The sequence below is a fragment of the Oryzias latipes genome, chromosome 22, assembly GCF_053564925.1.
Source record: "Oryzias latipes strain Hd-rR chromosome 22, Olatipes_Hd-rR_3.1".
Taxonomy (NCBI): domain Eukaryota; kingdom Metazoa; phylum Chordata; class Actinopteri; order Beloniformes; family Adrianichthyidae; genus Oryzias; species Oryzias latipes.
In genome coordinates this window covers 484798-608679 of record NC_136258.1, presented here as the reverse complement: position 1 = coordinate 608679, position 123882 = coordinate 484798, and the positions used below count along the sequence as shown (strand labels likewise).

At 41.8% G+C, this 123882-nt stretch overlaps 1 protein-coding gene and 1 long non-coding RNA gene across 3 annotated transcripts; both read left to right on the top strand.

Annotated features, from left to right (window-relative positions):
• The first annotated feature begins 15285 nt into the window (after positions 1–15285).
• Positions 15286–108415, top strand: pdss2 (prenyl (decaprenyl) diphosphate synthase, subunit 2). Of its 2 annotated transcripts, XM_023951525.2 has the most exons (9): positions 15301–15747; positions 63020–63154; positions 64450–64575; positions 71252–71450; positions 97666–97740; positions 98299–98469; positions 99665–99796; positions 102048–102083; positions 106932–108415. In XM_023951525.2, the coding sequence occupies exons 1-9, from the start codon at positions 15497–15499 to the stop codon at positions 107085–107087; spliced, it is 1281 nt and encodes a 426-aa protein (XP_023807293.1). In that variant the 5' UTR covers positions 15301–15496; the 3' UTR covers positions 107088–108415. The 2 variants fall into 2 exon arrangements, with proteins under 2 accessions (XP_023807294.1, XP_023807293.1); XM_023951526.2 differs by lacking the exon at positions 64450–64575 and having other exon boundaries at positions 15286–15747.
• LOC144988981 (uncharacterized) lies at positions 51955–53724 on the top strand. The gene is made up of 4 exons (XR_013653098.1): positions 51955–52088; positions 52460–52649; positions 52729–52858; positions 53034–53724. It is a non-coding gene; the product is annotated as an uncharacterized LOC144988981 (long non-coding RNA).
• Positions 108416–123882: the final 15467 nt, after the last annotated feature.

Sequence of the window (123882 nt, the reverse complement as noted above, 5' to 3'; positions counted from 1 at the left end):
ATTTCCTAGAATTTCTTTATTCATATTGTTGTGAATCGGGAGCAGACAAAAAATTTTTAAAAAGGTTGTAGGTTTGACATGGACATACAATGGTGAGCCACAAGCTCTCTGCTCAACTCCATCTCCATTCTGATGCATCCACTTGCAGACAAGTAGATCTACGTCTTTGTTTTCCTCATCTGGATAGCGGCTGAACAGCTCCAATATTGCTTGCCATTTTTTCTTACACCAGCAATGTTAAGGTGGGGGTGGGGTGGGGGTTGTAAACTAGCATGAGAACGTGTAAAGAGAGGGATTAGGGGAAATGGGGGAAGACTTAAGGGCCGTACACACCAGGACGAAAATCGGCGCACGTTATTCGCCAGCGTTTTTCAACACGTTTTTTGTGTTCACACCCAGACGATGAGTCGAGCGAACATGCAATTTCATTCCCTGACATTAGATGGCGCTAAATGTAAAACAGAAATACTCCTGTACATAAGGTGGCGCTGCGCAACTTTACGCTTCTTAAACTCGCTTTTCACTCAGAAGAAGAGAGCAAGTATTTACGCGCTTGTCAGAATCATACAAAGAAAACATGAATACTTCCAGCACCAGTAGCTCTAGCTCCAGTTCCAGAGATGAAGAAATTATTGTTCTGTTGAATGATGAAAGACGCCGGAAAAGACGCAGATTTTGGGTACATCCCATAGTTACAAGAAGAGAAGAACATGGGGAGTTTTATTGACTGGCACAAGAGCTGAAAATGTATCATGAGCGTTTTCGGGGATATTTTAGAATGTCCGTCATTATTTCTTCGTGGCAGTGTAAAATGCTACTCGGCGTCTATCTTCTTCGCTGGTATGTGTGCTCAGCAAGGCAGTTTTGTGTTTGAGCACCCCCAAGTTGTGTTTTACTTTAATTTCAGAAGCTCCAGACACATGTGCAAAAGCGCCAATCTCATTGGTCGTATAGTTTTTGACGCGGCGCGTCAAACCAAAAAAACGAACCCGAGGCTTTTTTTTAAAAATGACGCTTTTACGCGTGACGCTTTTACGCGTGGCGTTTTTTGCGTCGGTGTGCACACTCACATTGGTGCCCTTTGTTTAGTCACGAGGCGTTAAACGTCGGCGAATATAACGCGCGAAATTCGTCCCGGTGTGTATGGGCCTTTACTCCACACCAACAGACCCGACCACAACTCAGAGGTGAATTTCTAATCAACTTCAGCCGCTCTGCAGAAACTATGTCCTACAAAATGACAGATTTTTTTGATTTTGGCTAAACAGAATATAGTATTCCACTTCTATTCATGGGGTTAGGGACTAGAGACACCCACAAATACGTAGAATCCGCGAAAATGGAGAACCACCCCCCACCCCACCCATCCCTGTGGCCAAAGAATGTCCGTCACTGATCCTTACTAATCAAAACACATCTGAAACATTACTGATGCTTTCTGAAACATTTATAAAAGAATATTAGAATATTGCTCAACATCAAGAGTTTTTTTTTTTTTATTAAGAGCAACAGTCTGTATTGTAGTGTACTTGACAATGCACATTAGAAGTGTCACTCTGCCTCTCTGTGCCTTAAAGCCAGGAGCCACTGCTTCCTCCTTTTGCGAGAGGACCTCCAGTGCGATTTAGGCAAGGCGTGCATCACTGCTGCACCTTAGTCAACTTGAACTGTATGTGTGTACTGTATTTTTGTTGTATGTCTGATCTTGTTCGGGTTGGACTGGACTGTAATTTCGTACGTCAGTGTAAAAGCTGTACCTATGGCAATTAAAGATTCTGATTCAGATTTTAGCATAAGGTGCGTCAGTCCGGCAGCAGCTTGTTTAAAGCGTCATTTCTTCCAGAAGAGGCCAGTTTCTATGGAAGTGATTCTGTAGCATAATTAAAAATAAGAGTCAAACCAGAAATGCTTTTTCTTTTTCAAAATGAAGCTGCATTTTTTGACTCAAAATTAAAATGAAAAAGCAATCCACCAAAATGCTTTTTCCTTTTCTTCTTCAACAGCGCTTATACTGTCACTTAATTAAAATTATAAAGAAAATGGTATTTGACATTTCATTTTCAAAAAGTTCCCTGGTAAATGTGTAGCAAAATTCATTTAGAAATGTCTAATTTGACAATTAAAATGGATTAACAGCAATGCTTTTTCATTTTCACTTAGCAGCACGGAGATATCACTGGCGTCATCGCCCCGCTTCCCCGCTACAAATGCTTATTCGAATTGAATAATGCGACAATGTTCGCAGGGTGGATGTTAAAATGAAAATGCACATTCGTTTTAATTATGACGCAGAATAAGCGGTTTTTAAGTAGAAATGAAAAAGCATTTTGAAGGATTGATTTTTCATTTTAATTTTGAGTCATTTGATGCAGTTACATTTAGAAAATGAAAAAGCATTTCTGTTAATCCATTTTAATTGTCAAATTAGACATCTGTGTGTGTTGGAACCTCCTACGTCCTGAGTTTGTGTCTGCACCGGGATCCTGACATTATCATACTGTACCAAACAGAAGTAGAAGAGAATAAAGGACAGAACTTTGGTGAACCATACTTTCCCCAGCTTCTAACTTCTAGCAGCCAACTAGCAACTAATTGTTGTTTTTATTGAATTTAATTCAAACATGTAAATAGTAAGTTGCTTGCACCATGGTACTTATGGTCATAATAATGGTAATAATAATAGCAATAATAGAAAATCTACATTTTTAGGATAACATGCAGAGCTTTTTATTTTTTTATTTTTAGCATTTAAGAGGTTATATTTCCAGGTATTTAGAGACTTCTCTGAGCCAGAGTGGCACCATTCTCTTTTTTAACTTATGGGTTACTTGTTCAAGAGAATGTGTTTCAGCATTAAACATGGTTACATGGTTTTGTCTAACAAGCTTAGGTTTTAAAGGAACAACAATGAATGTTCTGCTGAGGGCTTGTAAGGCTTTAGGCATGAACTGTGAGTTTAAACTCAGAAACAGAATGGTTAGATAATGTTATTCTGAGCTGCTTTATTAACTGGGGCTATAGAATGCAATCCATCCATCCATCTTTCTCCGCTTATCCGGGCCCGGGTCGCGGGGGCAACAGTCTAAGCAGCACAGATGCCCAGACTTCCCTCACCCCAGCCACTTCCTCCAGCTCCTCTGGGGGGACCCCGAGGTGTTCCCAGGCACAGCCGAGAGACATAGTCTCTCCAGCGTGTCCTGGGTCTTCCCCGGGGCCTCCGCCCAGTGGGACATGCCCAGAACACCTCTGCAGGGAGGTGTCCAGGAGACATCCGGACTAGATGCCCGAGCCACCTCAACTGGCTCCTTTCGATGTGGAGGAGAACCGTTTCTACTCCGAGCTCTCCATGGGTGACAGAGATAGGGTGAGAAGCTCGAAGGGAGCGCCCAGCCACCCTCCGGTGGAAGGTCATTTCAGCCGCTTGTATTCGGGACCTCGTTCTTTCAGTCATGACCCATAGCTTGTGACCATAGGTGAGTATTGGAATGAAGATCGACTGGTTAATTGAGAGCTTTGCTTTTTGGCTCAGCTCTCTCTTCACTACAACGGACCGATACAGCGACCGCATGACTACAGACGCTGCTCAGATCCGCCTGTCAATCTCACGCTCCGGTCTTCCCTCGTTCGTGAACAAGACCCCCAGATATTTAAACTCCTCCACCTGGGGCAGAGACACTCCACCCACCGAGAGATGGCAAACTACCTTTCTCCGGTCGAGAACCATGGCCTCAGATTTAGCGGTGCTGATCCACATCCCAGCCGCTTCACACCTCCCACGCAAACCGCCCCAATGCACGCTGGAGGTCCTGGCTCGATGAAGCCAACAGGACAACATCATCTGCAACAAGCAGAGAGGAAATCCTGTGGTCCCCAAACCAGATCAAGGGGGCATCTGGACTAGATAGACTAGATATAGTGGCTCCTCTGGATGCAAAGGGGCAGTGGCTCTACTCCGAGCTCTCACTGGACGACAGGGCTTCTCACCCTATTGCTAAGGCAGTGCTCAGCTATCCTACAGAGGAAGTACATTTTGGCAGCTTGTATTCAGGACCGCGCTGTTTATTTCATGACCCAAAGATCACGATCATTTTCTATCCATCATGATTTAAATTCTCCTTTTCTACTAAGAGTCTGTATTCATAAGGTCAAGTTTATCCATAAAATATCACTGTATGAGGAACAGGTGTATCAGGTTGCTCTTGCACAGATCATAATTTTTTGTGTGTTGATTTGACTTTATGCTGTTTGTAAAGCACTTTGTGACTCGCTCTGGGAAAAGTGCTATAGAAATAAAGATATTCTGTATTCACTCATAAAGAATTTTCTGTCAAAATAATGGTTTTAATGTCAATGCAGTGTACATTAGTTTGTCTGAATTTGAATGAGGAAGTTGTCTGAGAGACTCATTACATATAAATGATACCCCCATGAGCTGAAAAGTCAACAACATGTCAAGAACCTGCTGTGTATGGAAGCGATTCTGTAGCACAATTAAAAATAAAAGTCAATACCAGAAATGCTTTTTCCTTTTCAAAATGAAGCTGCATTTCTTGACTAAACATTAAATAGAAAAAGCAATCCGCGAAACCGCTTTTTCTTTTTCTTCTTCTTCTTCAACACTGCTCATTTTGTCACTCAACCCTTGTGCTATCTTAGGTGACCCCCCTTACATTGATGTGTTCTCCCTACCATGACAAAGGTGGATAAAGGTGGAAAGATTTCATGTAATCTTGGATGTAAACATGTGGGAATTACATCAGCCTTTATTTTGTCTGGACACCACTGGAAACAAATATTCATTTGATGATTTAGAGTTTCTCAGGTTTGCGCAGCAGCACTTCCGCCTTCGGCGATCCGGCTGCCAGTCTGAAGACAAAGTTAGTCCCGGGGGAAATTTCGAACAAACCGCAGTGTGTTCGAAGGAAGACGGCGGAAGGCGGAAATGCTGCTACGTAGTCCTAAGAAGCTGTGTACAATCATCAGGAATACACAACCGTCAGAAAGCCCTCTCCTCTGCCGCTAACACAGAGCTACAAACCTGGCCGCACTGGTCCCAGTGTCTGTGTCTCTTAGCAAGTGGGGCTACCGTAGTGTGACGTTATCCTCAGTCGAAAGGACCCCGAACGGTTATTGCAGGCCAAATAGTATGGTATCTACACTGGCTCACCAAAGCTTCAATGCAATTCCATGCCATAAATTGAGCTTCGGAGCGCCTTTTGACATTGTGAATACATTTTGTCCCATAATATTATCCCGTAGCTCTCAGTGGTGTGAGTTTTGTTGATAAAATGACCAGATATGTGGCAGGAGGGTCTCTGACTTCTGCCACATAACTGCTGAGTTTGGGTCGCAACTAACGGGCTGTCACTCTGCGGGTGTTCCTTGATGTGCATGTGGATGTGCATGATCCACAAGCAAGGCAAACCCGGAAAGTGTAAACTCAGTCATAAGATTTTATTCAGGCAAACGATTAAAATAAAAGTTTAATTAAAGAAACAATACAAAATTTAGATTCCTCACTTGGTAAATTTTTTGTCACAGATGTTATTTATGCTTCAGGTCTAATTACCTGATTTTATGTTAGAGTAAAAACAGCCCAATTTCCTCCGTTTTTGTTTAAGCTTTAATGAGTTGCATCAGTCACAACAAAGAAACAAAGTCCTTCCTCCCTCTCTGCTCTCTGTCTTTTTTTTTCTGTTTGATAACGCTACAATGGTTGCTTTACAATTGTCCGTGGCTCATCTGTTGCTCCATTCCTGCTTTGTTTACATCACGTGACCACCAGCGACGGTGCCCGTTTTAGATCAGTTGTTCCACTCTGGGCACGGATTGTATTGAATATCAGAGCGAATCAAAGCTCAGTCCAATTGGAAACAAACCAAGACCACCTGGGGGGTATTCCCGAAAGCACGCTTAAACTACCCTGACTTTAACCCTGAACTCTGGCTAAAATCCGCCTGAAGTTGCTTATTCTGGGTATGTCGGTTCCAAAAGACCGGATATGAGTTAGCGTAATTACGCTCGACTTTGGTAACCCTGGGTTAATGCGCCTGCAAGTACATAAAGACATTCTCAATGGATCGCCGATGTCCCGAGTCACCATGGAAACGTGTGAAGAAAAAAAAGAGAGCGCTATACTTCAGTGAGACGGAGTCTGAGATTTTAATGACGGCGTATGAAGATTATGTGTCTATCAAAAAAGTAATACGGCTGCAGCAGCAAAAGAAAGAGAAAAAAGATGCTTGGAGAAAAATAATGGACAGAGTAAACGCAATAGTTTCTGATCTCATTTTCAATTACATTGTGATGTATAGTTCCGTGGTCTGTATCATGGCATGGCAATGGCAACCTGGAGCAGGCAACAAGGAAAGCTGCAACAGCTAAATACCTCCAACGAGTAAGGCAAGTCCTGAGAAGCCAGCTCAATGCCAAAATAAGACCCGGGCAATAAACAGCTACGCACTGCCAGTTATCAGATACCCTGCAGGAATAATAAGATGGCCAAAGGAAGAGATACAGACCACAGATGTTAAATCAGTGAATGTCTCAGGCAATGGAGAGCAGAGGACACAGTGCTGGAGGACAGATCCTCATGGGAGGACAAACCCCTGCATGGGATGTACCACCGGACCATAACTGAAGTGGCTGATATCAAGAAGTCCTACCAATGGCTAGAAAGGGCTGGCCTACAGGACAGCACTGAAGCACTCATCTTGGCAGCTCAGGAACAAGCCCTGAGCACCAGAGCGATAGAGGCTCAGATCTACCACACCAGACAAGACCCAAGGTGTAGGCTGTGCAAAGAGGCGCCTGAAACAATCCAGCACATAACTGCAGGATGTAAGATGCTGGCAGGGAAAGCATACATGGAGCGCCACAATCAAGTGGCTGGAATAATATACAGGAACATGTGTGCAGAATATGAACTGAAAACCCCAAGGTCGAAATGGGAAACACCTCTGAAGGTGGTAGAGAATGAGAGGGCAAAGATCCTGTGGGACTTCCAGATCCAGACTGATAAGATGGTAATGGCGAACCAACCAGACATTGTAGTGGTGGATAAAGTACAGAGGAAAGCCGTTGTGGTGGATGTGGCAGTACCAAGCGATGGGAACATCAGGAAGAAGGAACATGAGAAACTGGAGAAATACCAGGGACTCAGAGAATAACTGGAGAAAGCATGGAAAGTGAAGGTGACAGTGGTGCCTGTGGTAATTGGAGCACTCGGGGCAGTAACCCCCAAACTGGAGGAGTGGCTACAACAGATCCCTAGAAAGACCTCAGACCTCTCAGTCCAGAAAAGCGCAGTGCTAGGAACAGCTAAGATACTGTGCAGGACCCTCAAGCTCCCAGGCCTCTGGTAGAAGACCCGAGCTTGGAGGAGAAACCACCCGCGGAGGGTGAGTGGTTTTTATATATATATATATATATATATATATATATATATATATATATATATATATATATATATATATATATATATATATATATATATATATATATATATATATATATATATACAACTTATAAAACTTAAATGAATTGTTTCAATTGGTAACAAGTAATTGAGTTAAATTTATTCAACCTAATTTCTTATGTCTATCCAACTCTATTGTTTATACAACTCAAATTTACATATTTATATGTCATACTACTCCAATTCAATTAAATGTTTTATCATCTTAATTTATTGTACTTCTGGAACTGTCATGTCTCGTCAAGCGTCCTGTTGTCTCGTGTGGGGTTTCCTGTTTTGTTTTGAAATTCTAACCTACCTCTCGTTCCAGACCTTCCCCTTCCTGCTGTGTCTGCTCCCCACACCTGAGTCTGCCTCATCATCCCTGATCATTCCCACCTGTGCTTCCCCTCCTCATGTATTTATAGCCTGTGTTTCCCTTTGTCCTGTGCCTGTTTGTCATGTGCTTTCACCTGCCAAAGCAAGCTCATCTCTTGAATCAAGCAATTAAATCCTTAAGCTCTGCATCTGAGTCCAGTCCTGTGTTCTGCCTTGTCAGGAACTTTCATATGTCTAAGTTAGAGGCTGCAGATTTTCTCATTTTTATAAAATTTAAATAAATCATACAGGGGGATGGGACCCCTGGGCTTAGGGGACCTGGGCCCTATGCTGGGGGGGGGGGGGGGGCTGTTTGACCACCAAGGGGACAGTCTACCAGCATGAAATCTCTTACTAGGGTGATGAAGGGGGGGGGGGGGGGTCAGCCTGCGATGCACCTTTGGGGGAGGAGTTACTTGGCAGTGCTCCCCCTCCCATGGTTGCCATATGGAATAGCCCCCCCCCCCCTCTCTCTCGGTTTTATTTGCACCATAAACATGTAGGGCCTTGGTAGGGGGGATGTTCTGACATCACTGCCAGCAAGCAGCAGATGTCCTTTTAGCCCCCTACCCTCCATTTTTAACTGCACCATAGACAATTAGGGCCCCTTGGTGGGGAGGGTGATGGGACATCACTGTGAGTAATCAGGAGATGTCCTCTCAGTGCCCTACCCGCCAATTTTAACTGCACCTCCTTAGTACACACACCTTCACTCCTCAAAATATACATTCCAACATAAACACACACACACATGCACACCCTCACACACATGCATTTTGCAAGGAAGGTGGGACCTCTGACCATCTGTCCCCTACCCCATCCCTGGTAGGGGGTACTGGGCCCTTGGCAACGGCGGCCGTGTTTCCTGGATGCTGGCTTCATGGGCCCGGCAACCCTCTCTCCACGCAGGGAGAGGGATTCTTGAGCTTCCTGGCAAGGCCAAGAGCCGGGGATCACATCACATCTGAGCCGGGGGTTGTCCGAGTCCCTTTGGTGTGGGTTCTGGTCCTTGGCCTGGAGAACTGGGCCTCGCCAAATTTCCAACTGTGGGCAAGCCTGGTTGGGCCATGTTTATAACACTTCTTATGCACCCCCTCTTCCTCTGGGTGTCCTCCTCCTGGGCGGGGGTGGCCGGCCCCTGCTTTGCTCTCTCCTGGACCAACCGTGGGCCGGATGGGTGGCTGCCTGGAGCGCGGGGCGGGTCTCCCTTGGGAGGGTCCTGGCTCGTACCAGGGGTTGGGGTGGGGGGATGCCCAGAACTCCTGGGTGGTGATGAGGTGCTCGTCTGGGGCTGTGGGCGCGCTTCTGGGGCGAGGCCCCGTGTTGGACCCTCCCGGCGCGGTGGGGGGGCTGCACTCTCCCTCCTTCTTTTTACATTTCATCATCCATTTTAGAAGAACATAAATACTCACTTGAGCACAGGTGTTAGCTCACCTTTGCACTAATATTTTGCGTGATTGAATGAAATATTTCACACTTGTTGGCTTGAAGGCATAAGTATGCGTGTGGGAACAGTATCTGTATTGTGTACATGTTGACATTTCAACATTTTTAGAGCCAACAGGTATGTTAATAACATTTGAGTGTGTGTGTGGACAGGCCCCGCCCTTATAGACCTGTATTACATCTGAACCTGACCGTAATGATAGTAACTATCCAGAAACTGGTTGCTTTGTGCTGCTTGATGGTTTTACCCCCCCCCCCCCCCCTTTTCATAATCACCCTTCTATCCCCCCCTCTCTAACATCCCTCTCTCTTCTTCCGTCCTTTCCTTTTCCGTCCGGTCCAACACAAATGATTTTCAAATATGACTAAAATGAATAAAGTTTGGCCTCGATTACAAAAGGGGTTTATTCAGACATACCTTTGGTTTGTCTGAAGATTAATAACCCCTGTTGTTAAAGTAAAATATGTCCAACACAAGAGGCCTTCAGCTCTCATCTGTTTGTCCAGCTGTTGGACAGGACAAGTTAAAATAAATAAATGCTATACAATATATTGCATTCATATATTTATCATGACTCTGACTGTAACTTCAGTTCTTATACTACATTGTTGCACTACTGATGCTAAATAAGCCCATTATCCCCCTTCTCCCTCTCACTAGCCGCGTTTACTTGGGCAAAAGTAATCGGAAAGAACGCCTGATCGGAAAAAAAATGCATCATGTAAACGCGCCATTCGGAATACTCTGCCCCGGTCAGACTCGTTCAGATCAAAATTTCTTTCCGATCGAGATAGGTGGGTTATACCGATCGTTTATCCGATCGTGGAGCATGTAAACGGTCATTCCGATCGTGTGTCACTACTGCTCTGGTTTATGTCACGCATAGATGGTGTTTCGCTGAGAGAAAGCTTTGGAGCGCATACGGGATCGACCAGCTGCTCTGCGGACGCCCCGTGAAAAGCGCCGCTCCGCTCTCGCCCCGCTGGCTCTCCCCTTTCTTTCACCCCTCATGAGGGAGATTCGGGGAAGGGGCGCTTTGTGCCCCCCGACGCTCACTCGCTCCACTGGCACCCGAGTGAGCAGAACAGCCGGATTAATAACTGTGTCTGAGCGGAGGGAGGATGCTGTTTTACATGTGCGTTTCGTTGTTTTGTTATGTGTGGAAGAATTCAGACTGGGAGCCGTCCCCCCGCTCTGGGTTAGCGGCTGCAGGACTCAGGAGAGCCGCCAGCTCACGCAGCGAGTTTGGGGAAGCAGAAATAAATGTCGCTCAGTCCTTTTCAACACTACTGCGCATGCCCAAATGATTCATTCCGACCGAAAGTGTGAGCCATGGAAGCCGTTTGTTCTAATCTGAAAAAGGTTTTCTGATCCCACGTGCACGGGTGAATTTTAACCCGACCATTGATCCGATCAAGATATTCTGCCCATGTAACCACGGCTACTCATGGTGCAGAAAGAATTAAACAGAACTGGATCAAATAACTCGGCAAAACACAGTAAAACAGCTACAACTAAATACATTTGGTCAAAAAGCCACACTTAAACCCAAATCCGCCCAGACAGGCAAAGAGAATGGTATCCCACAATCCCTTGCGGTGCCGATCTAACAGCAGCACCAAAGTTACACCTACTTAATTGAATTAATTTGAATGAAAGTAAAATAAATGTCTGATGACTATGTGTTATTTTTAAGTTGACTGAAAAAAATTATTTATCTTAACTAAAGCAAATAATTAAGTTAGATTAATGTAAAAAGTTTTGTCATTCCTTTTTTTTTTTTTTTTCTTTTTTTTTTCCTTCTAACTTGTCCTGTCCAACAGCTGGGCAGACAGATGAGAGCTGAGGGCCTCTTGTGTTGGACATATTTTACTTTAACAAGAGGGGTTATTAATCTTCAGACAAACCAAAGGTGTGTCTGAATAAACCCCTTTTGTAATTGAGGCCAAACTTTATTAATTTCAATCATGTCTGAAAATCTTTGGTGTTGGACCGGACGGAAAAGGAAAAAGGGGAAGAAGAGAGAGGGACGTTAGAGAGAGGGGGGGTAGGGGGTGATAATAGGAGGGGAAGGGGAATAAGACCATGAAGCAGCATAAAGCAACAAGTTTACTGGTTGTTAATCATTATGGTAAGGTTCAAATGTAGAAAAAAACAAACAAACAAAAAAAAAAAAGGGGGCGGAGCCTGTCCACACACACACTCAAATGTTATAAACACACCTGCTAGCTGCAAAAATGTCCACCTGTCGACATGTACACAAAACAGATAGAGTTCACACGCCTACTTATGCCTTAAAACCAACTAGTGTGAAATATTTCAGTCATTCAGTCATGCAAACTGTTAGTGCAAAGGTGAGCTAGCACCAGTGCTCAGGTGAGTGTTTATGTTCTTCTAAAATGGATGGTGGAACGTAAAAAGAAGGAGGGAGAGTGCCCAGCCATCCCCACCCCAAGACCCCCACCGCAGCAGCAGCGGCAGCCGGAATCCCCCCAACGCCACACGGGAACCGGCAGGGAACAACCGCCGCCCGGGCGACCAAGCCCGCCACCCAGGCCAGGGCCAGCAGGGCCGCCGCAAGGCCCCCAGAGCCAGAGGCCAGGGACGCACGGAGGGAAAGAGAGCGCCGCCCCAGCCCAACCAGGAGAGCAGCCCCCCCGCCGCGCCGGGAGAACCCAACGCAGGGCCCCACCGGAGAAGGACGCCCACAGCCCCAAACGAGCACCCCACCACCACCCAGGAGTTCCGGGCATCCCCCCGCCCCAACCCCAGGTACGAGCCAGGACCCCCCAAGGGAGACCCGCTCCGCACTCCAGGCAGCCACCCGCCCGGCCCACGGTTGGTCCAGGGAGGAGCGAGGCAGGGGCCCGCCGCCCCCGCCCAGGAGGGGGGAACCCCGTGGAAAAAGAGGGCCCACAAGGGGTGTTGTAAATATGGCCCGACCAGGCTCGGCCACAGTTGGAAATTTGGCGGGGCCCAGCACCCAGGAGCAAGGACCAGAACCCACCCCCCAGGGACCAGACACCCCCGACTCAGATGTAATGTGAACCCCCCCACCGCGCGGAGAGAGCACCGCCGGGCCCAGGAAGCCAGCACCCCGGGGACACGGCCGCCGCCGCAAAGGGGCCCGTACCCCCCACCAGGGAAGAGGCAGGGGACAGACGGACCCAGGTCCCACCTTCCTTGCAAAATGTGTGTGCGTGTATGTGTGTTTGAAAGGGTGTGTGTGTGCATGTGTGTGTGTTTATGTTGGGATGTATATATTGAGGGGGGAGGGGTGTGTGTACTAAGGGGGGTGCGGTTAAAATTGGCGGGTAGGGCACTAAGGGGACATCTCCTGATTACTCACAGTGACGTCCCCTCACCCTCCCCACCAAGGGGCCCTAAATGTCTAAGGTGCGGTTAAAATTGGCGGGTAGGGTGCTAGGAGGACATCCGCTGCTTGCTGGCAGTGATGTCCAAGCACCCCCCCTACCAAGGGCCCTACATGTCTAAGGTGCAAATAAAACCGAAAGAGGGGGGGCCCACTCCATACGGCAACCACAGGAGGTGGTTTTGTCTTTCCAACAACCATACGTGGTCTTATCACCCTCTCTCGGTGGAACATTGCAGATTTAAATACCGCCTTGTCCGCCCATGTGTCAAAGTGTCCTTGGGTACTTAGGCAAGACACTGAACCCCACCTTGACTCTGCTGAAGGTTGGTGCCAGTGTTTGGCAGCAGAGACACTATCAGTGTGTGAATGGGTGAATGGGACCAATGAGTTATATCACTAGAGGAGACATCACATGGTTCCGCATGGGAGGAGAGAACCGCTATCTTGGTGAGGTCAAGTTACTACTGCAGTGCATGCATGTGAACACATTTCTTGCGTAATACCTGTTCATTGTGCGGGTTTGAACTGCCAAAATCAGAGAAATGAGTCCATGAAGGAGAAAGGCATATCATTTCACAGGTAAGTACTGTCATTTTTTTCTTTTAATGCTGCAGGGGCTTCATTAATCATACACATGTTGACATGCATGATGCTGCAGGGCTATTATCAACATGCTGCATGATGTACGGATAAATTGCTGTCGACATAAATGTACATTTTATTTTGCTAAACCTGTATACAGCATACTAGGCTGTCATAGTAATATAGATTTATACATTTCTGACTCAGTGACTGAACTTTTATTGCAGGTTTCCAATGGATTAAGACTTAAGGAAAAAGTGGGCCTTAGCAATAAAAAGAGATAACCCAGATGGATCACTGTGGTACCAACTAGTAATATAGTCTGGCTATGTTCAAAACATTTTGTGGAAACACATTTTGATGAGAGGCCAGACTGTTTGCTTGAAACCCGACACCATAATATCTGTGTTACACAAATTGATCACTCACATGAATCAGTATAAATCTATTGTTTTTCTTTGTTGTTTTTTTAGGGTAAATCTACTGTTCACTTTTGGACTTCTTTTGAATATTTTATTTTTTTAGTATTATTATTATTAATAGACTTATTTTTTTATTATTTATTGACTTATTATTTATTTATTGTTATTATTTATTGTATGTATTGACTTACTATTGATTTATTATTATTATTATCATTATTTGCTTTATTGACTTATTGTTGGGTTTTTCTAAATAATTTAAATTACATGTCAAAGAGGTCTAAAACTTCTAAATGTTTAGAAATTATTTTTAAAAATTCTTTGTAATAATTTTTTTATTTTTAAGAAGTCCTGCAACAATGCATTTTCATTAAAGTTTTAGCTTTTAAGGCTGACTGTTTCTCTTCTTTAACAACAATAAATGATGTATCTATATATATATATATTATATATATAAATATATTTACATATATGTATAAATATATATAAATTTAAAAATATATATGGTATATAAAAGCTACTTAGACACCACTAAAAGCAATACAAATCATTGTCATGTGGGCGTCATCGACCTCAAAAAGATGGCGTCGCGCTCCGCCACCGTCGGCCAGGCTTCTAAAGCGGACGTGTCTCCTCTAGTGATAGAACTCATTGAATGGGACTGTGACTGTAAAGAGCTTTGGGCCTTTGAAGAAGAAAAGCGCTTTACAATCATATGTCATGTAAGGAAAGTATTAAGTTAAACTTTTTTTATCGACGAAATACTTATTTTCCACCATAATTTACAATAAAATTCTTTAAAAATAGGACAATGTGATTTGGGGGATTTTTTTATTGTGTCTCTCATAGTTGAGGTATACCTACAATGAAAATTATAGACCACTCCTATCTTTTTATGTGGGAGAACATGCACAATTTATGGCTGACTAAGTACTTTTTGTCCCACATAAATTAAAATCTATTTTTTCAATAAAAGGACTTAGTTGACAAAAAAATTAGTTAAGTAAACTATAATTTAAAAAAGCACATTATTTTACTCAGAGTAAAATAATGTGACAGACAGACAGATAGATTACTTTAATTGATCCCACAAAAGGGAAATTGAATTGTAACCATGGCTCAGAAAACAAGATAATAATGAAAAACAACAGGTACAATAGATAAAACACAAAATAAATAAATAAATATAATTTTTAGAATGATCTACCGGAAGGAATGTCGGTCCATTTTGTTCCCAGCTTTATTGAACATAACATTAAAGTACAAAACGCAACATCAAGGACTCAAATAGATCATCAGCCGCAACAACCAATGCCATCATTCCAAACTTATTCAACAACATAAGCTAGTAATAAACTTAGCAGAAACAGATCAAAAATAGAATTTGCTGATAAGAAAATAGAGTATCTTAAAAGATATAAAAAGAGTACAAAATAATAATAATAATGTTTAGAATACAAAGTTTTTTTAGAAGAGGGGATTAAATATCAAACAAAAAAGCACGAATTGTTCCACTGTTACTTGCTTTGGGTGTATTCATTTTTTTAAATGTAGTCTTAAAAATTGAAACATCTCTGTCTGGAATGTCGGTCCATCGACAGTTGTCAGCGCGACTCACATCGTCACATGTTACGTATTCAAAGATGGCGGCGCCCTGTGTAGGGTAGTGTGGTGTTTCTCTGGTGTGTTTTTCCCTTGTTAGGTTAGCTGTCTCCATGTCAGTCTCGGTGGATCTGCGTTAGTTCTTCCTCCCGCCATTATGTCTCTGCAGTAGCGTCTTCAGTGAACCTGGAGGTTTGATAACAGGAAGCTGCAGGACACAGACAGAGTAAAGAATGTTCGCGTCCGCTTGCTCGAAGCTTCTCCGCCGGCTCACTTTCCCCATCCGGGGACAGAGGACGCTCAGTCTGTTCTCCAGCACTGGATCGTCTAGCTGGAGTAAAGTTGTCTCTGATGCGGAGAAGATCGTGGGGTACCCCACCTCCTTCATGAGTCTGCGCTGTCTTCTCAGCGACGAGCTCAGCAATGTGGCCATGCACATCCGGAAGCTGGTCGGGACTCAGCATCCCCTGCTCAACACTGCAAGGTACCGTTGCACAGCTTTCCTCCGATATGTCACAGATTCGGTGACATTGTCAAACATGTGTTAAAACACACGTGGTGATTGCAACACACTGATCTTCGCGATCCATGTTGTCTATGCAACAGGTCAGTGCTTAAAACATAATAAAGCTGGCTGTGACGACATTAAAGTAATGGTTGTGTGGGGAAGAACCTGCAGGTCAGGTGGATAACATAACTCCGTTTGAAGAGGTTTTACTTGTTGCAATTTTAAACAGTCAAGTTTTACTCTGAGATGTACCAAATCTATTCAGAACACTGACATTTTCATTTGTAAAACAGAGGTATTTTCCCCATAATCCATTTATTGCATGTTAACCCCTACATATTTACTTTTTGCTTTCAAGTAGATGGTAGTTGAAGGTAATTTTGAAGCTATAGTGGTTTGATGCATATTTGCATTTATAAGTGTCAGGGGGTTTTAACTAGCAGAGCAAGCTGTTCACTTTAAAACCCAAATTACTACTGAATCGGAGATTTTTGTGTTATTAAAGTAAATAAAAGTTTTCCGTCAGATTGCCAAATCTGTCATACTTCAATATATAATTCCAATATATCTTTGTCACCAAAAAGGAGATTTTGAAAGCACAGATGGGATCTTTCAAGCAAACGTTACATGTTTTATATGCATCTTAAAAAAGTTATATTTTTTTGATCGTAACTGCTTTTTAATCATTTTTTTTTTGTTAGTTTTGTATTCTCAAAACAGTACAACAAGCTGCAAGTTTGAGACCACTGTCCTTATCACTTGGCCTTGCCACAGGTGCATAAAATCCAGCGCTTAGGCATGCAGACTGTTTTAAAAACATTTGTGAAAGAATGGGCCGCTCAGTGAATTCCAGCATGGATTGCACCTGTGCAACAAATCCAATTGGAAAATTTGCTCCCTCCTAAATATTCAACAGTGAACTGTCAGCCCTATCATAACAAAATGAAAAAGTGTGGGAACAACAGCAACTCAGCCACAAAGTGGTAAGACACATCAACTGACAGTCAGTGGGTTGCTGAAGTGCATAGTGCAAAGAGGTTGCCGGCTTTCTGCACAGTCAGGTGCTGCAGAGTTCAAAACTTCACGTAACCTTCAGATTAGCCCAAGTCCAGCACGCACAGAGCCTTATGGAATGGGTCTCCATGGCCGAGTAGCTGTTTCCAATCCACACATCACCAGGTGCAATGCAAAGCATTGGATGCAGTGGTGTAAAGCACAGCGCCACTGGACTCTAGAGCAGTGGAGACGCCTTCTCATAACTCTTTTCCATCTGGCTGGGTCTGGGTGTGGAGGTTTCCAGGAGAACAGTATTTTTTCTGTCTGCACTGTTCCAAGTGTGACATTTGGTGGAGGAGGAAATACGGGGTGGGCTTGTTTTTCAGGACTTGGGCTTGTCTTCTGACTTCCAGTAAAATGAACTCTGAATGCTTCAGGATACCAAAACAATTTGGACAATTCCATGCCACCAACCTTGTGGGAACAGTTTGGAGCAGCTCCTTCCTCTTCCAACATGACTGTGCACCAGTGCACAAGGAGAGGTCCATGAAGATATGGATGACAGTGTCTGGTGTGGATGAACTTGACTGGCCTGCACATGTCCTGAACCCAATAGAACACCTTTAGGATGAATTAGAGTGGAGAATGAGAGCCAGGCCTTCCTAACCAACATCAGTTTTTGACCAATTTTTAACCTTGTAAACAGCCTTCCCGGAGAAGTTAAAGCGTTAACCCTTGTGCTATCTTAGATGACCCCCCCCTTCCATTGACGTGTTCACCCTACCATGACAAAGGTGGATAAAGGTGGAAAGATTTCATGTAATCCATGGACACCAGTGAAGATAACAAATCATTGAAGAAAAAAGGTTCAGAGCACTGTCTAGTGGGTCTAAATGACCCAACTCCCAATGTTAAAGTGCCGAGGATAGCACAAGGGTTACTAGCTGCAAAAGTGGACTGACATCATACTGAACGTTTTGGGGTAGAAATGGGATGGCACTTCAGTTTACATATGAATCAAGGCAGGTGAGCAAATATTTTTGATAATATAGTGTACAAATACATTTTAGACAAGCGTCGAGCAGGGAATTCCCAGTGCGTCCAAATACAGACAGTCAACATGAATTTGTCGCACAAATCACAATCTGTGTGAACACAGCATTAGAGTCAAATGGGACTTACATTATTCTGTAAAATTCCTCCCAGTGGGAGTTTGGGGAACTAACTTGGCCACAGTCACTTTTGTTTTTTCAAACCAATCTCAAGACAGGAAGAGTTGGCCCTTAGTTTTGTCCTAAAATCACACCCTAACAATAATTCCAGGATTGGGGAACTTTGAACTGCAACTACAACTAGGAACCATTTTTCAATTTAGGACACTTGTATATGTTTTAAAGCTTAAAGTGCATAGAGTAAAATTCGAATACAATATTAGCAGTGATGAAAGTCTTCCGGGAATTCCCGGAAATCCGGGTTTTTGAGCAAACCGAACGTACTTTCCGGGAAATAAAGACCTGATCTCTACGGACAAATCGCTTTCCGGATTAAAAAATGGTCTGAAATCAGCTAATTTTAGCTTTATTTTCTATATTTCTCCGCAGATCGCTTCCTCTATGGTCGTGGCCATCTCTCGTCTTCCCGGCCTAATTGACCAATGACGGGACGTTTTAGTTGCTTTCGGATGCGTCGATGGGTCTGATTGGCTCTGTCTGCACCACGTGGTCAGCGTGACTTGCTTCCCTAGAGACCAAAACTGGCGGACCCACGCTAAACTTTCACAAACACATCTGAAGAGTTTGCGATCAAATTTGTGTTAAAATAATGGCAGGCATCGTCATTATTGAGCGTGGTCACGACCTCAGTTGTGAGAAGACGATAAAAAACAAATTGAAGTGGTCTTGGCTGGAAAAAAAAGATTTTTAAGGTAGTGTAGGTCAAATACTTTTTTGTGTAAAATAATCTCAAAACCACATTTTGAAATAATTTCAATTTTAGTTTTGAGTTTCAGTTTTTATTTTGAATACATTTCTTTATCTAATTTATTTGTATTTCCTAATTACCATGATTTAGTTCAGTATAGTTGACATTAATTATAAGTATTTGATGGTTTGGACCCGCACTCCCTTAAAAAATAATGTTTACAATGTTTAGCTTAGTTTGTATGTTTGTTTTGATATTTCCCAGATTACTTAGTATTGGTGTTAAAGAATTGATGTATTATGTTATAGAATTAAAGTTTAAAGCAGATCCCATATTTTGATGTAATTATAGTTTGAGAAAACAGTGCAAGTGGATGTTGTACATCAGTCATTTCTAAAGCAGAAATAATGTATAAATAACTGAGGTATTTTCATAGAATATCATAGTTACTGGTGTTCTTTTTGCCATTTGGGGCTTTGATGTTACTATATTTTAGCAATTGTATGTTTTGCAGCTTTAAGGAAAAGCATAGATTGTAGGATTGTGTTACTTTGAGCAATTTTCCAAATTCTTTTTTAGGACCAGCAAGTCCTTAATGGAGAGTCAAACTAGGGGTTTGAATGACAAATAATGATGCTCCAATTAGTCTTAGTTTCTTGATAAAGAAGTGAATAACTAGCTGCCAGAATGCACCAGAATGCATCTAAGACCACGTATTTTTCCAAAATTTCGCTCTGTGCCCGCCATATCGCTCAAAGAAAAGTTCAGGGATTTTTTCCTTACCTGACTTTCATCACTGTATTAGGCTGTATTCAGACTGGACACATTTGGTCCCCTTAAAGCAGTGCTTCTCAAATAGTGGGGCGCGCGCCCAGCGATGCCATGGCAGTAGTAGCGGTTTTAGGCACAAATAATATGAGCAACTGCCCGGGGCATAAAAGGGGGGCAGCGGTGACAGTGGTTCAGTTGTTGTTTCTCTTTCGGCTTTTTCCATCAGGGGTCGCCACAGCTAGGCAATGTTTTACGCCGGATGCCCTTCCTTCAGTGCTTGGAAAAAAATCTGCGCCACTATTTATGGTGTCAATTCAGCGGCTAAAGTATTGTGCATCAAAACCATAAAACCGCGAATCAAAACCCCAAATCTGTGAATCAAAATGCATAAATTGAGAACCAAAACCCACAATTTGCAACCAAAAGATATAACCGCAAGCACAATCCTATTTCTCAGCTGCCAATTTGTTTTCTCACCATTCTTGAAGTTTTAATTTGTAAAAGTCATGAAATGAGCCGGAAGCCCCTCTAGCATTGAGCTAGCTAGCATGGCCAACACAGGAAAACATTGTTTACAATGACTGGAGATAGTTTTTCATGCAACAACCTACTTTCTAACATCTTTTTTACTAGCAGCTACTGGTGGAGCTTCTCACCTGACTGTGCTGGCGTCCTCCAACATAAAGTACATGTTTGATCGTTTAATGAAGTAAAAGATTTGAAAAATATGAAAAACTCACCTTCTAAACTGGTCTGTTGACGTAAGACTGTGTTATTCGGTAGCCAAAGAGATTCTGGATGTCGGAGATGTCCCACTTCCCCTCCCCTTGACTGACGTGACACTGTTTTTTCGTGTCGACAGGTTTTAGAATCAAAACCACAAGGAAATAAAAGTGCACCTCAAAACGACCATTTCAGAATGGCAGCTGAGAAATAGGATTGTGCTTTAAGCTTCTTTTCTGTTTTAGACTAGAACAGGGTTGGTGAGCTGGTTTAGCTCGTGCTGGTTTGCGACACCTTCCATCTGTGAAACCAGGGTTCGAAACCGCGCTGCTCCCTGTTCCCTTCTCTACTTCTGTGGCGGTCCCAAGCCCTGTTAATTTGAGAGGGTTGCGTCAGGAAGGGCATCCGGCGTAAAACATTGCCACGATTACCATGTGAATCTTCCACAGTGAAGTGGCTGATTCGCTGTGGCAACCCCTGATGGGACAAGCTGAAAGTGGAAGAAAAAGACTAGAACAGGGTTTCTGTGGCTAAATAAAGTAAATATTTGTTGAAAGTGGATTTATGTTGTTTTTTTCTTTTGTTAATGTTTAAAGATACAATGTTAGGTATACTTTCACAACTTTTATAGATACTATAATGGGGGGGCGCAAAACATTTTCTTTTACCTAGGGGGGGGCCTTACAAAAAATAATTGAGAAGCACTGGCTTAAGGTGAACCAGAGTTTGTTTCCCCTGACTGACCGAAACAAGTTTTCAGTCTGAATACACTCTAGAGTAGGGGTCACCAACCTTTTTGAGACTGAGGGCTATTTCATGGGCACTAAGTGGTATGAAGGGGCGCCACAGGACCTGTTTGCTAAAAACTTCCTAGCCCCCCCCCCCACACACACAAACAGAATTTGAGGACATCCTTTTGTGTGCCCTATTTTTATTTGCCCATTTTACACAAAAACGCTAGACTTGTATTACAGAGGGGAGGGGGGGAGGGGGGGGGGTCAAACCCTGTTGCAGAGGGGGCCTAAATCCAAAACACACTTTAGGTTGTGGGCCGAACAAGATAAACATTTATTGAACACACTAAAGCTAAACTTTTAAACTTTTAAAAGTTTAACTTAAATTTTTAATCAGAAATGTGAATAAAAACAGACAGGAATGTTAATCCATAATAATAAATATATTCTGTCAAAATTATGCAAATATGAACAAACAAAGCCAGGAAATATTAATAATTAGAAATAATAAATCAAATTATTGTGTTTTCTTTGCTCTTTTGTCATTTTCTTAGAGCTGAACTCCTGAAATCATTTTTAGCAATAAGTTCATTTCTGCTCAGTGTCTTTAGTCCTGTGTGTGTCTCTGGTCCTGTGTGAGTCTCTGGTCCTGTGTGTGTCTCTGGTCCTGTGTGAATCTCTGGTCCTGTGTGAATCTCTGGTCCTGTGTGAGTCTCTGGTCCTGTGTGAGTCTCTGGTCCTGTGTGAGTCTCTGGTCCTGTGTGAGTCTCTGGTCCTGTGTGAGTCTCTGGTCCTGTGTGCGTCTCTGGTCCTGTGTGTGTCTCTGGTCCTGTGTGAGTCTCTGGTCCTGTGTGAGTCTCTGGTCCTGTGTGAGTCTCTGGTCCTGTGTGAGTCTCTGGTCCTGTGTGAGTCTCTGGTCCTGTGTGAGTCTCTGGTCCTGTGTGCGTCTCTGTTCCTGTGTGCGTCTCTGGTCCTGTGAGTGTCTCTGGTCCTGTGTGCATCTCTGGTCCTGTGTGCGTCTCTGGTCCTGTGTGCGTCTCTGGTCCTTTGTGTGTCCGTGGTCCTGTGTGTGTCTTTGGTCCTGTGTGTGTCTCTGGTCCTGTGTGTGTCTCTGGTCCTGTGTGCGTCTCTGGTCCTGGTCCTGTGTGTCTCTGTGGTCCTGTGTGTGTCATTGGTCCTGTGTGAGTCTTTGGTCCTGTGTGCGTCATTGGTCCTGTGTGAGTCTTTGGTCCTGTGTGCGTCTCTGTTCCTGTGTGTGTCTTTAGTCCTATGTGTGTCTGTGGTCCTGTGTGTGTCTGTGGTCCTGTGTGAGTCTCTGGTCCTGTGTGAGTCTCTGGTCCTGTGTGTGTCTTTAGTCCTGTGTGCGTCTCTGGTCGTGTGTGCGTCTCTGGTCCTGTGTGCGTCTCTGGTCCTGTGTGTGTCTTTAGTCCTGTTTGTGTCTTTGGTCCTGTGTGTGTGTGTGTCTCTGTTCCTGTGTGTGTCTTGGGTCCTGTGTGTGGTTCTCTGGTCCTGTGGGTTTTTTTAGTCCTGTGTGTGTCTTTGGTCCTGTGTGTGTCTGTGGTCCTGTGTGTGTCTTTGTTCCTGTGTGCGTCTCTGTTCCTGTGTGTGTCTTTGGTCCTGTGTGTGTTTCTTTGTTAAACGTATCAGAGGGATTTGATTATTTAAAAACCTGTCATTGTGAAAATCATGTTTAGGTCTCATAAAACATTAAAAACTAAATTACAGAACTCATCACTGGGATTACTCCAAAAATATTTGGCATTTTTCTAATTTTGTGCAACACCAACAGTAAAAATCCTCCAAAAACCTCAATACTTTAATAAACAACTGATCCATCCATCCATCCATCTTCCTCCGCTTATCCGGGACCGGGTCGCGGGGGCAGCAGACTGAGCAGAGATGCCCAGACTTCCCTCACCCCAGCCACTTCCTCCAGCTCCTCTGGGGGGACCCCGAGGCGTTCCCAGGCCAGCCGAGAGACGTAGTCTCTCCAGCCTGTCCTGGGTCTTCCCCGGGGCCTCCGCCCAGTGGGACATGCCCGGAACACCTCTCCAGGGAGGCGTCCAGGGGGCATCCGGACTAGATCCCCGAGCCACCTCAGCTGGCTCCTTTCGATGTGGAGGAGAAGCGGTTCTACTCCGAGCTCCCCGCGGGTGACCGAGCTTCTCACCCTATCTTTAAGGGAGCGCCCAGCCACCCTACGGAGGAAGCTCATTTCAGCCGCTTGTATTCGGGACCTCGTTCTTTCGGTCATGACCCATAGCTCATGACCATAGGTGAGTACTGGAACGTAGATCGACCGGTAAATTGAGAGCTTTGCTTTTCGGCTCAGCTCTCTCTTCACCACAACGGACCGATAGAGCGACCGCATAACTACGGACGCCGCTCCGATCCGCCTGTCAATCTCACGCTCCGATCTTCCCTCACTCGTGAACAAGACCCCAAGGTATTTAAACTCCTCCACCTGGGGCAAGGACACTCCACCAACCGAGAGATGGCAAACTACCTTTCTCCGGTCAACAACTGATCTATTGTTTATTTATGGTCTGAAAAAGTGCAGCTGGTTTCCAGCCTGCATTACCTGCTGTCTTTATTTATACGTTACTATCACCAACTAAACAACCGTAAAAATAAATGTATATGGAAAAATACAGACAAGTATAAAAAATGTCTGCAATAGTTAGTGAGGAATGACATTACTCTGATGACACAGCTGTAGTCGGGTGTGTGAAAGATGGACGGGAAGAGGAGTACATAAGCCTCGTGGAGCGTTTCGTCAGGTGGTCTGGGGAAAATTACCTGCAGCTAAACGTGGCCAAGACAAAAGAGTTAGTGATTGACTTTAGCAGGAGAAAGTCTCCGCCCTCCCCAGTCTGTATCGGTGGGATGGATGTGGAAATTGTCTCGTCCTACAAGTTCCTGGGTGTACATCTAGAAGATAAACTGGACTGGTCCACAAACACTGAGGTGGTTTACAAGAAGGGCACGCACAGACTTTACTTCCTGAGAAGACTCAGGTCCTTCAATGTTTGCAGTAGGATGCTCCACATGTTCTACCAGTCTGTCATGGCGAGCACCGTCTTCTTTGCTGCAGTGTGCTGGGGTGCTGGCATCAAAGCAAAGGATGCCAACAGACTGAACAAACTCATTAGAAAAGCAGGGTCTGTTATTGGCTTCAAGCCTGCCAATCTGGAAGAGGTAGTGGGGGACAGAATACTGGGTAAACTGGGGACCATCATGGACAATCCCTCCCACCCCCTCTTCAGGGAGGTGGACAACCTGAGAAGCAGTTTCAGCGGCAGACTTCTACACCCCCGCTGTGCCAGAGAACGATACAGGAAGTCATTCCTGCCATCAGCCATTAGACTTTGCAATTCATTTGGCAGACTTGAATGTACATGAGAATTCTAGAGTTACCGACTGTATAGTTATTTTATTATTTTATTCAAAATTTTCGTCTTTTCTTCCCTGTATTTTTTGGGTCTGTGTTTGTCTTTATCCCCCTATTTCCTTAGTGCTGCTACTGCAACTAAATTTCCCTTCGGGGATCAATAAAGTTGTTCTTGAATCTTGAATCTTGAATAATTAGAATGAGCTGAGTAATTTAAACCCCCCATGATCCAGGTGTTGGGCAATGGTCTCCGTGCGCCGTTTTACCTTGTAACCTGCGCCCACACTACCCCTCCCCTTCTCCTCACACACACACATCCCTCTTTCTCAAAGCGGGAGCATTGATTCGCAAGTTTCAGGCCGTTTCATACTCTGCCATATATTTCACGATAGCAGAACTAAAGAGCCAAAATTACTAATAGCAAGCACTGAATCGCCACCCTCTCCTATCCAGGCAAGAACCTTTGCGCCTGAGTCTTAATTCACTATCCTCTTAATTAGTAGCGGCCACACTTGACACGTCGGAATCTGCTACCCGTGCCCCATGCAAAGCACAACCGCGGTTTGTTGAGAACGACACTCGCATGAGTTAGCGGACAATCATATCTGTCTGTTCATTTTGAACACACCCACCACCAGCCAAACAGCCTTAAGCTCACTTCTGCTCCCAGCTCCCTCACTTATGGTGAGCGATTTAACACAACCAAGATTCCCCACTTCCCATGAGTCTAAAAAGCTGAAGGTGGGGCTAACCCCCAGATCACCACAATATATTGATTTGCTATATGACCAGTGCTATTTTTGGAGCATTCCCGCTAAATGATATTTACCCTTCCAATCATTTTTTACATTCTCACTTTTACTGGGATTAGGCCTGCACAATATACCGCAAATTTATCATTATCGCAGTACCCAGCTCTGCAATATGCATATCGCGAAAGACGGTGAATATCGCAATAAATCGTAAACCCAAAATGTGTTAAAACAATCTTATGGCAGCTTGAAGCATTTAACGCATCAAATAAATCCCTTTATGCTTTGACCAATCAGATGGTTGCCTACCCATTGTTTACCAATCAGATGAAGGCCTATTATGTTAGACGATTGTCACCTATGTCGATGAGGGTCATTTGGAGTATAATTTTTAAACTGTTGCAAGGAAATGGGAATTATGTTTTTGGTTATTTTTCTATTTGTTTATATACCGCAAATTATATCGTTATCGCCATATTGATCACTTATATCGCATATCGCAAGTTTTCCTCATATCGTGCAGCCCTAACTGGGATAGTGGTCTTTGTGTCTTGTGTGGAAATGATGTAGAAACTGTGGAACATCTTTTCTTTGAATGTTTTCATGTACAATAGTTTTGGTCTTCTTTTCATAATTGGCTCAAATCCAAAAATATCATCATTAAACCTTTAAATTGGAATACAATTAAAATTCGATTACAATAATTGACAAAAACCTGGACTTTCTGATTAATGCACTAATTGTAATTTTGAAGCTTTTTATATGTATATTCTTAAAGGTGAAACCTCACATTTATGGATTACTCAACCGTCTCAACCTCTTCTCTAAATCTTTACATTACACGAATCATAAGAATGTCCAGACATTGTGTAATTTATTTGATCTATTTTAAATTTTGTAATAGACCCTTATTTTTATTGATTATTTTTTAAGTTATATTTGTTTTCATACTTGTTTTTTTTTGTCTACCTTTATCTCAGAATTGATATTGTTGTCATTGACAGACATGCCGTGATTGTTTGTTGAATATTGGCTTCAAATAAAAAAACATAAAAAATAAAAATTGGTTAGGGTTAGCGGGCACTGGGTTGGTGACCCCTGCTCTAGAGACCCTGGTCCAGTACCAGAAACCAATCTCTGTCCCGTCTATTGAGGTGGTCTCGGTTTGTTTCCAATCAGATTGAGCTTCGATTCGCTCTGAGATTCCTCATTCTGAATACAAATTGTTTCCAGAGCTGAGCAACCAAACCAAAATGGCCACCGTAGCCAATGTAAGCAGAGTAGGAATGAAGCAACAGATGAGCAGCAGACAAATATAAAGCAACGATTGTCATGTTATCAGACAGAATAAAGGGGTCCAACTGTATTTAATTAATTCAAAATAAGTTAAAATAACTGTCTGAAAACTACTTTCTGGAATACCCCCCTGGAAAGGTTGCTTGACAGCAGTCTGAATACAGGCCAAACACAAGGTTCAGGACTCAATCCAAAACAAATTAAGCGGACTGGAAAACCAAACGGTTTTCCAAGTCTGAATAAACCCTTTAGTTTATCCCACGGATTCTACGGTAGAACTTGACAGCCACAAAGTTTTCTACTCAAAATGCATTCAGTTATGATGTTAACAGTTGGATTTTTGTTTAGGAGTGTTTTATGTTGTTAATTGATATTATTTGACTGTTATTGCAATATCTGGAGCAGGGGGGTATTCCAGAAAGCAGGTTATGCTAGCTCCCACGGTAAGTTTGAGGCTAAGGAAGTTGATAACCTCAGCTTTCGGTTCCAGAAATGGAGGTATGTTTCAGTGTATGTCAAGTTGCCATGGCAACTCATGCTCTGAACATAACCTGGTGTGGAGCAGGTTTAGTTGAAGGTTAGTTTGTTTTCAGAGAGGTGAACCAGCATGGCGTGTCCATTTGAAGATGATTTAGTGGATGAAAAAGCTCAGATAATACTTTTTCCACCGTGAGAGGGTGGAAAGACCACATATGGATGTTGGAAAGATAAAGTTTTTTACTTTGATCTAACTTAATTATTTGCTTCAGTTAAGATAAATGATTTTTTTGTTAAGTCAGCTTAAAAATAACACATCGTTTTCATACAGTTATTTTACTTTCATTCAAATTAATTCAATTAAGTAGGTGTAACTTTGGTGCTGCTGTTAGATCGGCACCGCAAGGGATTGTGGGATACCATTCCCTTTGCCTGTCTGGACGGATTTGGGTTTAAGTGTGGCTTTTTGACCAAATGTGTTTAGTTGTTTAGCTGTTTTACTGTGTTTTGCCATGTTTTGCTGAGTTATTTTGTCCTATTGTGCTTATGTCTCTGCACCATGAGTGAGAGTGAAGGAGAGGATGATGAGTTTATATAGCACCCCTTCTATCAAGCTCTTTAATGACAATGACTGAAAATTCCTAAATGAGTCTATGCACTTTCTGCATATTGTTTCCTTCTTGTTATTTTTATACAAATGAGCATATCTGCCGGCTCAAACTTAGACATATGAGAGTTCAAGAATTATAATTAATTAAGATGGAAAAAATATTAATTGGAGTAATGTGATATTTAGTTAGATAAATATGTAAATATGAGTTGTATAAACAATCATTGAGTTTTATAGACGAAAGAAATTAGGTTGAATAAATTTAACTCAATTATTTGTTACCAATAGGAGTAATTCATTTAAGTTGGCAAAATTGGATAAGTTATATATATATGCGTCACAAGGAAAATGGAAATAAGATCAGAAACTTGTGCGTTTACTTTGTCTGTTCTTTTACTACAAGCAGAAGCAGAAACTCTTTCTTTTGATGATGATGCAGCTGTGTTACTTTTTTGATGGACGTATAATCTTCATACGCCGTCATTAAAATCTCAGACTCTGTCTCATTGAAGCGCTTTTTTTTTTTTTTCACCACGCGTTTCCATGGTGACTCCGGATATCGGCGATCCATTGAGAATGTCTTTATGTCCCTGCTGTGCACGTGCATTAACCCAGGGTTACCAAGTGGTGCGTAATTACGCTAACTCATATCCGGTCTGTTGGAACTGACATACCCAGAGTAAGCAAGTTGAGGCGGATTTCAGCCAGAGTTCAGGGATAAAGTCAGGCTAGTTTAAACATGCTTCCTGGAATACCCCCCAGCAGTTATGTTGACAAACGATTTCTTTATTTATCTGTTGTACTTTGAAAGCAGTTTCCGAGAGATTAACTCACATAGTCATCAATTTTTTTAGTCAATTTAAGAGAAATGTCTAACTATAAAAATTGGACCAGTTAAAATCTGACAATGGGCCATATCTTCTTCATTTCTGGGGTTATTAGGAGGCACAGTTTATTTAAAACCTCAATTTTAAGCTTTTGATATTAGATATATAAATCTGTGAGATTTTGTCCAAATATCCTTTAAGTAAATAAATAAATAAAATTACAGTATGTTGATGTAAATACAAGCCTGCAGATTAATCAAGATTTAAAGAATTATCCTATATAAATTCAATTTTAAAGTTGAAGTCTCATTATTTGGAATATACATATTTTCAGATTTCATTTAGTTTCAGTTAGGTTTGCTATTGATGAAGCAAATTCCCTATATATTCATTAGAATGCTTATGAGAAACCAATCTTTCTATTTGACCGTGATTTTTTTCTCCTTTGACTGTAATATGACAAAAGATTTAATCAAATCCATTGGCTGTGTATGAGAACTGGGCTGAGTGAGTGTGGCGTAACCTATTGAAAATTACTTACTTTAGGCTCCAACCAGATAAAATCAATTCAGTCACCATCCTTTTACAATGTGAACTCTGCCATGCAGGAGCCAGATTTCGTCAGTAATCAGGGAGTGATCCAAAATCTGTCAAACATTTCAAACGTGTGACGTGAGACCACATACTTTCATTAAGTCAACCACAGTGCTCAGCGTAAATGAGTACACCCCTTTTAAAAAGTACAAATTTAATCAGTAGCTCAATGAACAAAAGAAAGCTTTCCAACCTTTCCACAAGGTTGAGCTTTATTGAACACTTCTTTTACTCCATAACATGGAATTGAGGTTAATGATCTAACTTAGAACACAGAATCTTCAGTTTTCCTTTAATTAGTTGAATCACAAATGAATACATCCTGCAACTAAAACTACTAGCGTATTTTCCGGACTACAAGTCGCTGCGGAGTATAAGTCGCACCAGCCCAAAAATGCATTATAAAGTAGGAAAAAACACAGATAAGTCGCACTGGACTATAAGTCGCATTTTGACGGGAAATTTATTTGACAAAATCTGAGACCAAGATATAATAACTTGCACAAACTCATATGACACAATCATAGCAGACTGTTTATCTCATAGTTTCACAGTAATTCTTTCTCAAACCTATTTATTCTTTTCATGAAGCATCATTGTCCAACTAATACTCTGTTTTCATCCTGTATTTGTAGAAACAGTTGTCATTTTTATTGCATTTCTGAATCTATCAAATCATTGGAAAATAAAATATTATGTTTTTAGCCTTCAAGATCTTACTGTAAAAAAGTTTTGCTGATTCTCTGAGTCACTTAACAAACTCTTAACACTAAACATACCTCATACATCAAATTGACCCAGGAACATCATCTCTGTTCCTCACAAATGAACAGAACAGGAGGGTTAACAATGTATTTATTTCAATTTAGTTCTAATATAAGTCGCTGCCGAGTAAAAAAAAAAGGAGAAAAAATGGGCGACTTATAGTCCGGAAAATACGGTACATCTATTATTTTGTATGAGCTCTGTGATTTTTAAAGAGAGCACCAATTCTTCCAGGCATAGAATGAACAAGTTGGCAACATATTTCAACATGTCTTTTTTGATTCTTCAAGAATAACCTCTTTTAGAGCCTGGATGCTAATGCTCAATTTGTCGTGTTGGAACAGTGCTCAGTATAGTGGCACCATGCATTTTTCTTTGAAATCATCACCTTTGCGACGCCGTACAGTTTTAAAACCATTAGTTCTATTAACGGTGATCTTTATCTCTTCACTCCAGAGTATTGAGACCCAGTAGTCTTCATCTTTTTCAGCATGGGCCGTAGCAAAATCTAGGCGTGCTTTTTAGTGCATGGGCTTTAGCAGAGGCTTCCTTTGTGGATGATAACCATGCATGCCATTCCTCTGCACTGTGCGCCGTATGGTGTTACCGGAAACAGTCACTACAGTTTGGCTTTCTACTGCTTTAGCTAACTGCAGTGAACGTTCATGGTGATTTTCTTCAACCCAATCCTATCAGAAGACACCCCTGTCGAGATGTTAGCTTCTGTGGATGGCCTGGACATCTCTGTAAGATGGTTGCACGTCCATCTTTCTTACATTTTTGGATCACTTTTGCTATAAGATTTTGAGTGATATGTAGAGCTTTGGTGATCTCCTTGTAGCCCTCACCTTTTTTGTGCTAAGAAATGATTTCCTTTCTCAGATTTTGGGACATTTCTTTTCCATGGGGAGCCATTGCTGATAGCATGAAATTGGAAGGACTTTTCTTTGTTAAGAAATGCCCTTTTATAGTCACATGTGTGCTAGACACCTCTAAAATGAAACATTAGACTCACCTCTGTGCTTGATTGCCTGTTAATTAGATTATTATTTTTAGATTTGTATTATTATCTGTAGTCTTAAGTTTGGCTTTTCTCTTAAGACTATGGCTGGGGTGTACTCATTTTTGCAACAGGGGCTTGAATTAATTTGTTAGGAAAACTGTTTTTTGTGTGTGCAAATTAACATACGATATCTTGTTTGAAATCAATGGCCCACCTTTGTATGTGTATTTTGTAGTATATTACTTCACAGAAAACGTTCATTCTGAAAGGACACTAAAATTTTCTGACAAATGTAGTGGGGTGTACTCATTTATGCTAAGCACTGTAATTGGTCAGTTTATAACTTGGATAACTTGCAATAAAGAAAAAAGATCTTGAAAAAAATTAGGTTCACCAAGAACATTTAAAAAAGTCAGCACAGTAAGAATGTTTATTTTAATAAACATAATGACTGATTAATAGCTGTTTACTTCTCAATAGAGGTCTATGGGATTTTGGCTTCTTGGAGGCAGTGTGTGGAATGTAAGGGAGGAGGAGTCACTCAGTCCAGTTCTCAGATACAGTCAATGATCAAACTTCTCGAAAATGCTATCCTGTTCTTTTGTGTTTTATGTGAATGCTCAGGTCAATAGTACTGTTACAACTGTAGATGCATTCATAGTATCTTCTTTCATCTCTCTGCCTCCAACAGGACAAACAGCAGTTTATTAGAAATCAATAATTATTTGTTTGTTTTGACTCAGACAGTTTCTGCTATTAGGCCAAATTACATTGTGTGTATATATAGGCAGAATGAGTAACTAACAAATACTTTTTACCCACTGCATTCTAATTACAGTAGGGCAAAAAAGTATTAAGTCAGCCACCAATTCTGCTAGTACTACCTCTGAAAAAGATGAGAGGTCTGTAATTTTCATCAGAGGTAAACCTCAACTATGAAAGACAAAATGAGAAAAAAATCCAGAAAATCCCATTGTCTAATTTTTAAAGAATTTATTTGCAAATTTTGGTGGAAAATAGTTATTTGGTAACCTATAAACAAAAACAAGATTTCTGGCTCTGTTACTTATTTTTATAAGAGGATCCGCTGTCTTCCACTTGTTACCTGTATCAATGACACCTGTTTGAACTTGTTATCAATGCAAAAGACACCTGTCCAAAACCTCAAACAGTCACAGTCCACACTCCACAATGGCCAAGACCAGAGAGTTGTCTAAGGACACCAGAAACAAAGTTGATGACCTGCACCAGACTGGGAATTCGGAAGCTGCAATAGGTAAGCAGCTTAGTATGAAGAAATCAAACTGTGGGAGGAGCACAATTATTAGGAAATAGAAGACATGCAAGACCACCTTAAAACCTCCCTCCATCAGGAGCTCCCTGCAAAAGAACTGGGACCAAAGTAACAAAGGCTACCATCAGGAACACACAACAGTCCTAAGGACTCAAATCCTACAATGCCGTAGCCAATGTAAGCTGAGTAGGAATGAAGCAACAGATGAGCAGCAGACAAATATAAAGCAACGATTGTCATGTTATCAAACAGAATAAAGGGTCCAACTGTATTTTTTGTGAGAACGTTTATTTTAACACTGCTGCAAAGGCTTCTTACACGCTTTTCTTTGTCTCGTTACACGGCATGCGCCGATAGGTGCTTCTGTGATGTTATCGTAAAAGCTACCACCTGGTTCCTTAACAGATTTCTTTCAAATAATGCCATAACACCACAACAATGAGACACAGTAGCTCATTGAAATGTGATTGGATGAATGTAGGCTCATTGAAGCAACTTTTAACATGATCCACATTGCTACTCACTGTTTTCCTGACAATCCATATGTCATTAACACTTTTCAGTATACCTTCTTAGATGTCTTCTTGTTAGTAGCCACTTTGCAGCATGCCTCCACTGGACAAAAAAAAAAGTTTTTTACCTCACGTTGATACAGAAGTTTAAAATTGATCGGCGAAATTTAAAGTTTGAATGACCTTTTAAAAATCCAGGACCTCCATAATTTCTGCTTCTAGTTCATTTGCCCAGCCCTCGTAATTCCTAACCAATTAGTAAAAGGAAATTTAGTAACGCAATTCTGTTTACAAGCTTTGGTTCGAATCAGGAAAGGTTGCTTGACGGCAGTCTGAATACACGCCAAACACAAAGTTCAGGACTCAATCCAAAACAAATTAAGCGGACTGGAAAACCGTTTGGTTTTCCAAGTCTGAATAAACCCTTTAGTTTATCTCACGGCTTCTATGGTAGAACTTGACAGCGACCAATTTTGCAAGTACTACATCTGAAAAAGATGCCAGACGTATCCCCTGCTAACGCTAGTACATGTGCAGGCCTGTCTAAAGTTTGCTAGAGAGCATTTGGATGTTCCAGAAGAGGATTAGCAAAATTTCCTATATAAACATCATGCTTTGGGGCTGTTTTTCAGCAGCAAGATCACTGTTCTGTGCAAAGGAAAGAATGAATGGGGCCACGTATCGTCAGATTTTGAGTGAAAACCTTCCATCGGCAAGTGCATTGAAGATAAAACATGGCTGGATCTTTTAGCACGACAACAATCCCTAACACACTACCTGGGTAACAAAGGAGTGGCTCCGTAAGAAGTATTTAAAGGTCCTGGAGTGGCCTAGTCAGTCTCCAGAGCTCAACCCCATAGAACATCTTTGGAGGGAGTTGAAAGTGCGTTTTGCCCAGTGACAGCCCCAAAGCATCACTAATCTAGAGGAGATCTGCATGGACGAATGGGCCAAAAATACCAGCAACAGTTTGTGAAAACCTTGTGAAGACTTGCAGAAAAGGTTTGACTGCTGTCATTGCCAACAAAGTGTAAATAAACAAAGTATTGAGTTGAACCTTTATTAATGACCAAATGATTATTTTCCACCATAATTTACAAATTAATTCTTTAAAAATTGTGTGATTTTCTGGATTTTTCTTCTCATTTTGTCTCTCATAGTTCAGGTATACCTATAACGAAAATAACAGGTCTCTAAATTTCTGCCCCACTGTAAGAAAACTCTCTAAAAGGTCCATGACATAAATCTTTGAACGCAAAGCTTTTCTGTCCAGCTAATGAAAAATGTGACTTGCATAAAGCTTTTGGACTGTGAAAAGGATTAAAGTTATGCCGTAGTAACTAAAGTGACAGAGTTTTGACAAAAAAATCTTTTCAGAGTGTTGCATCCTTCAAATCTAACCCTATATCAAAGCAGTTGTCTTTGATAACACAAATGTGAAATTTCGAGGAAAGAGAACGGGAGTCGTCAATCTCAATCCCGCCATATGGAAACAGGAGCCCAAGGGTGTAATAACCTATACACCTAAATCTGATATGACGATCCATTTGGGTGTTGTAGCAGCAAGGGTTTGGGGCAGTCAGGGGAGGGGTACTGCAGACTTCTTGACAGTCTGACTTCTGTCAGCTTGGGTTGGCCGGTTTGTATTTCCCACTGTGTCTCAGGATAGGCTTTGCCGCAGATAAAAATATCCACAATAGCAGACAGGCAGACCCTCGTGGAGTTGGGTTTCGGTTTTCCCTTTCCTCTCATTCTCAAAAACTGCTTCTCAGCTAAGTTTGCCCCAAAGTGTGGGGTTACAGCAAGAGGGATGCGCAGCCCGAGACGAGAACTTAACTGGCTTTAAAGATAGTTTTTGAGAGTTCTTGAGAGTTCTACTTAGACCGGAAAAGCTTTCCAAGAGTTTAAAGTGTTTTTATGAAATCAGGTCTTGATTTCAGACCTAGTCCGTTACACTTTGACTACATTGAAACACATAGAAACTCTTTTTATATAGTATTTTGGTCCAAATACTCCCAAAACTCCCAACCCTGATAATCTTTTGATCTGTCTTAATACAGATCATTAGAAATTTGCCTCTGAGATCTGGAAAGAATAGTTTGGACAGAGCAAACCACCCCCTCCTCTCCCTATTGCTGAGAGCTCAGAGCAGGGTACTTGTGGGCCGCCCAGTGTATTTTCTACATCAAAAGTAAGCTCTTTTTTAAACAGCATTTTTTCATCTGCTTCTGATTCACAATAATTAGAATAAATAAATACCAGAAATGCCTTTTTAATCTTAATTTTCTTTATAAATGTCCTAAGAAAAAGGACCAAAGAACATGTTAAAAACAAACAAAAAACATTTTCATTGGAATGGTTCTGTAGAACATTTATCTCATTTCATTTCTTTTTTTTTTCTTCTAAAAAAAACATTAAAAAGGCTGCCTGGTGGCGCAGTGGTTAGCGCTCTTGCCTAACCACTGCGCCACCATGCAGATCAGCAATGGGGGACCTCTCTGTGTGAAGTATGCATGTTCTCCCCGTGCGTGCGGGAATTTTCTCTAGGGACTCCAGCTTCCTCCCACCGTCGCAAAACGTGCTTCATAGGTTACTTAATCACTCTAAATTGTCCCTAGGTGTGAGTGTGAGAGTGAATGGGTGAGTGATATGTGACCCTGCGACAGACTGGCGACCTGTCCTGGGTTATCCCCTCTTAGGCTCCAGGACAAAACGGAAGAAGACATTTCTAATAAAAAATTCCTTGTCTCATAAATGTAAAGTATTTGGAGAAAATACACAAAAAAGTCAAATTTTAGTTTATAATCTGTAGAGCAGGGGTGTCAAAATCGATTGCTCAGGGAGCCAAAATCCAAAACACGCTGAAGGTCGCGGGCCAAATAATATAAACTTTTATTGAAACACACTAAAGCTAAACTTTAAAATCGTAACTTTTTAAAAACATAAATATGAATAAAAATAGACAAAAAATAATATTCTGAAATAAATCAACTTAAACCTTAAATAATTTATATTTTCTCTCCATAAAAATATATCCTGTCAAAATCATACAAGTTAGAAATAAACATTGAAAGAAAAAAATTGACATTTCTTTACTCTTATGTCACTTTATAAGAAAAATAAACTTTAAATATATCAAAATATTTTGCTCTCTATAAAAAAATATATCATGTCAAAATTACACAATTTCAAACTATTCAAACTTCAGACTATCCTACATAACAGAACAGAACCTGGAAATAGGAATAAAATTTGTGCTTTTCAGCAATAACTTATCAAATTCTGTTTTCTTTGCTGTTGTGTCATTTTATCAGAGCTGGACGCCTGGCATCATTTTTTGTGAACAAGTTGGTTTGTGTTTGATGTTATGTAATGTGTTTGTAGAGATTCTCAGGATGGACTGTAGGTGTTCATCAGTGAGATGACATCTGAGTGCTGTTTTGTTAATTTTCATAACTGAGAAGAGCTTCTTACACAGAAATATGCGACCAAACATGCACAAGGATCGAGCCGCATGGAGACAGAGCTGGGGCATTTCTTTAGGATTGAGAGAATAAACTGTGGGGTTCTGCAGTGTTGTTCTTTGCGTCCAGTGTGTCAAAGCACTGCAGCTTAATCAGCTCCATCTGAATCCTCACAGGTGCAGTTTCCCCATCGATGGCAAACAGGTTGCGAAGTAACTCAAATTTCCTTTTTTTGCTCGTCAAAGTTACGAAAGCGAAATCTCTGTGTCCTCAGCTTCTCAGCAACGCGCGTACAAGTATTTGTTTGTCTCATAGCGCCGTCTTGGAGTATATTCTTTGATTACAGCCACATCGCTCCACAAATGAGAAAAACGGGTTTACCAGTAATATCAGAAACATTTATTGTGCCTCCAATCAGTTTTTAAAAGGCTCTGTTTTCAGAATCAACGTTTTTGTCTTTGCATCACGAGGGATAGCGGAAGGATCTGTAGTTGATATGTTATTAGAGCTAATTTTCACTGAGCAGCTGAAGTGCTGCATTGTGGGATCTGTAGTAAATAGATATCAGCGCTAAATTTCGCCAAGCCAACAACAATGATGTGAAATGATCCGGATGTGGCTCGCGGGCCTTGACTTTGACACGTGCTGTAGAGTATTTAATCTCAAAAGGACAAACTCTGTTGCACCCAAAAAAAAGGGAATGTAGCTAATTTGCAGTTCAAGAGTTTTTCAATGTATAGACTGTGAAGGGAGACAAACCAATATGTGATTTCAGTTTTTCATCTTGTGCTTTCATTACCACATGTGCAGCTTTTATAACCGCATGACGGTTACGTACTATTTGGTCGACTCTCAAGTGCAATGTGAAAGCAGTTTAAAGCAAAGGAAGGTGTTAAATAATTTATGCTGCCTCTGCCAATTTAAACCAGTTGTTTCAATGGTATGGTGTGAATAATTTTTTTTACATTGTTTAAATGGTAAATGGTTTATAAATATGTAGCGCTTTACATCCTTCTTAAAAGGCCGCACGTGCTTTAAAGTCACATTTTTATTCAAAGAAGATACTGAACACACAAATCACACACTGATGTGCCGCCAAACACTAGTGCAAATCACCAGGAACTGAAAGGGGGAACTGAACCTGCAATATTTCAATCAGAGGTCGACCACCTACCTCTGCACCACGACTGCTTCGTTTTCTTTTCCATGATACCTTGGAAGCTTTAGGTTACCGTATTTTCAAGACCATAGGGCGCACTGGGTTATAGGGTGCAGTTGCAGTTATGGGGGCTTTTTCTGTATATAACACATACAAAAGGTGCACCGGGTTTTCAAAACATTAGCCGCATCCCACAATCCCTTGCTGCCTTTAGACCCAACGTGCACGTGACCACCACTAAAATATGACACAGCTTTCAAGTTAAAAGCAATCGTTAAAAGCAGTGTGAAAAAAAAATCCACCATCACCAACGGGCTTGGAAAAGCCGGTCTGCTGCATGACGGAGAGGACAGCGCGAGCTCAGGAGTGAATTTGCCTCAGGATGAGCGTGACCTGACAGCAACAACAAAGAAGAGGCTGAGAGAGAGTATGGCGAAGAATGTCTGACGCTATTCCAAAATCTACTCTGAGGAGGAAGACTTCCATGGTTTCAGTGCACAGGAGGAAGATGTAGAAAGCTCTCATTGACTTTCACGTTCATGTTTTTTTAATCCAGCCATGTTAGTGGTGTGTTGGGGTGTGTCACTTTTGTTGAAAACTCCCGGCGCACGTGCTGCGCAGCGCTTGCCTCTGTGCAGAGGCGCGTGCACGCGCCTGTAAGTTACTGCTGGACACCACTGTAAACTCTGATCTCGGCACTGTTTGGAAAGAAAAGCTCAGGTATATCATTAAAACTTTGAAAACTCTTTCTGTGTACCGTCTTTCTTTTTAGATTTATCATGTGTTGAATCTTTCCTGCGATTACTTTTTTTCTTTCTGACCGTGATCCTCTCCGCTGAAGGCGGATCTTTCTTCGGTTGTTCACTTCCCCGTTTGGACCCTCAAAGCCTCCAGAGTCGGTTAACAAAGAATCAATCATCGTTTACCCCTTCCTTATATAATCTCACATTAGGGTGATGGTGGTGGGGGGTTTAGCCTGCGTGCACCTTGGGGCAGTGGTCCGCCTCCCATGGTTGCCGTATGGAATGGCCCCCCCCTCTCTGGGGATGCCCAGAACTCCTGGGTGGTTGTCTGGGGCTGCGGGCACTCTTCTCGGGTGGGGACCGGCGTTGGCCCCCCCGGCGCGGTGGGGGGGCTGCTCTCCTGGTTGGGCCGGGGCTGCGCTCTCTGTCCCTCCGTGCCTCCCTGCTCTCTGGCTCTGGGGGGGGCGGTTGTTCTCTGCCTGCTGTTTGCTGCCGAGTGGCGTTGGGGGGTTCTGGCTGCCACAGCTGCTGTGGCGGGGATTTTGGTGTGGGGATGGCTGGGAACTCTCCCTCCTTCTTTCTTCACCATCCATTTTAGAAGAACATAAACACTCACCTGATCACAGGTGTTAGCTCACCTTTGCACAAACACTTTGCTTGATTGAATGAAATATCTCACACTAGTTGGTTTTAAGGCATAAGTATGTGTATGTGAACACTATCTGTTTTGTGTACATGTTGACATGTGGACATTTTTACAGCTAGCAGGTGTGTTGATAACATTTCAGTGTGTGAGGACAGGCCCCGCCCCTTCTAGATTTGTATTACATCTGAACCTGACCGTAATGATAAACATCCAGCACCTTGTTTATACTTTATGCTGCTTCATGGTTTTACCCCCCCCCCCCCCCCCCTTATAATCACTCTTCTACACCCCCCCCCCCCCTCTAACACCCCTATCTCTTTTTCCCTCCTTTCCTTTTCCATCCGGTCCAACACAAAAGATTTACAAAAAAGGGTTTATTCAGACATACCTCTGGTTTGTCAGAAAATACATCTGTTGTTAAAGTAAAATATGTCCAAACAAGAGGCATTCAGCTCTCATCTGTTTGCCCAGCTGTTAGACAGGACAAGTTAAGAAAAAAAGAAGGAAAAAAAGAATCATTCATTGTTCTTCTGGGGGAAACCTTTTTTTATTACAGTTCTCTTTCACTCTGTATAATAAACATAAACACACACCCCCAACACACATTCGCTGTTCTTGCTCTCACTCCCTCTCCTTCTCACTCCCTCTTGCACTGCACACCAGCTCTCCCCTTCTTCTGCTACCATCCTTCTTCTTACACACACGGGCGGTTTTAGGACATACACAACCTCAACCTACAACACATGTTTCAATGTGGGCACATGCGGCTTATAGACAGGTGCGGCTTATGTATGTACAAAATGGTTTATCCTTAAAAAATGTAATGGGTGCGGCTTGTATCAGGTATGCCTTATAGCCCGGAAATTATATTAGCTGCAATCCACTGATTTTTCATACAGTGATTAGAGGAGGTTGCATGTATGCAGAGAAACTATCGTCTGTTGTTTCCATTTGTTGTTAAATACCGTACACTTATGACGCACTTATTTACCTTGCTCTAAGGCCCAAAGTGCTTTACAGTCAGTCCCATTCACCCATCCCCACACACAGTCACACACTGATGTCCTCTGCTGTCACACAACCTGCCAACCTGTAACCATCAAGAGCAATGTGGGGTTCAGTGTCTTGCCCAAAGACACTATGACAAATGGGTGGGAAGATAGGAACCGGAACTGTGATTTTCTGATCAGAGTTCGACCGCTCTACCTTCGCACAAAAGCCATAGACACATTCATGGTAGTGCCATCCAATGTGCTAACCAGACCACCTTAGGTGGCAGTGCACCTTAGGACCCTCTTCCTCCCGTCTCGTCGATGGTGACCCCATCTACACTATCAATAAGCTTCTTGTTTCACGAAGTGTGGGCAGGGGTGTTCAGTACATGGTGTACTGGGAGGGTTATGGTCCGGGCTTATCGTCAATGGTTCCTAAACCACACATCTTGGACAAGTACTTGGTTGCCAGGGTCATACTGACCAACAGTGTCATCCGTTTTGTAGCCTGATGTAAGGGGGGAGGTTCTAATACAGTGTCAGTTTTGATTTGTCTTACTCATTCTTGTGTTTCTCTGTGCAGGTTGGCTTGTGGAGTCCTCCAGCTGTCTCCTGGAGGACTCTGCCCTCTCTCTGGTGGTTCTCCATAGATAATAAAAAAAAATTACAAAATAATTCCCCAGTTCTCTACAAAAATCAACTCTTTAGCTTCCAGATTGAAGCTCTTGAAGCTAAGGCAGTTGAAGCCAGCGGAGTTCACCAACTAACCAATCGGGGGCATTATCCAAAAGGGAGTACAACGTTTAAATAGAAAACAAAATTTACCCGACTTCCGGTTTGAACACTAATGGGATGGCTGTGTAGTGAGACAGCACAAGACTAAACCAGAGAAATTGATCACAAGCACAATGAAAAAATACAGTGTACTACTTCAAGATTCAGAGTGTTTCGCCAAGAAAACAACGGAAAACTAGAAAGTATTAAAGAAGACATTGCTAAAGGGAATAACCAAATGGAAGAAGCTGAGGGGAGGATTGAGAAGGCAGAGGAGAGAATCCAAACGGTGAAAGCTGCTGTGACCAAGCTAATGCAGATACACATGAGGCTAACAGACAAGCTAACTGATGTGGAAAGCCGCGACAGGAGAGAAAATATCCGGATTTATGGTGTGCCAGCAACATCAGAGCGAGATTCCCCCTCAATGAACATTTTTGTGGAAACTTTACTAAGAGAAGGGTTAAAACTAGATGACGTGGAGAACATTAACATCAAATGAGCCCATCGCTCTTTGGGGCCACCACCTCCAAACGGAGCCTGACCATGTTCTATTCTGGTGGAGATTTTAAGCTTCAAGACCAAAGAGCAAATACTCCGCAAATTATGGCAACAAAAAGGCTTTACCTGGAAAGGTTAACAAATATCTCAGGACAATGACTACTTATTATGTCACAGACAGCTAATGCCATGCTAGAAACATTTTGGGGAATGGAAAAAAACTCTGATGGAAACTATGGTTAATTCCTGTAAAGCTGCTGAAAAACAAAGTAGAATATAAGTGGTGCAAAGGTTGAGTGGTTGACCTCTAATTGGAGGATTGCAGGTTTGGCTGCATCTTTGTTTGCTCATGTGTTAAAGTGTCCTTGGGCAAGACACCCAACCTCTTATTGCACCTGGAGAGCCAATTTTACAGCCAATAGTTCTCTGTTCCCTATGTCGTAGTTTCTCTCCGCAGGGATGAGCTTGCAGGAGAAGTACACGCAGGGATGGATTTTAATTATCGGACGCTCTCTGTAACAATACAGCTCCCACTCCAGAGTCAGACGCATCCACCTCCACAATGAGCTGTTTCGAGGTGTCTGGTTGAACCAGAATGGGAGCCGTAGAGAAGCGTCTCTTAAGTTCGGTAAATGCTTTGCTGACCCCTCATCCCACACAATAAGTACCTTTTCACAAGACAGCTTATGGATAATTGCAGCCATGCCACAAAGCCCTTATACAACACTTGTAGAAATTGGCAAAACCCAGGAAGCGTTGTAGTTGCTTTCTGCCAGTACAAACCAAACACCAAAACTGCCTGAACCTCGGAGTCATCCATTCGAACAGCGCCTGTAGTGACCACATGCCCGAGAAATTTAGTCTGGGTGTTGTGGAACTCGCACTTCTCAGCCTTACAGAACAGCTGATTCTCCAGTAGGTGTAATACTGTTCTGACATGCTGGACATGGGTAACAGGATATATTGAAAAAAATCAAAAATGTCATCCAGATAAACAAAAACAAACTTATTGATCATGTCCTTGAGTACATCTCTGATAAGACTCTGAAAAACTGCAGGAGCATTTGTTAAACCCAACGGCATGACAAGGTACTCAAAGTGTCCAGTTGGGGTGTTGAAGGCTGTCTTCCACTCATCTCCTTCTCGGATGCGGATCAAATGACATGCACTGTGGAGGTCCAGCTTGGAAAAAATGTTAGCACCCCTTAGTAAATTAAAAGCAGTATCACTGATACCTTTCCAGTATCAGTGGAAAGGGGGTAGGTTTTGCACACTGTTATACTGTTCAAACCTCAGTAGTCAATGCAGGGACATAATCCTCCAACACACTTTCCAACTAAGAAAGACCCCGCCCCTGCTGGAGTGGAGGAGGATCGAATAATGCCGGTCTGGAGACCCTCTTCTAGATACTCCTCCTTAGCCTCTTGCTTAGGGGAGGACAGAGGGTAAATATGTCCTTTAGATGGCTGTGTCCCCGGCAGTAGGTCAATGGAACAGTCATACGGCCAATGAGCCTTACTAAACACCTCTCCAAGATCATGATACTCTGGGGGAACCCTGCTCAGGTCCGAAGGAAGATGGATAGACTGTGAGAACTAAAAGTATTTAGTGACAAAAAGCGCCACCCTAGGTGGGAAAAACCCACAACATAACAGAACTCAAACCTATATTACAAAATAATCAAGATGTGCTAGATATAGGAACAAACATAAGCTACACTCCAACACAGAGTGCAGAAACAGAACCACTTAAATACAGCTCAAACAAATTATCCTAAAGTGCATGCAGCTGTGTGCCACTCCATGGAGAACCACCAGAGAGAGGGCGGAGTCCTCCATGAGAGCCACCGCCAACCTGCACAGAGGAACACAAGAATGAGAAGACAAGACAAAACTGACACTATGTGACAGTCACAGACTGCAAGGACAATATTGTTTTCTCAAAAACGGAAAAAAAAAATCAAAAAGGTTCAAAAAGCCCTCAAAAGAAAGAATAAGCCCAAACAAACATGACAGGTGTGTAGTAAGACACAAAACACACACAGGGACACACTCTGTCCTAAACGCAAACACTTCTATATTGTTTCTGCATTGTTTCATTATAACATTTCTTACTGTGTCTGAGCAAAAATTTGACTCCCGCCACATGCATGAAAAGTCACCAAAACTTGCACACACCTAGTAGGTGAAAATGAATTTTAAGCATAGTTGACGACCACCTCCCCCCCAAAAATAACAAAAAACAATGACATCATGAATGGGGCCAAGTTCTCTTGTGGATCCAAATTTTTTTTCCTTCAATCCACACAAAACCAAAACACACGTCAGGGATATCCAGAGGAATTTTTAAAATTATAATTAGATGGCCACATGACCTATGGCTTGGGGGCCATTTTGTGGGAAACTGAAATTTGGCCATTTTTTACGTTTTCACACGATATGGAAAAAAGAAACTTTTGTTCAAGTGATCTTTCACACACATGACGCCAGCTCAAGTCTACAAATATCAGAGAAGTTTTTTCAACCTTTGACATCAGGAAGAGGCCACCATCTTAAATGTTCTAAAAAAAAAAATCACCTTCCTCACCAAGCCCCACCCTCCCATCTTAATGAGGATTAACATCTTTTTACATACACAAGCCGCATGATGTGGCAATTCAAGTGGCGTGTTACTGAGACCACGGTAGTCTCAGAGGGGGGGGGGGTAACCAGTAGTTTAGCCTATTTATTTAAACACTCACATCTGCCAAACAGCATGGACCTCACTTCAGCTCACAGCTTCCTCACTTGTAGTGTGGAAATTCACACTCAGATTCCCCACTTCCCATGAGTCTTAGGGGTTTAAGGAGGGGCTAACCCCCGGTTCACCACACTTGTGTTGTAGATTGAGGATGTAAATGTGCTGAAACCGCGTGCGTGTTTAACAAGGAGCATGGAGCTGCAGCCGAACGCGAGAGCAGCTCTCCCCTCCTTCTGGCAGCAACACGGCAGCAATGTGGAAATAACGGGGCTGGATGAAAAAAAATACCAGTGCGCACCGGCGCAGCGCAACTTCTGGCATGCAGTAGACTGGCTTTTCCTAACACGTTGGTGACGGTGGATTTTTTCACACTGCTTTTAACTTGAAAGCTGCGTCATATTGTAGTGGCGGTCACGTGCACGTTTTGTCTAAAGGCACCAAAGGATTGTGGGACGCGGCTGGGCATGGCTGTTTCTTTTATTGCACCATGACTTAAGTGTCTAACAATTGAATTAAATATTTCATACAAGTTGGTTTTGAATGCATAAGTATGCGTGTGTGAACAGTATTTGTATTGTGTACATGTTGATGTGAACATTTTTGGAGCCAACAGGTATGTTTGTGACATTTGAGTGTGTGTGTGGACAGGCCCCGCCCTTATAGACTTGTATTTCATCTGAACCTCACTGTAATGAGCACAACCATCCAGCAACTTGTTGCTTTATGTTGCTTCATGATTTTACCCCCCTCCCTTCTTTTATTATCACCCTCCTATCCCCCCCCCTCTCTTCTTCCCTCCTTTCCCTATTCCATCCGGTCCAACACAAAACATTTTCAAATATGATTAAGATGAATTAAGTTTGGCCTAAATTACAAAAGGGGTTTATTCAGACATACCTCTGGTTTGTCTGAAGATTCAAAACCCCTATTGTTGAAATAAAATATGTCCAACACAAGAGGCCTTCAGCTCTCATCTGTCTGCCCAGCTGTTGGACAGGACAAGTTAAAAAAAGAAAAAAGAAAGAAGTTGTAGATTTTGAATGGTGTGAATGTGACGAGCTTGCGAAAGTCGTTCTCCTATTACTCGCACATTTTTTGACAGAATGCTGTGAAAATGTAATGCATGCATCCATTCCTAGAACTGAAGAAATTTATATAACATTGGATACAGACATATAAGGAATGTGGGTGTGGTTAGCTAAAAACCTCTGTTGCTAAGGAAATCCAAAAGTTTACTTTTTCCAATTTGTTTTTCTTTACATCAGCTTGTCACATTCAGCTCTGACCAGCCTGGCAGATATGAAATGGCATAGCTTATTTATACCCACCAGTGTGTTTACAATTATTGACAGAAGGACATTCTAGCATTCTCCTTTTGGTGAATTTCTTTTATGCTCTCCTCCTCTACCGTCTGCATGTGAGGTAAACAAGCGCATGCTTTACTGGATTCAGTCAGAACTGTAGGATACACTCACTGGACCCACAGCAGCACCAGAAAGTTTAATAAAAAATGTAGGGCTGGGAATCATTGGGTACCTCACGATACGATTTGCGATACATTGCCCACGATAACGATACTATCACGATATGGCGATAATATGATAATCTACATATCTCGTCTCTAACAACTCACGATATATCAAACTTTAAGAAAAAAGAACTTGAAAAACTGTTTTTTGGAAAATATTTCCCCAAATATTTATTTTTTAAACACAATGACAATAAACAACTTGTGTCCTATTTGGTGTAATGAATAACAGACTTTTGTGTAACATTGCTGAAATCAGTAATACTCTGTCTTTGACAAACAATGACAATTTTCATTTGGAAATATCTGTAAAATTTGGTTTAAACAATAGTGAATATGAACAGCAGTGCCATTATTTAGTACAAAATTGCTGTAAACAGGATACAAAATGAATAAGTCAAGTAGATGCCAGGCACATTGGTATTAACTTTTGAAAAACAAACCCATAGACATTGCTTACTTTAAAAAAATAGCTGTGAATCAGATATTAATTTTGTGAACCAATTATATTGTCTTTGTTAAAAATAAATGACACCATTTAGTGCAAATGTGGGGGAAACAAAAATAAAATTCTCCCAGAAAAAAAATCAAGCTAGGAACTTTCCTTTAAGTAATTTAAGACATAAACTACTTTCAAAATAAATGACCAGGGATAAAATACATGAAGAACTTAAAGTGCATCTAAAAGTTAACATCTTTGTGAACAACACGATTGGGGAAAAGCTGCATGTGATGGATGTTTAAATGTTTGTGTTTTTTTCTGGAGAACCACAGGCTTTTGAACGTTAAGACGCCACTCGTCTACCGCTGCTTAAGGAGAGGGGGGGTCCAAGGGCAGGGATGCCACTCTTTCTGCTGTTTCCATCTCAACCATAGCTCTGGTCTGGGCGTACATTGCAGGGATCATTGTTTCAGTATTACCGAGCTCTAATGCATTCAATAAAAACCCAAATCCCTCGTTCTCCACCTCGCTGCAGGGACAGAGACCGTTTTCCATTTGTTATATTGCTGCTGCTCTGTCTCCCAGAAGACGGCGGTAGCTTCGTCTGGAAAAAGGTATCCGCCCTAGAGGTAAGATCGGGCCTAAAAAATCCAGCCCAGCCCGACACAGGCCCGCAGGCATTAAAGCCAACCCGGTCCGAACCCGACCAATTAACTTGATTTGCAGGCCCGAGCCCGAAGCAAACGCGAAATTTCCATTTATCCCATAGTATTTTTGGCAGAAAAAAATGCCAGATTTCTGAAAGGTAAAGTAATCTACATATTTTTATGATCATGAAAGTTATTTTCTGTCGCTGCAGTTACGCGCATAGTCAAGCTCGCTGTTGTGGCATAGATTCCTCCCTACATGATAAATGTATTTGCACAACGAAATAACGCTGGAACACAGAAGAAGAGGCCAGACAAAGAGAGTGAAAGAGAGATCTTGATGCACACTCACTTAATTACACTGAGAAATACTGCAGCCATGGCGGTGCGTGTTTGCCTTTTCAGTTCCCCTGTCTTAAGTTTATCCTTGACTTCTTGCTGCTCCATATCGGGGATACCTACACAAAATAGATGCAGACTTACGGAGGGAAGATTACATTCAGGACACGTGAGCAGAGCTGCGGGTGGCCGGCGCCCCCCTCTTTCTGCCAGTTGCTGGACCACAGTGTATGTCAATCAACGGTGGGCTGGTGACTGGGGGGCGGGGTCTACCTGTGTGTGTGTGTGTGTGTGTGTGTGTGCGTTCGTTGAACGTTCACCCTCTGAGTCTTCCTGCCTGTGCCTTTCGGTTCGTGCGGTAACCGTTCTGACATACAGGATTAATAAAGAGCTGTTTGACAACCGCCCGCCTAAGGAGCTTCTTTGCAGCCATTAAAATATATTTATTAAAAAAGTCAGCGAGAGAGAAGCCCGGCCCAAACCGACCCGAACGTAATGATTGTCATTTAGTGCCCGACCCGACCCGAAATTTTATATATAAAAATGAAACGCCCCTCTCACTCTCCGCAGGTGGTTTCTCCTCCAAGCTCGGGTCTTCTACCAGAGGCCTGGGAGCTTGAGGGTCCTGCGCAGTATCTTAGCTGTTCCTAGCACTGCGCTTTTCTGGACTGAGAGGTCTGAGGTCTTTCCAGGTATCTGTTGTAGCCACTCCTCCAGCTTGAGGGTTACTGCCCCGAGTGCTCCAATTACCACAGGCACCACTGTCACCTTCACTTTCCATGCTTTCTCCAGTTATTCTCTGAGTCCCTGGTATTTCTCCAGTTTCTCATGTTCCTTCTTCCTGATGTTCCCATCGCTTGGCACTGCCACATCCACCACAACGGCTTTCCTCTGTTCTTTATCCACCACTACAATGTCTGGTTGGCTCACCATTATCATCCTATCAGTCTGGATCTGGAAGTCCCACAGGATCTTTGCCCTCTCATTCTCTACCACCTTCAGAGGTGTTTCCCATTTCGACCTTGGGGTTTCCAGTTCATATTCTGCACACATGTTCCTGTATATTATTCCAGCCACTTGATTGTGGCGCTCCATGTATGCTTTACCTGCCAGCATCTTACATTCTGCAGTTATGTGCTGGATTGTTTCAGGCGCCTCTTTGCACAGCCTACACCTTGGGTCTTGTCTGGTGTGGTAGATCTGAGCCTCTATCGCTCTGGTGCTCAGGGCTTGTTCCTGAGCTGCCAAGATGAGTGCTTCAGTGCTGTCCTGTAGGCCAGCCCTTTCTAGCCATTGTTAGGACTTCTTGATATCAGCCACTTCAGTTATGGTCCGGTGGTACATCCCATGCAGGGGTTTGTCCTCCCATGAGGATCTGTCCTCCAGCACTGTATCCTCTGCTCTCCATTGCCTGAGACATTCACTGAGCACACTGTCATTTGGGGCCTTGAGCTTGATGTACTCATGCATCTTGGATGTCTCATCCTGGATAGTGGCTTCTACGCTCACTAGTCCTCGGCCTCCTTCCTTGCGGCTAGCATACAGTCTCAGGGTGCTGGATTTGGGATGGAACCCTCCATGCATGGTGAGAATCTTTCGTGTTTTAACATCCGTGGTCTGTATCTCTTCCTTTGGCCATTTTATTGTTCCTGCAGGGTATCTGATAACTGGCAGTGCGTAGCTGTTTATTGCCCGGGTCTTATTTTTGCCATTGAGCTGACTTCTCAGGACTTGTCTTACTCGTTGGAGGTATTTAGCTGTTGCAGCTTTCCTTGTTGCCTGCTCCAGGTTGCCAATTGCCTGCGGAATTCCAAGGTGCTTGAAACTGTCCTCGATGTCTGCTATTGTTCCTTCTGTGAGTGAGATCCCTCCGATGTGGACTACCTTGCCTCTCTCTGTCACCATCCGGCTACATTTCTTGAGCCCAAATGACATCCCAATGTCAGTACTTTAGATCCTGGTGGTGTGGATCAGGGAGTCAATGTCACACTCGCTGTTGGCCCCATTTCTGAGTCGGTATCCATAGCCAGTCTTGTTGATTATTTGGCTGAGACCTCAGACCTATGCAGAACAGCAGTGGGGACAGAGCGTCACCTTGGTATATCCCACATTTGATGGACACTTGTGCAAGTGGCTTCCCATTGGCTTCAAGGGTGGTTATCCACAGCTTCATTGAGTTTCCTATGAAGGCTCTTAGAGTCCTGTTGATGTTGTACAGCTCCAAGCATTCAGTGATCCATGTGTGTGGCATTGAGTCATAGGCCTTCTTGTAATCGATCAAGGCTGTGCACAGGTTGGTGTGTCGTGACTTGCAGTCTTGAGCGACTGTTCAAACACAATCGACAACCTGATCAAGTCTATGCGAAGGAGATGTGTTGCACTGCATGAGACAGAAAATGGCATATTTCAGAGTGGCCTTTATTGTGGTCAGTCTAATTATCATGCTGTCTAATCAGCATCTTGATATGGCACCTGTGAGAAGGAATGTATTATCTCAGCAATAGGAGAAATGCTCACCATCAGATTTCAACAGACGTGAAGAATATTTAAAAGAAATTGTTACATTGTGTAGAAAAGGTTTCTAATCTTTCAGTTCATCTTATGACAAGTAAGAGCAAAAACCTTTTTGCCTTTAGATTTTGTTCAGTGTATTCAAAGAGAACTTGTGTTTAGTTGTTACAATAATGATTCATTGATTTGGTCTAAATATCAATATGACTGCCCGAGAGGTCATATGTGCATTAATTCCAAAAGCAGCGTTTGTTTCTGGCATTCTGCTCTGCGGCTAGCTGGCAGTAGGCGTGGTGACCTGTTCACAAACCTTTAAAATGACAGCGGCCCTTTTTTCTTGATGCCTCTCTGCTTCACCTCCTCTCCATCTCTCCTCTTCCACATCATCTTTCTGCTCCCACCCCTTTGCAGAGGGGGCGGATGTGATTGATTGATGTATTCTGGCAGGCACAGTGACATAAATATTAATCAATATGCCATCTTCATGGCGCTGGCATACCTGGACTTCCCAACGGCACAGAAGGTTCAGAGCTTTTTTTGCTCGCCTGTTTGCTGCAGGACATTTTTTTTCGTTTTGAGTAAAATTTTACAGAGGCTGTAAACATTTCTCCTAAGCTGAAATGAAAAATAGCTGGACATAATTTCAACTGTATTATAAATTACATCTGATTTAAATGACAGGTTTGATAGTTTCAATATTTTTATTTGGGAGGGGGGCATTCAACCTGTTTTCCTGTTGAGGATCAGAATCTTCTGAATCTTAATCACTTCTCCTATTTATGCTCTATCCTTCACCACTTCCACTCCCCCTTCTGCCATAAGGGGGTGGGGGGTGGGGTTAAAGAGGATGGGGGTTTGGGGTTGGATGTTGCGGCTCGTGTCTGGGCATGGAGCAAAGGGGGTGTTATCGCTTGGAGCTCCTAACTGGAGAGTGATTCATAGCACAAGCGGCTCCCATGGGACAGGATTAGAGGTGCTCTGTGTAACTGCTCCCCAGAGAGGGTAAAAAGATACTTAATCTGCCCCCCATCAGCTACCACTGGGATCTGTTTGTGTGCCTCTGTGATTGTGTCACAAAGCTATAGGCAAAGGCAGAATGAATATTCACCTTCCCTCACCCCACCAGCCAAAAACAATAACAGTCCTTTAGCTAAACTTGGCAAAAACCATCCGGTTAAAATCTGTAGGCCACAGACTATAGTTTGACCAATTCATTCTTCTGCAGCATCTACCACTTCTCTACTCGTTTTTGAAGCAAATTATCATGTAAACTATTTAAACATTGACATCAAAATAAAATATATAAGAAGGAAAATTTAAACATGCATTCCTCCAGTATGTTTCTTAGGATTTCCGGCTGAATTGTTTGATCACAGAATTCATAAAATGTCCAAAGATTCATAATGGTTTATTCTTTTCAAAACAAACAGACAACAACCAAAGGGACATCACCAGTGAAAAATGTCTGTTTGTTTTCTATTTAATTCATTTTTAGTGCAATGACTGGCTCTAGGTTTTAAACTATTATTCCTAAATGTAACTTTTGGAAAATCTTAAACTTGCCATTTTTAAGTTTAACTTGGTTTTTCAGGATGACTTATTAAAACATAAATGTTCCATATTACATTTATCCAAATTTTCTTACAAGTAGGGTGGATAAATCGGATTATATCGACAATTTGAATTTGTTGTTTAGACTTTGTGGGAAAATCTGGATTTTATTTTCACAGGTCTCTGATTTCTTGGGCTTCTGTTGTTCAGGGTAAGGTCAGCTCACCCATCTCTCGCAAAGCACAGATGTGACAAAAGGAGCAAGCTTCTTCTGCAAGGCAGAGGGGGAAAAAAAATCTTGTTCCACACATTGTCTGTAAGCCATGATTCGTCAGTCCGACAACCATTATCTCCAATCAGGAGTGAGCAAGTTAGAAGGCCACACCCCTACCACTGGACATGTGCTCGAAAGAATCAATCAACCGCTTCAAACGTTTGACATGAGGCCACATACTTTTATTGAGGCATCTGACTGGTCAGTTTATAACTTGAATAACTTGCACTACAGCTAAAATATAATGGAAAAAAAATTGGAAGAACGGTTATTCTGACTAACATAATGACTGAGTAAAAGCTGTTTATGACACGTTCAGCTTGTTTTGTTTTTGGTTTTCGTGTTTGATCCTGTGCAGGTCTGCTGTGTCTTCTTGCTGTTCAGCCCACTCACCTGTGCTTCCTGCTGGAGTCCACTGCTGCACCTTCTTAGTGATTGAGTTTTCTGCCTATTTAAGTCTCCTTGTTTTATGTCTCTGTGTTGGAGCGTTTTGTGTGCTGTCTTGTTTTCATTTGGTGTTGCAGACGCTGGTTCTTTTTTTTTTTTTAATCAGTCTTCAACTTGCCCTTTTTGCATCAAAGTCTTATTCTGCATCTGGGTTCTTGAGCTCCAAACCGTAACAGTTTATTATGAGGTGCCGTGTAGGACATTATTCAGAATTAGCATTCACATACACATGTGAAATCTCTCACACACACTAGTGAAATGCTTGTATACATACAACTGAAAATGTATTCATTCACATACACATGTGAAATCTCTCACATACACATGTGAAATCTCTCACATACACATGTGAAATCTCTCACATACACATGTGAAATGCTCTCACACACACTACTGAAAATGCTCTCACATACACATGTGAAATGCTCTCACACACACTACTGAAATCCTCTCACACACGCTACTGAAATCCTCTCACACACACTACTGAAATCCTCTCACACACACTACTGAAATCCTCTCACACACACTACTGAAATCCTCTCACACACACTACTGAAATCCTCTCACACACACTACTGAAATCCTCTCACACACACTACTGAAATCCTCTCACACACACTACTGAAATCCTCTCACATACACATGTGAAAATCCTCTCACATACACATGTGAAAATCCTCTCACATACACATGTGAAAATCCTCTCACATACACATGTGAAAATGCTCTCACATACACTATCCAAAATGCTCTCACACACACTACTGAAATTTTCGACAGAAACGGAAGGCATTTCAGTAGAAACGGAAGTTGGCTGATTATCGCGAGATAATCATTCGTCTGAATCATTCGAAAATGGCAGCCGGTTGCGCAAGGAAAACCACCGAAACGTGTAAGTATATTAAAAAATATCCAGTATCTGTTGTAAAATATATTTGTAAATACTTAGGATGATGTGTTTAATATGTTATATTCCTCAATCAACAACCTAGATTGTTTTGAAGCTCATCAATTTCAGTAATGCTAAAGCTAACGCTAACGCGAATTAGCGCCGAAGGCTAAAAACAAACGCTAGATATTACATCAAAAAGCAGTGACTTCTAACCGTAGTCACAAGTTATTAACACATGTTTTAAATGTGTTCATATATGTAGGGACAGACGAGGATGAAGAAAATCCGATCCATTTGCGGATGGAGAAAGACAGCCTGTTTGTTTTCAAGCTAGCTCGTGCCAGATGGGAACAATAATCCTGGTCTTCTAGAGTCATGTGTGTCACAGTTGGAGCTGAAAGGAAAGCAAAGATTTGTCCTTGCAGACAGACGTGACTCTGCTCGTCCTGCATGTTCCTGGTGTTGTCCTGCTGTGGCTCAACATCTGTGGCTAAGCAGTCGCCTTTGCTGATGCACAGAATGTGCAGAATTGAACTGCAGGCAATGATTTTCATTGCAAAGGTTGGTTTTACTTCCAGTGCCCCCAGAAATATTGCTCTCCTCCTCATCTTTATCATGCCAAATGCTCTCTTCACAACAGAGCGTGTTCTGGAGTGGTTCTGGTTGTAACTGCCTCAATGGCATTCCTCATGGGTTCCCTGTAGGGTGTCAGCAGCATGATGGGATGTGCAATGCAGGGATACCCACCATCACCCAAAAGGATCCTTCAGGTGGGTTTGTTTGATTTACATAAATTGGGCTTTTACGTAGAACCTGTGAATCATGGATTGATCCTGGATTCTCAACAAAAATATCTATAAATTTGGCATTAGAGTCACATACAGCATGCATTTTAATGGAATAAAAAAGCTTCCTGTTAAAATAACAAGCTGCATTTTCTTTTAGGGCCTTTATTCTTATGTGGCAGCCATCAATGCTCCTTGTGACCCTTTGGAAGGAGAAAGACCAAGCGAGCTGCTAAAATCCAGAGGCGACTTATGGTAGTTCATTCCCACTGGGAAGCTGGGTGACCCTGCTCATCAGCTGGAGGATGCGGTCTGCCGTCCTGTGGACAACATCGCTCACGGTGGACCGTGTCATGTCAAAGACTCTGGCTACCACACTGTAAGATGTGCCACACGCCAGCCAGAAAAGAAACACCAGGACGTCAGTCTCCTGTGACCCCCCAGAGTGTGAGGAACCCGAAGCTGATGCTTCAGGACCATCGACCCAGATGCTCGATGGTCCTGCGGGTCAACCGAAAATCCAGTCTTGTGTCGGACTGACCGTCAGCGTAAAGGGCCAGGACAGACACCTTTGTGTTGGTAAAGCAGTAGAGACGTGGAAGACCCTGGAAAATGCAACATTAATTATTTCATTGAGGAAATTAAATCACATTTTTTTAATGTTTCTATTTATTTTGATGTCTTACATTTTAGATTATGAAGTATTTATTAATTCTGGAAAATCTCGTGGTTTTTATTTGGCTGGGTTTTTGGATTTTCATTTAAACTTTTAAAAATGAAAGTTTTTGTTTTGTTTTTGTTTAAAACAAGTGATATGGTTTGACTCTGAATAAAAAATTCTAAACTTTGAACTCACAAGTGTTTCATGTAATTGGACTACACAACTCACTTGAAAAAGAATGTTAAACTCTTACCCAGCAGACTGTGTAACCTTGAGCATGATTAGTAACAAAGTTTAAGTTAAAGTTTAGGTTTAACTAAAAAAAAAGCTTTAAGTTTAACTCACAAGTTATTCTGTCTGGTCAGGGCATCCAGAGGAAATCTTCTGAGATGTCTGCTTCTCCTTGCCGTCCTGTGATGCTGCATATCTGCTCGTTTTCAGTTTGATCTCACGAAAAACGGTTGAATTATTGCCAGGAACGCGGACAGATTCATTTTCAAAGCCATTTTCAGTAAGGTGTAAGAAAACTACAGAAAAAAATGCCTCCTTGCAAGAGCCCGTTAATCGTTCAGTGGCACAAAAACAAAATAAATATTGGCATGAAAAAATAACTTGGGGGTTTATTTATGAACAAATACATTAAATCAACACCAAAGTGTTTGTAATTTAATTATTTATAAATCAGTCACGTTTTCCATGATCAGAACACAGCAGATTCATAAATAGTCTCTGTAAAATGTTCATATTTATTATGTTTTTACTCTGACAAATAAGTGTCATTCTCCGCGTTAAATAGGAGTAGTTCGCCTCCAGACCAGGTGGTGGCGGTAATGCGCCACTTTGTTTCCGTGTCAAGCGCGTTATGAACAACACCCAAAAGAAAAAAGTACTGAGCACGGGTGTCTGAATTGCTTTTAAATTCAGAGAACTATATAAACTATATAGTTCTGCACTATATAGGGTTTTAGTAGTTAGGGATCAGGGCAGGAATTCGGACACAGGTTCATTTCCACTGAAATGCCTTCGGTCGAGCAACTTCGTTTCTAACAATAAAGTAAAAAAAAAAATGTTGTTTCTACTGAAATGCCTTCCGTTTTTATTGAAATTTTCACATGTGTATGTGAGAGGATTTTGGATAGTGTGTGTGAGAGCATTTTCACATGTGTATGTGAGAGCATTTTCACATGTGTATGTGAGAGCATTTTCAGTAGTGTGTGTGAGAGCATTTTCAGTAGTGTGTGTGAGAGCATTTTCAGTAGTGTGTGTGAGAGCATTTCACATGTGTATGTGAGAGCATTTTCAGTAGTGTGTGTGAGAGCATTTTCAGTAGTGTGTGTGAGAGCATTTTCAGTAGTGTGTGTGAGAGCATTTTCACATGTGTATGTGAGAGCATTTTCAGTAGTGTGTGTGAGAGCATTTTCATTAGTGTATGTGAGAGCATTTTCAGTAGTGTGTGTGAGAGCATTTCACATGTGTATGTGAGAGCATTTTCAGTAGTGTGTGTGAGAGCATTTCACATGTGTATGTGAGAGATTTCACATGTGTATGTGAGAGATTTCACATGTGTATGTGAATGAATACATTTTCAGTTGTATGTATACAAGCATTTCACTAGTGTGTGTGAGAGATTTCACATGTGTATGTGAATGCTAATTCTGAATAATGTCCTACACGGCACCTCATAGTTTATTTCCCAGTTCCCAGTTGGGAACAGCGGGAACTTGCTATTTGGAATGCGAGAGGGGAGAGGCTGCTCAGAACACTTCTCATTTACTGTAATGGTTCCACAACAGACACAAGCGCATGCGCCCCCCCCCCCCCCCCCCCCCCATAACTTCTGCCAATCACCTCTATACAGTGTTAGGCTGATGAAGCAGTGGAAAATGCGACAATTTTTAAAAGGATCCCAACTGAAATGGAGGATAAAGCTGTATTAGTTACAACAGCGACAGAAAGTTTACTAAGTGAATATTTGGAGATAGTGTTGTTGTGACACACTGACACTTATGAGCTGCGATGCTTTGAGTTCTGTGTCTCCCCCATACAGTGGTGGACAAAATTGTTGGTACACCTCAGTTAAAGAAAGAACTGTTCAAAAGTTCAAAAGAACCGTTCAAAAGTAACAATAAATTAAGATTTATTGAAAATTAAATAATCAAAATCAGCCATTACTTTTGAGTTGTTGATTATCAGTATCATTTAAAAAAACAAACTAATGAAATAGGTCTGGACAAAAATGATGGTACTTCCATAAAAGACTGAGAACTAATTGCCCAGGGGGTCACGATGAACTCAGGTATGTCCTTTAATTCAGGGGTCCCCAACCTTTTTAGCGCCATGGCCCGGTATGAGGTCACACAAAGTTTTCAGGAACCGGTCTTTAAGATGTTGGCGGAGGATTACTGTAGCAACGCCACGCAAAAAGGAGGAACATATACGTGACAACACAATTCCCGAGCTTTAATTTTGACACGCATGGATAGAACATCGCGCAGGAGTCATCATCCTCTCCCCTTCCCACACTCATGGTGCAAAAAAGAAGTACTTTCTATTAAATCTAGCTTTTTTTTTTTGGAAGTTGAAGGCTCCTCTTCTGTCTCCTGGCTTGATCGTTTCCCCCTTGGCAAAGAAACTTTCCAAAGACGTTTGTTTTTTACTCATTTTGCTAGTTCCTGGGTTTTGTTTTACCGGTAACCTATGACGTGACCCAGAAGAGCGCCTTGGCCTGCTTCAAGAGTGACATTGACGGATGGAACAGAGAATCGGGCAATTTTTCAAAATAAAACACCTTTCAGATTCCAATAGAAATAAACCGGAAGTAAAGTATGTTATTTATTTTTTCTGTGCGGCCCGGTACCAAATGACCCACGGGGGTTGGGGACCACTGCTTTAATTGACATCAATGCTGTTTTCAAACCCATAATGAGTCAGTCTGCCTATTTAAAGGGAGACAAATAGTCATGTTGCTGTTTGGTATAAAGGTGTGTACCAAACTGAACATGGACAACAGAAAGCCAAGGAAAGAATTGTCCCAATTGTCCCGTTAGAAACAAAATTATAGATAAACATGGTAAAGGTAAAGGCTATAAAACCATCACTAAGCAGCTTGGAGTTCCTGTGACCACAGTGTCACATATTATTCAGAAGTTTAAGACCCACAGGACAGTAGCCAACCTCCCTGGACGATGGAAGAGGAAAATTGATGACAAATTGAGGAGACGGATAGTTCAAACTGTATCCAAAGAGCCCAGAACAACCTCCAAAGACATTAAAGGAGAACTCCTAGATCAAGGTACATCAGTGTCAGATCGCACCATTCCTGGTTGTTTGAGCCAGAGTGGACTTCATGGGAGACGACCAAGGAGGACACCACTGTTGAAAGGAAATACTAAAAAAGCCAGACTGGAATTTGCACAAATGCATGTTGACAAGCCACAAAGCTTCTGGGAAAATGTCCTTTGGACAGATGAGACCAAACTGGAGCTTTTGGTGAGGCACATCAGCTCTATGTTGGTAGACTCAAAAATGAAGCATCCAACCAAAAGAACACTGTCCCTACTGTGAAACATGGAGGAGGCTCAGTTCTGTTTTGGGGCTGCTTTGCTGCATCTGCCACAGGGTGTCTTGAAGTTGTGCAAGGTCAAATGAAATCTCTAGATTATCAAGGCATTTGGATAGAAATGTGCTGCCTAGTGTCAGAAAGCTTGGTGTCAGTCGCAGGTCATGGGTCTTCCTGTTGGAAGGCCACTTCAGAATAGTCCAACGCTTTTCTCTCAGCCATTCTTGGGGGTTTCTGGCTGTGTGTTCTGGATCGTTGTCCAACAGGACAACGATCCAGAAGAGAAAAGCGTTGGACTATTCTGAAGTGGCCTTCTATGAGCCAAGATATATGCTCCACCAACTGAGTACTCCCATGTTTTGCTTGATAAAAAATATTTCTTGAAAGACAGATTCACACCCTGTAGTGATTTACCTCAGCATGTGAGACTGATGAGCTGCAGTCACAACCACTCTTGGGAATGATTTGGTTTTGGTTGTTTAACCTCCCAATCCAACCCCTAAAGCAGGGAGGCATTGGGTCTCATTTTTAGAGTCTTTGGCACTCAACTGTGGAATTGAACTCATAACCTTCCAGTCTCAGGGCAGACACTACCACAAGGCCACAGAGCTGGTCAGAAAATGCTTCAAATTAGTTTGTAAAAAGATTACAGACTCACATTTTCAAATACAGTGCATTACAAATTATTATGCAAATTATGTTTTTCTAAATACTCTATACAAATGACAGTCAACGTCATTTTCAAGTCACTAATCGTTAGTTTATATTAAATGTTATTGAACAAACCTCGTATAGTTTTTTTTAAAATAAAAACCTTAAAATCTACTGTTCCACAATATTACACACAACAGAGATCCAGAACATTTATAAATTATAAAGAACTGAAATTGTTGAATTTGCTGCAATAGGAGGTCATATTGTCTGAAATCAAAAGCTATTTCAATGAAAAAAATCTTCATAGGTCAAGTTACATTTTAACATAGGACCCCTTATTTTGGTGCAACTTCAGAGTTTTTGCACCCATTAAACTTTTTTCTGCTGGAATTTCTTAACATTATGTCAGAATGGCCTCCCAGGGCTGCTGTTTGGATGTGAACTGCCTCCCACGCAGATAGATATTTTGTTTGAGGATGCTCCAAAGGTTCTCAGTAGGGTTAAGATCAGGGAAGGATATGGGCCACATCAACAGTTTTCATTTTCTCATTTTCTCCCCTTATCAGCCAACAATGCAGCGGTATTCCATGCAGCATGAAACAGCATGAAGATGATTTGGTTACAAAAAGTATGGTTCTTTCTTTTGTACAATAGAAGAAAGCAGTAAGTCAGAAACTCTACATACTCTTCAGAGGTCATTTTCACACCTTCAGGGACTCTAAAGGGGGCGACCAGCTCTCTTCCCATGATTCGGGCCCAAAACATGACTCCGCCAAACCCTTGCTGATGTCTGGACTGGAAACGTCGCCCGGCCAAACAGGTGCTGGGGGACCAGAGCACCCTGATTGAACAAGACAGAAATGGACTAGATGTGAGACAAGGTTCTAATGGAATGCATCTACTCAAGCAACCCCACCCAGAGAGGTTACATGCAGTGAATGTGGAATGAATGGATGCTTCGAAACCCATAATCAAGGCTAACTGCCAAGCAACTGGTAGCCCAGTGCTCTAACATCCACAAACGGCAACTCCTATCACAACTTGAGATTGAAGCGGTACAACACAATTGTAATACCACAGGACAGCAAGAACACCAGGTCAGAGAGCAGGCTATACCACACGCCCACTCTGAGCCATGGTACACAGCCCCAACAACCACAGATACGCTGAGCAAGGCAGCAACTGACCTGTAAGACAAGATCATGTTTCGGATGAACACAAGGCAACCCCGTCACCAGCTACAACGGTTAAGTGATGTACCGCCTGAAAGTCTCCTGGAAGCTGAGAATGAAGCATTGAAGGCAATTCCTACCACAACCATCACAGAAACCAATGAACTGGTTTACACTTTAGCAGCAGTGATCCTTGAGATGCTTGGCTACAAGAGCAACCATGGAAGAAAACAGTATCCATGATGGAAGCTATGGTTAGCGGCCAAAATCAAGGCAACTCGGAGGGATGTGAGTCAGCTGACAGAGGCTCAAAGAGGTACAATGAGAAAGCAAGTACCTAAGAGATACAGCCAGATGCCCATACCTGAAGCACTGGAAACTGCCAAACAAAGGCTCCTAGCCTTGAGCAGCCGCCTAAAGAGGTACACAAGAGACAACAAAGCCAGACGGATAATCAGGCAGTTCGCATCTCAACCTGCAAAAGTGTACGCTCAGTGGCAGGGTCAAAAACAGCCGATCAGACCCACCAAGGCTAGAAACTGAACAGTACTGGAAAAGTATATGGGAGGAAGAGACAGCACATAACAGCAATGCCCAGTGGCTGGTCTCTTTGAGAAAGGAACATAGCAACCTCCCTGAACAGAATCCAGTAACCATCACATTGGCAGAAATCCGAGAAAGAGTCTCTGGTATGAAGAACTGGACAGCACCGGGCCCTGACATGATGACCTACTGGCTAAAGAAACTCACCGCACTCCAGGAGCGCCTGGCAGCACAAATGAACCAGCTGCTAAGAGATGGGACTCACCCAGAATGGCTAACGGAAGGGCGAACGATCCTGATCCAGAAGGATCCCTCAAAGGGTGCAGTCCCATCCAACTACCGGCCAATAACCTGCCTCTCCACAAAATGGAAGCTCATGTCAGGCATCACTGCAACCAAGATAAATAGGCACATGGATCAATACATGAGCAACACACAGAAGGGCATTAGTAGACTCCAGAGGAGCCAAATACTAATTTTCGGTTGACAGAACAGTCGCTCAAGACTGCAAGTCGCGACACACCAACCTGTGCACAGCCTGAATTGATTACAAGAAAGCCTATGACTCAATGCCACACACATGGATCACTGAATGCTTGGAGCTGTACAACATCAACAGAACTCTAAGAGCCTTCATAGGAAATGCGATGAAGCTGTGGAAAACCACCCTTGAGGCCAATGGGAAGCCACTTGCACAAGTATCCATCAAATGTGGGATATACCAAGGTGATGCTCTGTCCCCCACTGCTGTTCTTCATAGGTCTGAGCCCCCTCAGCCAAATAATCACCAAGACTGGCTATGGATTCCGACTCAGAAATGGGGCCAACATCAGTCACCTCCTCTACATGGATGACATCGAGCTATATGCTAAGAGCGAGCGTGACATTGACTCCCTGATCCACACCACCAGGATCTACAGTACTGACATTAGGATGTCATTTGGGCTCAAGAAATGTAGCCGGATGGTGACAGAGAGGCAAGGTATTCCACACAGGAGGGGTCTCACTCCCAGAAGGAACAATGGCAGACATTGAGGACAGTTACAAGTACCTTGGAATTCCGCAGGCAAATGGCAACCTGGAGCGGGGAACAAGGAAAGCTGCAACAGCTAAATACCTCCAACGAATAAGGCAAGTCCTGAGAAGCCAGGTCAATGGCAAGAACAAGACCCGGGCAATAAACAGCTACGCACTGCCAGTCATCAGATACCCTGCAGGAATAATAAGATTGCCAAAGGAAGAGATACAGACCTCGGATGTTAAGATACAAAAGCTCCTCACCATTCATGGAGGGTTCTATCCCAAATCCAGCACCCTGAGACTTTATGCTAGCTGCAAAGAAGGAGGGTGAGGACTAGTGAGCGTGGAAACCACTATCCAGGATGAAACATCCAAGATGCATGAATACATCAAGCTCAAGGCCCCAACTGACAGTGTGCTCAGTGAATGTCTCAGGGAATGGAGAACAGAAGATGCAGTGCTGGAGGACAAATCCTCATGGGAGGACAAACCCCTGCATGGGATGTACCACTGGACCATACCTGACGTGGCTGATATCAAGAAGTCCTACCAATGGCAGAAAGGACTGGCATACAGGACAGCACTGAAGCACTCATCCTGGCAGCTCAGGAACAAGCCCTGAGCACCAGAGCGATAGAGGCTCAGATCTACCACACCAGACAAGACCCAAGTTGTATGCTGTGCAAAGAGGGGCCTGAAACAATCCAGCACATAACTGCAGGGTGTTAGATGCTGGCAGGGAAAGCAGACATGGAGCGCCACAATCAAGTGGCTGGAATAATATACAGGAACATGTGTGCAGAATATGAACTGGAAACCCCAAGTCAAAATGGGAAACACCTCCGAAGGTGGTAGAAAAAGAAAGGGCAAAGATCCTGAGGGACTTCCAGATCCAGACTGATAGGATGATAATGGTGAACCAACCAGACATTGTAGTGGTGGATAAAGAACAGAGGAAAGCCGTTGTGGTTGATGTGGCAGTGCCAAGTGATGGGAACATCAGGAAGAAGGAACATGAGAAACTGGAGAAATACCAGGGACTCAGAGAAGAACTGGAGAAAGCATGGAAAGTGAAGGTGACAGTGGTGCCTGTGGTAATTGGAGCACTCGGGGCAGTAACCCTCAAGCTGGAGGAGTGGCTACAACAGATACCTGGAAAGACCTCAGACCTCTCAGTCCAGAAAAGCGCAGTGCTAGGAACAGCTAAGATACTGCAGGATCCTCAAGCTCCCAGGCCTCTGGTAGAAGACCCGAGCTTGGAGGAGAAACCACCTGCGGACGGGAAGTTTTATATATACATGGTCTGCTTCTTAATGTCCTTCTTAAGTAGCTTTTTCTTTAACTGATCTCACCTGACAAACTAATTATGATAGATGTCTGCGATTGATTGCAGTGATCCAATGAGCCCCAAGACGCAATATCATCAATAAGTTTAATTTAAAAACAAATAATTTTATCTTTTTTGCACCTAAATGCAAATTGTATACTAATTTGAAACACACTGTAAAGATCAGACCAATAGTGACACTTTGGCACTGTATAATTATTTTTAGTCACTTAAAGCCCCGTTCGCTGTCACGCATCTAGGTGTGTGACATTTACTCTCCGCAGTTGACCCATTTCCTGGGCGAGCGGTGAGCCGCAGTCATAGCCACGCTTGGGAAACATTTAGTAAGGGTTAATACGGCGTCACGCATAGCCGTAATCATAACCTTAACCTTCCTCCAGGTTTGTGCGACCCAGAAAAAAGTTCAGCACTGGCTGCGTGTATTTAGAAAATTACGAGCAAATAGACACTTTCTAAAAGGAACTCCTCCTGGTAAGGGGAGGGGGCTGCCCTAAATGTTTTCCTGCTTCAGGCCAGGTCAATGTCATGCCCCCAAGAGTCATATACCCCACTGTGATTGGTTGGTTCGTCAGCTCAGCACACAACGCTGTAAAGTGTAATTCATACAAAACTAGCGGGATGCACTAAACTTTCATATTAAGGCGGGGGCTACAAGTTTGAGACCACCGGCCTACAGTTTTTTTTTTTTACATGTTAACTTTATTATAATTCTCAAATCAGACTGTTTAGGGACAATTTAAATTAATGACTCTCTATTCATAAAGTAATGGATAAAAATCTGCCATGTTGTAGTAATATGCTAATTTTCACATGTATTCCCTAGATAAGAACATAATAAGACAATGGATAAGCCATAAGATCAAATCAAAAGTACATCACATGACACAACAATAGTAGAAGGTCATAATTAATCTTTGACAAATTTTGGATTTTAACTGTTTATCTCATACAGTCTACCTTGACTTCCTGGATCAGCCCTAAATCTTTGGTAGTGCTGTTCGGTTGTTTCTGGATTAGCCAGAATGTATATGAATGTATGTTTGGGTGGGATCAGTTTACATGATTCACATAATCAAGATGGATTTTATACTTAGCCATTTTTTGCCAGTCTAAAGGCTGAAAATAAATAAATGAAGGTATTTTATGTAACAAATGATCAAAGTCTCTTATGTTGAATTTTTTTCCACAGGGGCTTTGTATACGACAGCAAGAACAACCTTCAGATGAGGGGGCTCATCGTCCTGCTCCTGTCAAAGGCTGCAGGCCCTAGCCATGCAGCCGATGATGCTCTGGGTCAGGACATGGTCAGTGGCATCTACCCCAGGTAACTCCGTCCACATGTTTTGAGTTTCAATCACCAAATTTGATCTTGTTTTTAGATTTAATTTAACAATAGCTGTTAACCTATAGACACACCATGCATGTGGTATGAGTTAAAGAGCGCACTGGCCCATGGTGTTTACATTGCGCAAGTAAAGAGGGGCTTCTTCTTTTTCTACTGTTTACTAGCAAATGGAAGTTTTTTTTTTTTCTTACCCATAATTCAAAGTGATGTGCATTTCTCAAATGACAATTCAATTTGGAATTTGATCATGCAATTTTAAAATTCAATTTACAGTTGACAGTTCAATATGCAACTCAGGCTTTCAATATGAATATGAAAGAATTCAATATGAAAAATTATAATTCAATCCTACAAATTTACAAATAAAATTTTAAAAACATTCAAAATCAATTTCATTTCAAGTTGTCAGGGGTTTTTGGTAGCATAATTCAAATGAAAATGCATTTTGCAATTTTCAACTCATTGTTAAATTACGTTGTGCATTTTTTAAAAGCATTTTGCAATTTACAATTCAACATTAAAACATTTCATTTCCTTGCTTGTATTAAAGTGACTTAAAATGTGTTGCATTATAAATTGTTACATTACTTAAATAAAAAAAAAGGTGATCGTTCAAATCTTTTCCGTGATTTTCGTTTGAATATTTTGTAGCTTAATTACAAAAGCAAAGAACTACAAACAGGCTTGTTACTAACAAAATCTGCTCATGAAAACTATAAGACGGGCTGCAATTAAAAGTTGGAAAGCCACAATGTGTTTGTGTCATATATCGGATTTGTTTGTGTTTGTCACGATATCGCCAGTCTGTTTAATTATTCCTACTTTATTCAGAAACTTGCAGAGAAAAACATTGGATGTAGTTCTATTGACCAGTATGAATAGTTTATTTTTGTCGAGTTACAGACAGAGTTTGCCTTCATGAAGCTGCAGAGGTAGGCAGGGACGTTCAATAAAATAGACCAATACACCCCAGACAAACAACAGCATAAAAAATCTCAAAAACATCACAAAGATTCATTATTATTAAAACAAACTCCACAGAAATACCTAATATTGTTATTTTTTCTCAGCCATATCTGGCTGTTGTGATGGCCACATCTGGCTCGCAGACAAATCTTTAATTAATAAAAGAAAAGTTTCATTAGACCGTCCTTCTCGGGCGCAGTAGTAGCGGTGCTTGTAGAAAAAAAATCTGCGCCACTATCAATTTACTATTATCTGTTATAACACAGAGTTTGTACCACCCTAAAACCTTTCAATTGCTGTCCCTGCAGCCACACGCTCCCGTCTTTGGGAAGGAAAAGGAAAAGGAGAGGGGTAGTGGGCGCAGGCAGCGAGGAGAAACGTGCAGATGGTCAAAACTTAGAACACGCTGTCCGTCAAATACCACACACTGCAGTGTGAGTATTGCTGACAATGTTTGGCTCCACGTCTGCATGTCTCACATCTAAAGAACACTAAGACCAACCTACGATCACGTTTAATGGATGGAAGTCTCAACGCTTGCATGAAGCTTAAACTCACCACGTATCAACCAGACTAGACCATCAGCAAAACCATGCAGCACCAGAAGTCACATTAATGGTAAAAAAAATCATAATTTATTAGCAACAGCATAATGTAGCGTCCCTTTCCCGCACTGAGGCACGGAGAGTTGATCTCTTTTAAGGTTCTTTATTCTGGTTACTGCAGGCCGTAACTAGGGATGGGTATCGTCAAGGTTTTAACGGTACTGCTACTCTTACTGATACTGCTCATCGATCTAGTATTTTAACGATACTCTTATCGATACTTTTTGAGGGGAAAAAATCATAAATAACAAATTAAGAACATAAAATGTTTTATTTCCTCATAGGCAACAACATTATTTTTTTAACAAAACATTTTACTTTATACATGATAATGTTACAGTACAAACCTGGAATGCATGTGGATGTGCTAGACCAGGGGTCTGAACCTGAACCTCTCAAAGAGCCATTTGGATCAGTTTCCCACTGAGATGAAAGCACAGGGAGCCGCAACACTAGATGTGTTAGAAAAATGTTTTTGCCGATATATCACGATAGTTCATTTGGCAATACTTGTATTGATTCAAAATGCTGTCAGGATATTTTTTTAATACTTCATTTGATTGTTTGTATTCTTTATAAGCGTGATTTTTCCTTAGATCTTTTGTCCATTTTCAACAACCTTTAATAGACTTTTCTGTCTGTCAAACACTCAGGGTTAAGATGAGTGAGATGATGGAAACAAATTCACTTTGATGCAGCCTCCTTTCTATTTATTATTTATTTCTTTAAATCCATTAAACCCAATAAATTATATTAATTTTATGGATGACAACTTTGTTTTATTAGGAAGCAGCTGTTAGTTTGTTGCGGGTCTGGAATCATAAGTGGTGAGTCTAAGCCCCGCCCCCACCCCTCTACCTGTTCGTTGTTTTCCCCCGCGTGCAACCCCCCCTCCAGCGTGTTCTACACAAACAACGCATCATACGGTCATCTTAGCAGCAAGGTGACAGGATAGTAGGGGCGCCCTGACGCAAATTTAATGAATTTTACGCGGAAATGGGTGGTCTTAGTCTAGGGGGATAAAAGAATTATTTTTTTGGGGCGGCGCTCACGTGTCCTCTACGAGATCGCCACTGACTGTCTTTCCAGAAAAACTTTCCATCCCATAACAGACTGGGGTCGGCATTCACAGCTGCAGACACGCCCCCTCCGGGATACCATCGTCCATCATGATGGGTGAGTGACATCACGATGGAGAGACACCATCGTGATGCCACGCCCCCGGCACGTTGCGAGTCGACACCATAAGCCGCGGTTACATGTGCAAAATATCTTGATGGGATCAACGGTCGGATTCGAATCCAACCGTGTACATGGCACAGAAAAATGTTTTCAGAATATAACAAACGTTCACTAAGGTCACACTTTCGGTTGGAATAAATCATGGGCACATACCGTAAGAGGATACAAGTTCCGCTGAGCGGCAATTTTTTTTTCAAACTCTAATGAATGTAACAATTCAATACAAAACAATAGTAAACAGCGCCGAGCGGCTATATACATTGACATGTCAGCTCGGTAATATACGAGACGATCTTCTAAACGTGCTTTTAATAATGTTACGGTTATTATTAAACACCTGTTCGCTCATCATTTGAATTTTAATCCGCGTGGTCAGTGCTTTTTGTTTTTCTGTTGAAGAACGGAGCCGGAATAAGCAGTATGCTAACACAGGCTAACAACATTAGCTTTGGGTGGCGCTGCATCCTGGCTGCACGTAAACGTGGGAATAACATCAGCCTTTATTTAGTCGGGACACGACTGGAAACACAAATCCACGTGATTGTTTGAATGTTTTCTAAGGACTGAGCGACATTTCTGCTTTGAAGCTCAAACCACTGTGTGTGCTGACGATCCGAGCTGTGCTCAGACACACACTTTTAGACCTGGTTCTGAGTTCGGTAGCTCGTACCCCTAGAGATGCGGGACGGATCAGTCTTAAATCTCCCACACATACCGCTCATGTACCCCCCCCCACCCCCTTTCCCATCAAACACAAAGCTGGAAGTCCGCGCTCCGCTGGTCCACTTGACTAGTAAAGTGCGGGAGCGGACCACTTCTTGTCTATTTTTTTTGTTACTTTTTTTGTTAAAGTCTCTTCCCTCAGTTTATACTGGATCATCGCGGATGATTCATTAGTTGGGAAATAAAATAAAGTAATAAAGTAAAATAACGAATAGCAATTATTTAAGAACGAGGGGACATCGCCCAACCCTATTGCATGGCATCATGTTTTATCTGACCCAAGATTGAAGCTAAGAATGCAGTCTGTCAGACCTCTTCAATCTTGTTCCAAGCTTTTTCTTTCACAGTTTTATTCTGGATATATGAATGACTTAGCCTCATATAGTTTTGGCCAGACACAAACCGCAGTTATTAGTTTCTCCTCTAAGATTAATTTTCAAACAGTTGGTACTTCCACAGACTTAAAGGGGACGCCATCCAAACAAGACTAACAAATCTGAGTCCCTGATTGGTCAAAGTGCGACCTGGTTCATCTTTTAACTCATGTTCAATAGCCGCATGCTTTGCACGTAGAGCCCGGAAACAGTCCTAGAAACCTGTGTTGCGACACGTGACCATGAGAGTTTTCAATGCAGAAGCCTAAAAAGCACATTTGTAGCTTTATGGTGTCTGTTTAACCATGAGTGGTGGACTGAACACATGGTAGCTATATTAATGACTAGCATGAAGAAGATGCATAACTTTTTGAATAGTTTTTCATCATTTTAATCAATGCTTCGCATCTGCAGGTTCTTTTATTTCACAGAATACAGCTGTGAAATGCAGCTGCATTCTTCTTTTTTTCCAAATACCTATGTGTTTGCTGTTTTGGAGGAAAAAGCAATTCATGTTCATTGAAAATCCTGAATTGCGTGACAGGAAGTCCGAGACAGATGAGTCTTTTCTGTTTTTTTTTTTACCTGCTACTTCCCTGGTGAGGCAGAAGTAGGGAAATCAGATCCACTTGTCTGGTAATTTTGTTTTGTCCTCTGTGGTTTGTGTCTGCCATATTTTCTGTGATTATAGCAGCCCATCATCACATGAATATCAGACTATTTCAAATTTAAGTCCTGTAATTGAAACGTCGACATGATCTGACATCTTCCAAATCTGCTTTTTTGGGATATAAGGTGTTTGAGCTCCAATATCACGCTCCGATCTGCTCCGACTTCCTCGTACAATGTCAGCTGCCAGCGTACAGCTCAGCACAGGGATGTGGGTGTGCTCCAAATGCTTTCCAGAAGTGTTGTGCTTGGCGCTGATTTGTGCTGCATGTCTGAAAGAGCTCTTTTCTTAGTGCAAGCTGGCACAAGAGTGTGGTGCAGCACAAATGGCCTAATGTTAGGACTTAAGCAGACAGAGTGGAAGTGCTCTGCCCCGATCCTCATTGAGGTCGGCAATTTGCGTGTCGCTGCATGATGTTCATTCCCTTGACTGGACTTTCAGATCACTGACACCGGATCACTGGATCCCTCTCAGATGTGTCCGAACCGTTGGACACATGCACACACACACTCGGAGCATGACTTGATCACCTCATTTGCACTGTTTTGCTCCCACTCTGTCTCTGCCCCCACCTCTCCTGAGCTCATTAGCACCTCTGCTGATGGCGAGGTGGAAGGAGGGAGAGTCGTGGTGGGGCGGTTTTGGAGGGATGTGTGTGGGGGGTGTGATTGAAATTTCCAGGGGACAGTCTCCTCCTTTCTGACATGCAGCATTTGTAAAACATTTCCCACTCTGCTGCCTGACACTGATGATTCACCAAAGCATAGCTATGATTGATAAATGTATTGAAAACCAGCCGTACATACAGATAGCTCAACTTTGACTTTCTTTTAATTGTTTTTTGTGTCAGATAAAAGCCCTGTCAGTGAACACACCACGCACGTCCCCTTTTAGGGACACTCACAGAATCTGTGTGCTCTTTCAGAAAAACTGCAGAGGGAGGAAAATGGAACAGAACAGTCAGGACAAGGGGCGTGGTAGTGGGCGTTACACCTCTGCAAGATGGCATCGGTTGCTATGCAACAGAGAACCAAAGCTATTTTTATACACCAGCCCCCTTTTTTCTCCCTAAGCTTTCCTGCTGCTGATCAGGGCAGCTGGTTTTGAGGTGCTGGTTTGTCTTTTTTTCATGTACAGGGAGTCAGATGATTGGGATGGGCGGGCTGGGGTCACTGTGTTGTCTTTTTTTCCTCCATCAAAAGGATGCGTTTGGGGTTGATGGTTCACCTTAGGAGCTTTTTTTAACAAAAACAGAGGAAATTATAGCCGCAAGCGGCGTTGTACGGCCAGCAGGCGCCAGCCACCCTCCCCTCCCACCTCTACGCGCCACCCACCCTTCCCGACTGTCTCTACACATCACTGCCGCCGTTGCTGCCCGGGTCTGGGCACCACTGCAACTCTTAACACCCAACTTTGACCCAAACCCACATGCTGAATAGCGAATACTCGTATCTAACTCCTCCTTCTCTTTCTGTAAGGCTAACAAGGCTGCCTAAAATTGCTAGCATTGCTATAAGCACTGTCAACTGCCTCAGAGAAATACATTGCTTAAAATGCTAATAATTCTAACTTTGCTAGTTATGCTAATGTGGCTAAAAGTGCTAGCATCAGCGTCATCAACTTACTTAGAAAAACACATTGCTTAAGAGACTTATTAATTATGCTAATTATCCGATCAATAAAAATCCCTATGAGCTTGGGGGGGTCAAATTTTCACTCAAAGACACAGAAATCTTTCTAACTGCGAAAACTATATGGTCCTTGCTGCTGCTGCTTGCAGTCAGCAGTGACTGCTGCTGAGGGTCATAATTAAGAGTTGACCACAAGCTGCCGTATAGATGTAGACTCTCATGCACATTCACAGCCAGAAGTTCAAAGATAGTCGTACTAAAGTGATGCAAATGCTAAGATTTATTGTTTCTGTAAGGTGATGTAGGCATACTTGTCATGCATCCCCTAAATTAATGTCCTAAGGTGATGAAAACAATGAGAACAGATCTCAGGATGACTGCAGTGAACAGAGTATAATATGTTTTTGCACTTTTTGTCACTAGCATCTTAAAATAAGCAGCCTGTGCTGATTTCCTCAAAATGAGAAGTGATTGACTGAACAACTAACACATCAAGAGAAGCTCTCAGATTTTGATATTTAAAACCTCAAAAGATTCATGCTTTTACAGCAGCAAATATTTTTTTACCAAATAGTTTTATTTTGGTATTATTTATTCTAACAATGACCAATGTAAAAATGGCTTTTCAAAAGGAATGTAGTCTGACCTTGACCTTCACTTTCAACCACTTCTCAGAAATGCTGTGGGTATAAACATCAAACCTAGAGTAGCATGTTCAGTTTTTGAATTGACTATATTTTCCTTCATTTTTACAGGTGTATTTTTAGTGGTTTAAAAAACCTAGGAGAGTGGTGTAATGTTACAGACATTTTGTAGAAGATAGTCAATCAGTCAAAACTACTTTTTAAAATTTCATAATGATAGAAATATGTATTTTCTATGTTAAAACAAGAAATCAGTGTTATTTTAAAGTAAACTCAGAAACCCTGAGTTTCTTACTTAATCTTAATCTTTCATCTTTCTAGTAAATCCCAACTTTTGAGCATTATTTGTAAGATAAACAGAGATTATCATAGTCATAAATGACTAAATGCCAACGCACCAAATCTGAAATGTCTTGGAATTGAGCGCATCTCTTTGTTGTCTTCCCTTTTGCTGCGACAATGGCTTCTCCTCCTGAAGCCCAGCCATCAGGCTGAAGTGCTTAAAGATCCTGCTTCTGTCGATTTATTAATTTCCTTTTATTTAAACTCTGAGCTTATTAACTCTCATTCGGGGTAACGGTGTTATTGCTGCGCATCACCTAGCAGAGAAACCGACCAGACAATGGGTGTGATTGAGAGGCAAAATAGAAGACATTATTGAATTTTAATCACATCTTTTTCATGCCGACCCCGCACATGGCAATTACAGGGCTGCGAGTGTGTTCTTTTGTGTGCGTGTGCTGGAACGATTTGCAGTTCAATGCAGGCGACTGGCTCATCAGGTTCTCAGCAGTTGAAAGAAGGTCATAAGTGGCTATCAGCGCAGCCGACCCTGTCTGGATGGATCCTCCTGTCGCAGCCTGGTGAGCTGCTTCCATATGGAGACAGACCTAATTATTCGCCACCAATGACTGAATCAACATTTGATTATATCCTCCCTGAGGCTGCTCCCCTATTCAGAAACAACTGTTCTGTCGCCACATAATCAAGAGAGTCTTTTATTTGCTAATAATAAGTTTACTTTTATTTTTTATGAAAACTCTGACAGTATTTGGTGAGATGTCTGACATGTCTGCTGAATTTAAGCTGAAGCTGAAGAGAAAAACTCTTCCTTTATTGATGCATTTTTAACAAACTAGTATTTTATAAGATTTCAGTAAAAAGTCTCTCACCCAAAGTTCTTTAAATCCTCTTAAAATGTTCCCTCTTCTTGTTCTCTAGTCAGAGAAATCTGGCAGAAATCGTAGAGCTGATCAACACAGCGTTCTTGGTGCATCGTGGGGTTGTAAACCTGAAGGAGTTGACCGTTTCTGACGGCCTGCTGAAGGACATGGAATTTGGGAATAAGATGGCGGTTCTAAGTGGCGACTTCCTGCTGGCAAACGCATGTACGGGACTCGCTCAGCTCAACAATACTGAGGTACAGTTGTCATTAGTGAGATCTGAACTCAACACAAGCTTTTGGATCTACTCAAACCTTTCTTAAAAAAAAAAAAAAAACTCATTTGTTTCTTTAGCAGATTAGAATTCAAAGACTGCTCTGAGCAGTATTTTGACATCCATCATAATAATAATAATAAATCTTGCATTTTCTTTTGCAGGTGGACTTTTTTTTTTTTTACCATTTCTTTTTCTTGACAAAACATTTTCTCTAAATAAAGGACCTTATATTGTTTTTAATATTGTGTTTGCAACTTGTCAAATCAGAGCTGATATTTGAAATACCAAATTATGATCCCCCTGTACTGATGGATTCACCTGCTGCTCCTCAGTTCCTGGTTGCCTGTTGTTCAATCATTCAAATGAATTAAAGCAACCAGGAACAGGCCTTTGGGTCACAGCAGCTCAGCCTTAACACTTAGTAGCCTGGGGCCTTTTTGTGCCTCTTTTTCTACTTTACAATTTCATCTAATAATTTCTCTTTAAAATCGTTTTTGTGGCAATGCATGATATCAATCTTTTTAATACAACTTCTTTCCTTTACAGATATATTTTTCATTATATTACACGTTAACACCCCAATAAACCTGAAACTGTCCAAAGACATGATTTGAAGCAGCAAATTCTGTCATTTTTTACAGCAAAAATCACAAAAATTGAGATCAAATATTTTTTTTTTATATAAAACAAATCCACATATAAAACAAATACAGGGTTAAAATAGTATGGATATCTTCCAAAAAATAGGACTTTTTCATCCACTAGGCCAGTGCTTCTCAATTACTTTTTGCAAGGCCCCCCCCTAGGAAAAAGAAAATACCCACCCCCCACACACACACTTGACGCGGTGACTATAGATAAGATCAATATCTATAAAAATTGTATAAGTATACCCAAAATTGTATATTTTAACATTAACAAAAGAAAAATCAATATAAATCCACTTTTAACAAATATTTACTCTATTTAGCCACAGAAACTCTGTTCTAATCTAAAACAGAAAAGAAGTTTAAAGTGTCTGAAATAAAAAATCTGTCAGTCCTTATTTAAACTACTGGTAGAGTAAAATAATTCAGTCAAGAAAATAATATGAAATATAAATTGATCTCAAACATTTAACACAGCAGCACCAATATATTTAAAGTTTTTTACTCTGAAGAAATGGATAAAAACATTCTGTTGATTCTTTTTCTACACTGAAAAAATAGAGCTCTTGGATTTACATAAAAAAAAACATGGACATTGGTTGCGCGTTAAAAAAAACATGTTGTGCCAACATTATTATTGCACATAAAAAAATCATGTTCTACCGTAATGAATGCTTCTTTGTTACTACACTTAATAATTTTACATAAACAAACAAGATTTTACTATGCCATTTACCATAATTTTAAAAAATGTTTTAGCAACACTATTATTTGTTTGAAAGTACCCAAATATTTCATTTAAAATTGATAAATTATTTTAATAAAATTTAAATTGAATATTGCAAATGCAGATTATTATATAAAAGAATATACTTTCTTGTGCATTATGACAGTCCAATGATCATATGACACTAAACACAAATTTAAGATTGAACTTTTTTATCATTTAAACTTGAAAAAAATATGTTTACAGGGAAGCAAAAAGTACAAATCAAAATAAAAGGGGCTTGCAATTTTTCATTAAACAGAAGATAACAGAAAGAGCCAAAGCAAGCAGCTGGAATCCCCCCTTTAGGATTACACAACTCGTAGGATTACACAGCGCTCTTTCGGTCTCGTCTCGGAGCATGGGCAGAATGCACGAACCAACTTCCAGCAGCAAACCATTTTGTTTTCAACACACTTCTAAGCAGCCAAACAGCATGGACCTCACTTCAGGTCTTAAACACTTCAGTCATGGTTCAACAAAAAGAAACACACATGCCCAGCCGCATCCCACAATCCTTTGGTGCCATTAGACCCAACGTGCATGTGACCGCCACTACAATACAGCGCATGCTCAGGAGGGAATTTACCTCAGACTGACACAAGCCCATCTATTAGCAGCTCTGTAATATACGAGATGATCTTTTAAACGTGCTTTTATTATTGTTATGGTTATTATGAAGCACCTGTTCGCTCATCATTTTATTTTTAATCCGTGTGGTCAGTGCTTTTTTGTGGCAGAACGAAGCCGGAAGTACGGCTAGGTGAAGTCTAACAGGCGCTAACAACAACATTTAGCCTGGATGAACATAAATCCATGCGGGAAAAGCTGCAATCTGCATCTTGGCTGCATGTAAATATGTGGGAATATCATCAGCCTTTATTTTGTCGGGACATGACTGGAAACACAAATCCATGTGATTGTTTGAACAGTTTCTAAGGACTGAGCGGAATTTTACTTTGAAAAGCTCACACACCGCCCCAAAGCTGCTGTGTGAGATGGAGACATGGTTCTCCTGAATTCAGCTGCTTGTTCACATAGAGCTGCGGGACAGATGGCAGTCTGAAGCCCCCCTCCCGGAACAAAGGATCCTCCCCTCAAACACAAAACTTATTAAGTCCGGTTGCTCTGCTCTGCTCAGAGACACAGAGGTTCACCCCGTCCACCGGCAGCCGCGAGGGACCGGACGTCAGTGGGAACGGAGCACTCCTCCCTGGCGCCCCCCTCGCGAGGGGTGTCAGGGAGGAGAAGATAGGAAGGGAGAGACAATGAGCCCGCGGGGCAAGGGCGGACCGCAGAGGCGTCCGCGGAGCAACAGTGTGTCACTGTTGTGGAAGGAAACTTTTGGCGCACAAGCTCCGCAGAGGCGTGCGGATCGCGCTGAGGCGCGCGCTTTAAGTCACCGCTGCTCTCTTTTACTGGTCTGTTTTTTTAACCAGCCCTGTTACTACCATATACAGTGATCCCTTGCTATAACAGGTTTACTTTTCACGGTTTCGCTACTTCACGGATTTGCATCGTGCATTGTGTTCTGCATTCTGATTGGCTAAAAAGTCACTCAGCTTCTTCTCTACCTGTGCGTCAATAACGTTGCAGTGTAATATGTACACGTACGTAAAACAGCTTGCCAAATTTACATTATGTACGTGCAAATTCTCTTGATGTTGGCATGTCGGTGTATAAGGATGTTTTTGATGTTTTTGGGAAGAAGAAAAAAGAGCGACACCAACTGCCGATCACTATGTTCTTCTTCCCCCGAACAAACACACCTGCAGCTGAACCGCGGGCTGCAAAAGAAGAAAACACAGCAGAGTAAAGTCAGGATGCAGCGGCTCAGTCTGGACTTAGAGCAGTTAAATACACCCGAGTCACTATTTGTCCCACTGTACTTTTTTTAATCATTATTTTATAATGACAATTCTTGGGTCGCGGTGGGCGGGGCTAATCTCCGCGATTTGAAGCCTTCTGTTCACATTGATGATTAAAATTATTATTTGACAGTACAGAACAGTAGTTATTTGTAGAAAAAAACGTTTCTAAGGTACTTTTATTGGTGAAACAAATGCTTGAGCCTGTAAAATGGTTTGTTCTGTCTTTTCAATGTATAATAGAGTATTTAATTGTATAATAGTTGTTAAAAGATATAGAGGTTTCTACTTCACGGTTTTTGCCTATCACGGGTTCTTTCTGGAACGTAACCCCCGCGAAAAACAAGGGTTTACTGTACAGAGCTGCTCTCCCGTTCTCCACTCCTTCCGCTGCCACTCCCTGCTTCTTTTTAAACACGCACAACACAGTGTTGCGACCTGGGGGTTAGCCCCGCCTTAAGCCCCTAAGACTCATGGGAAGTGGGGAATCGCGCGTCTAAATTTTTTCACCATAACTGAGGGATGTAATGTTGATAATATGGTTACTCTTTGTTATTTTATGCATGATACCTCAATTGTCAATAAGTTAAAAAAAAACAAAAAACATAACTTGTGAACATAAGTCAGGTGTATGCTGTTTGGCAGATGATGAGACCAAAGCTTGACGGGCTGATCGTGTTGGTAACAATATGCGACTTATACACTGTTGCGGCTTATGTATGTAAATAGTGGTCTAACCTCCTAAAATTGAGTGGGGGCGGTTTGTAATCAGGTGCGCTCTATAACCCGGAAATAACGGTAAATAAATTGTTTGTATGATCAAGATAGCTGGCTTTATGTACAATTCTGATAGCTCGTGTTGGAAGTACCGTAAAACGATAGGATGTAGTGAACTCTTATAATTATTCCCCCAAATTTCTATGCAGTAGGTGAAATAAGTTAATATTAAGGAGCAGTACAATAAATATCTACAGTTGTATTTTAATATATTTTAGATTTATTTATGATTTACAAAAACAGGCAAATCAGCAAAACCAGACGACAATTATTGCACAGCCAGAAAATCTTTTGTAAAGCTGCAGATTTACTTTCATTGAGAGACAACACTTCCTTCTATGCATGCAATTTGATGATCAAATATTAAAACACTGAAAAAGCCAATACGAACACATTCTAGAATAATTTCCCTGAACAAGAAATGTAGCTGGAGAGATGAAAAAATATTTTTTAGCCAGTTTATTAAATCTGCAGGCTCCTGTTTTGTGAGGATCATGTGACTACAGTTACTTTCACTTCAAATGTGAACCTCATTTTAATGGCAGTTTGGATGATTTTACAAAATATCATGTAAGAGTTATTCTAAATGTATTTACAGACCAATGCAATACTGGTCTTCTGTCAAATCTTGACTATTATTATAATTATTGTTATTATTAATATTATTTTTGTCTGAGTGACTTTATCGTTTACTTTCCAGCTAATAAGGCTGTTTGCTGCTATTATCAAGGCTTGTTATCACTCACAAGTTCATAATATCAACTGTTTTTTTCAGTTCTAGTTTTTGATTTCAAAATGTGTTAATAACCAATCTAATTTGAATATGAAAATTGCTCTTTTAGAACAATTCAATTAATTTGTATTTATATAGCCCAAATATTACAACATAGTTGTCTCAATGGGATTCATACCGGTAATTGTATGAGATCATGAAATCAGTCCTAAAATACAATAGGTAATTGCTAAACTAAACTAAACAGACTAAGCTAAACTGGTTCATTCGCCCTTAGACCCTTCTCTGTAAGGAAAAACTCCTAAAAAAAAAAAAAAAACTTGATTCGAGGAAAACAAAAAAGAAATCTCAGGGATGTCCACATGAAAGAAAGATCCTCTCCCAGGAAGAACAGGCGATGTCCTTCCTGGGAGAGGAGAGGAGAAGTAAGTGAGAATAGAGAACAAAACCCCAGTGCACCATATTTTCCCCAGCTTCTATCTTCTACCAGCCTACTAACAACTAATTATTCTTATTGAAATTTAATTTAAACATGTTAATAGTAAGTTGCATGCATTTGTGGTACTAACTTAACAACAGTGGAACTTTTTTTGGAGAAGGTATAAAATTTGGTGTTAATAGGTGTGTATGTGCATTTTACTTATGACACTCTTTTGTTTTGATTCTGTTATAACTCTGTATTATCACCCCCCTCCCCCCCATATCCTCCATTTCTAACATCCCACTCTCTCCCTGTCTTTTCTTTTTTCCGTCCGGTCCAACAAGGAATGCATATAAATATAATTATTATAAATAAAGCTTAACCTCAGATACAGAAGGGGTGTATTCAAATAAACCCCATTGTAACAATACAATCTGTCCAACACAAGAGGCCTTCAGCTCTGGTCTGCTTGCTCAGCAGTTGGACAGGACAAGTAAAAAAAAAAAAGAAGAAGGTATACATTTTTAAATGAAAAACAATCAGTAGTTTTCACAAAAAAACATACAGGAATTATTTTCAAAGTTAATCAATTTCTGGAATAAGTTGTTGTTTTTTTCTTCTTCTAAGTAAAACCCCTATTAATTTTATTTAATTGCCTCTCTTTAACCGAGAGTTTGCGGTCATCGCATGTAACATAAAACACAAGACAATGCAAAAATGTAAAAGTCCCAGTTTTGGAAGGATTTTTGCACACCGCCCTTCATCAAGCATTAGAGAGTTGATGGTCCCAAGCCTGCTTTGTGTACTGGATCAGGAGACACCAGCAGAATGCACAACACGAGAATCCCTCAGATTACGTTTTAAGCTTCGGATGCCTGTTTGGTGGTGGTTCCCATAGATGCGCCACAGATCATATCTGCCTGGTAACTTGTTGCTGACAGATGCTGTCATCACACTGCTCTGCCAGGATGCGGTTGCTTGAGTGGATTAAAATAACCCTTCCTCCCCAACCAATCCCATCATACACTCAGCAAGACTTCTTTTTTACTCTCACCCTTTTGGTTTGTCTGCTCTGTGGTGGGCGGGAAGCTTCTTCCCAGAACTACATGCACCCTCTATTATTATTTAGGATGTCTGTCTTCTAAATGAGTTTTTCAGGAGTTCAAATCCCAGGTCATTGTTTGACATCTGACCCCAAATTGCCTCAAAATTGTAAGAAGTAAACTTGAAGTAGATGAAATTATTTGCTCAGTGCTTTTGTAATGTCAGGAAATGGTAAAGAAAAATGGCTGTAAACACCAAATTCTATAAGTATGGGAGTTTTCTTTGATCTATTAGAATTGCTCTTAAACCAAACATTGAAGAACTGATGTATGCTAGCATACTGACTGAAATGACCATTTACAACATTTTTCTTTTAGTTTTATTCATTTCAAGGTCAGAAAACTGCATACCTGGGCTAAATTATTATTTATTTGTGAATAATGTTGTGGACAACGTAAACACAATCTGGGGAAGCCCCCCCACCCCCCACCCACCCACACACTCACACACACATACAGAGCATGCAAACTGCAGTTGCAGTTACTCAATTGTGAGTAACTGCAACTGCAGTTTAAACAGCTGATGTACAAACTACAGCACATCAGCACATAGTTTTAGACTTTCATCTTAATGTTTTAGATCTAGTTTGAGGAAAAGGAAATCCTGTGTTTTTTAGTTGTTCACAAGCTGAACCAAACTCTGGAAAATTTAAAGGTTTGAGTGAGGAGAGTTTGTTATTGGTCTCCCTTTACAGTTATTTTAGGAAGAAAGTTTGGGATAATGTTTTTATGCCTGTACTTAAAAGTAATACTTAATTAGGCATTTATTTGTTAAAGTTTTTAATAGAGTATTTTTTATATTAGAGCCAAAATTGTCAAGTTTTCTTTTTGTACATTAATATTTTCACATTAGAAGAAAAACAAATATATTTAGTTTCTCTTCAAGCAGGATAATAAACAGATAGTTAATCCTGTCAGCTATGACACTGCAAAAAGAGGAAGCCTAAAAAATAAGAAAAAACACTAATCCGAGGAAGAAAATTATTAGAACGTAGTAAAATGATCTGTCCATGCAGCAAAGCATTTTTACTTCACATGAAATCAATTCATTTTTCTTCCGTTTGTTCCCTTTCGGGGTCACGGGCTGCTGGAACCTATCCAGGCCACTTATGGGCGAAGGCAGGGGACACCCTGGACAGGTCGACAGTCTGTCGCAGAAATCTTATAAGATATTACAATCTAGAAACAAAGAGTTCCACACAAGCATTAAAAAAGGGAAAAATAAGGTAAATGAATGGATGAATATTATACAATCCAGTAAAGTTTTGTTTGCTAGTTCTACAGAAAAGGTTTGTATTTTTTGAGTTTTTATTTACCTTATTGTAGTTCATTTTGATTGCAACGACAAAAAAAGGTGTAACAATTGGAAATGACCCATTTTAAGAGGATGACAATCGTGCCAAGTATCAGCTTAGATTAAAGTATGCTAAATACTTTTCTGTTCTCATAACAGGTTTTCACACTATTGTTGTTAAATGAATGATATTTAGGTCTGATACTGTACTGTACTGTACAAGCATTAATGTTGCAGAAAAATATTGTTAATTCTTGCCTAAGTCTGTGCATAAAGTAAACAAAAGTCTTCTAAATCTTATTGTTGCAAATATAGATCAACATTTGTTGCTCTGTTAATCAAAATATTACCCTTTAAATTTGTAAAACAAAAACACTATGCAATAAATTGTATATTTTATAAAGTTATAGTGGTATATTTAGTTATTACAGCATTTGAACTGCATTAGTATAATTTGTGCACTGATTCCATTAATGCAGTTTAAAAAAACAAAACATCAGGATGTCAAGTATAACTTCACCCCCAGGTGTGTTTGCAGATGCTTCTGGAACTGCATGTGTGATTAGATCTATGGCTCCAGGTAGAGCAACGTCTCTGTTAGTCTAAGCAGCTAACAGGACACCTGTTGGGAACAACCCTCCAATTATTTTCTGGAATTCTTGCTGCCTTTTCTTGTCCTGCTGCAGTTTAGTTCCTGAGTGCGGTTGTGACTGCAGCTCATTGCTCCCTCAGGGAATTGAAAAGAAGTATAATTTTGCAAACTGAGCTGTTTGACAATTTGGGGCACTTTGATAGAACAAAAAAAAAGTTTGATTATCTCTGGAACACAAATACAAACAAAAAACTATTGAAATGTGATGTTTTTTTTCTATTTTGGCACAGCTAATCTTTAAAAAAGGTTACACAAATTTAAACCTGTTGAAACATGGTAAAAAAAAATAAGCTCCTCAATTTTTGAAGTTGGGCTCGCCTTGTACTTCCAACAAACCTGGAGAAATGTTTTGTCCTCATAGTTTGAAAAGACAAAAAAAAATCTTGAGTTATATCCTTTCTTTCATTGCATAATTTTGCTGCATTCGCTGCCAGAACAGCTGACACAACACAGAACAGCTAAATATGATCACAACACTGAGTTACTGCACTTTCTCTGCTCCGTAAAATTTACATTGTTTCAAGAATAAGTGCTAGTTTTAGATTTTATGAGGTTTTAATAAGATGGGTCATGTTGTCCTAAAATCCTATTTTCAGTTAGTTGACATTTTGTTCTAAAATGGGTTAATACCACTTATTAAACTAGTTTTTTTTAGCCACTGTGACAAAAATGAACAACAATCAGTCAAAAATACTAATCATTTGTGTGGAACTGGCAAAAAAATTCGTATTGGGCTGTGTAGCGTTTAGTTTTAAATCCTTCCATTAGCCTTTTTAGCTTATTTTTTTTCCTTTTTGAATACTTGTGTGGAACTCCTTATTACTAGATTTTAATATGTTATGAGATTTCTTGCCAAGTAAAAATGGCTTGCTGCATGGTTAGATCAGTGTTTTTCAACCTTTTGCAAGCAACGGCACACTTTAACCTTGACAGAAATCTCGCGGCCCACCAGCATCCATAAAAAAAAAAAGGAGAAACTCATAGTCTGTAATGATCTACAGCCCCTCCGCAATCTCACATGCATTTTTGTGATAATTTTGGCTGAAAAAGCTGGAAGAAAGCTGGAGCTGTTTTTTTCTAAAAGATGTAATAAAAGTTGAGTTAAAATATTTGAAACTGGTTGATGTGTGTTCTTTGTTGTTTCAAGACGTTAAGAGGATAGACTCATTGTGCGCCGAGACGATGTCACTTTAACCCAATGTATCATGGGAGATGTAGTGCAAAAAATCTGCCGAACGCAGAAAGACTAGCGTTTCCGAGCTTCATTGTTTTGTTCACTTGTTCCACGGTCTGATACCGGATTCTGTGGAAAGCTACACCCCTAAAGACGAGCTTTAGCTGGTATTTTTGTTAGAAATGAGAGACTTTCTGATTAGATCAGAACAAGGAAGTGAAGACTTTAACCACTGATGACGTGTGATTAAGGCCACAAGAATGATTGGCGGAGACAGTTAAAGGGGCGGGACTTTTAAGAAAACAGCTTTAGTTGCAGCTAAATTGCGGTACCGTCATTCAAAGTCAAAGTGTCTGTGATAATAAAATACAAAGAAATATAAACACAAAGAAAAAAGTATTTTACGATCTTTCATATTCCTAACTTCTCAGTGTGCCGCGGCACACTGGTTGAAAAACAATGGGCTAGACCATTGTCTACTTTCCAGAGAATTTCTTCTTAAACTTAGTGTTTTCTTTCCCTATTTTTAGGCTTCCTCTTTTAAAATTTTGCTCCCCTTAAGATACGTTTAAATAGAATATACAATGTTTTTCCTTTGTAATAAGTGAAAAAATCTGCCAACAGAAGTAGTAGAATTTGTCTACTACCATGTTATTAGTTCAAAATATGTTGTGAAGTCTTGACCTTTTAAGACTAAATTTTATCTTAAAATTAGCTATTAACTATCTATCTATCTATATACCCAGGCTGTGTCCCACCAAGGTGGGGTAGCCTAGACAGGGCACACAATTTTAACTCCCTCTTTCTCTTCCCCAAACCCTCCTCCTTCAGTGTGTGCGCGCGTGTGTGGGGTTGTTGGGGTGTGTGTGTGTGACTGGTCTAAGGCCTGATCTAAGCCACACCAAACTGCACCAGGGTCAGCTGCACACTCCAGTGTTGGCACCTCCACAGCAGGACCTCAGCCAAGGCTGGTTTCCCCTTGCCGCTTCATCCCAAGACCAGACCTCTACCACACCCATCCATTCATTCATACACAAACTCTCTCCACCCATCCCTGTCCTGAGGAGCCTCTCTCCCCTGCACCACAGTCATCCCTCTTGCATTTAACGCTCTTTTTACACCCTCTGTCCATCCCATTTGCGGTCTTCCTCTCATTCTAACTCCACTCATAGAGTTCAGTATGATATCAGCTATTGAAGCTTCAACTCTGGGAAGGCTGTTTACAAGGTTGAGGAGTGTTTTTATAGGAATTTTTGATAATTCTTCCAAAAGCGCATTGGTGAGGTCACACACTGACTGATGTTGGTGGAGCCTCTTATAGCAGCTCTACTCTGCACAAAACAACAGGAAGACTGCAGCCAGAGGCAGCTTGTTCTGTTGTTATGAGACATGAACTACTTCGTTTTTACTTGGAATGGATACCAAACAGAAACTCTGTGACATGTTGCTGCCAGTAAGATATAAAAACCTGGATTGTGGTGCTTTTTAGCGGCTCAGATAAATACGAGTGAAGCACGGCAGCGGCTAATTATGCGCTTAGTATCTGCTAACATGCTAGCAAAGCAGGCCAAAGTTCTGCAGAACCTCCCGGCAATGGATTCTAGTTTAGCGACCTGATGGATCAAAGGGATGTGTACAATGCTCTGAAAAAAAGGCTGACATCGTCAGATCGTGGCGAGGAGCGTTACCAGTTACTTCTGTGTGTGAGAAGCGTGGCTGCAAGCAATGGTGCAACAGAGCAGATATGTAAAAAAAGCCCCTTTTTTGTCACATTAAAGCAACTTTCCTTCATTCTGTCATGCTGCCTCATCATCATACTTTATTGTTTCTGGAAAGAATCAGTGTGTCCCCCCCCCCCCCCCCACCCTTTATTTTTGAAGCCCCATTTAGACTCCTGAACTGTTTAAAAGCACGAGAAGCTACATTAAGCAATGCTGAAATTAAACAGCATTTTATTTCCCCAATAGAAAATTATTGGTTAAGGAACATTCATTCTTTGTTTTTTCTTAGACTGAAAAATATATTTTTTTGGAAATCAGACAATGTTGACTGTTCCCTTTCTATATTTTAACTTACTAAAATAAAAGCACTATGAATTTGCTTTGGTAAACACAACATATATATGAGATACAATTGCAGTGCTTAACATTGTGATCATTAAACCGAATTTGACCATTTTATTACAGTGGAACCCATTAAAATTCAGGTTGAGTTTTTCCAAAGTCATATTTAAAAAAACAGAAAGAAAACATGTTTCGGTAAAATATCGGGATACGTATCGTATCACGGGGCGCATATCAGGATGCGTATAGTATCGCCAGACTCTTGCCAATACACACCCCTATTCATTACTCCAGAGATCGCGGCTCCACTGCTCTAGAGTCCACTGCATCAGACGCTTTGCATTGCGCTCGGTGATGTGTGGCTTGGGTGCAGCTGCTCGGTCATGGAAACCCATTCCATAAAGCTCTCTGCATACTGTACTTCGGCTAATCTGAAGGTCACATGAAGTTTGGAGCTCTTTAGCTGTTAACAGTGCAGAAAGTCGGTGACCTATTTGCATTATGCGCTTCAGCATCCGCTGACCCCTCTACGGCAGTTGATGTGGCCTACCACTTTGTGGCTGAGTTGCTGTTGTTTCCAAACTCTTCTAGTTTGTTATGATAGAGCTAACAGTTGACCGTGGAAAAGTTAGGAGCAAGGAATTTTCATGACTGGATTTGTTGCACAGGTGGAACCCATGACAGATCCACGCTGGAGTTTACTGAGCTCCTGAAAGTTTGAAAAAAAAACAGCCTGCATGCCTCAGTGATGGATTTCATATACCTGTGGCCTGGCCAAGGGATTAGGACACCTGATTCTGATCATTTGGATAGGTGAGCAAATACTTTTGGTAATATAGTGTAGTGTACACACATGCTTGTACTTTTCCGCTAAAAAGTATCTCATTTTAGGCGCTTCAAAAGTCCATCTATCTTTATTTCTAGACCTATCAAACAAAGGCTAGAGATACACCTTTAAGGATAAAGTTGTCAAAATTATACAGTACAGACTAAATGTTTGGACACACCTTCTCATTCAAAGAGTTTTCTTTATTTTCATGTCTAAGAAAATTGTAGATTCACACTGAGGGCATCAAAACTATGAATTAACACATGTGGAATTATATACATAACAAAAAAAGTGTGAAACAACTGAAAATATGTCATATTGTAGATTCTTCATAGTAGCCACCTTTTGATTTGATTACTGCTTTGCACACCCTTGGCATTCCTTGATGAGCTTCTAGAGGTCACCTGAAATGTTTTTCACTTCACAGGTGTGCCCTGTCCCTGTTGTGCAGAAGTCAGGTGGACACACAGCTGATAGTCCTACTAACTAGACTGTTAGAATTTGTGTTATGCCAAGAAATAAGCAGCTAAGTACAGAAAAACGAGTGGCCATCATTACTTTAAGAAACAAAGGTCAGTCAGTCCGAAAAATTGGGAAAACTTTGAAAGTGTCCCCAAGTGCAGCCACAAAAACCATCAAGCGCTCCAAAGAAACTGGCTCACATGCAGACCCCCCCAGGAAAGGAAGACCAAGAGTCACCTCTGCTGTGGAGGATAAGTTCATCCGAGTCAGCAGCCTCAGAAATGGCAGCTCAGATTAGAGAGCAGGTCAATGGCACACAGAGTTCTAGCAGCAGAGCAGCAGACACATCTCAACTGTTCAAAGGACACTGTGTGAATCAGGCCTTCATGGTAGAATATCTGCTAGGAAACCACTGCTAAAGAAAGGCAACAAGCAGAAGAGACTTGTTTGGGCTAAAGAACACAAGGAATGGGCATTAGACCAGTGGAAATCTGTGCTTTGGTCTGATGAGTCCAAATTGGAGATTTTTGGTTCCAACCACCGTGTCTTTGTGTGACGCAGAAAAGGTGAACAGATGGACTTTACATGCCTGATTCCCACCTTGAAGCATGGAGGAGGAGGTGTGATGGTGTGGGGGTGCTTTGCTGTTGACACTGTTGGGGATTTATTCCAAAATGAAGGAATACTGAACCAGCATGGCTACCACAGCATCTTGCAGCAGCATGCTATTCCATCCGGTTTGCGTTTAATTGGACCATCATTAATTTTTTAACAGGACAATGACCCCAAACACACCTCCAGGCTGAGTAAGGGCTATTTGACCAAGAAGGAGAGTGATGGGGTGCTGCGTGTAGCCAGTTAACTAGAATCTCACAAGACTCTAGTTTAAGCTAGTGTGAAGGGCCAAAGTTTGTCTCAGAGGAAGTGCTGAATGATGACAGGCGACACTAAGATGCAGAGAATGAATATATATTCATATTTGGTATACAACAGCAAATAACAAAAAAAGCAAAAAACTGTCAGTTTAATGCAGTGCATCTGCTGTCCATCCTCCAAATGTTCATTAATCCGGTTCCAAGAAGTTCAGCGTAAGCAAAGTTCATAATGTAAATCCATCACATCGACATATGGAGGGTGTAGGTGTAAATGGCTCCTAGCGCCCAGTCCAATGTTGCCAAGATGTCAGCTTGGGAAGACCTGAAATTAAGGCCGAACAGCGTCCATCCACGGTAGAACCTGGCCAGTTCCCTGTTACACTTTTGCATGGCGCTTTTCGCCGCCTGTCCGCGTCTCATGCATGCAGTAACAGCTCGTTTGACTTCCGTAAACAAAACTGACTGCGCATCCCCCTTCATAAAGCCCAGAATCTCGCGAGAACTTTACAACATATCAGTGGAAGGGGCGAAGCTGCAAAGCATGTCAGGGTTACATGCGCCAGATGACCTGGCCTCCACAGTCACCGGACCTGAACACAATCCAGATGGTTTGGGGTGAGCTGGACCGTAGAGTGAATAGCAAAAGGGCCAACAAGTACTAAGCATCTCTGGGAACTCCTTCAAGACTGTTGGAAGATCATTTCAGGTGACTACCTCTACAAGCTCATCAAGAGAATGCCAAGAGTGTGCAAAGCAGTATTTCATCTTCTTTACCTTTAATTCCCTTTCGGGGTCACGGGGTTGCCGGAGCCTATCCCGGCCACTTGGGCGTAGGCAAGGGATACCCTGGACTGGTCGCCAGTCTGTCGCAGGGTAGAATTTCCTCAATCACACATCCATTCACTCTCACACTCACACCTAGGGACAATTTAGAGTTGCCAATTAACCTATGAAACATGTTTTTGGACGGTGGGAGGAAGCCGGAGATCCCGGAGAAAACCCACGCATGCACGGGGAGAACATGCAAACTCCACACAGAAAGGTCCCCCATTGATGTGTTTTTCAGGTCTTGAACCGGGGGTCTTCTTGCTGTGAGGCTAGAGCTCTAACCACTGCGCCACCATGCAGCCCTGCAAAGCAGTAATCAAAGCAAAAGGTGGCTACTATGAAGATCCTAGAATATGACGTATTTTCAGCTGTTTCACACTTTTTTGTTATGCATATAATTCCACATGTGTTAATGCATAGTTTTGATGCCTTCAGTGTGAATCTACAATTTTCATAATCATGAAAATAAAGAAAACTTTGAATGAGAAGGTGTTTCCAAACCTTTGGTCTGTACTCTTTGTAAAATATGAGTTAATTATTTCATTAGATATATTGGCGAGATAAAATGTTTTCAAGATTAAATGACTGCATAATATTTATGATTTATTGTCTTAAAACAAGTTGTTACATCTCACTAAAAAGTTACTAGTAAGGTAGTTTTGTCTTATATTATCTATAAAAATTGTTCAACTAGATAATGGACAACAATACTTGGTAATATTTTGTGCTTCTTCAGTATAGTTTAGGATTTTAAAATCCTGGATATTACTCAAAAGACTAAAAAAGTGACAGAATTTATGTTTAGGTTTACATATTGGGATATGAATCCACACTTAAGACTTTAATATAAGCATTTATGATTAGCATTTTTTTTATCAAAGCTGAAGAGCCACAGATGTTTGTGGAGCCTCTGAGGCTGGTCACAGATTCCATCACAATTGGGTGTTTGGAGTTTTGACTAATGTGACAGCGACTGTCACAGCTGGTAATCAAACTTCCAACTTTTCCATCCATCCTCCTGCAGCTTGTGTGTGGTTCCTCCACCACATCGACAGATGGAGTTCAAGATTTTGAAGGTTTTTCTCATAAACCTGCCCCACCACCACCTCGATGAGCACATCAGAGATTATATGTCATGGCCTTGAGAGGAAACCTTTGCTGCTACTTGTATAAACTGTAAAATAATCTCACAGTTCAGCTCTGGTTTCCTACAGCGCCCCCCCCCCCCCCCCCCCCCCCCCAAACACACACACACACACACACACACTCCGCTTTACTTGCAGACCTGTCGGCAAAAGACGATCTGGCTAGATTTGGGAATTGAGTAAGGGGGAGGCAGCTTATCTGATACTTTCCAAAAAAAGCCCTCTCTGGCTCCCCTCTTCCCTAGACAGGCCAGGCTGAGACACCACATCTGGTAATACTGTAGGCACATTGTCCTTTCAGCTCTATGGGCCAGGCTCCAGTTTCCTCTGTGTTTTCCCCTGGTACCTTCAGTTACTCAAATGGCCCTGGAGGCTAACAGAGCGGCCAGCGTCACCACATGCTTCTGATGAGCAGAGGACATCTGGGAGGCTTCTGGAGAGTCTGAGTCCCTAATATAACTTCATTCATTTACTCGGCTCTTCCCTTTAGTGGCTGTAAATAAAGGATGCGTCAGCTTCACTTATTTTTACTGTCTGAATAAATACAGACTCAAGTAGGATGTTAAAACACAGGCGTGGATGCCCCCTGCAAGAGAAACGAAGCAACTGCAGCCTTTGAGAGACAAACACTAGCAAAGCTTTTGTCTTAGTCTAAGGCTCCAGAGTCACATTTTAACCTTCTTTTGTGCTTGTTTTGTTTTGAAGTAACAAAATGGGTTTGTAGTTTTGGTAATTTAGTTTTAGTTAACTTAGTTTTGTCATTATTGTTAGATTTTTAACATGTCAGATAACTGAAAAATGATGGCAATACATTTAAAAAAAATCAGAGGAAATTATTGCATTTTCTATATATTTTTTGTCTGTTATGTTCATATTTTTTTTTCCAAAATTTGGCTTTAAACTAATGTTGTTATAGTTAAAATTGATGTCAAAATGAGAGACTAAGAAGGCACACCAAAGTCATAATTATAGAAAAGGTAACACTTTAGATTAAGATTCCTTAACAAGCTTTGTTAACACATTAACAAGCATTATAATAGAATTTTTAGCCTGTTAGTAAGACATTTATTAGTACAATAAGTCTAATAAGGTTTATTAAATTACTTGGTTAACACATTTACAAGCATTATTATTAAGATGTTTTTAAGATGCTAATAATACATTTATTGGCATTATAGATGCCTAACAGATTTGTCAGTGTTAATAAGCTTAATAAGATTTATTAACAACCTTTGTTAACAAATTAAGAAGTATTGTTTTGGGTTCTAGTAAGATATTTATTAGCATTTGTTAACAGTTTATTAATTGTTTTGAAGCACCCCATCTAAAGTGAGGAATGCTTTTACCACGAACAAAGCATAAAGCTTGTAAAAAGAACTTTAGAACATTAAAACAGACTTAAACATGCAAAAAAATTTCTGTAAAAGAAATATAATAATTCATTTCAGACAAATTAAAAATAAAAAATAAAACATAGGGACTGGTGTCGGATTATGCTAGCATCAAAGCTAATAAGGATAAAGTTTTAGCAAACTATCCCGAGTGAAACATTCATTGCAAATCCCATCACCAGGAGACAGTTCTCTGGATCCAATGCCAACTGCATTCAACCACTGTTGCCTTGCTTTTAAGTCCACTGGAAAGTTGCACAAGCCAGTAATTTTTGAAGACCGAAGGGAATAAACCTAATGTGGCCATGCTAAAGCTAACACGCTAACGACTGACCGGAACAAGATCAAAGATGTGCGGGTCAACTAATTTACTGTTTGGCTAATGAATCTGTCAATCAAGCTCATCAGCAAAACAGGCGTGCTTGCTTTCAGCCAATTTAATGGCCTCTTAGATTTTCTCTAAGCTTTCACACAGGTGACAAAAAAGCCCCGCCCATCTTTGTTAGCTAATCCTTATTAGCTATGATGCTAGAGTCATCCAACACCGGTCCCTATGTTTTTTTAAATTTTTTTTTAGTTTGTCTGAATTAAATTATTATATTTCTTTCATAGAAAGACTTTTGTATGTTTAGTCTGTTTTAATGTTTTAAAGTTCTTTTTACAATCTTTATGCTGTGTGGTGGTTTGTGGTAAAAACCGTCCTCACTTTAGTTGAGGTGCTGCAAAACAATTAATAAATTGTTAACAAAGTCAATGAATACATTTTTTAAGCTTGTAAGCAGTTTGGTAATATGGACTTCAAAGACAATGGTCTTACTTTAGATGTTAATGGGTCTGATTAAAACATTCAGGTCTTTGCAAGACATCTATATTGCTAATAAATATCTTACTATCATCTTACACATTAATAATGCCTATTAATAAAACTTAATAAAACGTATTAGGCTTATTAACACTTGGGCTTGTGTGAGACATCTATAAAGCTAATAAATGTCTTTCTAGAACCCCAAACAATAATAATACTTCTTAATTTGTTAACAAAGGTTGTTAATAAATCTCAATAAGCTTATTAACACTGACACATTTTTTTAGGCATCTATAATGCCAATAAAGGTATCATTAGCATCTTAAAAACATCCTAATAATAATGCTTGTAAATGTGTTAACGAAGTAATAAACATTATTAGACTTCTTGTACTAATAAATGTTTTACTAACACCCTAAAAATTCTATTATAATGCTTGTTAATGTGTTAACAAAGCTTGTTAAGGAATCTTAATCTAAAGTGTTACCAGAAAAGTTATAAGCGTAACTTTGCTTATTTTTGAAAGGAACTTGCACGTGTTACTGTAAAAAGTACAGGAAGTTTAAATGATTAAATATACAATAATTAAACACTCTTATAATTTGATTATTGTAATAATCAAAAGTTAAATTTTATAAATGACCACAGAATCATAAATTCAGTGTATTTTGCTAAACATTGAGGTGAGGCTTTGTGGCTCTCGCTGGGTTTTGGTCTGTCAGTAAAAAACTGATCCAAATGTCTCTTTTAATGTTAAGAGTTGCATACTCCTGTCTTAGACCTAAAAGAGTCAGAGAATTACTGTGAGAAAAATGCTTTATTTTTAGAAATCACAATAAGAAACTGAGTAACCAAAACCTGACGTCTGTCAGATTACTCACAGTAAAATAAGTTTAATTTTTTTTTTCCGTGTTTGGAGGGTTTTCTGAAGAACAAGAAAATATTTTTGGTGAAGATCCACTTTCTGAAATCTCTGCTTTCCCACACACCTCCTGATTTCTCCCCGCCATCTGCTTTTGAGCTCCATTTCAGCTCCTCGGAGTAGACTGACACCTTAACTGACCCTTGCTGCTCCACTTCTCTGTAAATACAAAGTAGAATTAAGGAATTTCTGATCTTCAAGGCCATTTAATGAGCAGATGAGCTTCAGTTCACTCTTTTTTCTTTTCTTTTTTTTTGACACGTCTTGTGTCTTACTCATTCTCCAGACGAGCTGTTTAAGGTGCTTCAATCAGAAAGGAGATAGCAGTTTATAAATACAGATGTCAAAAATGCAGCGCAGCTTTTAATCGGCTTCATTTACTTCCACCGTTTTAGTTTCATCTGAGCTTTAAGCGACTTATAATGAGATGCTTAGTGACCCCGTTTGACTTAAACAAGAAGACATCTTAACTCTGAATCACATTCGTAATATTAAGTTAATGTATCTATATAAATTACGATATTTCACTGCATTGTGGAGACCAGTTTCTGTGATGTAGCTCTCCATGCAGTCAGCTACTGGGCAGAGATTTGTTTCTTCAATAAAAATATAAGGTTTAACACCTTATATTTATAAAATTCCATCAAAAAATAACATGCATCACAACAAATATTGAAAAATTGGATTTCCTGTTTCTTAACACCAACTTTTACCTTTAGAACAAATGCTTTGAGTGCCTTTTAGATTCTTAATAGACTCTCCCTCTTCCCTCCACGGGGAAGAGGGAGAAAATAGCTAACGCAAAGAATTTGAATAAACACAGGCGTTTATTAGAGTGACAGGTGGCAGGAATCACAACACAAAAAACATGAAAAAACAACAATATTTATAAAGAGATATAACAGATTGTTTTTAAACAAAGAAACAAGGTTAAATATTAGAAAGCAATCACAAAACCAAAAAAAAGGCTCAGACGGAAACATGCTAATGCTAAAGGCAAACAGCAGGTGTAGGATGAAAAGCAAATATGAAATATGACTCAAACTATAATATCATTTCTTATTATTTGATGTATGAGAAGATGAAAACAGAAAATCGTGACTCAGAACTAAAATAAGACAAAAGTTTGTGTGTTTTTTATATGCAAACCCAAATAATACATTTTTACTGCACTTTTCAGTCCACTCTTAAAAAAAATTAATTTTCTCAAATTTCTCAAAATATCAAAATCATCAATTCAACCGTGCAAAATGACACCCATCTGGAACAACCCGGACATCCTTATTAACAAAAAAATGATTCACTTCCCAGCTTGGCAAGCAGGGGGCATAAAACAACTAGAGCACGTAATTATTGATAGAAGATTCATAATTCCCCAGGAACTTCAAGACAAATATGGAATAAATAACTTCTTGGAATATCAGCAACTTAAATCAAGTATTACTAAAAAGTATAAATTTAAAGACGACAATTTAAAGCTACTAGATGTAGTTACCACTCTGATTAATTTTTCAATGAATAGAACTCTCTCCAAAATATACAAACTTTTATGTAATTTAGATAACAATATTGCCCTTCCAACAAAAAAATGGGATGCAGATTTGAGCATCAGCACAGATGAAAGCTTCTGGTCAGAACTCTGTCTAAACACCTTTAAACTGACAAAAAGTCCAAATCTGCAGCTAATCCATTTCAAAACTCTTCACAGAATTTACTACACTGGACAGAGGATGTTCAAGATGGGTCTCAGTAACTCAGACATTTGCGAGCACTGTGATAATAATCTACCCGACAGCTACATGCACGCACTGTGGTTCTGCACTCCTGTCCAGGCTCTCTGGCAGCAGGTATGTGCCGATCTATCAGTCTGGCTTAAGGTTTCAATCACTGCCTCACCGTCACTTTGTGTGCTTGGTGACATGAGTGCCATCGATATAGAAGAAGGATTAGCATCTATCATTTTCATAACTCTTTGTATTGCCAAAAAAACTATTTTAATAAATTGGAAAAACAAGAAAAATATAAACATAAGTCAACACAGAAATCTGCTGTTTGATCATATCAGCTTGGAAAAAATGTCAGCCCAAAGCTCAAGTAACTTTGAAAGAATTCAGTCTCTCTGGTCTCCTGTGGTTGACTCCATGACTTAGGGGGTGGGGGGCTTGGTCGTCGCTGCTCCTTGCCCTTCTGCCGTGGTTTGGGGTGGGGGTCGGGGCTGCCGGTGCCTGGCGGGGGCGGTGGGGCGCTCCGTTGGTCGGGGGGTCGGGTCCAGTGCCTGGGTGGGGCGGGCTGGGGCGCTGCGTGGTCCTCTGGGCTTGGGTGTGGGGGTGCGTGGTGGGGGGGTGTAGTGGTGGTCTGGCTTGGCTTGGGGGGGTGGTCCCTTTGCCTGTGCTGGGGGGGGGTTGGCGGGGGGCCCTGCTCGGGGGGGGGGGGGGGGGGGGGGGCAGCGGCGCCGGATGGGCTGCCCATCTGCACCTGGGGCTGGGATCGGCCCTTCCCTGGCTCTGGGACGGGACGGGACAACCCTCTCGGGGCCCCCGGTCGCTCTGGGTGTCACCCGCTTCGGCTGCGGGGTCTGGGGTGGGGGGCTTGTCGGCCCTGTCCTGTGGGGGGGCGTTCTGGGGGGGAGGGGGGGCCCATTATTGGTACGGGTCGGGGGGGCTAACGGGTCGGGGTCTCCGCTGAGGCAATCAGTGGTTGCCTCGGCCGGTTGGCCTCCTCGGTCCCGTCGAGGCCTGACCAGAGCTCCTCTAGGGCCGGCGTCTGGGGTGGGGGCCTGGGCTTGCTCCGGGGGGGGGCGACGCTTTCTGGCTCCTCTCTCTCTGTGTGGGGTGGGTGGTGCGGGGCCTGGGGTGTCGGCGCCTCCGGGGGTGGGGCCCCTGGGCTGGGTGGCCCTGGCCCCTTTGCTGGGGGGGGGCTGGGGGACGGCTGTTTGACCACCGGGGGACAGTCTACCAGCTGTCCCCAACTTACCCCCTTCCTCATATAACCTCATATTAGGGTGAGGGGGTGGGGGGTCTAGCCTGCGATGCGCCTTGGGGGGGGGGCTACTTGGCAGTGGCCCCCCTCCTATGGTTGCCGTATGGAGTGGGCCCCCCCTCTTTCGGTTTTATTTGCACCTTAGACATGTAGGGTCCTTGGTAGGGGGGGTGCTTGGACATCACTGCAAGCAAGATGTCCTCCTTTTTTGTATACACTGTATTTTATCCCACGAAGGGAAATTCTTTCTCCGCATTTGACCCATCCCCTTGGGGAGCGGTGAGCTGCAGCCGAAACCGCGCTCGGGAGGCAGTAGCGTTAAGGGTCTTGCCTAAGGACCCTCACTGGGTGATGTTAACTGCTCGCCATTGATATGGTAATTGCCCCCAGTACCATTGCTCATTCCCCTCCGGGAATCGAACCCTGGTTTCCTGCATGGTAGCTTCCCACCTTACCAACCGAGCTACCCAGCCTGGCACCCTACCCGCCAATTTTAACCACACCTTAGACATTTAGGGCCCCTTGGTGTGGAGGGTGAGGGGACATCACTATGAGTAATCAGGAGATGTCCTCTTAGTGCCCTACTCGCCAATTTTAACTGCACCCCCCTAAGTACACACACCCCTCCCCCTTCAATATATACATTCAAACATAAACACACACACATGCACACAAACACCCTCTCAAACACCCATACACGCACACACATTTTACAAGGAAGGTGGGACCTGGGTCCATCTGTCCCCTACCCCTGTGTGAACAGGCCCCGCCCTTTTTGTACTACATTTGAACCGTACCATAATGATTAACAACCAGTAAACTTGTTGCTTTATGCTGCTTCATGGTCTTACCCCCCTTCCCCTCCTATTATCACCCTCCTACCCCCCCCCTCTCTCTAACGTCCCTCTCTCTTCTTCCCCTCTTTCCTTTTCCGTCCGGTCCAACACCAAAGATTTTCAAACATCTTCTTTCTCTTTCGGCTTTTCCCATCAGGGGTCGCCACAGCGAATCATCCTTTTCCACCTCACTCTATCATGAACATCTTCTACCCTAACGTTAGCCAACTTCATGTCCTCTGTTAAGACATCCATGTATCTCCTCTTTGGCCGTCCTCTTGCCCTCCTGCCAGGCAGCTCCATCTCCAACATCCTTCTACCAATATATCCACTATCCCTCCTCTGAACATGTCCAAACCATCTCAGTCTGGCTTCTCTGACTTTGTCGCTAACACAGGCAACATGAGCCGTCCCTCTGATGTACTCGTTCCTTATCCTGTCTAACCTGGTCACTCCTAAGGAGAACCTCAACATCTTCATCTCCGCTACCTCCATCTCAGCCTCTTGTCTCTGTCTCACTGCTACCGTCTCTAACCCATAGAGCAGAGCTGGTCTCACCACTGTCTTGTACACCTTTCCTTTGAGTCTTGCTGACACTCTTCTGTCACACAACACTCCTGACACTTTCCTCCAACCGCTCCAACCTGCCTGCACTCGCCTCTTCACCTCTTTTCCACAATCCCCATCACACTGAACTGTTGACCCCAAGTACTTAAACTCCTGCACCTTCTTCACCTCAGCCCCCTGTAACCTAACGCTTCTACCTTGATCCCTCTCGTTCAGACACATGTATTCTGTCTTACTACGACTGACCTTCATGCCTCTTCTTTCCAGAGCAAACCTCCAGCTCTCTAGCTGTTCCTCCACCTGCTCTCTACTCTCACTGCAAATTACAATGTCATCCGCAAACATCATTGTCCAGGGAGATTCCTGTCTTACCTCATCTGTCAGCCTGTCCATCAGCATAGCAAACAAAAAAGGACTCAAAGCTGATCCTTGGTGTAGTCCCACCTCCACCTTGAACTCCTCTGTCTGACCTACAGCACATCTCACCACCGTCATACTTCTCTCATACATGTCCTGAACTACTCTGACATACTTCTCTGCCACTCCAGACGACCTCATACAGTACCACAGCTCCTCCCTCGGCACCCTGTCATACGCCTTCTCTAAATCTACGAACACACAATGCAGCTCCTTCTGACCTTCTCTGTACTTTTCCATCACCATTCTCAAAGCAAAAATGGCATCAGTGGTGCTCTTACGGGGCATGAAACCATACTGCTGCTCACAGATCTCCACCTTCTTCCTAAGCCTGGCTTCCACTACTCTTTCCCACAGCTTCATTGTGTGGCTCATCAACTTGATTCCTCTATAGTTGCTGCAGTTCTGCGTGTCACCCTTGTTCTTAAAGATCGGAACCAGAACGCTTCTCCTCCATTCCTCAGGCATCTTCTCACTCTCTAAAATCCTATTGAACAACCTTGTTAGAAATTCCACTGCTGTCTCTCCTAAGCACTTCCATACCTCCACAGGTACGTCATCAGGACCAACGGCCTTTCCGCTCTTCATCCTTTTCAGAGCCTTCCTAACCTCATCCTTTCCAATCTCTGCTACTTCCTGCTCCACAACAACCACATCTTCCTCCCTTCTTTCCCTGTCATTTTCCTCGTTCATCAGCTCCTCAAAATACTCCTTCCATCTTTTCTGTACACTCTCTTGGGTTGTTAGCACCTTTCCATCTCTGTCCTTAATCACCCTTATCTGTTGCACGTCCTTCCCATCTCTGTCTCTCTCTCTGGCTAGCCTGTACAAGTCCTTCTCTCCTTCCTTTGTGTCTAACCTGTCATATAGCTCATCGTAAGCTTTCTGTTTGGCCTTTGCCACCTCTCTCTTCACTCTACGCTGCGCTTCCTTGTACTCCTGTCTACCTTCCTCAGTCCTTTCTACATCCCACTTCCTTTTAGCCAACCTCTTCCTCTGGACGCATTCCTGTACTTCCTCATTCCACCACCAAGTCTCTTTACCGTCTTTCCTCTTTCCAGATGACACACCTAGCACCTTCCTACCTGTTTCCCTGATAATCTCTGCTGTAGTTTCCCAGTCCTCTGGAAGCTCATCCTGACCACCCAGGACCTGCCTCAACTTCTGCCTAAATTCCTCACAAGTTTCTTCATTCTGTAGCTTCCACCACTTGGTCTTCTTTTCTGTTTTCCCTCTCTTCTTCTTCCTGACCTCCAGAGTCATCTTACACACCACCATGCGGTGCTGTCTGGCTACACTCTCTCCTACCACCACTTTGCAGTCATTAACCTCTCTCAAATGACCTCGTCTACATAGGATGTAGTCCACCTGAGTACTCCTACCTCCACTTCTGTATGTCACTCTATGTTCCTCTCTCTTCTGGAAGTAAGTGTTGACTACAGCCATTTCCATCCTCTTCGCAAAGTCCACCACCATCTGTCCCTCCAGATTCCTTTCCTTCACACCAAACCTGCCCATCACCTCCTCATCACCTCTGTTGCCCTCACCAACATGTCCATTAAAGTCTGCTCCAATAACAACTCTCTCTCCTCTGGGAAAACTCTCTATGACCTCATCCAACTCACTCCAGAATCTCTCCTTCACTTCTAACTCACAGCCAACCTGTGGCGCATACCCACTGACTACATTCACCATCACCCCTTCAATTTCTAACTTTAGGCTCATCATCCTGTCTGAGACTCTTTTCACCTCTAGAACACTGTTTACAAACTCCCCCTTCAGAATCACTCCTACCCCGTTTCTCTTCCTATCAACACCATGATAGAACAGTTTGTATCCTCCTCCAATACTACGTGCCTTGCTGCCCTTCCACCTTGTCTCCTGCACACACAGTACATCTACCTTCCTTCTCTCCATCATGTCTGCCAGCTCTCTGCCTTTCCCTGTCATTGTGCCAACGTTAAGAGTCCCTATTCTCAAACCTATGTTCCTGCCTTTTCCCTTCTCTCTCTGGCCACGGACCCTTCTGCCTCCCCTCTTTCTTCCACCAACAGTAGTCAAATTTCCACCGACACCCTGTAGGTTAACAGCATCGGTGGCGGTCGTTGTTAACCCGGGCCTCGACCGATCCGGTATGTCTAAAGTGTTGTGGATGATTCGCATGGTTATTTTGGCAATTTTTACGCCGGATGCCCTTCCTGACGCAACCCTCTCTATTTATCCGGGCTTGGGACCGGCACAGAAGTTACTGGCTTGCAACCCCTGTGGCTAGATTCAAAGATTTTCAAACATGATTGAAATTAATAAAGTTTGGCCTCAATTACAAAAGGGGTTTATTCAGACATACCTTTGGTTTGTCTGAAGATTAATAACCCCTCTTGTTAAAATAAAATATGTCCAACACAAGAGGCCCTCAGCTCTAATCTGTTTGCCTAGCTGTTGGACAGGACAAGTTAAAAAAAAAAAAAAAAAAAAAAAAAAAAATTAATTTTTCTAGAAGACATATTAGGACAATTGTAAATGTGTATATTTCTGTGGTTTCAAATCCATATTCTGGATTTAAATTTAAAGAATTATTGATAAATGTGACTTTTGTGTCAGAACCCTACAAACATGTATGATTTTGTTCTGTTTTTTTTAGGTTGTTGAGCTGATCTCCAGTGCCATTGGCGATGTAGTTCAAGGAATCTATTATGAGAATTACAGTAGTGCAGAGGTAATCAATTTACTATTTCTTTTCATCCATCAGATGTTTATTAATGTTGCATGTGTCATCATATGAGGCACATTCGCATTAGCCTGACTTTAGGCCATGTCCAACTTTCAAATGTGTTCTGAAAAAGCACTTACATAAGCCTCTCTATTTAAGTTGAGGTTTGGACGTTCTAAAGGAGGTTAAAAACGGAACTGCCATCATAAAACAAAAAAGAATGAATATTATTTATCACATATACTGTTCTTATTTAAGGAAGAGACTAAAGAAAAAACTAAGGGAAAAATATGTTTAAAACGTATTAAATTCAGTTTGTATTTTGGTAAAATGTTGCTTTTAGCTGTTTTAATGTTAAAACTTGGCTCCACAGTGAACTGGTGTTTTCTAAATGCATCTGCGGAAATATTATTTGAAAGAATAGTGATTACTCCTTGAACTTGCATGCTTACTAGAACAGTAAACCTACATCTTTTCTTCAAAACTGAAATCAAACAGCAACCTCTGCTTTAAAACTTTGAAGTGTCGCAGTAAATCTGCATGAATTTTTTTCTGCCACTGCAGGATGGGCTGATTGATGGGGTTGATGTGGCGTCCTGGAAGGAGCACATCTTCCTGACCCACGGGGCGCTGCTCGCCAAGAGCTGTGAGGCTGCCATGCTACTCGCCAAGCACGACAAGCAGGCCCAGATGCTGGCGTACCTGTACGGCAAACACCTGTCACTGGGCCACAAAGTAAGTCCTGCCCACCAAGTACCAGCATAAAGCAGCATTTTGTGGTCATCCAAGATAACGTTAATTAGTTGTTTTAAAGTTTACAAAACTATGTATGTTACATATAATTATTATGTTTAATTTGTTGTTTTTGAACTTTCCTTATCTTAAAAAAATGTAAATAAGTAAATTATCTTGCATTCATATTATAAACTAAGCTCAAAGACCTGAAACTTTTTCAATGGACACTAAAGGCCCTTTATAAACAGATGTTCACACTAAGTCTGTGTTTGTGATCACTTCCTGTTTGTTATTTGACACTGGGAAAGCTTTGACCTTTGCAGAGAAAAACACAACTCAAACACCCTCACTAATAACAAAAATCTTACATTTTATCCCCGCTGTTTCTGGATTGTTGTTCCACCAAGGGATAAATTTATAAAGGATGCCCCTGAGTTTGCTTTTTCACAGAGAGGGGATCCACGGGGCCCTGACTGCCAAAAATGCTGGACTGTCTGCTCAGGCTTTGTGCCTGGGTGTCTGAAGTCCCTTCTTCCTTTTTACATTATTATTTTATATGATAAACACTCACCTGAACTGAACCTTAACTTGAGCAGGAGCCTGCTCAGACTTAAATCAGTTTATATTTGCATATATATTTGCATACATTGAGCATTGTAATGTGTTAGGCACATGTTTGCTGGCATGCATATACCCTCAAACGACTAACGTCCAAGTTAGTCTACACATCCATCCACCCACCCATCCATCCATCCATCCATCCATCCATCCATCCATCCATCCATCCATCCATCCATCCATCCATCCACCCACTTAAAGCCTTAAATACAGAAGACGTTTATACAAATATCAACCTCTTGTGTACAAAAACAACATAACTGGTTCTAACAGGCTTTCAGGTTTTATGCTCGGCTCAACCCCTCAAGTAAAAGGACATCTTGTTATGGTGTGAAACACACTACAAAACATTTTAGAAAAACGAATGTTTAACTGTCAGGTCTTTAATTTAACTTTTAACTTAAACTTGATCTGTTTTTGTTTTACCAAGCTGTTCACCTCGTCACTCATGACTCTTAGAGGAGGACGGCTAAAGTGTGCCTTAACTCCTGCTGCCACATTTTGCTTGGCCGATAACCAGCAAGTTACAGAAATTATCGATTGTCATCTTGGAGTCTGTGTGTTTTTGCATTTGCAGCTAAACTCTGACCTGCAGCCCTTTGTAAAAGGTGGGATGGGACAGCCAGTGACGTTCAGCCTGAACGCCGCCCCGGTGGTTTTCCACCGCCAGCTCGTTGGCAAAGACAGATGGCATCAGCAGCTGCAGCAGGTACAGCTCTAAACTGTCTGCAGCACAGTTAGAGTGTGTTATTCACAAGATCTCACTTTTTTACATGCTCAGATATAGGGTAAGGAATCTGTCAATAAGAAGCGTATTCATAAAAAAAAAACTTAACAGGAAAAATATGAACACAAAATTTAGTTTTATGTTTAACATGTCTGTTCTGAATACGAACATAGATTGATCAATTTGCACACGTGTATTGAAGTTTATTATACTAAAATGTTAAAATATTATTGATCCCATAACGGTGAAATTATCCTGATAGCCATAACTCTGTTCAAATTTGAATCAAACAGATCATAATACCGTGCTCTCTGGCCACATTTTGTTTGTGCGGGTTGACAGCAGCTGATCATATAAACAATGCAGTGGATTCAAACCACTGCAAGTGGTGGAAAACTGTCTAAGAAAAGAGTAGCAGATATTCCTCTCCATTCATTAATGTAAAAAAAATGTCAGTCAAAATTGTTTGATAATAAGAGGGTAACAAAAAAAACAGATAAGCTGACTAAGAGCTAAAGTAGGCTAGCTGACAGTTGATTTAAAAAATCTAAATTAAATGAAAGAATTGAAAAAAATATCTGTAGGATCAGAATATCCAACTTTCCTCTTCAGATTTTGTTATATCTTTCTTTTTAACTATAGCTACAGGTGTTTTTGTTCATTTTTTTCATTGATAAAGATCATAAAATAATCAAATTATAATAAGAATTTGGAGCAGCAACCAACTGTGGTATCTTCATTAGCTCAAGGAAGACAAACAGAATCCTCACAATGAAGCTTTTTGCCTTTTCTCAATTGGTTGGATTACATTAAGTTTAGATACAGATTTTTTATTTAGGTGGTTTTTGGAATTTATATCACTTTGCCTAAAAAGATTGTTCAGACTGGATGCTTTCTCCACAATGGTGTCTTCCTCCAGGATAATGACTTTTCTGGAACTTTTAAGGGGTATGTGATTTTTGACAAAAGTCTCTACTCCCAAAAATAATTGTTTTTGCATAAATTGATGATGGTAGAGTTTGACCACTGCACAAAGCTTCCTCTAGCAGATTATTGGGTTATTGGGTTAAGGTCTGGACTCTGCTGGCCAAAGGACTTCAAAAAACAAAGAGTCGCTGAGAGGCTGATGCTGGGTCCGGTTATTGAACGATACACTCAAAAACAACCACATGAAGCATGAAGAGCGATCAAAAAAAATATGGCAAAAAAATGGCAACCCAGCTCACCCCCCCCCTTCCATCTTACATGGGGACAAACCACTGCTGAGCTAAAACCACCCAATGTCTCCGCCCACAAATATGTGACCCACCAGGGGATTACCGCTTTAATACTATAATCAAAACAAAAACAATATTCATTCACCATAATAAAGACCACAGTTAATTTTAATTTCACCTACATGTTTATCTTGATAAATGCCAATGATTTGAACCCACTCAAATAGAGCAAGATTTTTTCCACGAGCACAAGATGTGACTTTCAACATTATTGTTTAAGAAATGAGAAGCAACTCATCGCACCACTTTCGGTTAAGGACTTCTTTCCAGGCTGAATTGCCCATGCAGTAGGCCTGCACAATAGATTGCAAATTTATCGTTATCAAGATATCAGCTTGTGCAATCCATGCATCTGAAAAGGCGGCAGAAACTGTGATAAATGTTCACCATAAGTGTTTACACAGATGCTAATACATTCTTGAAGTATTTAATGAATCAAATAGAGCCCTTCACACATTTGACCAATCGGATGGACCCCTTTGATGTTAGATGTAGATGAGGGTCTTTTATCAGTACATCTGAAGTTATGTTTACTTTTGTTTAAATAAGACTGTTGCACTGAAATAGAAATGATGTCTTAGTTGTTTTTTCTTTTTTTTGCTTGCAATAGGTTCATGTATCGTAAGTCATATTATCGCAATATTGATTACTAATAGCACGCATCGCAAGTTTTTCTCATATTATGCAGCCGTTATTTATTTGTTGGTATTAAAAAAAATACCTAGTTATTTAAATCCTGGTGACGCCCTTTATTATGGCCTGGCATTGTTGTTTCTTACTGCAAAGGCTCTTGGGAGATAAATTGCTTTTGTCTAGTACACATTTTAGAACATTACAGCACCTGTTTTTAAAGGAAACCTTCAGAAAAAAGAAAAGTTTCTATGTAAATTTGTAAAAGAAGATCAGAGACAGAATAAGGATTTTGATTTAATAACACTTTTTTTCCTTCAATAAAGGCAACAACTTTAAGCAACCAGCTGGATTACTCAAAGGTAAGATGACAGTTTCATAAACTACTGAATTTCTCGAGCTATCAAATTCAAAATTTTCTTTGTGAATTAAAAATGTTACCTTAATGATTATTCTTTTAGCAGCCTCCCCTATTATCTGTGTTGTGCTTTACTTAAGCATTCCTTTGCTCCGTGGTAAAGTGTCCGTTAGCATCATCAAAGTGGACAGGATGTATTTTTAATGTGTCAAAGTTGCCAAACAAGCTTCCCAAAGCTGATGTGTGTGGAAAGAAGGAACTGATGGAGGTGCTACAGAGGAGGGGGTCTGGCAGCATCAGGATGACAGGTGATCTGGTCCCGTCTGAAATCAGAGCTGGAAAGATTAGTTACTAAGGCCTATTTGTGGTGGAGACACAGAGGCTGTGAGGCAGTCATATTGTGAGAGGAGCTCCTTCAGCCAAAAAGGGCAGAGAAGTTTTTTTTAATGTAGACGAGAATAAATAGGAAATAAACTCCAAAATAAACAGGAAAAATACAATTTTTGACCAGATTTTGCTTTGATTCAATGTAATCAAATATTGATTAGAGGCTACAAGACAAACTTCTGTTTAAGTTTTTAAAGTCAATAAAGCAATGTTTCGATGTGATAAAAGGGGGGACAAATATGATAAAAATAATGGGATGGGCAGAAAAATATGGTTTCATTTAAAGCTTAGAGGTGCAATTTGTAGTCAGTCTCTGTCAGCATTATAGATGAGGTGCTTTCAGAAGAATTTATGTCTTTGGTTCTCTTGATTTAGCTTGTTTCATTGCTGTTAAGATTAGTTGTTGGAAAGTGAGATTGTCCAGAGTTTGTGAATAATGGATATTTTTACAATTTTATGGTCCTGATCTATTCATTCACAAAAAAACGGTTCTCTTAGCTCTTACTGACGTAGAGCGCTGTTTGTTTTGTTAAAAAAACAAAGTTTTCAGAAATATATCTAGTTGGAGTGTTTTTTCTTAATCCTTAAATACCGTGAATATAAATAATAGTTAATACATCAGCTTTTTTGTGTTACATTTTCTCTTTAGTTGGTTCATTTTTTCCACTGTTTTTAACATGATGCAAAATTAGGCATTTTAGGAGACAGCTTTAAGTTTTCCAGAGAGCATTTCATGCACTGCAGTGATTTAATAAAATGTATTCACCACAAACTATGATTTATTGGGTTAAGTAGGAGAAATTTTGACACTTTTTATGAAAACTCAACCAGTTATTTACTGGTGAAGTAGCAATCACTAACGACAGATATCTGGGATAGCAAGGTCATTGTATTGGGGTGATAGACACACCTCATCTTGTGTTTTCCACATCATGGTCTCACTGTGTGCAGAGTGTTTTACTTACTGGGATTAAAACTAAAAAATGCAAAAAGAAAAACCTTTTCAATATGTACCGTATTTTCACGACTATAAGGCACACTTAAAAGTCATAAATGTTCTTCCGCCATCAGGGGGCATCCTGTTAGCTGGTGTGCCTAATGTGTAGATGTTGGTCATAGAAGAAGATAGAGTGATGAAGGGAGAGTGACATAAAGCCCATGTGGAACTGAACTGCAGTGCCACTGTCTACAAATTTAAACTCCACATGTTCCTTCTACCTCACAACCTTCAGCCAATCCAGGAAGGGAGGGGTAAGCAGAGAAGCAGCTTAGTGACAGATGTTGAAGAATAACCAGCATAACAACATGAAACTCACTTCTCTTCACAGCCACCTAACTCATGGTGTGGGAATCAACACTTCCCATGAGTCTTAGTGGCCATGGGCGGGGCTAAGGCCCGGGTCCCAACACCTGTTAACAAGATGGCTGAAGCCCTGTTTGAACTGCAGCTATCAGCTATGCGGAGGAAAATAAAAAGTACATCAAAACTGACTCCGATTTGCTCCCGCTGTTTTTTTAAACACACATTAACACACATGTGTGTGTGTGTGTGTTTGTGCTGAAAGCAGCAGCGAGGAATAAAGGAGACTGCACGCCAGCACACCTCTGTGTGTGTGCGTGTTGTGTGTCTTTAGCGCTTGTGTAGGATAAGGAGGAAGGGAGACGAGCGCGCCAGTGAGTGACCATTCCGTTTGTGTTATTCAGTTAGGGAGAACAGTAACAAAAAAAAGGTTTCTTCTAAAAAAACAGGGACTGGATGTTTTATTCCAGTCCCTGTTTTTTTAGAAGAAACCTTTTTTTTTTGTTACTGTTCTCCCTAACTGAATAACACAAACGGAATGGGACTGGATGTTTTATTATTGGGCTGCACGGTGGCGCAGTGGTTGGCGCTCTTGCCTCACAGCAAGAATGCCCCCCGGTTCAAGTCCCGGCTGGGGGACATGAAAAACAGAACATCAATGGGGGACCTTTCTGTGTGGAGTTTGCATGTTCTCCCCGTGCATGCGTGGGTTTTCTCCGGGATATCCGGCTTCCTCCCACCGTCCAAAAACATGCTACATAGGTTGATTGGCAACTCTAAATTGTCCCTAGGTGTGAGTGTGAGAGTGAATGGATGTGTGATTGAGGATATTCCACCCTGCGACAGACTGGCGACCAGTCCAGGGTATCCCTTGCCGACGCCCAAGTGGCCGAGATAGGCTCCGGCAACCCCGTGACCCCGAAAGGGAATAAACGGTTAAGAAGATGAATGAATGAATGTTTTATTAACCCACTCTAGAAGTGCTGAGGGTCTGAACGTGCCCACGCCTTAACACCCGGTGCGCCTTTTGTATGTGTCGAAGACGGAAAAATCCTGTGACTGAGACCGGGCCCTACCATCCGGTGCGCCCTATAGTCGTGAAAATACGGTAATCAGTAGATCATTCCAAGTTCATCATTCAAACAGCCATGAACACATGACGTCACCTAACAGACGAGCAGCATCACTTGGCCATAGTGTGCCTTGGGGTTGGTAGTAGGCAGTCAGATGTTGCAGGTGAACTTGTCTCAAAGTCTTAAAAAGACCCAAGAGGGGAGCCCCACCAGTGACAGATCGATTTAGTCATTGTAGATGGCCCAGTAAGTGTAGGGTCTTGCCTCAGAGACATCTGTTGAACCAAACATCATCCCCCAACTCCACCAGCACACCCCCAACTTTCTGTTCATGGGTGACAATGCTCCACCACATGGTCCCAGAATTGTCACAGCTAGACTCCAGGAAGTGGGAGTGCCTCATACAGCCAGCAGTGTTCCCTGACCTGAACCCCATAGAGCACGTCCTGGACCAGCTGAAGCAAAGTCTGGATGATCGTACATCACCCCTTAAATGACCTGACAGAACTACATGTAGAACTTATGGAAGATTAAATTGCATTGCCTCAGAACAACAGCATGAAGCTAGTGAGGAACATGAAACGTTGCTGTCTAGCTGTCATTGCAGCACATGGTGGATATACCCACTACTGACTTGGTCAATTTCTTTTATTTTGGGCTATCTTTATTATTGTCTTCATTTTATGAATATGGTGTTTCATTCAATATTTGTGATATCAAAGGGAACTTTTATGATTTTATTAAAATTCAGACCAAATAGGAAAAGCACTCGTTGATAACAATATCTCTGACTTACTGTGAGTAGTGTAATTAATCAGAGAGCTGCTGTAAATAATGTAAGATTATATAATATTGTTTCCTTTTTTTCTCTCCATTCTGCATTGGGGGTAAGAAAACATTTTGAAAGTGAAGTGTTGATGTTTTATCTTCTAGAACATGACAGGTAAAGAGGCATTCTGGAGCAAAATCTAGCTCTATTTTTTATAAGCATGTGTTTAGCCCTGTACCTGTTAGTACAGTGAAAAGATCTGGCTTTGTTTGGTCCATATGTCACAAAGTTCATTTGATATGCAAAGCATGATCAACAACTGACAACGCTGCTTTTCAAAAAGGCCTAATCGATGAAGGTGTGATGCCTCAAAATGTGACTACACAAGAGTCTCTAACTGCATGAACTTAGTTTAATTGCCTCAGGCAAGCAGGCTACAGTCAATGTTGAGCCCAATGCAGCAAAATCGTCACATCGAAAAGATTTTAGAGAAAATTGCTTTGGAGACTTTTCCCAATGAAAAATTCAGATGTTGGATCAATTATTTCACGTTCATCCAGACATCAATTTTTAAACTTTCCTTCATTCTGCATGTGTGTTGTTTTTTTCTTACTGTCTTCGCACAAGTACATGTGCTGTTTTATTTACTGAGACTTCAACTTGAATTTAGATTTTTTTCAATAAAATGTGTTCACAAGTGAGTAAAAAAATATAAGTACAGCCTATAAACAGAGCCTGGTGGGGATATTTGGCCACAAAAGTACAGCATGAACAGGTAAAATTGTGTTAAATGCTTAAGGGAAAAGGCTTTCCAATGACGCTGAGTTGGACAGCTGCAGAATTTTTGTTTCTGTTTGTTTTCATTTGTAAGAAAAAAAAGCCTACAGGGCTTCCCACTGCCAGAATTTCTCAAGCCAAAACACCCTCAGCAAAAAGATGTCTCAGCTGAGCAGCAGAAACACTCAAGAACACTCCAAATCTCTCTCGGTCTGCAAACTTGGAGCCATGTTTTCCTCTTCATGTCTGTCTGTGGATGTTTTATTGCGTGCAGATCTCAAGAGTGGCTTTTATTCTCGCTCTGATCAAATTTTTATATTAAAGCAACAGAGAAACATGCAAGATGTCGTGCACACCAAACTCTGGAGATTCCAGCAGCGCTGCTGTCAGTGAAATCAACAGCATCCAAACAGTCACACTTTGTCTGCTTTCAGTCCAGCATTTAGACTGGGCTAACTTTGTCTAAACAGTTTATTATCTTGACAGTGATGGCATCTGGGGGGACTCCAGCTTGACAAACTAATGTGTGTTTTCATCCCCACACAGCTTTTGGCAACAGTTAAATCAGAGAAAGGCGTGAGCTCAGCGCTGGATTTGTGCTGTTTCCATAGCAACAAGGCTCTGGAGGCCATCAAGGCTTTCCCTTCCTCCAAGGCTCGATCCGCCCTGGAGAACATCGCCTTTGCCGTCACGAAATTTTGACCCGGACATGCGCCTCGTGTCCTTTTCTGCTCCGCAGAGACTAATGAGCTTACTTTGATCCAGGTGCTCTGGAAGTGCAATGTCTACAAATGGCCTACACTGAATAAAAACACATTTCTATATATTTCGTCAGTTCTGATTTGTTTCCTGCACACTGCATTTTTTAAATCTGCCCATTTGTAGTTGCTTTGCTTTTATTCCCCCCTGGAAGTACACGATCCAAGGTGAAAAAGTGTCAGGAAAATGAACAATTTTGGTTTTAAAGTTTTTAGTTCAAATTCATTTGTGTCAGCTTGTCAATAAAGTTCAACTTGACTGTAAAAGAGGGACTGTCACTGATCAGCGAAAATGACTGATGTTTCCTTATGATGTCTGTCTCCGGTCTCTGTGATCCAAATCAACGCAGGCTCAGGGAAAGGTCACCCGTCCTCTCCTCTTAGCCCAGCCAGTGAGTACACTGAAGCTCAGCCACGCCAGTAATAATTAATGAAAAGACCTGAGCAAATGGACAGGAAATGCAGAGGTATTGATTGGGCCGACTGCCTTGCTCTAAGTCGTACAATGCTGGCGCCAGCCTGGTGGCCTGTGGTTTCCCAGGCTGCTGTCTGCGGAGGGAAAAGAGGAGGAGGGGGAAAGGTGTGAAACCAGGACACCTCTGGCAGCTGTCTGTCACATCCACACATGAAGGACGGAGCACTGGAAAATAAGAGAAGTCACAAGTTATTCAATATTTATGACTTCAAGCGTAAAAGTGTACCAACGAAAGCACTAAATGTTAAAACACAGTTTATCATTTGGCATTTAAATTATCCTTTGGATGGGCATAACTGTGTGATATTACATGACCTGAACGTGATAGTCTCAAAATTGAGAAAGCCTCATGGACCAGAGGTCTGGAGCCACATGTGACTCTTATCCATTCATTGTGGCTCTTTGGCTTTGACAAAAATGCTATCAATTTGAGTAAAAAGTGGCTTTACAGTTTGTGCTTGTGTTGCCATTTATGTTCAGATTTTTGACATAAAATACGGTAAAAGGTTTGATGTATTATCATTGGTTTATTATTCTAAAATGTGTAAAGCACGTATTTGTATTTTCTGCTGCACAACAGTGTTTTGTTGCTGTTAAGAGGCTAAGTGATAATATGATAGAAAGTAAGAAAAAAGTATTGTACAACAATGTTGTCGTGTTTATTTTTGATAGTAAAATTAGAAAAAGTATGAGCGCACCAAAGTGATAATGGTGGAAAATGTCAGGATTGAATTTCTTGCCGTTTTAATTCAAGTATATGTCCTCCTTTGTGGGTCAATAAAGGAGTATCTTATTGACACAGGGTACATTTGTTTTTTGAAAGGAACTTGTATGTGCCACTGCCAAAAGTAAAATAAGTCAAAATTGTTACATAGGCCTATAGAAAAATGTAACACTTATCAGTTTTAATATTCTAAATATTTATAAGCAAAATTTGATAAAAGAAACACTTAATGGCCACATAAACAAGTAATGAAATATTGTGTATTTTTTGCGGTACTTTGCGGCTCTTGCTGGGTTTTGGTCGGTGAAAGACCAGCCTGGCTCTTTTAGTGCTAAAGCTTATAAACCCCTGATCTAGTAGAAGAGGTAAACTTCCATTAAAAATAAAATATGAACCAATTCAAATTGACTGCCTTTTTACATCCTACTCCTCATGTAAAAAGATAACACTACATGACACATTTGTTCACTCTAAAAAGAGGATTTGGGCTGTCGTTGGAAAGAAACTTTTTTACATTGATCTAACTTAATTATTTAGTTTGGGGAAAATAAATCAATTTTTTAAGTTCATTCAACTTAAGAATAACACTTAGTTGTCTGACATGGTTATTTTACTTTCAATCAACTTAAACCCTTGTGCTATCTTAGATGACCCCCCTCCCCCTTACATTGAGGTGTTCTCCCTACCATGACAAAGGTGGATAAAGGTAGAAAGATTTCATGAAATCCATGGACACCAGTGAAGATCACAAATCATTGAAGAAAAAAGGTTCAGAGCACTGTCTAGTGGGTCTAGATGACCCAACTCCCAATGGTAAAGTGCCTAGGATAGCACAAGGGTTACAGTGGACACTGGTGCTCAGGCTAACATCATACCAGCCAAGATTATTCACCAGATGTTTGGAAGTGTCGCTTTACGCCCAGCAGACGGCAAGCTCACTGAATTAGGTGGGCATTCACTGAAAACAGAAGGAGTCTGCAGGCTAACATGCAGGCACACAGAAAAGATCATTCCTCTGGATTTCACCATAATATGCGAAGAGGCTCCCCTTGTCCTAGACATGCGTGCTTGTCTGGATCTCGACATAGTCAGACTAATACATGTCATTTCTGCAGAACCCAAGAGAGGCACAAACATCCTGGAGGAGTTTCCTGACGTTTTTGAGGGTGTTGGTCTATTCCCTTGAGAATGTAAGTTTCAGTTAAAACCCTCAGCCGTTCCAGTGGTGTGCCCCCCTCGCCGGATCCCGCATCCCCTGCGAGACCAACTAAAAGCTGAGCTTGATGCTATGGAAAATAAGGACATAATATAGAAAGTGACAGAGCCAACAGAATGGGTAAATGCCCTAGTGGTAGTGGAAAAGCCCAAAACCAAGAAACTCAGGGTGTGTCTAGACCAGGGGTGTCAAACATACGGCCCGTGGGCCGTATCCGGCCCGCCAGGTAGTTAAGTCCGGCCCACACATGAAGAGTAAAAATCATAAGGATGTTTAAAAAGAAAGCAAGTTTCTAGTCCATTCCTGTGACAAGTTAAGATTTTTTAAAGAAATAACCGAAATGCGCAATTCCGCCGCTAGGGGGAGCAAAGGAAAAGCTAAACAGGTGAAACAGCTCTGCATCTGGGTAAGATGCACTTTGGTTCCCTATGAGCCTTACCACTGTCATCTTGCCACAAGGGTTATCAGTAGTTACACAATAATGACTAAAATGTTGTTCAGGGAAGGAGTTTTTTTTTTCTCACAAAGCTGAGTGCAAAACTCCCATGCTTGGTATGTCATCAACAAGTCGCAATGTTCAAAGAATACAACATTCAGCTCCACTATGGGACTCACCATAAAGAAAAGATTCACCATTTGCAGTTAAGAGAAGAATTACCAACTATTAGCTGGACTGAAAAACAACTGCTTGCATTTACATCAGTGATGGAGCAGTGACAGACACCTGATTGTAAACACATTAGTTTCTAATGAACTTCCGGTAATAATAGGCCAGGCCCAGGAAACTTCGCAACTCGTTGAGATTGGCTGGCTGCGGCCATTCTTTCACTGCTGTCACCTTAGCTGGGTCAGTACTCACCCCCTCACTACTGACCACATGTCCCAAAAAGTGTGTTTCTCTGGCCATAAAACAACACTTTGTTGGGTTAAGGCGCAGCCCTGCTCCACGAATGGCTGAAAACACTTCCTTTAAATTATGCAGGGCAGTGTCAAAGCCCTGAGCATGTACCAACAAATCATCCAAGTACACCACACAGCGGCTGCGGGGAATATTCCTCAATAGCCGCTCCATAAGCCGCTCGAATGTGGCAGGTGCATTGCACAGTCCAAATGGCATCACAGTGAACTGCCACAGTCCCTGTCCAATGCTAAAAGCAGTCTTAGCTCTGTCTTCTCTGGCCAGTTCAACTTGCCAGTAGCCGCTCCTTAAGTCCAAGGAGCTAAACCACTGGGACCCATCAACATAGTCCAGAGCATTGTCAATCCGTGGCATCTTTCCTCGTTACAGCATTGAGTCGTCTGTAGTCTACACAGGGGCGCCACCCTCCATCCTTCTTTCGGACCATGACTACAGGTGCAGTCCATGGGCTGTCCGATGGCTCAATAATCCCGTTAGCTGCCATGGTGCGAATGCAATCCTCTGCAGCCTGCCGTTTGGCCAAGGGCAGACTATGTGGCCGCAAGCGAATGGGATCTGCATCCACAGTGTTGATGTGGTGCTGTACCAGACTAGTCCTGGTGCAGTCTTCGTCTCGAGCAGCAAAAATGTCCACATACTCCAGCAAGAGGTGATTCAGTTGCTCTTTCTGTTCTGCACCCAGTGATTGGCCACACCGGGCCGCCAACTCCTTGATAGTGGCTGCAGCTGCTGTGGCAGAGGGCAGGCAGTCTGGTGCGTGTGGGTCACAGGCTGTGACTTGATTATGGCGGTTCCTCTGATTTGATTTGTGAGTCTTTTTATTGGGGTCTTGGGTGAACCAGAGTGGCACACTCTCTGCACCGAGGTGGAGGCGAGCCCTTGACACGTCAACTTGTGCTCCCCATTGGCTTAATAAATCCAGCCCCAGGATGCAGTCTTCGTGAATATCAGCCAGCCAAAACTCGTGCTCGCATTTCTGGGTTCCGACCACCACCTCAACAGTCTTTCTCCCAGCTAGCTTGGTTCGCTCACCCGTTACTGTCAACAGTTCCGTGTTTGTAGGTGCCCAGCCAACAGAGTGAGGCACTGTACCCCTGCGTAGCAGGCTAATGGTTGCTCCAGTGTCAACCAATGCCCTGCAGTGGTAATCTCCAACACTGCACTCCACAAACAGTCCCTGTGATGTCCCACAGCGTCCCACCACTGGACACAGGGGTGTCTGCTGACAGGGCGAGGGTTCCCTCACAACCTCGCCCCACCTTCGTTTCCCGCCCCGCTACTCATGTTTCTGGGCGCTGGAGCCAAACAGTCTCTGGCAAAGTGCCCTTGGTCCCCGCAACGATGGCAGCGCAACCCTCGGGGTGTACGTCGCCTTGGGGGAGCAGACTCTGTCCGATTAACTGCTATTTCCAATACTGGTTCCTCTCCATCCTCCACACCAGCTGCTCGGACCAGAGCATGAGGTGGTGTGGGTCTGTTAGCAATGCCCGCTAACTGAAGTAATTCCTCTGCAGTCTCAGCTTCCTGCAGCGCTGCCCCCAGGGTAGATGGCCTCGCCAGCCGTACATGCTGGCGCAGACGTTCCGGAGCAATTCCTCTGAGGAAGGCATGGGGGCTCAGTTCCTCCACTGCTGCAGGTGGAAGTGATGGATAACCCCGCCGAGCAAAGAGCTGCACATCGGCGGCGAAGGTCCCAAAGCGTTCGTCATCTCTACGGCGACTAGACTCCAGCTGCTGACGGTTCCTTTCTGTTGAAATCTGCTCTCCAAAACGTCGCTCCAATGCTGCTGTCAACGCCGACAGTTCTCGCTGCTCCGTAGCAGAGAGGTCCAACAGTACCTGGAGTGCAGCGCCCTCCAAAGCCAGGGCTAGGTGTGTAACAGTCTCTTCAGGACTCCAGCCCCCATAGCCAGCCGCGGAAGTTTGACAGGGTTATGTGCCGTCATTACAGACTGCTCTGGATGATTCATCGCCGGCGTGGAAACCCGACTCACAGGGACAGGCTGTAGATGACGGCGGGCGCTTGTGCCATCAGGGAGATGATTTGCCCTTGGTCCTCGCTTGTCCCGAGCTGCCTCCAGAATGCGGATTTGTCGCTCAATCTCTGCCATCTCCCGCTCCATGTCGTAGCTCTCCATAGCGTAGCAGCAGCAGTTAAGAATCCCACTTCTGACACCAATGTAACGACCCGACTGGTACGTCACTGTAGTGGGGAAGCAAGAGCTAAACGCTGCTAATTAACTGGCTAAATTGGAGAGCTGTCCGTGCCCCATACACCGCACGACTCCGAACAGTCTCAGAAAGAGAAGCAAAGAGAGAGAGGCAGATTGCGTAATCTCCTTTCCGGCATCAAAGCCCATTTATTTCCACACCCACAAACAGCCAAACAGCATGGAGGGTCACTTAAGTTCACAACCCTCTGACTCAAGGTTTCACCCAAAAGCTCTCCACTTCCCATGAGCCTTTGGGGCTGAAGGCGGGGCAAACCCCCAGATCGTCACAATATGGACAATGGACACCAAAGTTTAAGAACACGGTTTATTAAGTTGTGGAAATAACCTGTATCCTGTAAAACAAAAAGAAAGAACGTGGTCTGTGCTGGTCCTAACAAAGGACAAAACAAAGGGATTAGAGCCTTGGCCAAACATAAAATAATTCAGGGGGACAACTGACCCAGCCCCGTTGACCGTCGGAGTCAGCAGCTCCCTGCTAAGGCTGCCTAACAAAATCTAACTATTGAAACCAGATAAACAAAGCCCGCAAATAAGGACTACCAAGGTCCAACCCCAAACTAACATAACAAAACCCAGCAGTATAAGACTGCTGAGGACCAAGAGGGAATCAAAATGGAAACAAACCAACCAGCACAGCTCCAACACAAAACAACTGCTCCTCAGCCTCCTGCTCTGCTCTCTCTGCATGCCTCTCCTTTGGTTGTGACCTCCTCTGACTTAAATACCTGGCAGGTGCTGATCAAGATCATTGGCTTCACCTGCCAGGTAAGCAGAATGACAGGAGATGCAGCAAAGCAGAAGCAGCAAGACACAACAATGACATAGTCAGCTCTCTAGTTACTGCACCAGACGATGTTGGTGACCCATCAAAGGTCAGGAAGAAGGCAGGTGTTGCTAACAAAATTCAGGTAGAAACCAGGAAAAGACTGTTGGACATTTCATTTTGCTGTACACACTGAATGACAGTAAAAGTGTTTCTGTAAAGGATTTGAATCCTGATATTTATTGACGGTCGGGTGAAGTTTAAGGAGAGGAAGGGAGGTTAAATTCTTATGTTCACAAATGTTAGCAGGTTTAATTTAGTTGAATTTTTAATGGTTTGGACATTTACATTTAAGGCACGGTCTTTCGGGTTTTTTTCTGTATCCCCTTTTGAGTTTATTATCGGGATTGCTTCAGTGTCAGATGTCAAATATTCAGTCTGCATGAAATTGAATAGACCAACTTTTTTTGAAGTGAAATTAATTTTATTTGAGATCCATTGGCCCCAAATGATTAGGTACCATGTTGGTTGAAGCATTTTTTTCCAACTGAGTAAAAAAAACTAAAACAAAACTGTTATTTTGCTTTTACATTACTGGTCCGGCCCACTTGAGATCAGACGGGCTGAATTTGGCCCCTGAACCCAAATGAGTTTGACACCCCTGGTCTAGACCCTCGCCCACTGAACAAAGCCATCGTAGTTGCAGATATCTGAAATATTCTTTTTGACTAGGCAAAACTGAAATACAGATATCTGCAACACACATTCAGTCTAGCTTTTAAATGTTAAAATGGCTTTCCATAGTAGAAGCTTCTTGTAGTTTAGGAATATCATTAATAATACGGAAGTATTACACCCTCAGCACTAGGGGGGAGTATGCACCTCAGCAATCGAGTGACGCTCCAAACCCAACTCAGCTGGCGGTTTACGAGCCGAGAGAAGAATGGCTGCTGGACAGAAGTCCGTTTCAGAGTTGCTAAGAGAGGTTGCTAATTGTTTAGACAGTAACACTGTGCAATTACCTGAAACAATATGACCACAGCAGAAAACTTTCGATCAAGACTCTGCCCAAAGTTCACGTCACAACAGTCCAGCAGCAGCGTTACCAAAAGCTAATGCTAGCGGCGACCACCATCGTGACCACACTAGTTTGAACCCAGTACAAGGTAAGCGCGTTTAAAAAATTGTGTTTTCTCTCAGACAGAGATTTAGTGTGAGGAACTTTTTTTTCTTGTTTACTTGTTTTAAGGAAAATGTGTCAAGAGAAATGATTAATGTTCGTGATTGATTTGTTATCAAAACTGGCCAATCATGCAAAAAAGAGGATGATAGTTGAACATAAACTCTAAGCTTAGTGAATAAATTTTCAAAGACAATCTCTGCCACAGAGCAAAACAAATTCCTGACTCCATGACTACATTATCACTGCATAATGTACAAATGAACAAAACATATATAAAAATAATTTGGAGAAAAGCCAAGATTGGAAAATTAAATTAAAATGTTTTTATAGGTTGTTCAGAGTTTTAAGTGTTCTTTCTTTCTTTTTAAGCTGACGTTGCAAGACTATTAACCCCTTACAGAACAAGATCTTCCTCGACATCATTCTCATCTTTGACCCCACCATCTTCCAAGAAGAAACCCTACTGCTTCACGTACACACACGCATTCTTCTGCTTGAGTGATTACTTGTCAGACACAGTGCCATCCAAAACAACCAAGTTTGAACTTGCAGCAGCTGGACTTGGGGAGAGACGGATTTCTTTTCAAGGTATTTTGGTAGTTTAGTTATTAAACTAAGGTTGTAAATTATCAACAGAAATATATTTGACTTTAATATTATTTGGGGGATGCATTTATTTTGCAGCAAGGGATGATGATCCACAAATTTTCAAATCAACTATTGAGGAGAACTTCCCTCAGCTAAAAGACACAAGAGGGTTTGAACTGCTGCGAATATCTGGCACAACCAGAAGCCATAACCTGGGCTTGATCCCATGTCCAGACACTGGATACACAGTGAGATATATCTGCAGCCCCATATGTGGAATTGGACAGGCAATAATTTATATAAGACCTCTGCAGAAAAGTATTCCTGTGGACGATGTGTGTAATAAATTGGGTTACAATTGGTAATATATTTCTTAATGTGTTGGTTTTATGTAGTTGAGTGGCAAGTAACAGGGCAGCTACAATTTTATGATAAAAAAATGTCGGAGACATTGACTATATCAGTATTTTCATTCACCAAATCAACTAGTTGCATTGACAAACTATTCACATTCAAATTGTTTTTGTAATAATCAGAAGATAATTTCTTTTCTCTTTCTCTTTTAAAGAATAGACTTCAAAGCAGCTCTGCTTGTGTACAAGTCTCTCCATGGCCGAGCACCAAAGTACATCTCTGACATGTTGGTGCCATATGAACCATCTCGTACTCTGAGGACCTCAGGGGCCGGCCTCCTGTTGATTCCCAGAGTCAGAACTAAACAAGGGGAATCAGCGTTTCAATATTCTGCAGCTAAAATCTGGAACAGCCTCCCTGAAGTCGTAAGACAGGCCTCTTCTGTGTTCATGTTCACAGTGGCGGTTTTTGATATGGGCGATGTGGGCGGTCGCCCAGGGCGGCACTTCATAGGGGGCGGCATTTGCCGTGCCCGATGCTGTGCTACTGTATTCAAAGAGGCTACTATATTCATAGAGGAAGATTTGCGCTTTTAATTTGAAATTGCTTCAGCTGCCGACACTTAACACTTTTAGTTTGACACATCAGACTCTTAAGAATGTCTTCATCCTGTTTCCTCTTCACACTTATGGTGCAAAAAAAAAAAAAAAAAAAAGATGAAATAACTCAGAGTGAAACAACATAAAACAGGCACATGAAAAGGAATTAGGCAGAACAAACACCCGTGCTCAACCCCATTTTCAACAAAAGCAGGCAATGGGGATTATTTCCCATAATAGGCTCCGTGCACGAAAGTAAGGAGTTCTACTTCCGCCGCCTTGAGTGTGAGGCCGACCATTTCCGGCTTGCGACTTCTATAGCAGCGACACGGCAGATTTTGATTGCGAAAGATGGTATATTTCGCCCGTTTTCTACAAGGTCTCCCGAAAATCGACGTGAACGACATCTACAGGATTGTCGACCAGTGCGTGGTTACATGGGCAAAATATCGTGTCTAAAATATATAGTGTCGAAAATACCGAAAGGAAATGTGTTCCGTTGTAAAAAAACCTGTGCTGTCACATATTTATGCAGCAGCTCGGTAATATACAAGGCGATCTTCCAAACGTGCTTTTATTAATTTTATGAATATTATGAAGTGCCTGTTCGCTCATCATTTTATATTTAATCCTTGTGGTCAGTGCTTTTTTTGTGGAAGAAGAACAGAACTGAAGAACACCCCAGTGTTAGGAGAGGCTAACAACACTGGCTAACAACATCAGCCTTTATTTGTCGGGGCACAATTAGAAACACAATTCCATGTGTCGTGATTTTTTGAACAGTTTCTAAGGACTGAGCGGCATTTCTGCTCTGAAAAGCTCACACACACTGTGTGCTCTGCTCTGTCCTCGCGACTCCGGCAGCCGCTAACCCAGAGCGGCGGCTCGGCTCGCAGTTCGAATTCTCACACATAACAAAACGCACACGTAACAAAGCACCCTCCCCTCAAACACATTAATAAATCCAGCTGCTCTGCTCAGAGAGGTTCACTCGGTCCACTGGCACCGGAGCCCGAACGCAGAGCTCGGATGCCGGGTCCAGACGTCAGTGAGCACGCATCCCCCCCGCATCTACCTCGTGAGGGGTGAAAGAGAGGGGAGACCCAGCGGAGCGGGGCTTTACGCGGGGCGTCCGCAGAGCCGCTGTTCGGTCCCGTATGAGCTCACAAGCTTTCTCTCAGCGAAACACCGTCTATGCATGACGTAACCCAGAGCAACAGTGACACACGATCGGAATGACCGTTTACATGCTCCACGATCGGATAAACGATCGGTATACCCAGCTATCTCGATCGGAAAGAAATTTTGATCCGAACGAGTCTGACCGGGGCAAAGTATTCTGATCAGCGTGTTTACATGACGCATTTTCTTTCCGATTGCTGCAAATACGAAACACGACTCGTCTTGCTTGGGGTAAAGTCATCCCGCCGTGTTCACCATCCATTCGGCTCTCACCGACACATCTACTGGAAAGCTATGAAAGCTTATATTAGTACTGTTGTACTTTGACAAATTCGCACACGGGTACACAACAATGTTGTGATGTCTTTGTCACGCGTTGAAACACCAAACGCCTTTCTTTTACCCGAAATCCGCTCCTATTTACTCAAAACTAGCAACTCAACAAAACTCCCCACAACAATAACACGACCAACAGGAAGTTGTCGGCCTCACACTCGAAACACGGAAGTTAACCGGAAGTTCTGTCGTGCACGTAGTCTATTCTTTGCTCCGACACAGCAGACCCGACGCACACGTGACCACCGCCCTCTGCTGCAAGATGCTTGCGGCCACACCTCTTTGCGGTAGTCTTTGGAGCATAAGTCCAAAAACTCGAGAGGGGGGCGCAACTCGCCGGTGGCTGGGTGAATCACGCTAACAGGTGATTGGGAGAATTTTCTATCTGACAATCAACTCTGGGCCGCAGCTGTGCCTCCCGCCATAGAGACGGAGCCGCGTGTGTCAGAGGGAAGGGGAGGGGGAGGGATTGTTACGGGGGGAGAAGGGAGGAAGCACCCAGGCGCAGAGAGCGAGAGGAGGCAGGAGGTTGCAGGGGAACGGGGGCTTTAATAAACAAAACTAAGGACGCAAAACCAAAACCACTGCAGACGGGATGCCAGAAACACTAAACACTCGAAACGGGGAGAGCAGACTAACATACTAACTAACATACTATGGACCAGCCCGGGAGGAAGGGAATGACAAGACTTAAATACATACAGACAACCGAGACACAGGTGAACACAATCAGGAAGGATGGGGAACCAAAGTAAAAAACAGGAAACAGGAAACCCTACAAAATAAAACAAGAAGTTAAACTCAAAACATGCCAGAACAAAAAGGAAACAAACCACAAGGGCAAAGAAACAGAAACCGTAACAGGGGTGCTGGGTGCAGACAATTTTTTATGGATTGAGTTTTTTTGGAGGATTTCTACTGTTGGTGTTGCACAAATTTAGGGAAATGCCAAATATTTTTGGAGTAATCCCACTGATGAATTCTATGATTTAGTCTTTTATGTTTTACAAGACATAAACATATTAATCACAATAAGTTTTTTTTTTAGATCTAATCCCTCTGATATGTTTCACAAAGACTCACTCAGGACGTCACACATTAAGAAATTATTGCTAAAAATGAAGCAGGAGTCCAGCTTAAAAAAGGCTCTAAAAAATGATGAAAGAGCAAAAAAAAAAAAAAAAACGGAAATATTTGAATTGAAATTTCTTATTAATATTTCCAGGCTTTCTTTGTTTTATTCTGCAGCATGTTCATATTTGTATAATTTTAACAGAATATATTTCTATGGAGAGCAAAATATAACAAGTTATTTAGGGTTTAAGTGTTCCTGTTTTTATGCATATTTATGTTAAAAAAGTTCAGTTTTAAAGGTTTAAAAGTTTAGCTTTAGTGTGTTCAGTAAATGTTTATCTTCTTCGGCCCAAAACCTTAAGCGTGTTTGACTGAGTTTGACCCCCCTGTAATACGAGTCTAGAAAATGCATGCATTTTTTTTTATGTAAAATTGCTAAAAAGAAGATAGGGAACACAACAGGATGTTGTCAAATTTTGTATGTGTGCGGGGGGGGGGGGGGGGGGCGCCTGTGGGGTTACTCGCCCAGGGAGTAAGTTAGTGTAGAACCGCCACTGCATGTTCAAATCTAGACTTAAAACATTTCTGTTTAGCCGTGTATATGACTGAAAGGTCCTATCTGCACTTTTCTTCCTTCCTTTATTTTTAAATCATTTTTCAATTTTTTTTTCTTTTCTTTTAAAGTAAATTTTACGTTGATTATTTCTATGATGTATTGTGATTTTAATGCATTTTTCTGTTTTGCGAAGCACCTTGAATTACTTTGTGTACGAATTGTGCTATACAAATAAACTTGCCTTGCCTTTCTGCAGGGCCTCAATATACCCCTTGTGCTATCCTAGGCACTTTAACATTGGGAGTTGAGTCATCTAGACCAGTGTTTTTCAACCTTTTCTGAGCCACGGCACACTTTAACCTTAAAAAAATCCCGCGGCACACCAGCATCCAAAAATAAAATAAAAAAGGAGAAACTCATAGTCTGTATTGATCTACAGCTCCTCCACAATCTCACATGCATTTTTGAGATAATTGTTGCAGAAAAAGCTGGAAGAAAGCTGCAGCTGTTTTTTTCTAAAAGATGCAATAAAAGATAAGTTAGAAGATTTAAAAACAGTTTGATGTGTGTTCGTTGGTTTCAAGACGTTTAACAACAGATCTCCGTATGCGCTGTCACTCTCACAACCCAATGCATCATGGGAGATGTAGTGCATAAAACGGCCGGAGATTGCTTTTCGGAGCTTCATTGTTTTGTTCTCTTGTTCCACAGTCTGATACCGGATTCTGTGGAAAGCTACACCGCTAAAGACGAGCTTTAGCTGCAATTTTTTTTTAGAACTGAGCGACTTTACGAGCTAAATCGGGACAAGGAAGTGAAGACTTTAACCACTTCTGATTGGTCAGACTGATGACATGGTCAGACTTCTGATTGGTCAGACTTCAAGATTGGTCAGACTTCAAGAATGATTGGTGGAGACAGTTAAAGGGACGGGACGTTTCCAAAATACAGCCGAAGGTGCAGCTGAATCGCGGTACCTTATCAAAATGTCTTTAATGAAATAAAATAAACGCAAAGAAAAAGTATTTTATGATCTTTTATATTCCCAACTCCTCAGTGTTTTATCAGGGCCTGTTTGGATGAACACAGAGCTGAAATCATGGAGATGGAAAATGTTTTTAGATCAGTTAATGAGGGCAATTTCCCACGGCACACTTGACCATCTCTCACGGCACACTAGTGTGCCGGGGCACACTGGTTGAAAAACACTGATCTAGACCCACTAGACCGGGGGACGGCAACCCGCGGCTCAGGAGCCGCATGCGGCTCTTTAGCCCTGCCCCAGTGGTTCCCTGGAGCATTTTCAAAAATGTTTGAAAATGTAAAAAGATGGGGGAGAGAAATATATTTTTTGTTTAAATATGGTTTCTCTAGGAGGAAAAACAAAACAAACATTTTTAACGTTTTCCAAGGCTGTAAGAATGTGTAGAATAATTATTGTAATGCCCATCAGATACGTCACTTGCAGCGGGAAATACGGGAGCCAAGCTGTCAACAAATTGAGCTGTCAATTAACTGGCTGCACAGGAGAACTGTCTGTGTACCAAACACTGCACGACTCCGAACAGTCTCAGCGAAGAGGAGGCAGAAAGAGAAGCTCAGAACGCATAACAAGCCCATTTACATTGAACACACGCTACATTTAACATCGCACAGTGGTCATCAACCTCTCCCCCTCCCACACTAATGGTGCAACATAAAGAAACAACATAACAGGAAGAATAAACTAAGGTGGACCAACATAATCCCTTGCTGCTAACAGACCTAAAATGCACATGACCGCCACTTCTGTCAACGAAGATTTGTGTCATAGTCAGCGACACACGCTGCTACAGCAGGGTTTTTTTTTTTTTTTTTACTTTTAGCGGACCACTAGGCAGGTGGCTGATGTAAATCGAACCACCGTCAGTTCCGTGCATTGCTTGATGAAGTTGAAAGCGAATACTCTGATCTCCTGCTACACAACAAAGTCCGATGGCTGTTCAGGGGGGTATTCCAGAAAGCAGGTTATGCTAGCTCCCACGGTAAGTTTGAGGCTAAGGAAGTTAATAACCTCAGCTTTCGGTTCCAGAAATGGAGGTATGTTTCAGGGTAGGTCAAGTTGAAATGGCAACTCATGCTCTGAACATAACCTGGTCCGGAGCAAGGGGGTATTCAAGGAAGCATGTTTAAACTACCCTGACTTTAAGCTTGAACTCTGGCTGAAATCCGTCTGAACTTGCTTACTCAGGGTATAGAGTTTCTGCTTGTAGTAGAAGAACAGACAAAGTAAACGCACAAGTTTCTGATCTTAGTCCATTTTCGTTGTGACGCATATATATATATATAACTTATCCAATTTTGCCACCTTAAATGAAATACTTCTATTGGTAACAAATAATTGATTTACATTTAATCAACCTAATTTCTTACGTCTATAAAACTCAATAATTGTTTATACAACTCAAATTTATGTATTTATCTAACTAAATGTCATATTACTCCAATTCAATTAATCTTTTTTCCATCGTAATTAATTATATTTCTTGATCTCTCATATGTCTAAGTATGAGCCGGCAGATATGCTCATTTCTATAACAATAAAAAGGACGGGAAAAAATGCACGGTGCGCAAAAAATCCATTTAAGAATTACCAGTCCTTGTCATTACAGTAAAACTTTGTAGGGGTGCTATATAAACTCATCATCCTCTCCTTCACTCTCACTTATGGTGCAGAGACATGAGCACAGTAGGACAAAATAACTCAGCAAAACATCTGAGCTTCCTCATCCACTAAATCATCTTCAAATGGACACGCCATGCTGCTTCACCTCTCTGAAAACAAACTAACCTTCAACTAATCCTGCTCCCGACCACGTTATGTTCAGAGCATGAGTTGCTATGGCAACTTGACATACCCTGAAACATACCTCCATTTCTGGGGGGTATTCCAGGAAGCATGTTTAAACTAGCCTGACTTTAACCCTGAACTCTGGCTGAAATCCGTCTGAACTTGCTTACTCTGGGTATGTCGTTTCCAAAAGACCGGATATGAGTTAGCGTAATTACGCTCGACTTGGTAACCCTGGGTTAATGCACGTGCACAGCAGGTCCATAAAGACATTCTCAATAGATCGCTGATTTCTGGAGTCACCATGAAAACGCGCGGAGAAAAAAAGAGAGCACAATACTTTAGTGAGACGGAGTCTGAGATTTTAATGATGGCGTAGGAAGATTATACGTCCATCAAAAAAGTAACACGGCTGCATCATCAGTAAAAGAAAGAGTTTCTGCGTGTAGAAAAAGAGCAGACAAAGTAAACGCACAAGTTTCTGATCTTATTTCCATTTTCATGTGACGCATATATATATAGATATGCTCATTTTTATAACAATAAAAAGGACAGGGGGGATGCACGGAGTGCAACATTCAATGAAGAATTTTCCATCATTGTAGTTACATTGTCACACCATAGGGGAGCTATATAAACTCATGATCCTCTCCCTCCCTCTCACTCATGGTGCAGAGAGGTAAGCTTAGCAGGACAAAATAACTCGGCGAAACATGGTAAAATACAGTAAAACAGCTAAACAACTAAAAACATTTGGTCAAAAAGCCACACTTAAACCCAAATCCGTCCAGACAGGCAAAGGGAATGATATCCCAGAATCCTTTGCGGTGCAGCACCAAAGTTACACCTACTTAATTGAATTAATTTAAATGTAAGTAAAATAACTGTCTGAAAACTACATGTTATTTTTAAACTGACTTAACAAAAAAAATGATTTATCTTAACTGAAGCAAATAATTAAGTTAGATCAAAGTAAAAAAAACTTATTTTTCCAACATCCATTTATGGTCTCATCACCCTCTCACGGTGGAAAAAGTATTATCTGAGCTTCTTCATCCACTAAATCATCTTCAAATGGACACGCCATGCTGCTTCACCTCTCTGTAAACAAACTAACCTTCAACTAAACCTGCTCCAGACCAGGTTATGTGCAGAGCATGAGTTGCTACGGCACTTGACATACTCTGAAACAAACCTCCATTTCTGGAACTGAAAGCTGAGGTTATCAACTTCCTTAGCCTCAAACTTACCGTGAGAGCTAGCATAACCTGCTTTCTGGAATACCCCCCTGGAACCGAAAACTGAGGTTATCAACTTTCTTAGCCTCAAACTTACCGTGGGAGCTAGCATAACCTGCTTCCTGGGGCCTGTTTCAGGAAGCAGGTTCAACCAACTCTGAGGTTAAACTTGAACTCTGAGTTGGTCAATCGAGAGATTAACAACTCTGAGTTTTCTGTTTCAGAGAAGCTGATCTGAGTTAGGTCAATCAACTCTGAGTGGACTGATTCGGAGGTAAGCGTGCGCACCGCGACTATAAGAAGCATTTATCAATGGAGTGCAGATATTACGAGTCACCATGGCAACCGTGGAAAAAAAGAGGTCTGCGTATTTTTCGCCAGCTGAACTTGACGTGCTGCTGCAGAGTTACAGTGAATATGAGCACATATTCCAGAAGAAAAGCAACACCGCTGCATCTGCAAAACAGA

Excerpts from the sequence above, each read along its gene's own strand:
- pdss2 (XM_023951525.2), top strand. The coding sequence starts at position 15,497 with ATGTTCGCGTCCGCTTGCTCGAAGCTTCTCCGCCGGCTCACTTTCCCC. Across the intron at positions 15,748-63,019 it reads CCCCTGCTCAACACTGCAAG|GGGCTTTGTATACGACAGCA; the intron begins GTACCGTTGCAC and ends TTTTTTCCACAG. Across the intron at positions 97,741-98,298 it reads AGAATTACAGTAGTGCAGAG|GATGGGCTGATTGATGGGGT; the intron begins GTAATCAATTTA and ends CTGCCACTGCAG.